Source organism: Gopherus evgoodei, chromosome 12 (assembly GCF_007399415.2).
Source record: "Gopherus evgoodei ecotype Sinaloan lineage chromosome 12, rGopEvg1_v1.p, whole genome shotgun sequence".
In the NCBI taxonomy this organism is placed as follows: domain Eukaryota; kingdom Metazoa; phylum Chordata; order Testudines; family Testudinidae; genus Gopherus; species Gopherus evgoodei.
This window is the reverse complement of record NC_044333.1, coordinates 36,689,588-36,833,766: the sequence shown is the minus strand read 5'-3', so window position 1 is coordinate 36,833,766 and position 144,179 is coordinate 36,689,588. Positions and strand designations below refer to the sequence as shown.

The following is a 144,179-nucleotide window of genomic DNA, read 5'->3' as shown; positions in this document are numbered from 1 at the left end:
GCTGGGGCGGGGTGCTCTGCCAGCCCTGCGAGGGCGGCAGGCAGGCATGGCTGCAGGAGGTCCGCCGAAGCCACGGGACCAGCGGACCCGCCAGAGGCAGTCTGCCCGCCATGCTTGGGGCAGCAAAATCCCTAGAGCCACCCCGAATGAGAGCATGACTAGTTGGGTAGTGACAGTGAGCAGACTGAAGAGGCTGCTTTCCTTAGGAATCTATATACCTGCCTTGGGATCAGCTGGGTTGGTTCTTGCCTGTGGACTGGCTGAACCCTGATGGAATGGGGTCGGGTCTATCACAAGACTTGCTGGTAATTGCATCTGATGATTCATCATGCTCTCTGGCTCAGGGATGACTCACTAGATTTATGGCACTGCTGACTCAGAGGTAACTCAGGCATCAGAATGGGGGCTATGTACTGATACTGTCTTAAGGTTCTATTCAAATTCTGAAGAATGTTTTCAGCCTGCAGGAGCCCATGAAACCCGCTCCTGTACCTGCTCACCTATTAACTAACTTAGCCAAGTCCCCCAGAAGCTTGACTGGGTTTACTCTAGAACAGGAGTTAAAAGGGATTCTGGACTTAATTGCAATGCTATTCTCTAGCCCATGTAATCCTTTATCTAATTTAACTGAAATTCACTTTAGTTATAATGTAGAGCCACCTCTTTGCTATGCTGTTACTGAATTGTCTCTGTAATCTGCAGACATTGTGAAAGAAGAGCCATTTCAAACATGTAAACTAGGAATTATACCTTTAATATCCATGTTTTTATACACCTGATCTCTTAGCCACCCTTGCTGCCTCATGAAAGATGTGGAAGGACCAAACCTTCAGGGTCACGTTTTTCTACTGCCTAAGAACATGTTTCTGTAAATATTCTTCACCTTTTGTCTTTAGATGGGTTAAGTTCTTCAGAGTTTGGGAGTGTCCCCTGGCTTGAATGGTTATTTTTACTCATTTGTCATTAGGGAACATAGTTGCTCTTTGGAACACTTACTAAAGGTACATGGTTGAGACTATCTTATGTGTAGTGTTTTGCTGGAGTTAAATGTAATTGGAGCAACATACAAAATGGCCACTTACAGTCATGGCTCTCTCTATGGCTATTTCAGTGCTAGCTTGAAAGCTGGTTAAGATCTTGGCCCAATGTCTAGCTTGAGCTTAAATGGTCACGTTCAAAACACTACAAGTGCCAGCTATCCTGCAGGGAATCCTTGCTCTGTGTCAAATCTTGGCATCTCACGACCACTTACACCAATTGATATTTTAGGTGTGAAAACATAGGAATATTCAACAGTGGAGGAAAGTGTGTGTTCACAGATATGCCCACTCACTATAACAGCAGAGTACTGCAGTGGGGGAATAAGAGTTAATATTATGTCAGGAGTGAAAAAGTATGAACTATAAGCACTCAGTCAGCGAGCATTGTCTGCCTTCTTTGTTCTTATTTTTGTTTATGTGCTAAAGCATCAGTGGTGGTTCTGGAGAAGACAGGATGTGGGCAACATCTCTCGGTTTCTTCTGCCCCCATGTCTTAAGAAATTTGCCGTGATAACTGGACAACCTGTCTCCTCAAAAGGTTTACAAAGCCTCTTTTACTTTGGGCAAAGAAAAAAAGGAATTTTGCTGACCCAAATTCTGACTTATAGCACCTCAAGTCTGTGAAGCAAGCGATTGGCCTAGTTAAGAGCAAATAAGATAAGTCTTCTCTTTCCTAATATCTTCAGCTTAGGGACAGATGCAGATCTTTACACTAGATTGTGACCCTCATGACTCAAAGCCTGGAAATTCTGTTACCAGAGACTATTTCTAGGAAACTTCTGTAATGAGAGGGCGTTGTTCTCTTTGACTACATAGTGTAGTCAGACTGATACTATCAGCATTGGCTTGGCCAACTTTTATATACCGGCATATGGAGACATCCGTCGTCATCTTTTACAGTAGTTGAAGGGCATATCCAAAGTTCCAAGGCTTGTTTCCACAGAAACAATACTGAACAAGCGTTGATTTCTCAAAGAAGGATCGTGATAAGGCCACTTTTCTCTTATCTAGTATCTTCTCATTGAGGATCTCGAAGCACTTCACAAACCTTGCTGAATGAAACCTAATGCCATGCTGTTGAGTAATATGATCCCCAGTTTTTCAATGGGAAAATGATGCCCCAAAGAGGGTAAGGGCCTGATTCTTAAAAGTTCAAGGGGTAAAAATGCATGCACTTACCATGATTGTGCATGCAAATGACCAGTTAGATACCTAACTAGTCTGATGTGTGTGTAATTATCATGGCTGCATGTGCAACTGAGCTATTCGTGTATAAAAATGCGTGCAAATTCAGGAGCAATTGCATACCTGTGCTTTTAAAAATCAGGCCTTCACCTGTCATGCACAAATGCCATGCACCGTAGCCAAGAATAGAACCCTGGGCTTTTCTCTTAACCACAATACCATCCTTTCTCCCTTCAAGAATTAATCTGTGGAAACTCTGTAAAAGCTATTCAATTGAAAACCAGAGAATTCTTGTGTTAATCATCCTTATTTATTAATTTTAAATACCTAGCCTCATTGAAGTCAATAGGAATTTGCCAGTGACTTCAATAGGACCAGGATTTCACCCCTGAAGTTGATTTGATATCTATGCTGAAAGAAACAAAAGGATAGTTACAAATGTAATAGCTGTAGAACTGGCTGAAAAAAATGTCCAGTGCAAAAGTTTTCCAGCAGAAAATGCTGATTTGACCAAAAAATCAAAAAATGTTGTATGACTGTAACAATTGGAACGATTTCATTCCAATAAGGTAAAATGTTTCCTTTTGACTATCATTCTGCCTTTTATGTTATATTAATATGTAGAGAGAGAATTTATCATTTAGACTTTTAAACTAAATGTTTCAACCTTCTTGAAATGAAAAGTTTCTATAAGATAACTTCAAAAACAAAATATTTCTGAATTTTAATTTTCATTTCCTGGTAAATTTGAAATGTCTACTTTTTTGTTCAGGATGAATGGAAATTTCAAAATGTCGGAATTTCCTGCGGAACAGAAATTCCATTTCCCAGAGAGCTCTAAATAATAATGTTAAGATTGTGTTTAAAATGTGTCATCTCAGTTTGAAGTACTTAGCATTTATTCAAGGCGATATCAGACCATCAGAGTCTGCAAGAGCCGGATAGTGATTCAGAAGCGGGAGCCTATTGCCAAATAGGAAGTCCTGGGAAGGAGATGAGTATGTTAGCAGAGCAAAGCACACAAGCCAGTGAACTTTCTGTGTTTACAATGAGTTGCTGAAAGAACACTGGTAATTGCAGTTATCAGGGTGAAGAAACATTTTAATGATTTCAAATATATATATAGCCAGATCCTCAACTGGTGTAAATCACTGTAGCTCCATACCAATGGAGTTATGCCAATTTACACTATATGAGGATCTGGTTTGTTATCTCTTTCTAAAGAATTGGCTAGTTTACATAAGACAGCAGGGAGGAGCATAAAAGCAAGCTGCCTGAGAATTCATTGTAGCTAATGAGTCAGCAGAACGAGGCATATTCTTATTGCATAGGAAATTAGAGAAAACAGGTGAATTATGATGTCTGTAGGACTAAGGAAAAAGTACCTTTAGTCTCATTTTGTGTGAATCCTCTCTGACCAGCTAAGGAGAGGGAGGAAAAGTCACCTCAGTGAAACATGTTGTGTTCATTAGGAGGAGTTTAATCCTGCAAGGTGCAGAGCATCCTTGTCTCCCGCTGATTTCAGTAGACGAGAAGGTACCCACTCCTTCTGTTCCTATTCTTCTTCCTTCTGTATTCTTACCTTCCCGATCACCTCTCAGCAGTCCCCAAGATCCTCCCACCAATGTTTTGGGTGTTCCCACCCACCAAGTCAGCATGACACCAAAGTGTATGTATCTCCACTTTTATCTGGCAATGTAATGTATTCTGCACATTTGGAATAGTTTCAAGATATTCTAAATCCTACTCTAAAGAACTTTTATATGCAGAATGTGAAACTCCACTGTGGTAAGAAGGTTTTTATTTATAAAGCATCAAGGCTGTGATTTTCAAAGTGCCTAAGGGAAAAAGGAGTCCAATCCAATGGATATTGGGTGCCTTACTTGCTTAAAATGCTGTGTAAATCCCATCTTATAATGCTGCTTTTGAATATCTCCTTTTACACATAGCATGTCTCATAATCTAGATATGCAAATGAACAGCAACATGTCGAGGACCTGGATACAGATATTTCCATGTAATTTTGAACCAAATTCAGCCTTGAAGCAAGTGTACTTAAATAGGAGTTTCACTGTCTCATTTCAAGACTGAATGTAGCCTTTTTGCTTCATTGCTTGCAATAATTATCACGTGACTGAGGCTCATGGACTGAAGAATGTTACATATGTCTTGCTATCTAGTGTGGGAGTTCTCAGGCACACAATCTAGAAATGCAGAGAGAGCGCAGATTTATGAGATCGTGCTTTTTAAGTGTGCCCTTTGTCCCAGAAATCATAGTTCCTAAATCACTAGCACTCTGCATTCTTAGGGGTGTGTTTGAACTCCTTTTGTGTAGCAGGCACAAGTCCATAATGTGAATTGCCTTATTAGTGATGTATATTAATTTTAACTGGAGACTTGCCACGACACTTCTTCTCTTTAAAATAAAAGAGGTAAAGAAAGTGTCCACTTGGATCTTTGCCAGGCCAAGCTGATTGCTTTAAGTGTATAGGATGGCATGAAAGCTGTTGGTACTGAAATATGCCAAGTAACACTTTAAATGGCTGGCTGAGCTTTGGTAGATCACCCCTACCATCTGTCTTTAGAACTTTCCTCCCTCTCGTTAAAGAGAAACTCTCTCCGTTCTTAGGCCTAAAATGTGAGTTTGTTTTAATACTATTATTATCTGACTCCAGATGGTATAAATTGGCCTCAATCCTATTGACTTCAATGGAGGAAGGTCAATTTCCACAGACTGAGGATCTGGCTCAGATTATTTTTCAGCAGTAAAGAAGTCCTTACTGGGAAAATAGCACCCATCCAATCGCCATTATTTCTGTGGGTCTCATGAAGGACAATGTCTTTGTTCTTTCCTCTGACAGTTCTGTAGCAGTAGTGACCTAACAAAATACCGGGCTGTAAAATCAAGGTGAGCCTACATTTGTATCCTCTGGGTTGTCCACGTAGTTCTCCTCTTTGTAAAATCCATAGCATTTGTTTGTCTTTGTGTGCATTTCCTTTCCAAAACAAATTCATCAGTGATAGTGAGCTTAAACAAAAATAAAAACTTCCAGAAAGACCTTGTATGTACAGTTTTAGCCCAGATTCATAGACTTTAAGGTCAAGAGGGACCATGGTGATCATCTAATCTGGCCTCCTGCACGTTGCAGGCCAAAGAACCTCAGCCACCCACTCCTGTAACCTCTGACTGAAGTTACTGAAGTCCTCAAATTGTGGTTTAAAGTCTTCAAGTTACAGAGAATCCACCATTTACACTAGTTCATGAACCGTACCTCATGCTCCAGAGGAAGGCAAAAAAACCCCAGGGTCTCTACCAATCTGACCTGGGGGAAAATTCCTTCCCAACCTCAAATATGGTGCTTAGTTAAGACCCAGAGCACATGGGCAAGACCCATGAGCAAGATACCTAGAAAAGAATTGTCTGTAATTACACGTTTATGCCCAAGATACAGAACTCCTTGCAAAATGCTGGCTGAACCTTATCTGCAGTTGTATTAAAAAGGTCTGTTATAATAAGGGTATTGTTTTCTGGCTCCAGTGATTTGTGACAAAGAGCCCCACTTCAGCAAAGCACTTAAGCACAGATTCAAGACCATTCCAGCTCATCAAAGCAATTAAGCTTGTGCTTAAGTCCCATTGACTGAATGGGACTTAAGCATGTGCTCAAAGTTAAGGATGAGCCAATATGCTTTGTTGAATTTGGGCCTGAAAAGCTAGTGTAGGCAGTTCATTGTCTGCACACATGGCGGACAGTTTAAATAGCTGTTTTCTGTCCTCTTCCGGCTTATATTATTAGTGAAACACCTTTTTTGCCCTGTACTTGCTGATTCATTCCCTTCATTCTCTTCCAGTGTTCACACTGCAAAAACACAAAAGCTAACTCAAGTTCATTGCCTTTTCCTGTCCATAAGCAACATAGCAGTGCACATAGATATGCACAGTCCCCTCCCAATGGATCATCCATCAACTGAGCAAGAAGACATTGCAGGCACTGAATTTCTGGATTATTATAGCACGTCTTGGATGGTGTTATACTAACAGATCTGACAGAAGCAAGAACGATTTCAGTGCTCGTGTACCTAAAGCTGAAGTACTTATTCAGTCAACTCTCTCATGGAATCTAGGTATTCTTGAACCCGCTAGTTGTTTTGCCTGAGTAGAGATGAAGATGCCATGGCAGGGCTCTGTAATAGGTCTTGTATGGCACTTTTCAGCTAACACATCGAATATTAACTGAGATTCACTGCCTTGCTGGAAGGTACTTGGAGCATTGTTACACATGGGTAAGCTAAGGCATAGAGAAATGAATGTCTTGCCAAAGGGTACACAGAGTCCAGAGGCAGGGTGAGAGTCCAGGGTCTCTGTCCCCAGCTCTAACCATTAGATCTCTCTTCCTCCTCACTCTACTACTGCAGAAGTGGACAGGAGCTAAAATAAAGGTTTTAAAGGACTATTTAAACCCTATGACTGACACACATCCTATCAAACCCCGCAACATTAAATACTTAAAAGAGAGGCCAAAACTGAGCTTTTTGATTCAATTCCCTTGAACTTCAGTGGTTCAGATGAAATGAAACCCAGATCTGTAGCACCCTAGTTTTGATTTTGCAAAACCAAGCCCCTGGTTGACAAAATATTGCAAGCTCAAACCATGTTTTCTTTGCCTGTGTTAATTTAAAATCCAAAAGCTCTCAGGCAGTCTGGCTCTACAAGATCTCTTATTTTTATGCAGCCTCTCAAATCTCAGATTTTTTACTACTGCTTCTAAAATGCAACACATATTGTAAGATGGCTAAATATAGAAAGGAACATTGTTACCAATATATAATCCTTGCAATGCTTTACCTTTTGCAGAGAAACTCCCATTCCTCCTTAGAAGAAACCCAGAAACTAACTCCCTGCAGAGTGTCCCAAGCCAGCACATATTTGCTGCACTCAGGACACCTGTCAAAGAGGAACAGACTTTTGTAAGATAAACAGAAAACCTTCAGTGAGCGAACTCAGGGAGGAGAAAGGAATCTGCCAAGTTCCGGATATCCTGGACAGCAGTTAGCAAGCTTCCTTCAGCTGTCTCAGAGAAAAATGTCACCTTCCTCCAGCCAATTCCAGTTTTATTTCCAACAGCGGACTATGAACTTTTTATGACAATGGAGTAACTTAGACATGTCCCCTTACTTTGGTCATCTTTTGTCTACAGTAATCAAAGCCCTAGTAGTCTAGCCAAATGGTATGGGAGTCAAGTAAAACGTTGATGTCTGCTGCATATGATTTAAGTGTACCTGAAGGATCTACTGGATATGAATGACAAGGACAGAAGGACAAATGGGCTGAGAAATGATATACAATCAGAACACAGACTGTCTGTCTTGGAAAATTTTCCTTCCCACTTAAAGTTGAGTTGGAAGTAGAAGTTCAGCTTCAAGCAGTCCTGGAATTTGGAAGAGTTCAGATCTGGGTCTGAATTTTGGGCACATCTATACTCTCTGTGCAAGTTGCTCGGAATAAAGTCTTTGGAAGAGACTTCTGATGTCCTAGCCGATTTGTTAAAGCCCATCTCATGGACACCAGTGCCAACTTTTCTATGCCATTTCATCTCACATCCTAGGGGTGTGGAGGGGAAGGGGAGCTAGTTAAAAGGAAGTATCCAGCCTTTTTTTGAGTGAAATCTCAGCTGCATACCTAGTAAAGCTCCTGCCACCAGTGTTGCCCTGGCTCCCTTTTTAGACACCTGGTTGGCTACCAGATAATGTTCTTTCTTTCACAAAACGAAAATTGGTCCTTGCTGAACTCATCTTGATCATGATACTATTGCGCAGCACTAGAAGCCATACCAAGCACACCCCACTCGGAGGATGACATTCACCCCTCTGTAGAAGGCCAATGCAACACCTATGCACTATGTCAGCCCAAATAAAGCCCTGTTTTGAGGACTTCATGAGACTTAAGTGGTGGTCTTCAAGCCTTGCTCACCACCACTGCAGAATAGGATAGTTCATCAGCCCTGATACAGCTACTCATAGGATGGTCTAGTGAATAGTGCGCTGGCCTGGGATCCAGTAGACAAGAGCTCAGTTCCTGCCATAGACTCCCCGTTTGACCTTGGGCAAGTCACTTAATGTACTCTGTGCCCACATTCCTCATCTGTAAAGGGAAGAGCTATTACCTGCCTTATGTCATGGGGATGCAGTGAGGGTAAAACGCATTGATTCTGAGATGCTCAGGTGGTATGCTGGTGAGTGCTATAGAAGTACTTACATACGCATCTGAGCACTAATACAGCCATATACCAATAAAGGCAACCAAGAAATGCCCTTGTTAAACAACTGGGTACCTCTTGGACTGCCTAGCTCAACTCTGGCAACTGTCTATTTCATCAGGTGGGTGAGTGACTTTATCCCAATTTTAGAGCTGGAAAAACGAGGGCTCAGAGAGGTTAGCACAACTTCAGTGTCTGGAATAGACCCAGAGTGACTGCCAGTCCCATGTGCCTGTCTCCTGTGCTGTGTGTCAGTCACCTCCCAAGGCATGTCTGTAGTGTAACTCCGCTGTCTTCCTCCTGCTACATACTGTAGCTCAGTTTTTCTCTTTTGCGCCTGCATTCCTATACTTTTCTCTGATCCCATCAGGACTTACTTCCTCCCTTCTCTGACACCACTGATTCTTTTCCCTCTTGCTCCCAATTTCCCCCCTGCCCTGGGATCAGGCTTCAACCCTCCAGCGTATTTTTTCAACCTGAATGGTCTTCTCTTGGTCACTCTTCCTTTGTTCGCCAATATCACCTGGCATCTTTTCCTGCCTTCTGCTCTCATAGGCGCCCATTCAGCAAAGTATTCAAGCACATGCATAACTTTAAGCACGTGAGTAAGGCTACTGATTTACCATATGACCCAAGGGCATCATTGCTGAACTGGTGCCTGAGTTTGGCACTGGGGGTAGTTCACACCCGTTCTAATGCCTTTTCATTTAGGTACATCCGGCGTTCCCCCATCTGCCTTTGACCTTGTTGGGCCTCTTTCTTTCCCACTTGCCTAGTAAACCACTAAAACTGTACCAACTCCTCCACCCCCAAAGCCCACTGTTTCTAATTTCAGTAGCTCAGATCAAATCAGCCAGAAGGATTGAAACAAAGACCAGAGCAGTTCAGCCAAAACTATCTCTCTATGAATTTTCATTTGCTGCTCTTTTTTCAATGGTTGCGGCACAACAGCTGCATCTTGTGCAGGAACCTCTGGGCGTTTTATTTGGGAAAGTGTGAAATTACATTAATGCTGGGGAGGTGGAGAATCTATCTTAAGCAGATACTGTGTGACTGTTTATCTACAAGCTACGAAAATGTTTCTGCAATTGGCTGACGCTCAGTCCAATGAATAATGTTTCACACAGGAGTTTGCTGTCCCTGATTAGCACAAAATTATCCTTGCATGTGTAGAAACAGTGTTACAGTTATTCTGCCTAAAAGTGAAGTAGGTTTTGAAACTTCTTTGGTTCTGTTTTTTTGGTTTTTAAATATCTATATGTTTAGCTTGGCAGGCAGGCAACTAGAGAAAGTAGGAAGCCTGTGAACAGGATTGGAATAACTGAGCAGAAGTTGAGTTTCCCTTTGCAAAGTAGGCATTTGGAGTGGAACGTGACGTCTGAATCTAGCGTCACATTCTTTATAATAATTTAAAAAAGATCTCTAATTACTTATATTAGGGTGGGGAACTTGCTCCCAACTGAACATCCGTTTCAGTCCAACTCTTCCCGCTTTCCAACAATGCCTAAAACTTTTTCAGAAGTTTCTGATGTGCATTACAGAGCTATTCCTTGCCTGAGTCTGATTCTGCTCTTACACCTTTGTAAATCAGCTATAAATCCATTTAAATCAATGAGATTTCACCAGGGTAGGTGAAAGTAGAGCTGCACCAGTATAGTCATGAAGATTTTTGTTGCCTCTGAATTTTGTTCTCTTACTGTTTTATGGTTAAATCCCCGGGTCCTAATTCACTATTCTGTTACTTCAGGTTTATACTGGGCTACCTCTGTTGAAATCAAAGGAGTAGCACCTATGTAAAACTGGACTGACGCATTGGTGAATCAGGTCCACAATTCTCATTTCTGTTCTATTTCTCGTGGTCTTTGAAGGCAGGAAACATCTTCCATTTTAGTCAACTGTTCTATTCATCAGTTCTCTAAAAACCACCAGCTTCTCTCAGAAACCCATCCACCTGTTTGGGAGGGAATGTTGATTATGTTAGCCCCCTATTCAGCAAAATACTTAACTGCTTTGCCGAACTGGGGCCTTTGTATGGGACCTGAAGTCATTATGACTCTACTCATGACTATACTCTTTGCTCTTTACTTTGCCAAATAGCGAATTCCTCATTACAGCTGCCTGCCTTTCATCAAGCCCATTGCTGCTTCTGTGATGGAAGCTCCATGGCTTCTTGTTGCTATCTTTTAACTATCTCCTCCTGACTTCCAGCAATTTGCCATCCTTAGGATCTCACAGAACTGAGGAACCTTTTCTATCTCTGCTTACTTTGATATTCCTCTAGGGCAACAATACCGTGTTTCCTCTTTTCTGCTTAAAATAGATTCCATCTCTCCATATCTTCTGCACTAGATTCCTGAGTTTCTCTTGTTCATGGTCATCATTTTTCCCCATATTTCATGATTTGCTTCTAGTTGTGAGGATGAACTTGGTCACAAATACTAACCTGTTTAAAGTCCACTTGTGATTAAAGGGGACCAGTTATGGCATATGCTAATCAGCTGTAAAAATGAGTTCTCCCAGTAGGGTGTTAGAGGAGCTTCAAGAACCACTTGACATTAGTGAATATTTCAGGCTTTCTGTGCGTCTTCAGTGTGACTCACAGATACACAGCTGTGTAGCTTGTGCTTTGTTTTGTTTTTAATTAAATCTTTAATGGAAGATTGACTGGAATGCCAATGTTCTAATAATCAAAAATTTACAGCTGTAGGCTTCTACAAAAAATGATGTTCACAGCTTTTCAAATATGTGTTGTGTGAAAGTGAACAGACTAGACAAAGATGAATGGAGCTACTGAAAAAAAAAAAAAGAGTGACAAAGGAGAATAAGAAAAGGCACCAGAAGTCTGTGACTTCAGGGCAAGTATTGGAGAGATGTTTCATCAACTTTACTTTGAGAGGTGGGATAAACAAACATTGGAGGATGCTGGTGGTGGTGGTAGTTCATTCTTGAGCAGGACGCTTTGCATTTTTCCTCTTGCTGGGATGAAGAATCCTTCTATTTTTCATAATCTATTAACTAGCTACATATTGCATAGCACTTTAGGAAAAACTGTTTCTCAACTGACATTAAAAAAAAGAACTTTTTGGAGTTCAGCAGTTTCCCAATCTTAATGTTTTCATTTATGCACAGTTGGGAAGATCAGGTGAAGTGATCATGCAATTTAACAGAATATACTCGGTGTCCCTGACCAAAAGAGTTTCTATAGTTAGGAAAGCAGAATTTTCAAATTGGGGCTTCAGTTGGAAAGAGTACAATTATACCCTTGCTGTGGATTGCACCCAACATTTTGCATCCACAAATAGGAAGGAAGAAAATACAACTGAATTTTGAGTGCAAAACTAAGTGTGGAATTCATTTCAGGCTTAAAAATGACCCACAAAAATTGGCTTGAAATCTATCCTCTAAATACAAGTGACAAACTGGCTGGTAAATGCTAATTCCCTTGGCTGTGGATACTTTTGAATACCTGTCCTACAATGGGTAGGCCAAATGCTGAATTTCCAGATATATATTGTTTCCAAAAGATTGTATTTATCATACTCAGATCTATGGGCCAATTGGCCACTGTCATTGAATCCTGCAAAGCCATACTCCAGGATGCCATTCCCCAAAAGCCTTACTTCCAGTAGTAATAAAAAACACAACTGCAACTGGAACGGGTGGCCTATGGCATGAGTTAACTCACCAGCTGATGACACAGTACACAGGGCCTGCTTACACAGGGTGGATTTTCTCTACTAAATACCAGCTTCTGGAGCACAAGAGGTAGCAAAAATGGGCTGTGTGGAATTAAAAAGCTCATCACCAATAAAAACTCAACAGCTGGCTCTACAGGAAGACCTGAACAGTAGTATAGCCATAGCCAAGTAAGAAAAGAGTTACTGAGCACCAAAAGAGAATGTATCACACAAGGAGAAGGGAATGTAATGCTGTAATTGTAATAGCATGTTGGAATAAAACTCCCATCACTTTGCCACACACATTTATTCCATTAATCAGTGTAGAGCAGAGCTTTTCAGTTTGATCCATTCATTAATTGCTTTAGTACGTGTCGATCTGCATGGGCAAACCTCCGTTCCCATTCAGAGTTCCATGGATACTGGAGACCCTCTGTCTGGTTATGACACTAGGATCAGCACTGTAGTCTTTCTAAGCCAAAATTACCATAAAGTCAAAGGAAATATTACCAAAGTAAGGGAGTCAGGAGCTGACCCATAGCAAATGTGCAAATATTTCATTGTCTGAAGATATTTTCTCCTCATGCTCATTAAGACTAGCACTGCCCAGGTGGGCTTTTGTTTACACACAGTTTGGCATGAGAAACTGTTTGCTGATATTTTGGCAAGAGCAGCCTTCATCTTGCAATGTACTTCCTGCAAGTATAGCTGTAGAACCTGGCCTTTATAAACAATAGACTCCTTCTATTAGCCCTCAGTGGCACGACCTTTATAGTTTCTGCTTTAAATTGCTGTGTATACCCACAAGGCCTACTGTACTTTCTCAGCCCAATTGTGGAAAACTTCCTATTAAGCAAATGGGTTAAAATGACAAAATTGCTTTTCTCCCCTTTCCTCGGTTCAATAGCTGCAAAACAACTTGTGCTGGTTTAATTATTACAGCTAGTGAAAATGGCTACAATGGTAGCACATGTTATTTACCACCTTATCAGGAAATAGCACAGTACCAAAACTGAGCAATACCACATAGTTACTGTTGTTTCCTGTGGTGTTACTATGAGTCTGTTGCCACATAGCTATGACAAAATGTCTTGCTATGTACAGAGGTAACTCAGTGAAAGGTTGTTATGCCGCGTTTTGACTTCCAGTAGGGTTGATCAGATTTAAAACATGTTCTCTTCCATTCAGGTTCTTATACCACCCACAGTACTATAATATCTGAGCAGCAAACAAAGCTGCATTAAGTAACATGGCTAGTGTTTTTGTCATGTGCTTAAGAGATTTATTGATCTCTAGTGAGAACTGCTGAATATGGGGGTCCTCTCTTACAGTAAATACAGCAGGCAGTGCTTAATTAGTGCCCGGGCTGAGCCCTGGCACATGCAGGCTTGGCAGTTCATAGCCCCGGCACCTCTGGCTTGCTGCATTTGTTATGAAAGTAAAAATATTGCTCGAGTCCCAGGACCTAATTGCTTGCACCCTAGCACATCTTTCCTTACAAATTAAGTACTGACAGCACATACGTTATAACAGACAATACCCTCATGTTTAGCTGGGTCTTCGAGGTTTACCATCCTGAAATTCTTATATTGTAAGGTCTGACCTTAGCAGTGGTGCTGGAACTAGGGGTGCTGCCACCCCCTGTGGCTTGAAGTAGTCATAACAAACCCCAAATACAGGTTTCCATCATCAGCATCCCCTACTATAAAAATTGTCCCAGCACGCCGGCCCTTAGCGTCAGGGATGCTGTCTTTGGATGTTAGAAGTCTAACCTGTCCTGGGCCTTGCCGTTATACAAATAATAGATAATAATTAAATGGCCATGGATGATTTTAGTTTTGAATTCAAGCTTCTCCTGTCCTTGGCAAGTTTTCTTTGAATCCCTGGAAGCAGCCCGTGTCACAAGTAACACTGAATTTGGAGGAATAAAAATAAGTAATCTCAAACTCCTACGGCTGATAAGCAGCTTTTCTGAAAAGTGTCTTGACTTATGTGTTAAAAAAAAAAGTGATATTTTCATAGAGTGTTAGCTGGGCTGAAGTGAGAAAAGGCTGGAGGAGGAGAGAGCCTGTGGATAGCAATTTAAGATTGAACCAACCAACCTTATGGGACTATGGAGGGAAGGGGGAAACTATTGGAATAAAACTAAGATTTGATGGTAACCAAGTGTTCATAAGAAGAGTTAAACATAAAATAAAATTATCGGTGTTTGAGCAGTGTGGCAGAGGAGCACATTGTGTCAGCAAAGTAAAAACACCCCTAAAATGTAGCTAACAATGATATATCTTTGATGTGTAGTTTGTTGCTATTTTTCTTTCTTGTCTACCTATTGGGTTTCTGGGTTTTCTGTCTTGTCTAGTTTAAATTGTAAACTCTCTGGGGCAGGGACTATGACTGTATATTGTTTTCAGTAAAATGGGACTCCGATCCCCATTGGGATTGTAAGGTGCAAATAGAATCATTTAGAAGTGTTTGATGGGTCAAGAATTTATCCCATAAAAGGGATGCTGAGTAAGACATGGCTTGAAAAGGCAGTGCCGCTGGGAAAAAGGATTAAAATCTAGAATATATGCATTGACCAAAATTCAAAAGTGACTAAAGATGGACTTCTAAATCCATATAATACCTAGCTTGTACATAGCACTCTTCATCTTTAGATCTCAAAGCACCTTACAAAGCAGGTCAGTATCATTGTCCCCATTGTCTGGATGAGGAAACTGAGGTGCAGGGCATGACTTTACCAAGGTCATCCAGTAGAGCAGTGGCACAGCTGGGAATAGAAACCAGGTTTCCTGAATCCTAGTCTAGTGCTCTATGCACTATACCTGTCAGAACTAAGTAAGAATGATCTGGGTTTTGTTTTTAAAAAATGTGCTGAACATCTGTAGCTCCATTGATTTTAAGTGATTACTGATATTTCTCCCCAAGAGGACTTGCAAGGCAGTGGCAGCCTACAAAACATAAGAGCAATGCCTTCCTTTGTGATCACCTTGTCTGTACCAACCTTCCTGGCACAGGGTTGCCTCTTTAAGGGGAGCGGCCGCAGTATGCCTTTCTGGGGGCTAGCCCTTCCAATTTGGCAAGCAGCAGCAGTCCTAAAATGGCCACTGTATAACTGATTGATTGCTTCTTGTTACATCTCTCTCCCTTCTAGCTCATAAGTATTCTTCATTTTTGTGATGTTTTCTCTCCCTTATCACTGAGGAGGTGGTATAGACTCATCCCAGCTTCTTGTTGTGCTCATGCAGTTTGCTACACACGGACACCTGCCTGTGCTTTTTCATGGTCTCACACCTGGGCGCACTTGATAGATGTTTTATGTGCAAATACCACTTGGAGACTGGGTGTATGTTTCATTAGCTGCAACTACTTGTACAGGTGTTTGCACGTGCAAATTTTCACACACATAGACAACCCTTTAAGTGTGTTGTTGGGGCTAGTCCTTTTTACCCTCACAACCAAAGAAATCCCCTAACCAATGTGAAATAAATGAATGGGAAACTGCAGACTGTTTATGAAAAATACAGAGGGAGGGCTCGCCCTTCTTTCTTCCCTAGAAATCACGGCTGGTATCCTGTATGAAATGATACTATTTACAGGGACTAACCAGCTAGTTCTATAACTTACTGAATTACCAGTTCGCTGGTCTTCATTTTTAATGCAAGATCCACTGTTTTTTATATCCCTTTGTGAAAAATTATTTGTTCTGAATCTTTGGAAAACAGAACTCCTGATTCTGTTTTGTTCTGATCCATGTTGTTGGGGGGAGGGGGTTGGTTTTTTTAAAGGATACAGGGATTATCAAGATTTGGATTAGCAAGCAATTTCCTGAGTTTCCCAACATCATAAATGAGGTCAAAAAGGTCCATTCTGAATAGAACCCATTAATCTCCTTGTTAGCAAGGAAACGTTGAAAAGTGCAGGTGTTAACAGTCTCTGTGTTATTTTTGGGAGAATGTGAATTGAAACACTCACAGGAAGTGCACTATTCCCCTGCCAGCATCCTGAAGTATTATTTTAGGCAGCAGAACTAAGGGTTATGTGCAGGATTATTCTTTCATCGCACCTTTAGGGCTAGAGTACTTCATATGCAAGAATGTTGCCTTGAGCATTTTTTTTTTTTTTGAAAATTAAAATAATCAGTGTGGTCTATATCCCACCAGTAAAGCTGTGCTGTACCTGCTGTGTAAAAGCAGAGCAGCAATTGATTGGAAGCAGAGTCGTACAGTGCTCCAAGCAATCTATGGAATAGCTTAACCCCGCCCTGAAATACAGTGAGTAAATGACATCTCGCCCGCGAGGCCTTCTGTGAAATCTATCCACAGTAAAATCTTTATCCAAGCCTGCTCAGATCAACAGACCAAATCTAGTAGAAATGAGCTGGAGTGGCAAGATTTGGATTTGGATCCAACACCCAGGCAGTTCACCGTTTTTAAGGGCAGAAGAAACCACTATAATTATCCAGTCTGACCTCGTGTAGAACTGCGGCAGTGCAGAATACAACCCAACTCCCGTAGGTTTTAGTCTGATGCTCTATCCATTGGACCACAATTGCCTGTCTGTATAAGCACTTGTCCAGACCAGCACCTGCAACCTCCCCCTCCCAAAGCTAGAATCGCACCCCTATGATAACAGGGTCAGGGTTCTGTTTCAGGCCCATCTCTAGCATATTTACCACTTGAAAGGATTCCATCAAAGTAGGCCTTATTTTATTTTGGGGTAGGGTGGAAAGGGGTGTACAATGTATTCTAGTGGGAATTCCAGTCTAGCAAAGAAAACGAGTGAAAAATAGTTCTGCAAATTTAAAGCAATATTCATGGTTTCCAAATAAAGCAACTGCATCACTGCTTTGCTGCAGGAAACTGTTTCAGATTGTCGATGCTTTGTGATAATATGGCTTGAATTTGTTGGCCCCACTCTGGAAGTGCTTGTTGTTGCAAAGAATGAACTTATGCGGTTGTCTTTACATTGCCAGACAAAGTTAACAAAGCCACATCACAGGGCCAATGTCAAACAGCATTGGTGGAAAAATGAATGTTCTGGATACTAAAGCTTTCCCCAGTGACATATACTATATGGTTAGAAAAAGAATCATTTCCATAGAGGTTTATGGGGAAGGCACCCAAGATCACTAATTATAAACTAATTACCCTCCAAGACATTCAGGGCTCTGTGTTCCTCTCTGATCTACAAGCATACAGGATAAGAAACACCTTACACTTTTTTCACAATTAGTGGGAGAAAGATAGCACAGAATCCTAATAGGCTTGATGATTATTTGGGGGTAAAGGCACAAATATTACAGGGAAAAGAAAATCATTATACATACCCTTTCTCTCAAATGTCCCACTTTCAGAACTGAGGGCTAAGAGGCATCCTTCTGAATACATGTCGTTTTAGATGTGTTAATTATACAAGTATCAGGGGGGTAGCTGTGTTAGTCTGGATCTGTAAAAAGCAACAAAGAATCCTGTGGCACCTTATAGACCAACAGACATATTGGAGCATGAGCTTTCATGGGTGAATACCCACTTCGTCAGATGCATGTAATCAATACATCTGTTAGTCTATAAGGTGCCACAGGACTCTTTGTTGCTTAATTATACAGCCACTCACCAAAAGACCTCTTTTATGGCTAACCGTTATTCCTCTGACAAAGGGAAGCCAACTTTTCAACCACTGTAAGCAGTTACCTATGCAAACTGTACACGCTAAGAGGCTGATTCAATGAAGCCCATTGAAATTAGTGGAAAGACTCTCCCATTGACTTCAGTGGGCTTTGGATCAGGCCCCTAATTTACATGCGGTTATGAAAGCTGCAAACATACTTCAGGTAAATGTGCATGCCAATGTCCAATTGTGATCATTCATGTAATTACTCAATTTGCATACAGTTGCTACTGTTGTATGCACAGATTAGACACGTAAGTATGCTCCGAAAGTGTCAGTCTGGCCCAGGAAATGTTAGAACGTCTAGAAAGGAAAGCATGCATAGTACGTAATTATTTACCTGATAATCCACAATGGCACCAGGCTGCCCATGGGAATAACAGTAAAGGCACTTTTATCATGTAATCCACATACCTCATTAGCTTTTCCCATAATGGAAGGCCAATAGGTGAGCCAGAGTCTTTAACCTGCTTTACTAATTTAATTACCATATTAAACATTAAGTAGCATACTCATGTTTCTTTAGATGTAAGAGATTCAGACAGAGTGGAAAGGTGGGCAGGGTTTATAAACACAGTAGAAACTGCAGCGTTCCTGTTATGGGAACTAGTGATTGCTGTCCACTAAAAGGCAAATGGAAGATAAGATTCCCAGCAACTGAAGTCATAAATACTTACTTTCACCTTCAATGTTTTTAACAAAGATACTCCCTTCTCTTAAATGCAATAATTTAAAGTAATGTGTTAACCCCCATCACTTTTTTTTTTACCTGACATCTGTTTAAACATCTGTGCAGCAGGACAAGAGTGAATCATATTACCCTGATTATATTTGTTTAATTCTACCATATAGTCTTTGATCCACATCAGTTTCACATGCCTAGCCAGATGCCACTAAAACAAAACTCTACTCTGTGTGTGTTATTGTGCTGAACAATCACAATAAAGGCACAAAATCTTGATTTTTGGCTATCTTGATAAAGGAGAAAGAAAAGCCATTTAGTTTGCATGCTGCTGTTTACAAACGGATTATGTCTGTGGGTAGAAAGTTGCTGTCCTCCAGTTAATTACTCTGAATAATGAATGCAAGATTATCCCCACATCTTCACTTAATAGTGTCTCCATTTCTGGGAGCTCCTTTAATCAAGACATTATCTAATGGTACATAACAAAGGACTTTAGTGATCTTCTCTGCTCTCCAGGTGAAGTTCATTCCTGTTCACAAGATCCACACAAGGACTTTTGCAGGCTCTATTCACATGGGTAAGTTTCACCCAGCATGAATACCCATGTGCCATAAGGCACTCATTAAACTCCCAAAGTTCAGCCCATGTATATTCACTGCAAAATCAAAACTGGACTCTTTCGGGGCAGTTTCTTTATTGGTTGTTCCAAAATCCTAATTAAGAACTTGGACTGGAAATCCCCAGGACGTGATACGTTTGCTCTTTCCTCCAGAGACACTAACTTAGCAAAGAGGATTACAAACAATTTGGCTTTCTTGTGTTTAGCACGGTTTTTGCAAGCTCAAAATTTATGAACTCTGTAAGTATGCATGACAACTATATGCCATCACAATCCATTTTTTAGTTCTGGTGTATGCTCTTTGCTCAAAATGGTTCTTTGGAATTGCCAAGATGTGTCATTTTAAAAAGATTTCTTTTGATTTAAACAAAAACCCACCTAAACTGAATGATTCCAGTCCATGTTTTTAATTAGATGGTTGGGAATTTACCAAAATCAAGTTACCACACATTTGGCAGCATCTCAGGCAGCCTTACAAATTACTTAGTTTAAACTAAAAGCTTCAGAAATCCCTTGGATTATGTGGAGGCCCAGCTAAACCTTGTTAGGACGAGTCTGGAGAGAAAAGCTGTTTTTATTTATATTTGTTTAAGTGCTCATCATGGTAAAATATGACAGTGCTCCAGGACTGCAGGCTTTTCCGAGATAGCATCGAGTACTTTCAAGGTCAGATACAGTGCAAGACAAAAAAAAAAAAAAATATCAGAAAATCACGTCAGTATCATTAGAGCTGGACAAGATTGGTGGGGGTCAAAATCATCCCCATGTATTTGTAACACTGTGCAGTTTTTCCACGTTTCCAGTGATACTATGTTTTATAACAGCCATGTGATCTTTTCTGACTGGTCCTTTTTTTTTTTTTTTTATGGGAATGATTCCCAGTCCTAAACTAAAGGTCATCTTGACCAATGTGTTGAGCAAGATGGGTCTAAGGCAGGGACTTTGACAGGAGGTACACAGCTAAAACTTCACAAGAGACTTTCCCATTGGGTCAGAGGGTGTAAAAGGGACTTATTCTGAGCCTAGATCTGTGTGGTTTCTAAAGCAGTCAATGGGAGCCACGCAAGGGTAGAGTATGGCTCAAAGATAGGAAGGCCAGTGAAGATATGGGATGAACACTCAAAAGCTAATTTTTTGCCATAGGCAACACAGGTTAGCTTTAGCCGCGGCATAACTTTGACCGACTATTGTTTATTACTGATCTGAGCTTTAACATTTCCTGGCTTGCTGCTGGTGGGCTGTATTGAATTGTACTTCTGTACTTTAGTTATATTGGGGCTAGAACTGGTTGCATTTTTTTTCCTCTGCAGAAAATTTTACACTTTAATGGTCCTAATAAAATGGCAGCTGAAAACTGCCAAATATTTGGGAAAGAGGGGAGAAATCAGCTGAAATCTAATAAAAAGTGGATTGGGACTGATATTTTTTTCTTCTTTCTGGTTTTCTAGTAAAAGAATTTGTTAAAAATTTTGAGGGAAACAGTTACTTTGCACAAAAATTGTCATTTAATCAAAAATCCAATTTTCCACGAGAGAAAGAAAAGTTTTGATGGAAAATTTACCACCAGCAATTTTGGGGCACTACTTATTAATGTAGTTTTCAGAGCAGATAAATGGGTGGCCCTTGTTGGTGCTTGTATGAATCCAAATGAATAAATGCTCCTCCTTTTGCTTGTAGTTACAATAGACTAGCAGATTCAAAGGGATTTTTTTTTTATTTTTATTTTTGACAGCATCTGGGAATGGGGCTGGCAATGAGTAACATTCAAGTCATTGGAAAGTCTCTTCATCCAGTCTTGATGTGTTTGGGTATTTTCTCAAGTGACGTTTCCTTCCTTTTGTTCTCTACTCTCCTGCCACTGCTTACAGAGAAGCTGTTTAGTCTCTGTTTTGTCTAAAATGCTTAGTAAACAAGGAAGAGGACTGTAAGATTTTTCTGGGTTTCTCTAGTGCAACTGTGATAAATTAAACACCCAGCCAGCCAGTAGCTATATAATCGCTCTTAGTAGCTAATTGCTCTACCTGTAAAGGGTTAAAAAGTGTCACTGCTATGCATAGGTAAGGGAAGTGAGTGAGCACCTGGCCAAAAAAGCGAATGAGAAGGCTAGAACTTCTTAAAAGTGAAGAAAGACTCTCCTTTTGTCTGTCTGTGGTTTTCCCAGGGAGGCGAACAGGGCAGTATCTATCTATGTTGTAAGAAGCTTGGGGCCAAGTATGAAAAATCCTCGGTATCATACCTAGAAACTTCTCATTTGAAACCCCAGATATGTAAGTAGATCAGGAAATATCTGGGAAGACACGATTAGGTTTATCTCCTTTATTTCTTTGTCTTGTGGACTCCTCTGTGCTAACTCCAGGTGCTCTTGTTTTGCTTGTAACCTTTAAGTGGGACCTCAAGAAAGCTATTTTTGGTGCTTAATCCTTGTAGTTACTCTCTTAAAATCTAGCAAATGCCTCAGTTTCCAAATGTATTTTCTTTCTTTCTAATAACATTTACCTTTTTTAAGAACAGGATTGGATTTCTGTGCCTTACGAGATTGTGCACATGTGTTTTAGTTAGCTGGTAAAAACAGCTAATTTCCTTTTCTTTCTCTCCCCTCCCCCACTTCTTTCTCAGCTCTTCCCCAAGGGGGGAGGAGTGAAGGTGCTTGAGGGTACCCCACAGGAAGGAATTCCCAAGTGCACTTTCTTGGGCTCTCAAAGGGGTTCTGCTCTTGGGTGGTGGCAGCATTTACCAATTCAAGGTCAGAGAAAAGCTGCAACCTTGGGAGTTTAATACAAGCCTGGAGTGGCCAGTATTAATTTTTAAAATCATTGCGGGCCTCCACCTTTTGCGCTCAAAGTGCCCGAATTAGCCTTAGCAGCAGTGCTGATAGCCTGCCAGTCTCAGTTCTTAGCATGAGGGGTTCCTTTGCAATGCCATTTAAGTTCCTTTAAAATTTTGAAGTTTACCTGAGAGACCGCACACAAACAACAAAGAAAATGTTGGTGAGGTTCTTGTTACAAAACCAACAATAATTGTGGGAACTCCAGGCCCAATTCCAAAACATGCTTGGTCCCCTGCTTTATTTCAGTCATTGTCTGGGAGTGAGGCTCAGTTGCCTTCTAACTCCTCCTACCTGGTTTCTCAGAAGAAGCCAATCAATCATCCTCTCTCATCCTCGTTCTCTGCTTAGGGGCTAGTTCATAAGTCATTTTGTACACATACAAGTTGCCTTGGGTTGAAAAAATGTGCTGCAGATTTCTAATTACCTGATTTGAAGATGCGAATCGGTCACTGGATACCTAGCTGCTAGTATTTGCCTCCCAAATTCACTGTGATCACAAAAATGTGAGTGTAATTATTGTGGGCACAAAACTGCACTGTCAAAAACAGTTTGAAAATTAGGCCTAATGGCTGTGTCATCTTAGTGATTTTCAGTGTCTTACCTGAAATGCTTTGGTGATATCAGTCCAGGTCCTAATGGATCGAAATCCACATCAGAAAAACTATGGCTAAAATTGGCACCAATTAGTGTCTTTCTGGCACTCTGAACAGCAAGGCAAAGCGTTGAATACTCAATAGAAGCCAAACTCTTCTCTCATATCTAGAAGTGATCCCTGCATGGTTAGGACTGAGGGCTGTCTGTGGTGAACAGAAGCTTCCCCAGTGCCGTACCTGTTGTGTAGATGAATGGAGTTCAACAGTCTCCAGTGCTCTCTCCCCAAAGGCCTTCCCCCAGAGCTCAGCTATGTAGTTAATGAGCTAGTGAAAACCATATAAAAACAAAGTAGGTTTGCCGCCAAAATTATTTTAGTTCTTTCTACCTGTGAAAATCCCCGGCTCCAATTTTTGTTTGTTTACTTTCTCCTTGAGATTTCAATTATGTACCTCAGTCCCTGTGAGCAGTGGGAAATGTTCATATCACTCCACACAAAAATACAGCTTGTGGGGAAGAAAATTTATTTATTTTTCATAGCTGGGATGGGGTCATGGTGCTTGCTCTGTGCTATGTTCTTCGCCATCAATACACTATGGGGGGAAACTCAGGGTCTGGTTGGGCTTCCAAAGAATTTACTTTGAAACCATTTGCAACGCCTCTGAAAGCAAGAAAAATGTTCCCATTCATTGATGCTGCAGGGTAAAAGTGAATGAGGGGAGAAGGGAAGTGCATGGTTGAAGAAGATTTGCAACATTTCCAGGTTTAAATGGAAAGTGAATGGAAAAACAATCATATTTAATGAGAAAAAGACATAAAATCAATTAAACAGCACAGGCTTGATTCTCGATTGAGCTAGAACTCTGCTTTGGATTCTGTAAGATTCTCTGATGCAAGGTAAAGGTGATTCCAGGCAACTTTAACTTGTGACACTAATGCAGGATCCTTAAGGAACCCTATGCCAATAGAGGTTGTCATGGAGGAGTTCTTCTCTGCCTCTCCCCAGCCTGTCCTCTGCACTGGGATGAAGGGTGCAGGTCCTGGATGTCATGAAGATATACTAGACAGTAGTCTCCCTTGGCTGGGGAATTCTCTGGTGGGATTTGCAGACGGATTACAAACCTTCTATGCCACCTGAGAGAAGCAAAGGGGCTCTAACCCAGTTTCAAAATCTGGCCCAGTATGTTTGGTGCACACCACTAAGATCTTCAGAGCATGGACCATGTGTACTTCTGTGCTTGTCCAGTACCTAGCACAACAGAGGCCTGATCCTCATGAGTGCTCCCATAACATAAATAGTAAATAATAATAATATAGTTAACTTTAGTAGATGCTCTTTTGAAAAATGTTTCTATTGGGGGTATTTATGTAATACTGACAGACCAGGGTCATTAGTGGGCAGGATCAAACCTGGGCCCTTTGGAGCTAAATACATGAGCCTCGACAGCATGAGCTAAACACCACCCAATACTTAGCTAAGGCGGTAGCAGACTCATTAATCTCTAAGTGGTCTCGGTGCCACTGGAGGGTACAGAGCACCGCACCCAGTGGGTTACATTTACATCTAGTGAAAACAAAACTTTGGTGCCAGCTCATGCACTTTGCAAGTCGTAAGCATTGGAGTTTGGATTTTTGTTGCTAGAAAACTACTTTTCTTCAGGAATAGAAAGGCCCAGGGATACTGGGTCCAGACAGCACAGATCTGGAGAAAAAGGAACAATGTCATGTGGAATTGTGGGAACACCCTGTTACTTGGGGGAAGTGACCTATTTTGGAACTGGGCCCATCCTCCAAAATGAGAGGGGGAGCAACCAAAATTGGGTTGTGTAGAAAAGCAAGCCAAGTGGAAGGAAGGGTGCTTCTTTAGACAAGAGAGAGAGGAGAGTATTGCTAAGACAAATGCTGCCATCCCAGAAATCAGAGAATAAAAGGCTGCAGAAGCCAGTGGTGGCTTCAGTAATATTAATTTTTTCCCTACCATACCGACAGCATGCAGTGCCTCCACTGCTTGCTAGAAAATGAGTCAAGGAGGAGGTGGAGTGGGGACTCTCACTTCAGCCAGACCTCTGGGGATGGAGGGAGGAGATGCTGAAGATACCCATTACCTTGGCAAGCTGGTATCCATGATTTGAACTATCAACACACAGGAAGTTACCACTGGTTCTGACTTAATCTTCTGTGCATTCATTGCCTGGTTTTACTATACTGCTTATCTGTGCATGCAGTACGTTGTTGCATGGTCAGCACTAGATCAGACATATTTTAGGTCAGCTGGTTTTGCATGGAATGACACTATATAACTGCTGTAGTTATCAGTGGGATTTCCACTGACTTACTGCAGGGAGAGAAGAAACAAAGGACCAGACTCATCCCAGAGCTGTAAACCCTAGTGGAAGCTCCTTACAGCAGAAAATCCATCAGTGAGGGAGGGTGGTGGAAAGAAGCCATCACCTTCTCTGGGTCAGAGAGGGGAAAAGAGGGGTCAGTGTTACCCAAAAAAGTGTGTGGCACTAACATGGGAGGGATCTTGGCTAGGCAAGCCAGGGATATACTGATACACTACATCCCCTCAGTAGCTCCTCTGGCAGGGTTGCACCGTTTGGTGGAAAACTGAGATGGGTGGCAGTGGCCTGCTTACCTCTCCCTCAGGACCAGTCCCTACAGAGATGCAAGGGACTCATAGACTTTAAGGCCAGAAGGGACCATGGTGATCATCTACTCTGACCTCCTGCACATCACAGACCTATAAACTCTTGCTGAGTTACTGAAGTCCTCAAGCCATGATTTAAAGACTTCAAGTTACAGAGAATCCACCATTTTCACTAGTTTAAACCAGCAAGTGACCTGTGCCCCATGCTTCCACATCTGAAAGCACTTAAACTCTGATACGAATCCCTCTCCTTACCCCTTTGCACCAACCTGTGCTATGAAATGTCAGACAACGTACTTTAATACTATCAGGAAAAAACTGCAAGTTCGAAGGGGTAGAATGATGGGAGCTAGCAATAACTCATCCACGAGCAACTTCTTGGCCGGCTTCTCTTTTTAAAAAGGCTCACTAAGCTTGCGGTCCTTGAAGGGATTAGAGTAGAAATTTCCAAGAAAAATAATTAAGTTCTGACAGTAAAAGCTGAGCTCCAGGTGAAAAGTCAAAGAGGGATTTTAAATTCAACACTGAAAGAAGATAGAGTTTAGGGCCACATGGGTCAAGCAGATCATCTACTCTGAAATCCTGAATGTCACAGGCCACCCGGCACCACTCATTGAGCTCAACAACCCAAGTATGACAGCCCAGTGAAGACGTAACGGTTGCATGCAACATGCAGAGAAAGGTAGGGACTGAGGTGCACCAGTGCTCACAAGGGCAGTGATCAAAATCTGATCTTGCAGCCTTCTCTACTATGGGCCTGATCCAACTGTCATTCAAATCACTGGGAGTTTTTCCACTTGAGTTGGATGAAGCCTCACGTTGATTGCTGTCTTGAAATGAAAAGGAATACTTCTTCAGATAAGGGTGACCCTTTTTACTGCAGGTTTGGAGGATTGGGCCTAAGCACAAGAAGTTTAAAAACCAACCTATTTCCCCTGAGCATCTCCCCATTCAGCTGTCTACAGGCCAATTGATGGAACACAAGAGCAAGCTAGAACAGCAGCTGTAGGTCCCTGAAGTTCATGTGTGTTTTGGTGTATGTTGAACAATGCTCCCATTTGGTGGCTTTTCTATTGGGTTCAAACTGTGTTTTTTCTTTTTTTAGCAAAAGGGCATCAGCAGGGGCTTAGCACCATGCCAGACTGGGCCCTTGCTGAGCCTAGCTAAACTGCAGAATCCCTCCAAGGATTAAGACAAAAGGAGATGGGACACCATGAATGATGGAAAATCAGTGAGCGCTGAAGGTTTTTTTTAAAAAGGGTGATGAAGAAGAGTCACAGCAGGACTTGCCTAGCAACCAGTATTAGGGGCACAGAGTATGAAGCGGAACGGACTAGAGTAGGCTCGCTCATTTTGCTGGGAAAGCTGTCAAATTATTCTTAGTGAGATGGAGCTGCACTGAACTCCCCCAATGTGTTTAACTACCTAATATGTCAGTGCCAGATTCTGCTCTCAAACACACGGACATAATCTCATTGTCTTCAATGGAAATAGAACAGGAGTACTTGTGGCACCTTAGAGACTAACAAATTTGTTTCAGCATGAGCTTTCGTGAGCTACAGCTCACTTCTTCGAATGTATAGAATGGAACACACAGACAGGAGATATTTATACATACAGAGAACATGAAAAGGTGGAAGTATGCGTACCAACAGGAAGAGTCTAATCAATTGAGATGAGCTATCATCAGCAGGAGAAAAAAAAACCTTTAAAGTGATAATTAAGATGACCCATAGAAGGTGTGAGGAGAATTTAACATAGGGAAATAGATTCAATTAGACTCATAGACTTTAGGGTCAGAAGGGACCAATGTGATCATCTAGTCTGACTTCCTGCACAAAGCAGGCCACAGAGCCCTACCCATCCACTTCTATAACAAACCCCTAACCTATGTCCGAGTAATTGAAGTCTTCAAATTGTGGTTTGAAGACCTCAAGCTGTAGAGAATCCACCAGCAAGTGACCCATGCCCCACGCTGCAGAGGAAGGCGAAAAACCTCCAGGGCCTCTGCCAATCTGCCCCAGAGGAAAATTCCCTTCCGACCCCAGATATGGCGACCAGCTAAACCCTGAGCATGTGGGCAAGACTCACCAGCCAGCACTCAGGAAAGAATTCTCTGCAGTAACTCAGATCCCATCCCATCCAACATCCCATCACCGACCACTGGGCATACTTATCTGCTGGTAACCAAAGATCAGTTGCCAAAATTAAGCTATCCCATCATACCATCCCTTCCATAAATGACCCAACCATTCCCAGTCTCTGTTTAAGCCTGAGTTAATTGTATCTAATTTGCATATTAATTTGACTTCAGCAGTCTCTCTTTTTGGAGTCTGGTTTTGAAGTTTTTTCTGTTGCAAAATTGCAACCTTTAGGTCTGTCACTGAGTGGTTAGAGGGGTTGAAGTGTTCTCCCACAGATTTTTGAATGTTATGATTTCTGATGTCAGATTTGTGTCCATTTATTCTTTTGCATAGAGACTGTCCGGTTTGGCCAATGTACATGGCAGAGGGACATTGCTGGCACGTGATGGCATATATCACATTGGTAGATGTGCAGGTGAACGAGCCCCTGATGGCATGGCTGATGTGATTAGGTCCTATGATGGTGTCACTTGAATAGCCACATATCTATTCCAAAGAGAGACTGCTGAACTCGAATTAATATGCAAATTAGATACAATTAATTAACTCAGGCTTAAACAGAGACTGGGAATGGTTGGGTCATTACACTAATTGAATCTATTTCGCTATGTTAAGTTCTCCTCACACCTTCTATGGGTCATCTTAATTATCACTTCAAAAGGTTTTTTTTCTCCTGTTGATGATAGCTCATCTCAATTGACTAGACTCTTCTTGTTGGTATGGGTACTTCCACCTTTTCATGTTCTCTGTATGTATAAATATCTTCTGTCTGTGTGTTCCATTCTATGCATCTGAAGAAGTGAACTGTAGCCCATGAAAGCTTATACTCAAATAAATTTGTTAGTCTCTAAGGTGCCACAAGTACTCCTGTTCTTTTTGCGGATACAGACTAACACGGCTGCTACTCTGAAACCGTTCAATGGAAATGTAGATCTCAGGCCTTAATTCTTTAGGGTGGCATTTTCAAAAGCACACAGCATTGACCTAATTTGACTCCCAGTCAAGCCAGTTTGTACCACTGGCTTCAATGGAAGCTGAGCGAGACCAATTCTGAGTGCTTTTGAAGATCCAACACCAGGGCCCTGATCCTGAAAACCTGCACTCACACGTTTAACTTTACTACCATGAATAGTTCCACTGAGTAAGCATTTGCAGGTTTGGGGTTTCAGACTACTTTTTTTTCCTCAAAAATATGTGCACTTATTTTTGTAAGTTCAAATTGGGACACCATGAAAACATAAAAGCTCAGAATTCAAAGGTTTCCTGTTATAAATTATCTTTTATCCCTCAGGCACAGGAGGGAAAAATATAGCCAAGATTAGATTTTAAAGTTTTTTTTTATGTACAGAAACCTAAAAATAATCTGTCTGTGGATCATACAGTTATAAGGTGTTAATTGCAGATCATGTTGTTTCAGAATGTATTTATTATTATAGAATATCTTTTTTTCTTTTAAAATACATATTCTTCAACCTGTGGAGATCCTGAGTTTACTAGGGATGCTGTGTCTGAAATCAAGGGTGATCAAGACTCACTGAAAAATTAAGATATATACATTTTTTTTAAATCATCTACCAAACAATTCTTAGTTTAAAGAACTACATGCATGGTATGGATCAATAAGGGATACAAGGTCTTTCCGTGTGTGTGTGTGTGTGTGTGTGTGTGTGTGTGTGTGTGTGTGAGAGAGAGAGAGAGAGAGAGAATTTAATTGAACATTACATTTTTATATCCTGAATGGTATTTTACCTGAGAAGTTTTATTTTATTACAGTGCATTCCTCTTTGGGAGATGTGTGGGGAAAACTCTAATATGTATTGTCACACTGGCTTATGCGCATGCGCGTTTCATAGTAGGTTAATAGTTTGTCCCAGGAGATTGTCTTCAAGTCTTTCACCTTCTTGGTCCAATCAGTGTTCAGTATTTATGGGGTGGTTCTTCCTTTCCATCCTTTTCCCTCCTAATTTTTTTGCTCTGTGGTGGGTAGGTGGCATGGATAACTGGGTGAAAGGAACTCTGTGCTAGTAGCTTAAGCTCAGAATTCAGAGTTGAGATGCCTCGGTTTTAGCCCTGACTCTGCCAAAGATGTGCTGGCTTTGGGCAAGTGGCTTCACCTCCACTTCCCCATCTGTAAAATGAAGATAATAATACCTGCAACATCCTAGCGAAAGAAGGAAGTAAAGATGAATCAGTAATATTTGTAAAGCACTTTGAACATGTGAAGTACTCAACAATGTTTTATTCTAAAAAAAATACATATGGTGGATGGGAGGTGTATTGTATTGTAGATGCCAATAGCGTTGGAAGATTAAGTGAGAGAATGGAGAGAGGCTTTTTCCTACCAATGTTCTTTAGTAGCTCTCTTCAGAAATATTCCATACAAAATTCACCTTAGAACATCTTAATACCTAAGAGATTGACTTAACTACTTCTGCAGCTTCAAGTGGCTTGAGAGAACCACAGAAAACATCTCTGTGACATTGGTCCTATTGAATGTCATGTGCTACTCGCGCAGGAGGACTGGAATTGCAGGTAACTATGATCACTTCCTGGTTATAGGAAAAAATGCAAACAAGAAAGTTGGCAGTTAGCTAGAGTGGACAGTCTTCCCTTCTTGGGCATTGGAATTCAGTGACTGGATCGCCCCTCATCACCTATACAGAATAATGAAAGAGAAGTTACAGGCTCATATAGCTCCATCCAGAAGGGGTTGTCAGAGATATCACATGTTCTGAACATATGGGAATGTCTTGAACTCTTAGATAACTCCTGGGACCTCTGCACAGGTATTCCACTCATGGGAGAAAATAATAGTCATCCTCTGAAGCTGGAAGTGCAGTCCAGTAATTTTAGATGGTGGCCAAAACTTACTGGTTGGACCTTAATTTAGCTTTTCCACAATGAACCTTGTAGTGGATATTTATTAAGGGAAGAAAACAAAGGCACTATCTTGACAATGAGCAATACCAAATATCTTCAAAATGCATTATACCTGCACCAGTCATTATTGGACCTTTTGGGTGAGCTTCCAGTTAATATCAAGAGAGAATGTAAAATATCTATCTATCTGAGAATACACCTTGGTGTGAAAATGTTTAATCAATGCACAAAGAAAGGAGAAGTGTTTCCATTTATTAGAGCCATTTCACAGAGCAGGAGTAAAATCCATACAATATCAGAGCCCCAATGCTTTATTATTTAGAAAGGGAGGTGTATCACTCCATGACAAAGAGGATACGGTGCTTGATGGCACCCTACAGGTGGTTCATGTCAAAAACATTCTTGAACTTGTAGGGATAGTGATTTCCTGCCATTTGGGGATAAACCTTCTTCCAGGCAGCTTGACTGTACTGCCATACCTTATAAGTCATGTTGAGATAGCAAGAGGAAAAAAGAGATTAGCTGTGAAAACTCCCAGAAGGAGGACATAATTGGAGGAGATATTTTGTGCACTATAAAGTTTGTGTAACATAAAAGGTCTAAAATGGTTGAGCTCCCACAAAGAGTAGATGTTGAGAACAACTGCTGAACCTTTTGAACAACATGAGAGGTGCTGTGGCTCATAGCTAGGGGCCCAGATTAGGCCATGAGGACTCCTGGGTTCTATATCTGTCTTGGTCATTGATCTGCTATGTGACCATGGGCAAGTTGCTTTGCCTTTGTTTTCACTCTTACCCTTTGTCTAGAGTGTAAATACTTTGAGGAAGAGACTGTCTCTCACAATGTGTCTTTAGCCTAAAGGCCCTCTTGGGGCTACTGTAAAAGTAGGACTACTGATAACTTTTAAAGAGGCAGCCTGGCTCGCAGGATGGTGGCTAGATCTGGTCTCTCATTGCAGTAGAGATTGAAATCCTACTCCAGCATTGATTGTAATAAGGAATTGTCTCACAAGGTGTTGCAAGAAGTAGTATCTGAGAGCCCTCCATTTCCCATATTTATCATTTAGCACAGGTTGACGATTAACAACCTCCTACTCCTTAATCATCATGACAGACCTCAGGTCTGATATTCTTCTCCATTTAGTATGCAAGGGTTCTGTGCATCTAAGAGAGCAGAAGATGGGTGTAGAGATGCACGATATGGAAATAAGATGATCTGGATGGCTTTGGCTGACATTTTCAAAGCCAACTAAGGTATTCGAAGACAATTCTCATTAAAATCCGCTAGGGAGTTTTGAATATGCTTAGCCTTAGTGTCTATATGGACTTGAGAGGTGATACCATATAGAAATGACATTGGAGTAATTGCTTAGGGACATTATCATAGTCTGAGTTTTATCAGCAGTATGATTGTTGCCAATTGATTTTTTTTAATGGAGTTGAGCCCCATCATGTTCGGTCTCCATGGAGAATTGCACCCTTAGACTTTTTTGGACAACCCCCAAAACATTTTCTGTACAATTATGTTTCTGTGTTGCTTCCAAATTTTATATAACTGTAGTTCATATAAACTAATCTTTCTCCTCAGTCTGGAGCCATTCATGCCTAGCAATTTTGTAAAGATCAAGAAAAACACACACATGGGATCAATTCCTGCTCTCCTTTACACCAAAGCAAACCTGAAGCTAATTGAATTTCAGTGGAATATCTGTCAGCAGAATTGGGGCCACCTAAAAGTAACATGGGTGCAGAGAGTTATCTGTAAATTTATTCGGTCAAATTCTCTACAAGTGTAAATGGATGCAGTTACCCCAAAAGAATGTTTATCTCCTCAGTTTTTTTCTCAAGTTCTTATATCTTTAAGGAATAATAGCTTGAAATAATTTTATGAAGTTCTTTTACAGTGAACATATAGGAAATATTAAGTTGTTCTATACCGGTTTTGGTTGGAACTAATTATATTTTTGATACTAACTGTAAAAAAACCTCTACTTGGCAGAGTTCTGTACTATAACTTTATTTTACTGTAATGCATGCAGTGGTAATGCTGTTAAAAGGTTCTCCCACTGAGTTATTATGTGATCACATATGTTACTGACAGTGACCAGAGCAAACCATTCAGTATAACTATTAACAATCATGAATAATGACAATATCAGACTAACACTCTGATACGTGAATATCAGAATATGCAACATGTAAACTCAGTCTTATCACAATAAAAAATTCAGGCTTCACACACACACACACACACACATGGTTTCATAATGTACCCTGGATTGCAAAGAACAAATGGAATTTAGGAATGATTTGGTTTACAGTTCCCTTAAGTAACATTATCTTGTTAAAGACATTAACCTCAGGCCTCTACTGTTATATATTTGCTTTTATTGTTTTCATCCTGGGGAGCAACCTGTAGGAGAGACACTCAACAGGAAAAGAGGGTTCAAAGGTCATCAAAACATTGATTTTCAAGATGGCTGAACCGCTGTCTTGGGAGCACTGTGAAATTATGAAAAACAGACATCTCTGTTTAACCTTCCTTTTTTATTCAAAATCTGTGTGTGCCCTTTAAGAGCTAATAACTGGTTTTGGATTTAGCTCAGAATGGTAGACTGTGATAAATATGTTCCAATACGTTCTGCTACGTAAAATTTAACTAGTTGAAATATGTTCTCCTGTGCACCATATAAAACTGCTAGCTAGCAGATGGAGTGAAAAGGATTCAAAGATATCCTTCTGAAAAGTTTCTTCCTCTACCCCTAGATTAAAATGTGCTACTTGTGATTTTAAAATGAATTTGTGCTTTGCTAAAAAGAATTCTGTTTCCCCTTGGGGCTTTTACACAAGGTTCATTTGCTGTGGGTTCATGGGTGAGAGATGTCCAAATTTACAAATCTTGAAATAAATATTAGGAATAACCTTTCTATTTAAATTACTTGACAAGTCTTTTTTTTTTAAAACCACATGGAACATTTCTGCACATGCTCACCAGAATCCATTATATTCTTTCTTTCTTTCTTAAAATCACTTTCAGTAGAAGTCTTCCTTTTATATGATAAGGTCTTTGGGGCTCTGTTATGTGTTGATATAGAGTTGAGCAAAACTGGGCCTTGATCCCTGATTGGTGCCCTTACCTGCTACTGCAATATATGTAATAATAATACAAATAATTATTGACTTAGGTCCTTGGGCTGGCTTCCTCTCAGTGGGGCTCAGATGATCTTCTGGAGTCTGCTAGGTTCCTTGCATTTAGCACCTGCTTGACCCGAGTAAAAAATAAGTAGTGGTACTGTCTCCCAAGTGCTAACTACCCATGGTACCAAAGGTTACATCTATACTGCAATAAAAGACCCACGGCTGGCCTGGTTCAGCTAGGTCAAGCTGCAGGGGCTAAAAATTGCAGTGTGGACATTCAGGTTTGGGCTGGATCTGAGACCCTTCCCCTTACGGGGTTTCAGAATCCAGGCTCCAGCCTGAACCCGAGCATCTGCACTACAATTTATAGCTCTGGGGGCCCAAGTCAATAGACTCAGACTATGAGACTCGGTGCTGTGAAGGTTTTTTTAGTGCAGTGTAGTGAGCTTATAACAGGTTGTGCTGATCTTCAGAAGATCTTACATGCTTGGACCATCAATAAAATAGTTACCAATGTGGAATTTAAACTGTCATTTGAATTAACACTTTGAACTTCCCCGCTCAATAGAGCAGGGATCGGCAGCCTTTCAGAAGTGCTGTGCCGAGTCTTCATTTATTCACTCTGATTTAAGGTTTCGCGTGCCAGTGATACATTTTAACGTTTTTTAGAAGGTCTCTTTCTATAAGTCTATAATATATAACTAAACTGTTGTTGTATGTAAGGTAAATAAGGTTTTAAAAATGTTTAAGAAGCTTCATTTAAAATTTAATTAAGGCAGATCTTACCAGTTTAGTGTGATCCTTGCCCTTGCTGACTTTTCCAATGTCTGGCACGTGTTTGGATACTTTAAGCTGCACGTAGGCTTCTGAGTGAATAGTTGTTAACCAGAGGGACAGAGGACAGATTTCATGTGTGAAAATACCTGGTCACACAGGTATGTGGATCCAAATGCTGAAAGCATTGCTAATGCAATTTTCTTCAAACAGTTAAATTTCACTGGCAGGGACGTCCAGCAGGTCAGAATAGAGGTCCCATGATCTCCCTCGGTAGCTTCAAGTGCACTCTGCAGATCTCCACACTTTGATGCCCACAATTCTGAGCTTTTTTACTGAATGAGCTGCATTTCAAAATCTTCAACATGCATCTATTGAAATACTGACAAATCCAAGTAACTTTTGTTGAACTTTTCGCGTTTAATTAGAAAAGAAAGCATTGGGCCAAATCGCTGGAAATCTTGAAATCTGTCAGAAAATTCTGATTCCTGTTCTTGCATGTTCCACGTGGCGTGTTAGTGATGTAAGCAGCAAATCAGGGCTTAAAAATATCCCAGCACAGTGGTGCTGGAACAATTTTTAAGGTGGGGGTGCTGAGCTGCACCCCCTCTTGTCCCTGGCTGCACCCTTCACTGCCCCAGGCTGGGGCCAGTGGGCCACAGCTGGGGGCAGCTGCAGAGCCCTGGGCTGGTGGCTGGGACCCCAGGCCAACAGCAGAGCCCCCTGGACTGGTGGCCGGGACCCGGGGCTGGCAGCGGGATGAGTGGGGCTGGCAGATGGATCCCCGGCTGGCAAGGGGCTGGCGGCAGGTACCCCAGGCCAGCAGTCGAGCCCCCAGGACCCGTGGTCAGGGCCGGTGCAAGGATGTTTCACCTAGGACGCGAAACTTCCACCTTGTGCCCGCCCCCACCCTGAGGCGCCCCCCTTGTGGCAGCTTCCCACCCTCCGCCCTGAGGCACCCCCCCACCCCAGCTCACTCCTGCTCCATGCACAAGCACAAGTGCCCTGAGCACGCTGTGGCTGCTTCACTTCTCCCTCCTACCAGGCTTGCGGCGCCAATCAACTTAAGCACAAGCCTGGGAGGCAGGAGAAGTGTAGCGGCCACGGCGTGCTTGGGGAGGAGGCAAGGCAAGGGTGAGCTGGGGCAGGGAGTTCCCCTGCATGCCGCCCCGCCCCCTTACTTGCTGCAGGCTGCCCTCCCTGCGCTCCCCTGCCCCAGCTCCCTCCGCCTAAATGCTGGTGGCAACTGGGGCTGCCGAAGATCCAGCCGCCGCGGTCGTTGCCAAAGAAAATGGCGCCCCCCAAATGCCAGTGTCCTAGGCAACTGCCTAGGTTGCCTAAATGGTTGCACTGGCCCTGTCGGTGGTCAGGACTCGGACAGTGTGAATGCCATTGAAAATCAGCTCGCGTGCCACCTTTTGGCACACATGCCGTAAGTTGCCTACCCCTGCAGTAGAACAAACTTCTTTGAGTCATTGTTTCAGTCTCTCTGCAGACTTCACAGCATTACTTACAGTTGGTTCACATTTTGAAGGTCCCCCCCGCCCCACACAACCATAAGAGCTAGACACTTACTTCCTATTTTAATTTTTAAAGTAAGTTTGGATTCTGGAGCAAATTGTACCATCACAGAAGACGTGGTGTTATATCAGACCCCAACAAGAAACTGCGGAACTTGAATTGATATGCAAACTAGATATTATCAACTTAGGCTTAAATAGAGACTGGAAATGGCTGAGCCATTACACACATTGAATCTGTTTCCCCCTGTTAAGTATCCTCACACCTTCTTGTCAAACTGTCTTAAATGGGCTATCTTGATTATCACTACAAAAGTTTTTTTTTCTTCTGCTGACAACAGTTCATCTTAATTAATTAGCCTCTTAGAGTTGGTTGGGCTACTCTAACCTTTTCATGTTCTCTGTATGTATATATATCTCCTAATATATGTTCCATTCTATGTGTCCGATGAAGTGGGCTGTAGCCCACGAAAGCTTATACTCAAATAAATTTGTTAGTCTCTAAGGTGCCACAAGTACCCCTGTTCTTTTTGTGGATACAAACTAACACGGCTGCTACTCTGAAACCTGTCATACCACTCTGTGTTGCCCCAATTTGAGCCCAAGACGATAACTAGGAGGAAACTCAGTAAAGTTCTCCTCTAAGTTTCTTGGTGACTCTATCACCCTCCAAAGCATTTTGGTGTGGCCCAAAGCCTGTTTATTATTTTGCCTTTGCATGGGTGGCATGGGATGAGAATTTAAACCTTCTTTACCAATGGTGTCTGGACACTGGAGTTCTTTATTCCCTAAAATATTATAGCCACTTTTTATAAATTTCAATATGTTTATAACACATCTTGTAGTAATTGATTAAGAAAGGATTCATTTGTGTCAAGTACATATTAATTATGAATGGAGGGGGTGGTTCCTGAAGGCACAAAGGGGACTTAAGCATTAAGGCAGTGTGGCCTACTGGATGGATCCCAGGATGGGGACTCAGGAGATATGGGTTCTATACTTGGCCTAGCCACTGGACTGCTGGTTGACCTTGGGCAAGTCATTTCCCTCCCCATGCCTCAGTTTCTCCATCTGTAAAATGGAGATAATGACATTGACTTCCTTTGTAGGGTGCTGTGAGACTACTGATGAAAAAGCACTAGATAAGAGCTAGGTGCTATTATCTAACTGCCATTTATGCCTCACTCAAAGTACTTAAAAGATGCTACCTTCAAAAATGTTGAGTTGAAATTTAGTCAGTGAATGATAGAGGGTAATAATTCACATTAAAAGACAGGAAACTTACTGTGTTAACTATGCATATGAATGCCTAGGAAACCTTGCATTGCGTGCTGGAGAGCAAAGTTCTCAGAAAACCTTTCTTTTCATAGTTGTCCAGCACATTTCTGTAACTTTCTCCAGTATATTTTATGAAGCTGTGGGACTAGGTTCTTGAGCCTGATTGGTAGAAAACTGATCATTCAAATTCCAGGAAATGCCTGATTTTTTTTTTCCATTACAGCTGGTTTCTAATTAGAGAGGGATCCAGCTGCTCAGACAAGCTGTGGAATTATGAAATGTTAAAAATTACTGGAAAAAAACCAATTAACAGTTATAATAACATTATCGTCAGACACTCAAAACTTCTAGGACCTGAGCCTGCAAACACTTACTGCAGGGAGTAGTCCTCACCGCCACGAACACTCTTACTGAAGCTACAGATGACAAGAAAACAGCTTGTTCCTTAACTGTTTTGAGGTCAGCCTGAAGTCATTATTCCCATTGACTTCAATGACCGAGAACTGTTTGGCAGGATCTTCAGCTGGTATACATCAATGGAGCTCTATTAACTTCAATGGAGCTACGACAGCGTACAGAGTCTGAGGATCTGACTAGCTGACCTCAGTGAACCAGGGAGATTTATATGATATGATTCTGTAAATCGTTCAACAGGACCACTTGTGTAATGATTTTCAGAACGGGGCCATCAGCCCTTCATGCCTGAGCTGACCATTTTGAGGACACAATTGTGGAAACACTCCAGGGGTGTAGAGTTTACTACAATGAGTAGCCCCACTGAAGTCAGTGAAACACAGCTAACTGTATCAAACCCAACCCAAGAGCAGTGAACACACACTGCCCGCTGCTCACTTGCAGCAGGCAGCATGGAAAAATGTTACCTTATTCATTTGACAAAAAATTAATGATCCTATATGGTTCTAAACAATTAAAAGTTAGTACTTCCCTCTGGGGTTCATACAAATCTGGGACTGATTTTGCATCAAACTGAAAAAGTTGATTTAAACACTTATAGTAGGCTCTAATTAGTAGCAAATTAGTATGTTTAGCCAACGTTGCATTCTTTTCAAAGCTCTGGAATATTGCACATGAATGCTTACATACTCCAGGGTCAGGCCTTTGAGGTCCTGGGCATGCTTAGTTCCTACTGGCTTGAAAAAGGGGTATTTAAGGATATTTGCAATAATACAATGCAAGTATTAAAACATAAGGCTCCAACATAGTGAAAAAGCTCCCATGTTATCTGGAGAGTCTAAAAATCTGAGGATGTGTTAGAACTGGAAACAGCTGGTGGAGATTAGACTTCTGTGCCAACATGTAGACAAGAAGCAGCCAAAGAACTCAGAAGACAATCTTTATTGTGTGCATACAGAACTGAGAGGTGTCAGGTGTGGAACGCTTCTGAGCCGAACCAGGGATGCTTGGGTGGGTCATGAAAGGGAAGGAGACGCCAAATGTTAATACTAACAGTGTTAGATCTTACTTACAGGAAGGGCCAATCCAACAACTTGGCTCTGACCTCCCTTATCCAGATCCAAATTCATGGGCTTGATTCTGTTCTCACTTGTATCAGTGTCAATCGGTAAAAACTCCCTTATTGTCCGTGGAATTTACACTTTTATAAAACCAGAGTGAGTGGTCATGTAGCTCTGTAATGGATTGATCCAAACATCACTGAACTTGGTGTTTTGACATCCAAATCCAAACTATATTACTGTCCACGACCCCAAGGAACTATTCCAGCAGGCAGGGATTCCTGGGGTGCAGTGAGGCCCTGTCATGCCACATTTCTCTTGGAGCAAAGAACTGCTCTGCTGACACCCTGCCACTGAAATAGGAGAATCCTTGAGGGAGGTGGGAAAACTGACTTTCCAGCTGCTTTTGCTGTGCAAGAATAGCACAAAGCTGGCTGAGTAGTGTCGAGAATCAGGCACCTGGTATTTAGATTTGGCCCATTCTAGAGAGGTTTGAGCTGAGAACTGGCATCCACATCTGGATGTGAATCTGGGCTCAGATCTGGCGATTGTTGGTTCGGGCCTCTCTATACTTCTGTTATGAGACAAATGATGGAGTGCTAAGCTGTGGGAGTGTATTTGTAATGGATAGGTATGGAGCTGGATAGGAAGATGAGTCCCTATGGAGAGGTGGCACCTAACAGTTACTGGAACTCTGTGAAGTAGTTGAAAATGTTTCCAAACGATGAGTGGCCAAGGATTTAAAGGCAAAATGTTAGATTTCAAGAAAAGGAGAAGAGTCTAGCAGCTCTACCCCTTCAGAAAGACAGACAGACACAATGACCTGGGACAGATAAAGGTACAGAAATGGAGTGGCTATGGACTTAAACGCACTACACAAGAAGGATATTGGACACCAACATGGAAAATGACATGCAAATAACTGTTATTGATCGGAGAGCAGATGAATTCAGATGGATGCTGTACCTCCAACCTCAGGGATTTTAAAGGCCTATGAATTCATAGTTGAAATTGACAGTTTCCTAGCTGCAATGTTCCAAACTGCAGCTGGGAATGCCCCGTGTGTTCATCACTTTTGAGGATTTCAGGCTGATATCGCCATGAAAAGGCAAACGTGTTCTGAATGAGGTTTGGCAAGAGGACACTGCTTTGCAAATCCTGTATCCCCAGGAGTCTGCACATCGTATTCCCTGGCAAGAGGGAAGCTCAGCAGCCAATTAGAATCCCCATCAGAGTCCGTCTCTGTTTGCAGAGAGGGGGCTGTCTTCCATTGGCAGGAGTTGGATCTAATCAATCTTTTCCATCTCTCATTTCTATGTTTTACATAGGCTGAGCATATTACCAATGTTATCCTTGTAAATGATTATATTTACAGAGTGAAACCCCAGGTGTCTTTCATATGACTGTGTCTACAACGTATTGTAGGTAGATAATGTGTACAGCTGCCATTGTGGCATAACGTGGAATTTGTTATAGGCAATTGGTAGCCTGAGATACAATATCTGACCACAGTACTTAATGTTGACACTGATTTTATGTAGGTGTTTCTATATGTCGAGATCCTGCTGCATGAGGGCTTTAGAGGACTGATTTTTCCAAGTTTTTTCAGCAACACATGCACCCACTTTAGGCCAAAAGGTTATGAAAATCTGCCCATAAATCTCCTCTAGGGCCAAGTTGCAAAGATGGGAGTGCAATGAAGTTACAACTAAAAAAGAACATCTTTCTCCAGAGCAGATTCTCCCCCACCCCTCCCTTTTGGATTTCCAAACTTGGAACATGGGTTAAAATAGGGAACATGACATTATGCACAACCTGTCAAAGCAGCCTTACAGAACCCAGGACAGTTAGCCAAAGCAAACTGGCCTCTCTAATTACAGGTGAAAAAATATTTGTAACAAGCCTTTAAAAAGAATTAAAATTTCACATGCATCAGAAGACAAGGTTTTCCTTTGTGTGCTATCAGCAGTGCTTCCAGTTTGCACAGGCCCTGTGATGTCAATGTGTCAGCTGGGATAATGTATTTTTCTTCTCGGGCATCATATAAATAAGTATCTTGTCCCTTACCAGAGTCTCTCTTGTTCTTGGTAAAGGAGGCCCACAATAAACAGAAATATGAGCTATAAAAATATAGGGCCAGATCCTCAGCTGGGGTGAATTGACATGTTATTGATTTCAGTGGAGCTATCCAGATTGACCTGAGCTGTGAATCTGGTCCATACTTTGTGGAACAGATATTCTTTTTTTCAAGGATAATGAAATTGAAAGAATCATAATATTCAAAAATATTTAAAGTCAGTGCAAGCTCTGAAAATGACATCAGAGCTCCTGGAAAAACAAGCTTCTGGAGAACTAGAAGGAAATGCAGGCTCCTTGCCTGTTTCATTCTGAAAAGTCCACACCTGCTTTTTATACCATCTGTGATTAAGTGGGAGATTTTCTTGTTTTTTTTTCCTTGTTTTTTCCAGTGGTTTGCACGCAGAATGGGACTCAGTTTCCCTGGGTGTTACTGGTTTAACGAGGTGAGGGGAGAGGGAGTTTGTTGTTACAGAGGACCGGAGAGAGAACTTGGGACCCCAGCCAATGGCCTGGAGAATGGATACCCCAACGACTGGTGACCTGGTGACCCGGAGGCCCAGCTCAGGAGTCACAGGCGGTTCTGGCTAGTGGGAGGACAATGGGCTGCAAAGAGAGGACCCTGGTGACCTAATGAGCCAGTTCCAGCCAGAAGGGGCTAGAGGACAGAAAAGAGGAGAGGAGGCCCAGGCGACTCTGTTTATCTGGAGAGAAGATAAGGGACAGAGGTGGGGTTTGGAGCCAGTGATACCAGATGCCCAGCTGGGAAGCAGGGGGTCTTGGGACTGGAGAGAGGGAGTAGGCAGAACCCACCTGGACACACGGGAGACTTGGATTTGCTGTATTGAGGGAGGCCAGGCCTAAGGCCCTGAGAGTTTCCTGTGCCTAGTGTTCAACGCTCAATAAACCCTCCTATTTTATGCTGGTTGAGAGTCACTCCGGTCTAGAGAACAGGGTTGCATCATCCCCTTTGGGTTGCATCATCCCCGGTGGTCTAGAGTGAGTGGACTCCCTGAGGAGGTCCACGGCAAGAAACAGGTGTGCTAAGGCTCAGAGAGGTGTGGCTCCAGGAGGTGGAGGGGCTTTACCCCAAGAGAGAGTGGACCCCCGGGAGAAGGGCTGTCTCACTGAAAGGGGCACCCCCCACAAACCGCCTGGGACCAAGAGTGGGCACGATCTGTGATTCTGTGACACCATCAAAGCTAACATGCCCATTACTGTGGTATCTAGACACTACAGGGTATGCCTACATTGTGATTAAACACTCGCAGCTGGTTGTGTCAGTGGGCTTGGCCTATGGGGCTGTTTAATTGTGGTGCAGATGTTCAGGCTTGAGCTGGAGCCCGAGCTCTGGGAGCCCGCAAGGGACAGCTACTGGATCCTAAATGTCCCTACTGAGGATTTCCCTTGTATAGGTGAATCCTCTAGTAGGATAATACTAGCATAGCTAGCCTTCCCCCACTCTGTTTCACAGCTTAGGCATTCATCAGCTGCCAGAACTGCCTCTTGTCACCTATTGTAGCCAGGCATAACTTAGAGCAGCCCTTCGGCTGCACCAACCTCCTGTTGGCCGCAGGATCAAGAGAGTAGTGAAGGTGGCTCATGTATCTAGTGACGCTCAGCTGAATCAAGGGACTGGGTCCCAAGATTTGTCAGTCTCAGAGTGTGGGTCTAGGATCAAAACCCTGGGACCTTCCACATAAGGACCCGTAAGAACGATATCCAGGGACCATTTATTGTTACAGGGGGAAATAATTGTTTTGTTAAATGCTTTTTGACCAGAACTTGCAATTTGAGATGTCAGTGGAAAGACAGCATCTTTGACAGTTAATGATTATTCCTGGAAAATCCCGACACAGCAATCTTTCATCCCCTGGAGAATGCATTGCCCCCCACCCAGCTAGCCCTACTGTTGAGTGATTTTGGCACTACCAAGTTAAAAACTAGTAGCACTGGCAAGAATCAGGCTTCTGCAGACAGTGAGTTTTAATACAGAACTATATGTAATCCACTTCAGTTCAGTTCTGCTGTTATATGGCTGGGCTACACCCAGCAGATTCCCAAGATGTGGAGGATCTTCCAAAAGCCCCCTGTGTGGAAACCTTCTATCTCTGCACTGACTCTGGGAACTTCCTAAAAACTCCTGGCTCCTTGGTCTGTGAATGTTCCTGGACTGCCCACTCTCATGAATGGGGCTCTGCAGGAAAGGTAATAGAATTGCAAGCTTTCCTGCAAGCAGGAGGGTTAATATTCATTTCACTGCCAACACATGGATGTTGTATCCCATCGGGTCTCAGAAAAAAGGGGGTAGTGATGAAGGGATGGCTGAGTTCCCCCTTCCATGCAGTCAACAGGCAGATGTTTGTCCCAAAGATCCCTGTGGACATGGATTGATAAGAATGATTGGGTCTAGCTTGTAAGCTATGTTGGCGGGGCCAGCAATCTTTTCATTTTGTGTTTGTACAGCATGTAGCACAATGGAGTCCTGGTATGTAACTGGGGCTCCTAGGCACTATGGCAATACAAATAAATAATGAGGATACACATTCAAGCTGGGTGGGAAATTATTTGACAGCATTTTTTCTGATGGAAAATTTCAGTGAAATGTTTCCATTTTCCAGCCAGACCTAGGACCCATGCTGCAAACGAGAGCTGGTCAGAAAATGGGGGAAGGGAGGTAGGGATGTTTTTCTGTGGAAGTTTTTGACAATTTTTTTAAAAATAACTTTCATCCAAATATTCTGCAGAAAGCTTTAATTTTTTTATTTAAAAAAAGTTAAACTCTTTGGCCTCAAAAGTTCGGGTTTTCACATTTTGGGGTTTTCCATGACAAGTTGCAGTTTTTGAAGGAAGCAAACAAGAAGATTAATATCAACAAAGAATTTTCAGCCAGAACCACTGCAAACCTTAACTTAAACCTCCTCCGATCCTTTGTATCCTGTACTTGGCTTTGCGTATTGGATCCTCTTTCTGTTGCTGTTTACACCAGAAAGCATCTTTAATTATTTTTTTTGAAAGCTCTGATTCTCAAAAATGCTAAGTGTGCAAAAGGCTCCCTAGTGAAATGTAAAGGGATCTGTGGGTTTCCTGCACTTCTAAAAGCCAAGACATTAATAATTAATCAAATGTATCTTCTTAATTTTATTAAGCAAGTGCATAATTAGTCTGTGGAACAAGATATCACGGAGGCCAAACAGCTGATGGGATTCAAAAATGGATTGTACATTTCTAGGGATAATGAGAACATGAGATTATTTTATAAAAACAAATCCAAACCACAAAAGTTTGGAAGGAATATAAACCCTCATGTTTCAGGGCATAATCCAAACTCCAGGAAGAAACACCTCTGTGATAGGTTATTACATAATTGCCCACTCCAGGGTGTCTGGTACCTTCCTCTCAGGCATCTGGCATTGACCACTCTTGGAGCCAGAATACTGGAATAGTAGGACAGCTGGTCGGATTCAGTAGGGCAAATTTGGTATAGAATAGAATTCCTGTGCTATTAGTTGAGGATAAAAACAATAAGGAGTTTGGTGGCACCTTAAAGACTAACAGATTTATTTGGGCATAAGCTTTCATGGGTAAAAAAAACCCCTTGCACTTCTTCAGATGCATGGAGTGAAAATTACAGATGCAGGCATTATATAATGACTGTATAGTTGAGGATAGGCAGCTCATTGGCCTGATCATCAGTCCATAAGGCAAAACTAGGTGTTTTGCTAATGCTTTACCTATCAGCATCTCCCCTGATCACGCTATGCCATCTACTTCAACTTGAACTTGACCATGAGTCAACAAAAGGTCTTGATTTTTTTTTTCTTTAAAAGCCAGTTTCCTTCAACAGGTGTTTGCTGTGTCTGAGGTTACTTTGTTTATATAACCCTTGTTCCATTTGGAAGGATGAAAAATATCACTCCATTTTATTGTAAACAGACTTAGGTTCTATTAAACACTAAAAGGAAAGGTTACAGGATTAGTCATACTCTCTCCCATTCCCTCTTTTAAAAAAAAAAAATAGAGCATAGGGGCCAACAAATATTCTTTCCTCGGATGTAATTTGGGGTGGGGGAGAAGAGAGAGATGATCTTAAGGCTGCTAAAAGAGGGAGTAAAACCTCTATTTTAACTTTAGGGGTGAGCCGGGTGATGTCTACAAAGAGCTGTTTGCAATGTGTGGGGTCCTTGCGTGCTGGCTATCAGTTTTCAAATATGAGCTTGGAATCCTGTCCAGGTTTCATCTACTGTTCATTGCCAACAATTTCCATTTTGATTTTTTTTTTTTTAGACTTTCTTGACAAACAGCCATGAGTGGAAGCTTGATCATGGAAAGACAATCTTTTATAATGACAGAAGCAGAGCCAGGAATCCATGTCAAAGGGCCAAGATGCTGTATTGCTTTAAAAAAAGGACAGGACTGAGATGCATACGGGGGATGGGGAGAGAGGGATTTTAGCAGGGCCTGGCCTAGATACAACAAGGGTGGGCAACAGGTGAGCTGTTATTAATAGGATAGCAAGACATATATTAAGTGATGCTACACTCAATGCGAGATACTAACCTTTTCCATTAGTCTCCCTCTCACAGAGCTTGCATGTGTCCTGCCTTCCCCCACCTACCCCACTCCTTAACTCAACCTTGCCTAAGCCCTACTCCTAGCATTTCAAGCTGGCATGTTGTAAACTAAGTGAAGTGTATAAATGGGCTCCCTTCAAAGCGTGTGCCTCAGTCCTAGCAATGGGGCATAGCAACTGACAAGGCCCCTAACATAATGCATGTGTGCAAAAGCCGCGTTATGAATCATTTGCTGGTTTAAACTCAGCTATTAAGAATCCAGAGTCAGAGCAAATTCCATCATTGCTCTGGGAGCAGGGAAAGCAGGTGTTTTTTTCCATAAACTGTCCTTAGCACTGAAGTTAACTGCAATAAATTGAACAGGGGAGGGGAACAGCAGATGTTAGTACAGGAATCCATGTGCTGTGTCTGAAAAATTAAGCTAAATATAGATTTTTTTTATTAAAAATAACAAAATAAAAAACAATGACCTCTTTCCTTTCTGGGTAACAATTTTATCCCTTGTTTTCAGTTCCAAGATATGCACTTTTCATCCTTCATTAAGGAATTATTAATGGTTCTCCTCTGCTCAAGCAAATTAAAGCTGACAGCTCATGGGTCACTCATGCATCTTGTCAGCTTGGGTCTTATCTGCTATGTACACTCCACTCATAGCCAGGCCTGTGTATAGGTTTTTGCTGCTTAGCCTTATTTGCCAAGGACGGTGTGAAGGGAGTATTCTGTGTGTATGTTACTGGAGATTATTCACAGGCTTCTCTAATAAATAATTCCTCCCAACGTAACCCACAATCAGGACACACAGGAAACTGATTTTCTCTAATTGTTTGTGTACTTCCCTAAAAACCTGTTAAATCTTTAAGGATTTTTTAACTACCAGCTCCTAAATGCAGGATGGGCAAATGTCAAACCTGGACTTTGCCAAATGCAGCTTAAAAATAATAACTGAGTGTAAATTGTTTAAAATCAGAGGAGAATGGAGTCTAATGCTCCCATTTCTTGAACAGTATCAACAGTTCCCTTATAGTTGCTTATTAAGGCTGCAGAGGGAGATTCATTTGCATGAGTTTGAGGCTCAAGGTTGCTGAAACAATACCTATGGGGTACCAGGAGTGTTTCAGAAAATTGTCTGTGGGAGATGCACAACTGCCTGAGCGTACTAAGGGACAGACAACCTGCATCCATTGAAGACAACTGAAGGATCAGCCCTTGCTCTCTTGTCATTGATGTTAGATATTTGCATCCCAGCAAAGAGCCCCTCTGATCGCGTGCTTGTACGCCTACCAGCTCCTTGAAAGGTCACCTTTCCCAGTGCACAACAACATCCTCATTTCCCACAACCGCCATGGACCACCCCCTGATTTCTCCTAACCTCAGACCTGGAAAGCCTTTCCAACTGATTATTCTGCCAGTAATAGATACCACCCAGGAGATAGTGTGCTCACACATACATGCTCACACACACTTCTGTTGCAGCTGTTACCAGGCTGGTGCAAGGAGAGCTGGGGGGAGGGTTATGACAGGCTGTTTGTGGATTTGTGGGGGAATGATGGGGGGCTTCCTTCTCCCACCCCCCAAATCAATACAAGGAAAAAATGAGTGAGAAATTGACTAGACTGCATTGATAGCTGATTTTTAGGAGGAAAAAACACCTAGATGTCTTTCTCTCTTTAATTCCCTCGGCCTCTAGTATTTTCATTTTTTCCTACATATGTAAAAAGCCATAATAGAAAAGTTCACCCATGGATTCTGTTGCTTTATGGTGTTAGTGTCAGCAGAATATGAACTAAAATTGCCCATATGTGTGGAGAAGAAGGGGGCGAAGTGTGAGGAGATATTTCTAAGACAGACATGAACACACACACTACAATGGTCTAATACACCTCAATTTAGAGGATGAGGTAATGAACAATTTTTCTTTCTTCTCTCTCTCCTTTTCCTGACCTGGATAAAACTTGTAGACTTGAAAAGCTGAATCTGCCAGACCTAGTCATCCATTTCCATTCCTTCTCCCTCCCCCAGTTTACCTAACAGACTGTATAAACACAGGAAACGTGGTTATTTTCCAGATATTGACGTACAACTGTTTTGTAAGCTATGTTCCCTCGAAAAAGACACTGTTTAAGGGAGAAGGAACCAAATTCCATGACTTAACAGGCTCTGACTGAGGCCTTGTACCAGTGATGGTGCCATTCTGAAAGTCTAGAGATGGGATATTGAAAAATCTGTTTGTTTGTTTTTTAAATCAGAAGCAAAATAATAATCTCTGTGCGGGTGGGAGGAGGTTGTCACCGATCATCTCATATTCTATCTTTCAACTCTTATTAGATACTGAAAACTTTTCCAAGTCAGGTGTTTCCATGGGGCCTTTTTGTTATTTCGCTCAATCACATGACAAGAGAAGAAAATAGGTTGGGAGATCAGAATATGTTCATGTTCAGAGCCAGCACTGCCTGATAGGTTAGCAAACATACAACCAAGGAGGAGAAATATTGTATAGACGTTCCTAGCTGAGTCAACACCATTTTAAAGAGATGGTAGAGTTAAGATTTTGTTTGGAGATCAGAGCTGTGCCAGTCTTTATCTTGCAAAGCTGAATTGTTCTTAACTGTAAATAGGGCTTCTAGGAGGTTTTTTGGGGTGGTGGTGGATGGGATTCACTTATTTTGGAAGGTTTATTTTTAGCAATTTTTAAGCTTTATGTAGATGTCCAAAAACAGGGGGTGGAGGGGTTGGAGGATCTCTTTTCACATACTATAATGAGTATGCTTTCTGTGGAAGTGCACACGGGAATGGTACATAGCACTGTTTCAAACACCACTATGGTAGAGCACACTAGGGAAGCTTTACTGCACACCAGAAGGGTTTACAGGGATCAGATAAGGCACAACACCTTAAAACGCTTTACAGATCACATCTTGGTGTCTGCATTAGTGCGCGGTGTAGACAAGCCCTTGGGTACAAGTAACCACTCCCATTGTTTATTGGATAAACACCAATTTCATTTTGATGGGGGTTAAAACCAAATATCAGAAGCCCTTACTATCAATCAGAGGTTCTCAACATTATCCATGCCCAGACCCCATGATAGATCAGGAAAAAAAGTTCTGGGAACTCCTCCTATAATTTTAGAATCTCCCTCCTATCTAGCTATAAAGAAAACCAAGATGGTCACCACCCCAGGCTGAGAAACCATGTCCTTGGAGTTCCCGGTTTTGGGAACTCCAAAATTGTGGAGCTGATGTTGAAGGGGCCTATGTATGGGCCTGGTCCGACTTCCACTGAAGTCCATGGGAGCGTTTCCATTGTCTTCAGTGGGAGTTGGATAAGGCCCTACATACACTAGGTAATTGGCCAGATCCCTACTCAGGCAAAACTCCCCTTGAAGTCTAATGGGAACTGTAATTTAGGGCCCCATAAACCTGTTTCCTTGTTACTATATAAAAATAAAATAAGAACTTTGGGTCATGAGCATCTCCCCGTCTATTTAAATCCGCCTGCTTCCGAGAGCCTCTACCTGTTCCTCCGTCCACAAACCTGGCATTGCTGCCTTCATTAGAGGGTTTGGGTTCTTTGCAAGTATATAGGTTTGCTAGTGGGTCCACTGTTGCAAGTAATGCGAATAAAACTGTAGAGCCTCAGAGGATCTCAAACGTGCTTAACCAGCGTGAATGAATTTAGCTCAAAATAGCTCCCTTAACTTCCGGTTTTATAGGTAGAGAAACTGAGGCACGGAAAGGTTAGTTCACAAAGCAGGTCTGCGACAGGGAAAAATAACTCTGATTTCCCTAATCCCAGTCCCGTGCTTTAACCACACGATCATGCTTCCCAGGATTTGGCGGGTTGCGACGCAAAATCCTTCACGAGTAACTTTCTTCACTGTTTGCAATGGACTTGTTTGCAATGGACTGAAATGGACTGAAAAGGTGGATAGGCAGAGATCCATTTTAATGGCTCTATCGTTATGCAGATGGCACGTTGTCAAGCAACCAAACCAATCCTGCCCAGAGCCACATCTAGGCACAGGATTATTTATGTTGCCTGTTAACTTGCTTTCTGTCCTGCCCCCAGATCAGTTTCTGCGAGCAAGCTGCGGATGAAATCCAGGCTTTTCCCCGATCTGATTATTTCCGACTCAAATGAGAGCCAATCACATGATTATTAAACACAAATAACACGCACGCAGTATTGCATGGCAGTTGCCAGAAGGCTGAAGCCACTGGAGATTGTAGCCGTCCGTTATTTCGGGTTATCGGAGCCCACGTCCACACTACAGGGTAAAATCGATGGTACATTTCTGTGGATGCGCCTCTGATCTGAACTGGTTCGACGTTAAGTCGCGAAGCTTCACAATTAAAAGTCACTCCTCCTCCTGCATTGCAGCGACTATTTCGATGTAAATCTTGCACCAAACTTTGCTCCACAAGAGTTTGCACCTTCCTCCTAGTCCAGCCACTCGCTCCATTTCTAGTTTGTAGGATGCTCCAAAACTCTCTCCCTGGAGAACGTTTCCGGTTCCGAACTGGGAAGGCGGATAGCTAGCCTGGGAGGATACATTTGAAAGGTGTTAACGCTGCAGCTGAGTTTAATTCTTGGTCAGATTCTGCTGGAATTAGCAAGCGGCGGATTCATGTGGGATCCCTAAAAAATTGTGTTCTCTTTGCTTCCAGGAGACTTTCCATCATAGGAAACCGACTGCTCCACTCAATCGTCCAACTCAATGGGCTCGGGAAAAAACCTGGGGGTAAATTGAAGCCATTAGTAGCCTCAACGTGATGACAGGGCAATAAATTACTAATTAACCTTTCAGAACAGGTCAACACCTTGGGGATGAGTGTGAAAACATGAAGTAGTTGCCTGACAAAGCCCTTAGAACACCAGCCCCTTCGCTCGAGGAAGGGGTGGCCTAGAACCCTTGGAGAGGTCCCAGAAACCGTGCGCCCCCCCCTAGGGTGACCAGACAGCGACTGTGAAAAAACGGGACGGGGGAGAGGGGGAGGCAATAGGCCTCGATACAAGAAAAAGTCCTAAAAAACGGGACTGTCCCTTTAAAACGGGACATCTGGTCACCCTACCCCACCCCCAAGTCACCCTGTAGTTTTATTAAAAGGTGGTGGGTGACCACTCCGGAAAGGTTAAAAAAAAAACAAATCCCTGTGCAACTGTTCATGACCGATGACCCTAGTGTTCGGCGTGTAACATCTAAACTCCATTGTGAGATCTATTCCCCTACACCGGGCTGATTGCCGATTACATGCGCTGTGCATCCTATGACTTTCAAACACTAACTCTGTCTTTGTGGCTAAGCCCAGCACTGTACCCCGCTGCACAGACACGCTTTCCCCAGCCTCTGCTTTAGATACTTTTTAAAGAACAATCGCTTTGATCACATTTTAAATTCTCTCTCGGCTCCCGATACGGCAGGCTAAAGCGCATGGCCAAAACCACGCTTTGTTTGCCTTGCGCGTTGCTGGTACTTCGGTAAGTTTCTAAGGCGACTTAATTGGTATTGGCAGGATGGCAACAAAGGCCAATATTAGCGGGGAGGACTTACTTCTCCCAGCCCTCGGTGGTGGCCAGCTGAGAACGCTGCTGGGTCTCTGCCTTGCTATGTCTTTCTCTGTGTCTGACTGGAGAGAGAGACCTCGGCGAGCTCTGGGACTGGGTTCCCCGGGCAGTCCCCGAGGAGCAGGGAACGCTGCTGGATCTCTCCAGCCCACTACGCACCCGCGGAGCAGCCTTATCGAAGTACCCACTCTCCTCGCCTCTCTGAAATCTGTCCTGTGAGTTAGGAGGCGGATCAGGTCTCCCTTACTCCTGGGCAGCCGAGCGAGATGCCTAGGTTTCCAGGCTGGTTGCATCTATCTCATTGTGCTTTCCACTTAAACTATGCGGACGGTGATTTGGGACTAATGTCAGTTCCAGGTAGTGGGGCGGGGTGATCCCCTCCCCCCCCCATCCAGGGTTGCTTTTTAACTTTGGCTTTTGAGGTGGCTTCCAAAGCTTTTCCGGTGACCCCTGGCATGCCTCAGCTGAGCTGTAGCCTTGATTTGCAGCGGGCTCTAGTCACCCATAAGCAAAATCTTGGTGGCATGCACTAAACGCGCCCCCTCCCCTTTGGGGAGGGTGTGGAGCAGCTTTCTCGTCCTGCAGTGACTTCTAAACTTCATGCAAAGGGCTGCAAAGACCACAAGGGAACCCAGTTCAGTTAGCGGCTTCCTACAGACACCAGCTAATAATGAACGCACCCAGGGCCCTGACCCGCTCGAGGCTGATGAAGTCCTTTGCCCGCGCAGGGGTTCCATCGCAGGAAGGTTTTATTGCAGTAATTAACGCTCTGCTATTCCGACCTGATTAGCGCAACCCGCCTCATTAGGAGAAACAATCGGATATGTACAAAGAATCGCAGCTTTTTTAAAAATCATCTCTGTAACCTACCGTGAGCCCAATGCCCAGACTTTGTAGCCTGTAGAAAGAGGGCGGGGGGGGGGGGATGCAACTACGACCACCCATGAAGTTCACGGCGAGTTTAGAAACGTGACACGTCTCATTTTCAGGGAACAGCTTTCCGTGGTCTCTGTTTTATTGATCATTTCCACAGCATACGCCTTGCATTTGCTGCAGCTCTCTCTGGCCAATGTTGTCTATTTCTGGAATTGATTCCACAGGGCCAGAGGTATGGTCAAAAGCAATCCGTGGGGAGAAGGAAAACTCCCCGGGATTACCATTTGAGGTGTAGGCTTTTGTCAGGCAGATTTGTTTGGAATTACATTGATCAGACGCATGCCCCATTCCCCCACCCCCCGCAAAAAAAAAACAAAAAACCCTGGAAACTAAAGACAAGCACTTTGCTCTCGTGTATATATTTGCTGCCTCTGTTAAGGCAAAAGTTTCTATATTCTCAGTACTGAGAAGGCGACTGCAACCACTATTACAAGAAGCGGAGCTTCCTGTCAAATTTGTTCATCCCAGAACCGGACAACAACATAAAATTGTACCATCAAGAGAGGGGGGGGGGGAATAGGTTCCTGGTGCTTGGGGATGTATTTGCAATTGGCATTCCTCAATATTGCTGCTGATCAAGCTGGAGCCTTTGCCAATAGTATCGGCATCAAAGGCTTTTCAATTTTAATGGTGTATGACACTTCTGAGACCAGATATGGCTCAGCAAATCATATTTTAATAGCCCTACCTTTAAAAATGGGCTGGCTTGGCGTGTACCCTGTAATATTTTAATTTCTCAGCTCTGATGAGCATAATTCCAAGCAGGTATTCAGTTTCTACATTTATAAATCTTGCTCCCAGATGTTAAATGCCACAGGACTAGAGAGAACAACTATACAATATAATATTTAATACCAAATGTCAGCTAGGGTGTTCCACTCAATTTCCTGGAAAGATTTTTAAACTCTTCTTATTTAGGTTGAATGCCCAATCAGTTCCATACACAAGTCCTAGCCCAGTTGCTATGTAATTCCACATAACTAAGTTCTCTAATTTCTGAAATGCAAATGTAGAGCAGATGTAGGTGGTAGTGAGGGAAGGAAGGTTTCTTCATTTTTTTTAGCAACACTAGTTATTAGTGTGCTACCAATGGCTGGGCAAACCCATTGACTAGAGGGAGCTTGTACATTTGAGACTTGATCCAAAGTCCATTGAAGTTCGTGAGAGTTTGTCCACTGATTTCAATGGACTTTGGCCCTGGCCCTTATAGGGTGGATGCATAGGCTGGCTTTTCAATAGCAAATCATATGTATGTAACCTTGTGACTCTATCAGGGCTGGTAAAGGCATAAACAACCCAGAAGCTGAGTTTCTGAAAGTTAACCAAGAGGCTGATGAATTGGATGAATCAGAGGAAACAGTTTTTCACCTGTAGCCCATCAGTTGGAATAACTCAGCTCAGGTTAGTACTGACCAAACATGGTGGCCAGTTAATAGCTGTTTGGTGGTACTATGAGATGAGTAGGTGGCCTCACTCCAGTTTGCAGTGGACTAGAGTTCATAGCCTTAATCAAAACACACCATCATGCAAATTAGACCACTGCCTATCATGTCTCATTGTTTGCTTGTATTCCCCATAGGCCTGTCTATATCCATCTGTTGTCTCTTGTCTTATACTTGAGTTGTACACTCTTTGGGGTATGGACCATCTCATTCATACCAATGGGCAAATATATAGTTGACTTTGTATAGAAACATTGTAGCAAAGTGCCAAAGAATTCAAGAACTTGACAGTGTGAAAATCTACCTAGTCCTAGATCTACAAACATTATAATTATAATTATTATTCTTATCCTATATTACATCTATTTCTATTCCAGTTTCATTGAACCTTGCACAACCACAATACAGTTCCATATTTCACGAGGGAAGGAACAGTTTTACCCCTTGGAAGTCTTATTATTCCATGAAGACACTACTAAATCATTCAGAGTATGCTTTACTCCTGGGGGAATTCTGTGCCAAAAAAAATTAAAAATGCTGTGCACAATATTTTAAAATTCTGCATATTCTGTCAAAATAACACTATATAATCATGCCAGTTTCAATTATTTTGGAAATTTATTCAAAGTACTGTCAGCAAGTATGTCTGTAATAACACAGACACACACACAAATTCTCCCAGGAGTAGAGAGTTAAAGAAACCCCTATGACAGACTAGTTTCTGTTTCTTTGCTCCTCTCCAGAGCCCAGCTGCAGCCCAGACACTCACATCCCTTCTCCCTAGAGCCCAGCTGCAGGCTTCCCCCTGGCCCAGACACTTACAATCCCTACCCTCCTAGAACCCAGGGATCCACAGGGAGACAGTCTGATGCTGGGTCCTGGGCTTGTATGGAGTTTCCTGCACACCACCTCCTTCCTTCAGGGGGTGATGGGAACTGCAACTGCTGGGAACCCTCCAGTTCCCTCCTCCTTCTGGCCTGGGTTATGTTCGTGAGATGGGCTCTGTCTGGTCCAACGGCCCCTAGTGGTGGCCAACAGCACTGCAGCCCATTTCTGTGGGGTGGGGGAAGGAAATTGTTCATTTCTGCAAACTTCTGCATTGTGCAGCAACGCGAAATTCCCCCCAGGAGTAATGCCTACAATGCAAGGGAGCTGACAGCATGGCCTATCTCCTGTGGGGAGTTTAAGGGGCAGTATCAAGGGGCAGTGTTCTTTTTCCCCATGGAGAGGCAGAGGAGGCATTGTGATCTCACTCCCAGTATTTTCCGCAGCAGCTGGGGCACATCAACTCAGATGGGTCCACCAGTCTTCTCTTGCCATACCCAGAGCCCTCTTACGAGTGTGTTGCTGACAGGGGCCCTCAGAGCTGTGGGTCTGAGAGATAATACCCTTGTGGCTAGGCATGGTAGAATTTCATTTTTATTTGTTATGATTTTGATGGGTAATAGCAATGTTTATTTTTAAGCTTTATTTTATACATTTATCCATTTCAATGTTCACAGCTGCAGGAAATCATGGGAGAAAGGGTCGACAATTATTTAATGGCAGTACACATGGCAATTCAAAAAAGTTAAAGCTTCATAAACCATTCAGACACACACTGTCAAGATCACATGTCCAGATATACAAAGTCAATGTCTTTAAATCAACCAACCATAGCTGTTTTTACTGTTAATTCCTAGTCCGTTTGTAACAAGCCTAATTTAAAAGTCTAAATCACTGGCTTTAGACTATAATGAATAAGTCCTGAAGCAGCGTTTTTCTTTCTTGGCCTATCTGTAAATCTTTATTATCATCAATGGAAATATTTGTTGTCAGTTTGTGGGAGTTTGGTGACATTGACATTTACCAATTAAAAATCTAATTCTTCCAAGCCTACTGATTGAGATTACCAGCACAGTTTATAGCTCTCAAACTATTGTTCTAGCAGACTCAGGAAGAAAGCCTTGCACAAGTTACTCCTGATTCATATTTTCAAGCTTTTCTTTGCAACCGAGAGAGCTAAAAAATTACTTACAAGTTGAGTTTTTGATGTACTCTCCAGGAACTGGGGCCTTAGACACTGTCCCATTGTGCATATACCTTAATCCAGCTTCATATGTGTTTTGTATGTTGTGTTCTTGTCTTCCATGCTTTCTGTGTTGTCTGTTTAAATTGCGAGCTGTTCAGGGCAGTGATTGTCTCTTACTAAGTTTTTGTACAGCACCTAGCACAATGAGGCTCTGATTCCAACGAAAGCCTGTCAGTGCTATTGTTATGCAAACAATATTCAATAATAGTTGGCCAGGAGGTGGACCGGATAATCTAATAGACTTTTTTCATCCCTAACATCCATTATTTTAGAGTTGCTTGTTTGCAGTCTGATATTGCACTGGTACTTCTTCAAGGTGTATTCAGACCTAAAGGGAAATGTATTTTATCTTCTAATGCAAGTATTCATAAACCTTCTCCTCCCGTCTTCATGCATTATAAAGGACCCAAATTTAACTTACTTATTATCTCAGATGTGGGGCAGGGGGGGAATATATGCCTTTATTCTGAGTCCCAGTATTGTTACTCACTAACTTTTTTTTTTAAGATTTTTTTTTTCCAATGGGAAACCTACTTTTGTATTCTGCCACATGAAAGTAGTTTTGCTTTCATTAGTGGCTACACTGATTACAAAGACTAGAAGATCTTTAAATTGGTTGGGTTTTGTGTATTTCTTTCAAAGAAAACCATCAAAATAGCATTTGTGTCTCATTACGATTATAACAGTGATGCTATCATATTTGTCTTATTACTTTTCTCATTTTGATCAAAGTTCTGTATGCCAGGCATACCTTTAACTTCTAGGGTCTCTGTGCAATCCTCGTTTGAGACATACAGAGAATACTCTACAGTATAAAGATTGCAGATGCTGAGAAGTAACTGAGCTTAGACTCACTTAAAGAATACAGGACACATTCCCAGCTAGTGTAAATCAATTATCACTCCAATAAAGTCAAACGAAGTGTGCCAGTTTACACCCAGCCACATGGTATAATTGGCCCTGTCATGGTATAATCCCCCACTCTGAACCTTAGCGTCCAAAAGATAGGGTACCAGCATGAATTCCTCTAAGCTCAATTACCAGCTTAGAACCTGTAGCGCTGCCACCAACCAGGAATTCCAGTGCCTGGTAACACTCTGGTCCCCCCGAAACCTTGCCCGGGGACCCCCCCAAGACCCAGTCCCTCTGGATCTTAACACAAGGAAAGTAAACCCTTTCCCTCACCGTTGCCTCTCCCAGACTTCTCCTCCCTGGGTTACCCTGGAAGATCACTGTGATTCAAACTCCTTGAATCTTTAACAGAGAGGAAAATGCACCTTCCCCCCTCCTTCTCTCTTCCCCTCCCAGATTCTCCCTGAGAGAGACAGTAATCCTAACACAGAGAGAAATTAGCCTCTCTCTCTCCCTTCCCTCCTTTCTCCCCACCAATTCCCTGGTGAATCCAGACCCAGTCCCCTGGGGTCTCACACCAGAATAAAAAAAAGAATCAGGTTCTTAATCAAGAAACTTTTAATTAAAGAAAGAAAAAACAGTAAAAATTATCTTTGTAAATTTAAGATGGAATAGGTACAGGGTCTTTCAGCTATAGACACTGGGAATACCCTCCCAGCCTAAGTATACAAGTACAAATTAGAATCTTTTCAGCAAAATACCAATTTGAACTCCTTCCAGCCAAAAACACATTTGCAAATAAAGAAAACAAACATAAGCCTAACTTGCCTTATCACCTAGTACTTACTATTCTGGACATAGAAAAGACTGTATCAGGGAGATTGGAGAGAAACCTGGTTGCACATCTGGTCCCTCTGAGCCCCCAGAGTGAACAATAACCAAACACTAACAGCACACACAAAGACTTCCCTCCCTCAAGATTTGAAAGTATCCTGTCCCCTGATTGGTCCTCTGGTCAGGTGACAGACAGGATCACTGAACTTGTTAACCCTTTACAGGAAAAAGGGACATGAAGTACTTCTGTTCTATTAACCCTTAACTATGTGTTTATGACAGGCCCAGTATGTCAAACTCCAGTGGAGTTACACCAAGGATGGATGTGGCCCAAAGGGCATTATCAATAACTTAGGGCTGGATTCTACTCTCAATGAACTTAACCGCAAAACTGCCTAAGGTGTCACTGGGAGAAGTGTCAGACCCTTAGCAACTCTAGAATCCTTGTCCTGCACATAGTGTGACATCCGTGACACAAGATACTTAGGAATTCTTTTCAGAAGGGTTCAGTTTGAAGGTTTTTTCCTCCTACTACGGAAACTTAGCAACCATTTTTCTCCTTATTTTTGCTATAAATAGTTTAGATAGCATCCAGAACTACAGAACTTCCACTCTCGCAGAGTTAAGAATCATTTATAGTGGTGTTTTTGTAACTGAAAAACATCACAACTCACATTTGTTTTATATTCACAATAAAAAGAAAATGGGTGGATATGTGACTTCACTGGGACCAAGATTTTACCCTAGAAGTTTAGAGTTTTGTAAGTGCCTACAAAATGGATCTGTTTCCTGGAGGGCCATTGCATGGAATTAATACACTTGTAACTTACACTCATCTCTTGCTAAAAATTGTCCCCCACAAGACATTAAATCCCTGATATTCTTCAGAGGTGCTGACTTTAGCTGCAGCTTCAAGTGGCCAGGATTTCTGCCAATCCAGCCCAAACTGTAGTTTCAGGTAGAGCAATTGGATGAAATGACCGCATATGCCTTCACTTCATTTGGGATAATTGTACCTGGTTGCTTGCATTACCATGCCTAACTATTCCAGATTTGTGTTCTTCCACGATGTTCCATTATGTCATCGTGCTCAGGCTCTTTAAAAAAGGGACGGGAATCTCTCTGCAGCAGGACATAAAGTAACTAGTAATAAATAATGCCACAATAGCCCTGGGCAAAGGATGACCTAAGCATTAAAAAGCTTTTTTGGACAGATGAATTCCATTGAAAATTGCCGGTTTAGAGATTTGGTTTGGTGCCACTGCAGGGAGCAATCCATCCCACACAGCTGTGGTGGAGACCTAGTCCCAAAGGAATGAGACCAACCCTTCATTTCAGATAAGTGTCATTTGTTCTTCACAGAAGGCTTGGTCCTGAGCAGCACTTAATCTCTACAGCAGTCATTGAAATCAAATGGAGTTGTAGGTTGCTGGTGCCTCTTATGATCAGGAACAGAGGCTCGGATCTCAGAGGTATTTAAGCACCTAATTCCCATTGACATCAATGGAAGCTAGGCACTGACATACCTTTGAGGATCTGTGCCGCACCTTATCACAGGCTCTGTGCTGGTTTATGTGATTGAGTCAGCACATTAGCATCTTTACAAGTTCTTTAAACTTTTCATATGTTTTAAGAACCATCCAGCACTTTCTGAAAGAATGGGAAGGAAGGATAATTCTGTGGGTACATCCCCAGGGGCCTGAGGAGCAGGAGATCTTGTTTTTAGTCTCAGCCATAACACTTCTCTATGTGCCTCAGTTTCTCTCTCTGTAAAATAGGGATGATATTTAGCTACAAATACAATTGTTATATTCACCTACAGGGCCCAACTGAGATCCTGGGACTATTGAGTTCAGCATTATACAAATACATAGTGAAAAATAGTTCCTTCCCTCTAAAGCTTATTAACTAGACAAGAGAGAGATGAGAAGTGACCACCTTAAGGTCACCAACAGGCACTAGAGGCAGGTCTCCTAAGTCCCAGTCCAGCATACTACCCTCTGGACCAGATTCTCTCCCTACTACAAATCAGTGTGAACTGGATGGAGGGTGTTATACAAGTATAAAGTCTTCATAGTCTTTTGTAAACGACTGAGGATATACTAAACAATTTTGTACTTGTCCTTATTCAGATTCCCCACTGTGATTCCTATTCAGCTCCGGCCTTGAAACTTACTCTCTTTCTGCCTTCTTTGTGTGGGTGGGGTAGAGGAATGTCTACCAAGCAACCAGCCGACACTTCCCTTCTCTACCACTGTTTTCACTTATTAAAACTTTTTTTAAAAAAAGTCTTGTTGCTGATTCTGTCCTTTTGATGATTATATTGATTTTAATTGTCATGTGTTTCCTTGTATTAAGTTTCTGATATTCAAGGAAATCCAGGCTGGATAACAAGTGACATGTGGGCACAATCAGTCTCAGACAATTTAGTTTTACCACCGTGTGTAAACACTGTGCTGAAATTGTCACTCTGATTTAGGAGGTGTCAAATTTTTCTGCGGGTCTTTCCCTCTCCCCACTTTTTATTTTTTTTTTCCATTTTTCCTTCCTTTCTTTCAGCCCTCAGCTCCCTCTCTGAAACGGCAATTGTGAGCTGCTTTCACAAAGGACTTCACCAGCTAAGCAACATGTATGTTCAGTTTGTCCAAAGCCTTTGCGCTAACCTCCAGATGCATTCTTGGATGCTGGTAGAAGTACAGGCAGTTGCAAAACTCAGATCTTTTTTTCTTCTCCCTCTTGCCTGGAATTGGGAACCATTTTGTACACCGAAAATAGAAGTATCAGTAAGCAGCTCAAAGGGACTTAATCCCCTAGATGCAGATGAAATCAATTAAAAAATTTGAAACGGGCAGCCTCTTATATTTTAATTGCACAGTGTGGTGATATTCTGCTGAAAGCAATTACGTTGTAGATCTTCCCACACACAGACAGCCCCAGTTGTGCTCCATGAAGACTAGTGGTTAAATATATCAGGAATTACGTCTGTTTCAAAAATCCGTTTTCATGCCAACTTTGAAATAAAGTTTCAGCATTTTTGGACAGAAGGAGGGTTGTGGGATTTATTTATGTTTTTTGGACTAGCACAATGAAAATGCCCATGTATCCGGAGGATAATATTGGTTTCATTTCTATTTATTAATCCATTGCTTTTGCTGCAAGGCTGCTCTTCTTGCCTCTTTGACTATTTTTGAGCAGGCGACTGTCAGAAAAGATACCCCTGTTCAGCATCAAATGAACGATTCCACTCAAAAGAAAAATATTTCCACAGGTTGAACAGGCCTTGAAGCCTGGCCTTCCAAATTGTGGTTGAAGTGCTCAGATCCAGTTCATGCTAGTGATATCCCTTGCCCTCCCTTCAGAATTAGCCCAGATGAATGGACCCTTTTGTAGCAAAGAAAGAAACAGACAGGGATCACAATGATCTCTTTCTAGCCAGGCCTTCTGTAGCTACTAGTGAGTCAACAAGCCTGCCTGCTCCTGTAGGAGAAGGAAAACAGCAATTTCTTAGTGGTTTCCTTGGCATGCTGGAAATTGCAGCAACTCTCCTGTTACTCTCCTGTTGGACCTCAGGCCTGATTCTTACCATTATCTGCCTTCCATCCAGTACTGGAGTTAAAGTTCATGAATAATAGCATTTCATAGCAAAGAGCTCGGACCCATGTATTTAAGCAGAATTAATACCAATGGGATTCATTGTCAGCCTCCAGGTAGGGGAGAGTACACTTGCCCTCCCCCTCCAAAACCTTCCAAGGCAGCAAACTGAGAAAAGAGGGGTGATTACTTAGTACCATCGTTAGCATGACCCCAGTCATTCATGTTTCTCATGCGTGCTTCATGGGCAATATCATAACACTCAGTGTAAAGTTATTCTTCTTTCCTGTTATTCTAAAACTAAGTACTTTGCACATTTGGGAAGTATTATTAAATAATAGTCTGACTGATGGTCTGCGGTTGGAGTTAATTTCTTCCCGTTTTCAGAGGATCTAGTTACACTTTCCTCAATCGTAACTGTCATAATTGCTTAGCACGTGTCAATGTCACTTGTAACAAAACATTCAGCTCATCCCTCAAGAGTGAAGATCTGGCACAAGAGGCTGGACCCAACATGTTTTTGAAATAAATGCAGTTTACAAGTCTGTATTTCTCTTTGGGTATTCCCGTAGGGCATTGTTTCTCAAACTGGGGTTGCCACTTGTGTAGGGAAAGCCCCTGGTGGGCCGGACCAGTTTGTTTACCCACCCTGTCCTCAGGTCCGGCCGATCGCGGCTCCCACTGGCTGTGGTTCACCACTGCAGGCCAATGGGAGCTGCTGGAAGTGGGGGCCAGTAAGTCCCTTGGCCCGCGCCACTTCCAGCAGCTCCAATTGGCCTGGAGCAGCTAACTGCAGCTAGGGGGAGCTGCGATTGGCCGGACCTGTGGATGGGGCAGGTAAACGAACTGGCCTGGCCCTCCAGGGGCTTTCCCTTCACAAATGGCAACCCCAGTTTGAGAAACACTGACCTATGAGAAAAGATGGAAAAACCTGGGCATGTTTTAGTCTTGAGAGAGACTGGGGAGGAGCCTGATAACTCTTCAAATATGTTATGGATGAAATATGTTATAAAGAGGACTGTGATCAATTTTTCTCCATGTCCACTGAAGGTAGAACAAGAAGTTATGGGCTTAATCTACAGCAAGGAAGATTTAGGTTAGATATGATAGTGGTAGTTAAGCTCTAGAATAGGCTTCCAAGAGAGGTTGTGGAATCCTCATTATTGGAGGTATTTTAGGAACAGGCTGGACAAACACCTGTTGGGATGGTCTAGGTCACCTTGGTCTTGCTTCAGGATGGGGAGTTGGACTTGATAATTGCTCCAGGTCCCTCTCAGCCCTACACTTCTATGATTCTATGCAAACTTCCCTTGCCAGTGTGGCCACCACTCTATGCTAGAAGTAGGGTCGCCCATAGGATTCAGGAGGCCTGGGGTCTTTGGTGGCAGGGGACCCCCACCGCTGAATTGCCACCAAAGACCCGGCACTTTGGCGGCCAGTCCTGGGGTGGAAGGACCCCTCTGCAGCAGGTCTTCAGGGGACTTCAGCGGCAGGTGCCGGAGCGGAAGGACCCCCGCCGCTGAATTGCCACCGAAGACACAGCACTTTGGCGGCAGGTTCCGGGGTGGAAGGACCCCCTGCCACCAAATTGCCACTGAAGACCTGGAGTGGAAGAAGCTCTGGGGGCCCAGGGCCCTGCAAGAGTTTTCCGGAGCCCCCGAAGCGAGTGAAGGACCCCGCTCCAGGGGCCCCAAAAAACTCTTGTGGGGGCCCCTATGGGGCCCGGGGCAAATTACCCCACTTGCTCCCCCCTCTGGGCAGCCCTGGATAGAAGAGCCCATATGAATGCTAGGATAACTCCATCCTCATACCCCTTCAGTTATTGGTCTCTCTAGTGGGACTGACAACAAGGCTGACAATTGCCATAGTCATTCTTGTGGTGTCGATTTCTTTCCACTGGGAACCAGAATGAGATACATCCACTCAACTCATTTCACACAGGCCACCAACAATATTCATATATTCAGGGACTTTTGGTCACTGCTGATTTGGGCCAGGTTCAGAACAGGGAGCTAGTGCTTATAAGGTCTGTGTCCCACTATTAGACCACACAAGGCCCCCATTTTTTATTGGAAAAGGTCCAGAAGAATTGACTAGCTAGCCTTCTAGATATCCCTTCTGGCTCAAGGGAATGTGTTTTTGCTTTGTTTTGGCTTGGTATGTTTGATATTTTAGGCTGATGCTCTTGTTGAGGAGATGGGCAGGTATCATCCAAGACTTTGTGAGCTAAGATTGTGATTTATTTTTCTTTCCTGGGATTTGTGACTGCATCAGGTGGAGAGAAGAAATGAAGGTTTGTTCTTTCTAAAGATTTATTTCAATACATCTGCAACAAGTCAAGGAGAGAACAGAGTAGAAAAACTTTTGGGTTTGGGCCTGAAACAAAGCACAGTTCCTTGAGATAATTCCTTTTTTTCCCATTTGTTTGTCAAAGAAAGAGCTAGCCACAGACCATATTATGAAATGTACTTTAATCGGGTGGGTAACTCTGGTAACTTAAACCAAACTGAAGTCAGATCAACATCTGCTGAATGAAAGTCCTGAAGACCTGTAGAATATCAGTGCACCTATGGCCAAAAATCTTCCAAAAGTCATCACCCATCTTCCAAATCTCTAATATGTGGCACTACTTTTCAGCCTTGACATGGAAGGTATACCCAAAGTGTATGTATATCTTCAAAGGTGATGATCTTCAAATTAGAACCCCATTCTTATTCCTTGGGTCTATGCCTAACTCTGCCACTGACTTTTTTTTTTAGCCATGGGAAAGTTATTTAATACATCTCCCCCTTAGTTTATCCTTCCATATAAAGAGCTAATGACATTTACATACCTGTAATTGATGTTCATTAAAGGCCTTGAGATGCTTGAATGAAAGAAACTATGTAAATGAAAAGCATAATTATATGCATGCACGAGACCGTCTCTCAGTCTCTCCCTCCCCATTCACCATGAGTGCAACATTTCAGGTGTATAACTTGAGGCCATTTTTTGTTTTAAATGTGGCCTTTAATGTCCATTTTCTCATTTCTAAACTGATTATGCTAATTCTCACCTAACCCGTTAATGGTCATGGCGACAAATTTGAAAAATCTCCAAGACATGGAATTTGATCATTTATTATTATTATTATTTCCACACTCACTGAAAGGAAAAAGTGGTGAAGCATTCACTACAACAAGATTAAACTAACAAAGAAAGTATAATAAAGACAAAACGCCAGAGTACGTACAGGGGGTCTATTAGGAGCCTAGCAGAAATAAATATTGAATTGTTGCTTTGTCACTCCTGCATATTGTTTTGCAAAAATTCAATCTAGCAGCTTTTCCAGACAACTGAGAACAGGGAGGATGTCAGTGCATATACATGACCCTGGCCTTCCATACTCACAGATCTCTGAGAAGAAAAATGGTTGCAACTTAGCATTCCAGTTAGTGAGGCTCATCTCATTATCAGCCTGATACAATTAATATCCACTAGGAGCTAGGAAGAGAAATGTACGACATTTTGTTGTACAGATTTTCCAACAGAAGTGTGGTGGATTAAGGGGCAACCATCCCACTCCCGCTAGTGAGGGGACGACCCATTATTTGTGATCTGTCCTTGCTGATGAGAATGCATTAAAGAGGCTGGGTTGGTCTGCTCAGCAATCAAAGGAGGCCTAGTTAGTACTCCAGAATCCTCACCGGTCCACCCTATATGTGCACTGCTGGGGTGCTGATATTGAAATCCTTACCAGTAGCTCAAGCCCAGTATAAACTACTGAAACCAGGAGAGCCACTGGAGTCATGCAATGGTAAAGAACACTGACACTTGTGCCCCACAGTTACACAGAGAAAATAGGGAAACCTATAAATGTAGTTCAGCTACCGTTCGATAACCACCATTGGCTGAAGCTACATGTTGTGCATTTTGGATATTCTTTGGGCAGCATATCATCCGATCAGTCTCTCTCTATTACTATACTGTAGAAGATCTTCAGAGAAAGATTATATACACAGCACGCTTGCAAATTCAAAGCCTCATGCATGAAAATTCCTCAGAGTAGGTCAGGATGGCTGGCCAAAAACCTGTAAAGAAGAGGGGGAAAAATCTGTTTGTGGCAGCTTACGAAAGTGCAGGAAGAGAAAAGGGCAGCTTGTTTCAATGTCTTTCCGTCTGGGATTGTGTTAACTTTTCCTTCCCTAATGCACAGCAGAGCTGAAACTGAGTTTAGTGGAGGATGACCATTAATGCTTCACATTCTGTGAGTGGGGACAATTACAGATGTTTTTGCTTAAATGTGACATGAAACCATTGCTGGCTTTCTGTTTTTATGGAGACAATTTGTTTTATCCTTTTTTTATATTATGCATCACTGAAATGATTAACTAAATCAAGGCAAACCCTGTGCAACTATATTACCTCATGCAATAATCAAGTAGCTAACAAGAACCATAGCTAAATGAACTTAAAGTAATGACATAAGCATGGCTCCATGCAACCAATATTAGCGCGTTGAATATTTCTTAAGCTTCGTAAGGCAAGACATTGTCTTAAGCTAAAGTTTTCAAACTTGGGTGCCTAACTTAAGACACCAAAAGTAACATTTTCAAATGACTTAGAAGCCTACCTCATTTTCAAAAGTGGTGGAGGGCCAGAATTTTAAAGGTATTTAGGCACCTAAAGACATACATAGGCAACTGGTGGGATTTTCAGAAGTGCAATGGGAATGCCCTTCAAAGTCTGGCCCATAGGCACTTTTGAACCTAAGTCCCATTGACTTTCACTTCTAAAAATGGAGCAGGTTCTTGAAAATTTTACATCTAAATTCATATATAGGCATTGTGTCCCATTCATTTCATTAGCCGTAGTGGGTGCCCAGCACCTCTAAATGATGGCCTGATTTTCAGATGCCTAAATCTGGATGTAGGTGGCTTATTTTAGAACTCTCAAACTAGGGGTAAGGAGGAGGGAATTGACCATAGGGCCTAATCTAATGTTCATTGAAATCAAAGGAAAGATTCCTAGTGACTTAAGCTGGGCATTCGATCAGGGTCTTGATGCATTTAGTGAAGAAGAACACCTGTACAAGGGCAACACGTCATCTTCAGCAGGAAAGGCTCATTCTTGCAAATAGAATTTCACTGGTACAATTGTTCATGGGAAGTGAATAAATAAAAAGCACTATATAAAAGCTAGTGTTATTATCAGCAGACCTCAAAGGAGAGTCTGCATCATTTATCCCCATTTTAGGGATGGGAAACTGAGGCACAAAGCAGCAAAGTGTCTTGCCCCAGGTCATCCAGCAGAGCACTGGCAGAGACATGAATAGAATTCAAGTCTGAGTCCCAGTCTAGTGCTCTGTCTAGCAGGCAACACTGCCATCGCAAAGGCCACTGGAATTAACTTGTGGGTTTCATTCAAAAAATTTCAAATGTTTTTTGCAGTATTCCCCCTTATCCACAATATGACCTAAAGCTGCATTCACTGAAGACAAGAGATGTTTTGTATTGTCTTTTGTAAATGCAAGATCTGGTCTTTAAGCTCTGTGAAAATAAAGGAAAACTAGATGGGCGGGGGGAAGATTTGACAAATATTCTGAGGTGGTAATAATAATTCAGGGTGCCTATAGACGATGCTTCAGTAGGTCTTCATCTCTGCTCTTTTTCCTTATATTTTATACTAACTTCAACAACATCTTAAGAACTAAGATTTGAATCAGCATATTTAACATGAGCCTAAATTTAGACCTCATCATCCTGATTAGTATGTATTGTTTATATTGTGGCTGTGTTTTTGAGACCTAATGGTGCAGGGAACATAAAAACCCTAGTCAATGACAGCCCCTGCTCCAACTAGTTTACAATACTCTACAATGAGGTACCAAAAATTTCAACATGCTTTTCAAACATTCATTCATTAAGCCTTTCAACACACTGGCAAGGTAGATATTAATACTTCACTTTACAGACGATGAAATTTCATGGACTCACAGGGACCGTGAAGTGTTTTGTCCCAGAGCCAGAGTGAAGAATGGAAGTGAGAATGCCTGACTCCCAGTTCTACAGTCTTGCTATTAAAGTACACGTACTTGTAAAATGCACATTGACAATGCACTGCAGATAATTAGTGCTATGAGGTAATCAAAGATGGACCCTAGTTAGGGACTCTTTGTAGCCTGACCATATGGAATATATTCATAATACAGTGAAGAAATTGTTAGAGAGCAATTAATTTTTGCCCCAGAAAATATTGCCCCAGTGCCAGGGGTGCTGGAACAGTTTTTAGAGTGGTGGTGTGGGGGCGGGGGGGGGCGGGCGAGGGCTGAGAGCCGTTGCAGATAATGGAAACCTCTTCAAGCCATGGGGTGCGGCAGCAACCCTAGTTCCAGCACCTATGTCCAGTGCTGCTGCCGAGGTCAATGAGAACATAATTTATCAGCCACATAAGTGCTGAGAGGCTGCCCCAGAGGCTGTTATAACTTGTGTAGCACATGCTGCAAATATCCCTTCCTTCTATCTATGGTCTCCATCACTGAGCAGCTCACAATTTGTAATGTATTTGTATGAGGTAGGAAAATGCTGTTGTCCCATTTTACACATGGGGAACTGAGGCACAGAGAGGCCAAGTGATTTGCCTGAGGTCACCTGGGGAATCTGGCAACATGAATTGAGCCCCGGCCTCGCAAGACTTACAGTACTGCTTTAATTACTGGATCAGCCTCGCTGCTGCTGTACTCGTTAACGGTGAGGAGTTCCTGCTTTTGCCAATTATTCCTCATTGCCTTCTCATTCACCCTTGTTTGTCTGAGATTAAACCCATCACCCCAGCTCCTATGTAGAATAGAAGTGGTGAAAAAATTCTATTCCAACTTTTTTTTTTGACAGAAAATGGTTTTTTTGATTAAAAGAATATTTTCACAGGAAGTGTCAGCTTTCCTCAAAAAATAAGTAAATAAGTAAATAAATAAAATAAAAATCACATATATATATTCTGTTGTGCAATGAAAAGTCAATTTTGTGCACTGAGAATTTGGATACAAATATTTTTCTATTATTCATATTTTTCCTCATGGAATAATAATAATTAATAATTAATATTTTCCAAACAGCTGTAATGTAGGTGTAGATACAGGGTCTGTCACTGCAACCCATTATATGCAGGCATTGAGACCATGTTCATTGACTTCTGATGCTGATATTTCTTGAACAAGGCATGTTATTTGGCCCTTCCATGCCAGTTTAAACAAACATTTCTCCGAGAAACTTCACATCAAATTATTTTCGACTGACTCTCAGCGTGCCCAGTTTCCATGCTAGAATGAAAATGGTTTGTATGGGTTCATGCATTGGACTGTAACTGTTCATTGCACGGGGAATAGTTTTCAGCAATCCACATTCTAACAGAACTCGAGCCAGCTCAGTAAGACAAGTGACACCAAGAAATAGACCATGATCTTATATTCGGGGAAAGCGCATTGTACAACTTTATGTCTATGCCCACTCTGTACTCAACTTCCTTTCCTTCCAAGAAAGATACTTTTCCTCCCATATTAAAAGACTTCAATATTATTAATATACAGAGCTCCCCTGGCAATTGTAATACCCAGATTGCTTCCCTGAAATCCATGTGTAGAAGCAGACACAGCTGTCTCCTTGGGACTTCTGTGCCCCCCCCCCCCGCCCTCCAGTCATCCTCAGGCTTTATGCAAGTTTCTGTGCAGGTTCAGGGTTCAGTCCTGGGGCAACAAAGGGGGGGGAGCTGGGAACAGGACAGGGACACTCAGATCATCTCCTTCACAGCATCATCAGATAAGATAAGACAGCCCCAGGCCTGGATTTACGCCAGGGAAACCGAGTGCAGAATTTGGCCATAAAATTCTGCATGTTCCCTGGAAGATCAGTCAGTAAAATTTTTTGGAATATAAACTTTTTCGTCTGTCAATGGTTCCCTTTAAAAAATAAATATATATAACCACCACTTTGCTCTGGACCACAAACTATCACTTGCAGTCTCCAACCCAAACTCAGTGAATTTAAAAGCCCTAGCTAGTTTGTTTCTACTTTAGTTAACCTTGGGCCAAATCCTACTGGTTTTGCAATAGTCTCATTGACCTCAGTAAGATTACTTGGCTAAGTAAGACAGAGATCTTGTGTGCCTATAGGCATCGATACAGTATTTCTAACTTTGTATCTCATTAGCGTGATGGCTTGCAGTAAGAATGGCTTGTGTTCCCACCCCAGATGGCTGTGGTGCAGAAAAGGTAAGAGAGCTGGGGGCCTATACTATCTCTCCATGGAAAATTCAGCTGGGCCATTGGGTGAGGGGATGATGTGTCTTCTCACTACCCTGTCCTGCCCACTCCTTACCCAGCCTAGTCCTTCCACATGACCAACAGAGTCATACTGTGAATGATAGCCCTAGGCTGCACTTACTGTGCTGGGCATATTCTGGTACCACAGCCTGCACGTTTGATCGTCCATCCAGTGAAGGAAGAGGTGATCCATGCAAGGAGGGTCTCCGGCCCTCTCCCCGCCTGCCGCATCCCCTCTGATGTACAGATCTCTGGAACATAACAGAGGCCTAAAGTTAAGAAATGTAGATATGAGGCCACATGTACATTACAAAATTATGTCAACCTAACTGACGCTGGCATACAGCCACCATTATCAAACCACTTGTGTGTGTGCAGGTGGCTCCTTGTGCCGGCGGTGTGCGTCCTCACCAGAAGTGCTTGTATTGATTGTATTGTCAGTGTGGGGCATTGTGCAATGGCTCCAGAAAGTCAGTAACCGTTGACACAGCATCTGCACTAGCACTGCAGTGACCTCACTACATTGACCGTGACTCCACGCTGCTCAGGGAGGGGATGTTATTGACTCCGCATAGAGAGGCACTTATCTTGGTGGAAGCCAAATTTAAATGATGATGTTTCCACAACTAGGTTGATGCAAGGCCGCTTACCTCCACCTAACCATGTTGTAGAGACCAATATTCGCTGCACGAATGTGGTTGATACATGGTTGTGTTGTGAAGAAAGCTGAGGAGCAGGCACACCTCAACCACATTTGTCATAATGAAGACAGATGTTTACAGAAACCCAGCTGCACTTGCCATAAGGATAGAGCCACAGTTAACCTTTGTGATTTGCCGTAGAAGACCTCGCACTTGCTCCCACTGAAATCCAGAGTAAAGTTCCCACTGACTTCAATCTTCTTAGAAAGATGTGCAACGTGCCTGAGGTGGCAAGTAACCAGGATTCACCACTGAATTTGGTCTGTTGGTGGATCATTAGCTTCCCTGGCCCCGCGCTGTGTACTAACAGGGAGTGCAACATGAATGCGGATCCATACCCCTCACGGACTTCAATGAGGGCTAGGATCTAGGGGTCATTTATGTGTCCATTTACACAAGTAGGTCAGACTGTTACTCTGTGGCACCATCACAGCTCTATATCTTGGAGTCGGTCTATGGCCCAGCAGCATAATCTGGGAAGCTCTTTAAGAACATTGTTTAGGTGAGTGCTAATTAATAGTTTGAGAGAAAGAAAAATCCAGATTAGTTTGAATTATTATAGAGGCATGATTCCAGATTTGAGGTTGCATTGAGACTTGCATTTAAACTAGGATTTAATTTTTTGAGTATACATTAAAACTTCACTGAGCACAAAAACTGAATTGACAAGAGTTCTGAATACCTTCTCCTATGTTTTATTCTTCAATCCCTGATCTGGAGAAAAAATACACAGTTCCCATAATAAATAAATAATCCAGCCATTTTCCTTCATTTTGTCAACACAATGAGGGCAAGCCTCCCCCCTGCAACCTATCTTAGAAAAATCATTTAAATAAATCAGATAACAAAATAGAAAACATACCGTTTAATCAACAGTGTGCAATTGTGGGATCTCCCTCAGACACAACAATGGAGCCATTGTATCCACCCATCTGAGCAGTCAGCAAATTGTGGTAGTACAAGGCTGTAATGAATTAAAGGCTTTTCTGCAGCAGATAGGATTGCTGTTTGTTACTAAAAAAAGCACGTCCTCTGAAATCCTCTCTAGTCTGCTGCATGCTAAAGTCATGTTAGTGTTTCTAGCACAGAGTAAAACCTTAAAACCCAGAACCAGGGGGATGAGGCCAGGGAAATTGCCAGACTGGAGTGACTTAATGTTAGGTTGATTTTTCTCATGATTTTCTGCAAGTGATTGGTAAGAGTGCTTATTGGTAAATTTCTTGCACTTCCCTCTGAAGCATTGGGACTGGCTGCTGTTAAACAGGATACTGGAGGAGATGGGCTGGGCTGATCATGACAATTCCTGTGTGGCTGTGATAATGACAGTAGTAATCATAATGATTCTCTCAGTAAACACACTTACATTTATGCTGACAAAATAATTGCTCTCCGGGCAGCATGGTTTAGAGGAGTGGGTACTGAACTGGGAGTCAGGAGAGCTAATTTCTATTCCCATCTCTGCCAATGCCTGCTGCGTGATTGGTCAAATCACCCAGGCCTGGATCCTCAAAAGTATTTAGGCAAGTAGCATCCATTGATATCAGTGGCAAGTTATGAGTCTACAGACCTTTGTGGACCTGGGCCTTAGTCTCTCTTTGCCTTGATTTTTCCCTACAATTTATTGTCCGACTGGTCTATTTAGAATCCTAACATATAATTTGGAAAGTAAAAGTCATTATTTAGAGAGAATTATATTACAATATTGCAGTTAGTGTTGTGATAAATATTTTGATAGGCCTAAGTAATCCAGAGCAATTAATTTGTTACAATTTGTAGAAATACTGGGCTGGAAAGTTCCTCAAAGTCATCTAGTCCAGCCCCCTGCACTGAGGCAGGACCAAGCAATCCTAGACCATCCCTGATGGGTGTCTGTCCAACCTGTTCTTCAAAACCTCTAATGATGGGGATTCCACAACCTCCCTTGGAAGGCTTATTCCAGAGTTTACCTATCCTGATAGGTAAGAAGTTTTTTTCCTGATATCTAACCTAAATCTTCCTTGCTGCAGATTAATCCAGTTCCTTCTTGTCCTACCTTCAGGGAGCATGGAAACAACTGATCACTGTCCTCTTTATTACAGCCCTTAATATATTTGAAGACTGTTACCAGGTCCCCTCCCTCCCAGTCCTCTTTTCTCAAGACTAAAAGCACACCCAGTTTTGCAATCTTTGTCATAACTGCTGAGAAAAACAGATGCATTTCTTGAGTTTAAAAATGCCAGTGATGGTTTTAATTATGAACAGGGACCTTGACTCATTGAAATTGACTTTGGCCCTCATCCAGTAGCTATTGGAGTGAACAGGAGATTGTCCATTGACTTCAGTGGAAACAAGCTCAGGACTACAGCCATCAGAATGCCTAGAACTGCGTAGTAACCTTTTCTCCTCTCTCCCCCGTTCCCACCACACACCCCCAGCATGTGTCACATTCAAACTAGACGCACCTGCTAGGGAAATTGGGGCGGGGGGAGCAGAGATTATACATGGTTATAAATCCCAAGCCTATCAACAGCCTTTGGTAAACATTTGGACAATCCTTCCTACCTGTCTTTCGTCCAAATATTTGCACCGCGCAGGGCTGCGAGTCGTTTCCTGACATGTCCTCAGACTGCAGGTCGAACCCAGAACAGGTGGATTCATCATTTTATTTTATCAAATAATTGCTTGAAAACAGTCGCTCTGTCTACCCACAGGAAATTCAGGTGAAGACGTGAACTTGCAGCTAGGAATTGTATTTTATTATATGCGTGTATTGGGGCTTTTAGGGTCTGATTCAAAGCTCTAAGAGTGAATGATCCAAAACCTTAGAAAACGTGCCTGGAAACCTTCCCCCGTGACTTCCCGGGCTCTTAGCGATCCTGCAGAGAAACCAGTTTAAAAAGACTCTGTTCCCTTGTCGCTGAGCAAAGGATCCGAAACATGCAGCGCCAACGGTCTTTTAAAAACGAGCAGCTGTCCTGGATGCTAAAGCCAAGTGCGTCGAAGTAATCCTCACAAACCGAGGCATTCTCCAGATAAATTGCAACGGGAGGTTGCTACGAGGTAAAGTGTTTAAAAAGTGCAAGCGACCCGTTTAACGTAAGCACACAGTTCGCTTGGTAGGAAGAGTAAAGCGCTCCGGAGTCAGCTTTCGTAGTTAATAGGGCTGCCTAAATGTAAAAAACCAGTGTTTGAGATTACTGTGCTAAAACCCAGAGCTGGCAAGATTGCATCCTACAAACACAATAATTGTAATCCTCTATTTTCATACAACCAGTATTTTATGGCTAAAGATACACTATAATAAGATGGTGGAATTTCTGATAGCGTAGCGAAGAAAATATTTGACCTTCAGTTTAATTGTAGGATAAAATTGCGTCGGGTACAATGTGTTCTCTCCAGCTCAAGCTCTGGTTGGGATCTTTTACTTGATCTTGTCTGTGACATCCACAGAGAGCCACTCAGGGCAAAGGGAACATAACTTGAGGCTGTATGATCTTCGGGGCAGAAACTGCTTCAGTTGTGAGCACTGGCCAAGCACTGTCAAAACAAATGACAACAGCCTGTGGTGTTTGCAATTGGAGCATCAGCAAACTGGATATCCATGTAAAACGGAACCCAGAGCACTCTTAGCACATTGATCAGGTAGGAGTCACCAGTTAAAGCCTTGTTTACTATGGGCTCCAGCTCAGCTAGACAATATATAGGCATCGATCCCTTACACAAAAAGAGAGAGGGATCCTTGCAAAAGAGGAGGCTGTGATGTAGCTGTGTATTGCCAAATTTGTGAAAGCAGCATGGTAATCCCCCCATTGTTTCTCACACATTTCCTCCCTGAGCCATGACTTCCTTTCAGGAGAACCAACGCATCCCCTGCACAGACTAAACAACAGCTTGAAAGTTTTCTTTAAAAACACACACACACACATACAGAGTTCAAGAGGAGAAAGTCACTGTCCCCATCTAAGAGAGCTGACTGGGGAGGGGAGAAACAAGGATGTGGCAGAAGCATAAAGCACCTGTTGAAGGCTATTTACGGATTAGCCAAGTGCTGACAGACAAATTGGCAAGATTAATCAGAGCAATCAAGGCTGTGTGGGCTAGAGTTGTTGGCTGACATTAATGTGACATCACTTTCATCTGCTTTTGCCTCACGTTGCACAGCGGGGATACAGCATCCCTAGTGCTGCTGGATGCTGGAACTAGAATGCAGCATGGTTAGATACTGGTGCTAGGAAGGGTGTGTGTGGGGGGTGTTCACTTATTAGATTCCAATATGTCTGCTTAGCGTTTTTATTATTAACAGGAAACCTCCCAGCCCGATTGTACTGTGCCCACGGTTAAACACACTTTGAAATACAGCCGTCCAGGAAAACCAGAAGAGGATGGAAACACTGCAAGTTCAAAGGAGAATTCGTTCTCCGACCCTTTCTTTCTAGATGCCGACAGAATGGTGGGTTTGGGTTTCACTGATACATTCTTGATTCACTTGGAGGAATTATTACTCCGATGTAACTGGAGAAATTGCAGGTTTCACGAGAAAAGACCTCCGTTTTTTTAAAAAACAAAACAAAGGAAGTCGGATAAAGTCACCTTTGAAAATGTGGGCGAGGTGATTCGGGTTTGGGGGAAATTAGGCCATGTGTCTTTTTGGCTGATTTTCTGCATCTTTCAAAACAAGCGATCTTGTATTGGCTTCTCTCTCCCTAAAAAGAAAAAAATCTTAACACGTCAGGCATAGTCTATATATTTATAACGCATTGTTCAGACACTAAACCTTAGCTCGATACGCCTGAAAGAGCCGGCTGGACCAGGTAGAGATCACACAAGCATCCAGCTAGGAGCACCGTGGGCACCAAGTGAAGTTCGAAACCCCTTTTAGGGTAAAATCTCAAGGAATACAAGATAGCCGCTCAAAACGCAGTTGTCATGATTGGATCTAACTCCCTGGGCTTTGAACAAGTACACTACCTCGGGGGGGGGGCATTGCGTTCATCTCTGCCACCAAGCCCAGACCAGGAGTTCCACAGGCAACTTTCACTCGGCAAAGCCATCTGGTTTCTTGCATGCCGAGGTTATTGTTTAGATGCTTTTGTTTTTTTCTTGTTCTGTTACATTCTGGCCTGCGAACGTTTCACGCTCATTCCTGAACTTTGGGTAATATCCTCTTCTAACCAGACTTGTTTACACTTCGTTTTTTCTTTGTAGTTTAGTCCATGAGGAAGCACAACAGTAATAAAGCAAATGCATCTAAAACTGCCCTGACCCAGCCCTGCTTTAACAATGTCCTCTTGTCGAGAAGTTTTTTACGCACAAAACTGAAAGTAGGAAACCAGCGAAGGAGACACTTACCTATATGGAAAAGGCTGACGTAATTTGTGGGCATTGAATTAATTTTCTACCTAAAGATGAGGACAGGGGAAGTTTGTAAAAATCCTGTTTATTAAAAGTAGTCTGCACGCAAGAGATTCCATCAAACGCATTGGTACGGGCGCATGTACCAATATCCCACAGAAACATTCGAATTCGGTGCGGTCCCTGCCGTCCTAAATGTTTCGGGATGGTGATTGGTTGAAAAGCCCACTAGACTCAAGAATCTGATCCTGCAGTTAGGGTAAAAACCCCTGCTGAGGTCAAGTATCAGAGGGTAGCCGTGTTAGTCTGGATCTGTAAAAGCAGCAAAGAACCCTGTGGCACCTTATAGACTGACAGTCGTTTTGCATGCATCTGACGAAGTGGGTATTCACCCACGAAAGCTCATGCTCCAAAACGACTGTTAGTCTATAAGGTGCCACAGGATTCTTTGCTGCTGAGGTCAGTGGGAGCTGTGTCTGGCTCAGGACCTCAGAATCGGACCCTTTGCCTGCCATTGTGATTTAAAGGGAGTGGGCAAACGATTTGGCCATCGATGTTGGGGAAATCATGGGTATGCGAGGCCCCTGATTTTGGAGCAGATGATAATCTTTGGGAGGGTCTGCTTGAAACAGTCCTGGAAAGATCCTGTATTTACCAACCCCGTGGCTTCTACGGTTATTACTATTTCAGGCGTGATCATGAAAGACCACGTGCCAATATGTGTTAGCGTGATTATGGGAAACTGGGAACTCTGAACTCTGTAGGGGGAGCCTCCTGAGGAGTGTTTAAATGCCTGATCCTGCCCTGCCTACTCCACGGGACGAAGCAGCATCGGGGCCCTTTGATACTGTACCAAACACGCTGCAAACCTGAGTGCTCTTCATACATCTTCCGTGTGCACTTCCAGTTATTTTCCAAATCCAATCCCAGCACCAAAACTAGTCTGTCCTTGTCTCGACTGTCTCTTTCTTAGGAGCTGATGGGAAACATATTATACCCCTTGGAGCAAGACAAAAGCAGCAATAACCACACGCTGCAAATCTCCCCAAATAATGCAAATGTGTTTCTGCGAAAACTACAACAATCATATTTGCTCACAGAAACTGATTACTTATACAATTTACCAATCCAGCAGCAAAATTCAGGGCATTCAGTGGTCTGTTTGTAATCTCATCCTTTTTTACTAACATAAACACCACTCAACAAAAATATACACGGCCACCTACTAAGCCAGTAAAGTGAATGTAGAGACCATCTCATTGCTTTCAGCGAGCATATTAGCTTGCCTTCCGTGTATGAATGAATGTGTGTACGTCTCTCTCTTTCTCAATACTTCTTACTTATATAGGTTTACAAGTAAGTATTTAAAAATATATATAGACATTCATTCAATGTCTATATATACTAAAATACATACACGATATAGCTAGATATACCCCCACAATTGATCCCCCACCTCCAAAAGTCTGTTTTGGTGTTTTTTACTTCAATTGGCATTCTCACACAGCCAAACTATCCCTATACAACAAAACTTTGGTAGGTTAACTTAAAAAAAATCCTTTTCTCATCAGTCTCTTTCCATTCTTATCCCTCAACTTCAGAGAGTATCTAAGGTTCTGGATTCAACACTGTATGCAGAATTCAAGCTCTGGGTGACAGTTCCTTTGGGTTAGGTACGTTGCTTTGCTCTGACAGCTGGCTCTGGGGAGAGAAACAGAGAAGGAACACTGCTCCTTCTGAAGTGAGGTGATCGGTATTTATTTGGTTGTTTTACACGTGGGGGCTTTTTGTGCTCGCTCTCTGTTTCCTTTCTTCTTCCCCCTTGACAGTTTCGGAGGGAAATTTACCTGTGTCCGTGCGGGTCTAATCTATCTACCTGCAGAATACTGTTGTTTTCTTCAAACAGCTGAATCAAACACTTTACAGTTGCAGGGTGACCTTGGAGAACATTCCAGAGAAATGGCTTCTTTCAGTTAAGTGAAATCTGGGCAAATCAGACACATGGCTTCTCTTAGAGCTCTGCAGTCTCAAACGCTTCCCCTATGTGATAACCCTCCTTTATGACATCCCTGCGCTAATTTCACAACACGCGTATATTTGTTTTAATCAAAACACTTGATACTGCTTTAATATCCAGCAGGGGAGTTTAATTCCTCTGTGAATATGACACAACCTCTCCTCAGATGCCGTAGCTATATAGACAAGGGCTTGTGTGCGGTTTAAGTGCTTAGCATTTTGCCCTCCTGTTGGTTTTGCAATAAATACATACAGAAGTGTCTGCTGCAGTTTGCCTCCTTGTAATTTCTGCTCTCACTGTGGGGCAGTTCTGAGCAAATATTTCTCTCTTAGGGCTGCTCAGAATCAGCCCTTTCAGCCGCGCGAAACAGGGCTCAGTTCTGCTTTGACTCGCGCGTTTCAATCCAGTGCGCAGGTTCCTCCACCGCGTAATATAAAGTTGTGGCCTTAAACGAGATTCCAAAGCGAAGAGGCAAATAGCAACCCCTGGTGCTGATTCTGATTTACTCCCATTTCTGGAGGCTGGGCCCGGGGGAAGCTCTGTTCTGCAGAGACCAGGAACCCAGGCCGCCTTGCAATCACTTTCTGCCTTATCTCCCAGCCTGGCGTTGGAAATTTCAGCATGATTGAGGCGATTGGGAGTAGCTGGGTAAAGAGGAGGGATCTCGCCCTCCAGGATCGCTCGAAATACCAAGCTGCAGGCTATGGGATAGAAAAGAAGGCGGCACTCGTTTGAGACTCGGCGGAGAAAACGCTCTCTCGGTGCTCAGGGTGATTTTAAACCCGGTGAATCGAGGTGATATCACCTCCCTGCACCCCGACATGTAGTCGCTTTAACAACTGTGTCTGGAAACGAATGCGAGAATTAAGAGCTACATTCATAAACCTCTGCGCAGAGATTCCTAACATCATTTTAAACCAACACCCAGCAGATATTTTAGGACAACAATTTCATCCAGGACCTTCCCGCTCAAAGGATACATTTCCTGATCGTCGACGATTCTTTAAATTAATGATTTATAACATTCAAATAATATCACTCTCCAGGGGGGAAATGTTCAGCGATTTTTGTTTTTAGCCGTAGAATTCCCAGAATGTCAGAAAAATTATCTCAGCGTAAAATACGGTTAATGTATCATTCATTCACTGTTCTTATGCCTTTAAGATATCAATCCAAATTCCGTTGTTTAAGGCAGTGCTTTCTGAGACAGACAAAACAATAAGATTAAACTTTCTGCCTCGATCTCTCTTTGATTTACCGATTTTAATTGGATTAGCTGCAAAATGATATTTTGGAGGCATATTTTAAGGACTGGAGATGCAGTTGATGGGGAGATTAGCTGTCAGGACCTGAGTGTTTTCCCCTCCAACCACTGAGATATTTTAAAAACTAATGTGCGATTAAAGAGAAAGCCATAGAATTTAAGGGTTGGTATTTTGCATTTTCAATAAATTTCTACAAAGTTTGCATGGTGCGGACGGAGAGACACACGAAATATAAACGCAGAATGGGAAAACCTAATGTATCAGACCCTATAATTACGTGGACTCATGGAAAAAACAACTGCTTTATTGCAGAGCACAAGTCACTCCAGAAACAAATACAGTCTTTTGCAGAGACTCCTGTATCTGCTTTTCTAAATTTCATGTTTCCATTTGAATTAACCCTAATCAAATCCTTTGAGGATTTTTTTTTCCGGAGTAATTTCTTAGAGTGTTCTTTTGTGTTAAAAACAATGCATATATGCTCAGCCTGAAACAAATTCTTAAAAGGAGATTAACCGTTTCAATGATTACTTGTATAGGAAATGAGCGATAGGATTGTCCAAACTGTTGTATTTCTAACAAGCACTGCCCCTCTAGTTTGATACAGACTGGGGGTATGTGCTTATAATATACTTGTGTCTGTTCGCATAGTGGGGACTCCATAACATTACTTATAATTATAATTAAACGCTAAAACTGTGGTGAAAACCACCACCATATCGTTTAAAGCAGCAGGCTTTCGCCTATTCAGATTAAATGATGAACGACAAATGGGAATCAATCCTTGACCTTAAAAAAAAAAGCCAGTCTGAAGATAATATCTGCGTTAAGGCGCTGGGATAGATTCCACCAAGAACAATTGCTTAGCCTTAAAGGAGGGTAAGAAGGGAAAATTGTATTTTCCTGCCTAGGCAGGATATGTTAAAAGTTTTGCATCGTTTACACAGCAGATAGGCGTCCAGAGCTTTCCTCCTTTGCCTTCATTTCTGTATATAGTTTAATTTTGAGATTTATTATGGAAACAAGAAGATAAAAATCACCAAATGTTAATTGGCAGCATAATCTATAATCGGTGAAACTAACTATCGGTGGGTGCGGAGTAATATTATCCAGCTCTGTGTATGGACCTACGCCCAAAATACATGCACTGGGTGACATCCTGGCTCAACTGAAATCAATGGGAGTTTTGCCATGGATTTGAATGGGGCCCTGGTTTCACTCACTGTCAGAGAGAGACTAGCTTTAGAGAGGGGCCCAATCCTCCATCCGAAGAGGAAGCAGAACTTTCACTAAACTCAACAGAAATTCTGCCTGGCTGAGCTTTGCAGGATCAACATCAGGTGGAAGCTAATTCTAATATGGAAAATTATTTCTGCCTGCATTTCTGATTACAATTATTAAAAGGGGCGGGGTTAAATGGAGTCTTGACAACGTGACCATCTACTGATCCTTCCAAACATACCCAACTTTACTGTAGCAAAAGAATAGTGAATAATCCCTAGTTCTTTAAATTACCCCAGCTCTGCACAGCTAACTAACTAGTTTATCCGAGGGGGCGGGTTTGCTATTCCAAATTTTGCAAAAGGAGAAAGTGTGGGCCTCATAGCGGTGTTCAGGATGGGGTCCAGGGAGAGGTTTATTTAATGTGCTTTACCCCTGACCCTCCGGCCTGTTTAAAGGAATCTTTCAAAACAAGGTGTTGTTCTGGTGTCCTTTCGCCAAGGGACACAGTAAGGCCAGGGGAAAGAACATGCTTTGAAGGAGAAATGAAGTGTGAGGGGATCCAGTCCACACCACTGATGTCAATGACTCTCTTACTCAGGGGGCTAACCTTTACCCCGCCTCCTAATCCGGTTGGCACCAAAGGGAGCAGCCTTTGGATTGCCACTCATACGTATGTGGATACCCGGTCTCAGCGCCCAGCCCTGCAACTCCTCACCTAAAGGAATAGCAGAGAGACTACAGGTTATTCCCCCGATGCCGGGCTTTGCAACACAGGACCTGCCATCATTGTCTATAAGCTTCATTTTCTATTGTTCTATTTATTTCTTCATATTCTAATCACTGACAATGACAGTACGTCAAAGAGGCATTGTTTTAAGCACAGCACTTGATGATAAACGTTCCTTATATGAGGAGTATTTACATGCGCTTTCCCCCCAGTTAGTGTGACGTTACCAAGGCTGGGTCAGTTGGAAAACTGAGTCTTAAGCCTTCACGAATCAGACTGCAAAACAATTGCAGAACCTCCCTATTGCCACCAGACAGTAAAGATGCATGAATGTCGCTATCTAACCTGTTATCTTTCTGCCTAGAGAGCTGGAGAACTCTGGATAGTTTGCTAGAGAGCTGCCTGGGGCTGTATTTAGCACCCACAAGGCGTGGGGGGTAGAGAATCCGTTAGTTCTGTGAAAGGTAAATCATGGATTAATTTATAGGAGCCTTCTCTTAGCAGGTGGCTAACTCACCCGGATGCCTTGCTTGCTGATAATTGTGTACAGGGGGAATTTCAGACGGAGATCTGTCCTTAAAGCAGTTATAAACAACGTGCATCTGTATTAGCCTGGCTTATAGAAAAGGACATTGAGGGTAGAGTTTGCACTGAAATGCATTTTGACTGATCGTTTTATCGAAAATCTCCTCCTGCTTTTACTCCATAGATGCGTGAGCACAAAAGCTCACCATGCACAGCAGGTCTACAGCATGCATTTATTTACATGTGCCTTTTGGGAGTGGCTTTTTTGAAATGCCATAATCATCTACCGGTGACTGCTACCTATAGTTCATACAAAGGCTTCCTATCTGAAGGAATTCTTTGGGTGGTGGATGAAATATGTCAGGACTCTTCGGTTATCTCTTGGGATTAGTCTAAAAATGTTTGTATTTGCGCGTGATTAATTTATTACAGTTCAATACACGCTACGATCCTTAGCTAGGCAAGAGAGGTGATTGTATCGTATTGACGAACGATCATTCCACACATATCCTTGGGTTAAGGATACTAAACTCTTTCTACATTACACTCTAGTTGGTAACCGCCGGAAGGGGAAGTGGAGGATGGAATATTTGTCTGAAGGCTTTGAATTCTAGTATGGAAAGGGTTTAAAATAAGATTTCAGGGGAGTTTGTCTCATTCCATTCCGCACGGAAATGTTGTCAGCCAAGGGACACCACTGACACTTTGGTATTAACAAACCTCTTAGCTGGAAATAGTTTCTGCCAGCTTGTGAATCTGGGGTGAAAGGGACTGGACTCGATGACCTCTCGAGGTCCCTTCCAGTCCTAGAGTCTATGAATCTATGAAAGGGGCTTTCTGCAGTGCTCCAGGTAACTGGAGAGTTTTGATGGGACACAATGCGTGGAAAGGTTCTTTGGTTGTTGTTGGGGGGACCAGACTGGACTTCCCCATCCACTGAGAGAGTTCAAAGTTTGCTGTACGGTATTCCCTCAAAGAGTCCCCACAGCATCCTTCTAGAAGTCCAGGGACCCCAATTCGTTCGCCTGGAGTATCTCTCCCCCAGGATGCCAGGCTTCGGGGGAGATTCATCGGCATTCATGGGACATAGGGACCCAACATCCTGCTTCTAACGTAGCTCTGGTCTCTTCCACTGACCTCTCTGACTCCACGGGAGAGGAGGGCGCTTGGTTCAAAAGCCTGCTAGAGGGCTCTAACGAAAAGATTGCAGGCGGGATAAGGTGTCACAATAACCCACAGATTGTGCCTGCCAAATAGTCGATATGCACCCCACCTCTGCCGGAGAAACGGTTAATGAAGTCCCTATTGTCTTGCATGTAATGGTGCCGCCCTGCTCCAAACATGTGCATTCGGGTATGTTCTCTAGGTATGGACAATCAGCACACGGTTGATCTCATAAGCTGATGTGGTGATTTGTATTTCTCCTTTGGACCAACGCCTCAACTATCAGAAACTCGGATCTAGTTTTCGGCTCATATCATTCCTTATCTTCTTTAACTTTTCAAAGTCGTGTTGATATTTCCGTACGATTGTACCAATACATTGTGCTTCTGGACAACAAGACGTCACTTATTGAGAGAACTAATTTGGATATTAATCAGCTAGGTATTAACACTTTAGGAAGACTCTTACTGTCAAAGAGAGCAATTAGAGCACATGTAAATCAACTCCTGGAAACTTCTGTAACCTATTTGGTTATTTTACATTTTTTGCATCCCATTAAGCTATTTCTTTAGTAGAAAAATCAACACGCTCACTTGTCCTTGATATAGAATTTAAATATACTGTATTAATTCTTTTCACTCTGAATATTAGAAAAGCTTTTCCTCCCTTCGCTTAACTGTGAATAAATACAAAACAGTATTTCCTTTTCGGTCCCAAACTCTAACTGTAGAGCAGGACTTTTAAAACCCACAAAATGGTGTAAGCTTTGCAAAGGGGGAAACAAAAGTTTCTTGCAACACCACAACAATTAAAACAATTTCCCTTGTCCACAAACAACAAATGCAGCCATTTCCCCAAGTCACATAAAATCAAAATCCTCTGTCTTTGATGCATTTTGTCATTTACTTTTGCAGCCACCTGAAATTTGGATTAGGGCATTTCAAATGCATGTTGATTATAAAGGCAAAAATTGAAAATAAATTCAAGCATAATTCGGGGGCGGGAAGATACAGTTTATAAAACCTTGCTCTGAAAGGATTAAAGTTGTTCATGCTACAAGAATAATTGTCCTTCTAATGACTCTGTTGCTGTTTTATCTTCATTCAGCAAACCAATTTAGCTCCTTTCGAATTATTTTCCTTCGGCACACATAGGAAAGTAAAAGAGATTACTTATCTGAACCATTCGTGGGACTCAAATATTTCTCTGGACAAGAAGTTACTCAGACCAAGACTATTGTGTGGTTAATAACGCTCGTTGGGGTTAGAAAGGCATCTTTTTGTGTGCTACGTTGATTTATATAAATATTTATTTTCCCCAAAGGATCCTTTAACCCTGTTTTTGTCAGCGTGTTCTCCTCTCTTTAAATAACACTGCACTTTCCATGCAGCAGCTTATTCTGAAAATAGCGTCAAAAATCATGGGAAATAAGGATTGTCTTGAAGGGATTCTTGGGTTGGTTGAAGAGAGGATTTGCTGAGGAACGCAACGCATGACCCAGAGCAGCGTGACCTTGCAAGAGGTGAAAGAGGCAAGATCCTGCCCCCTGATTTAACCAAGGGAAAGCCCAGCCCGAATAAAAAATGACCGCGAGAAGGGAGGTTATAAAACAAAACAAGCTGGGGACCGGTGAGATAACAGACTAGAGTCCAGACAGACCCGATCCTGCAGGCTCACTGGGAACTTTGCCTGAGAAAGGATTGCAAGCTCCGACCTCAAATTACTTCCCTCCAAATACCTGCCAATAAGAGTGCCCTGTCCGCGGCTGTAGCAGGAATCAGACGCTGGGGTTCAGTCTAATCTCCCTTTCTCTAGAGTATTTACAGCTCTTCTGTGTTTTATCTTGCACCCAACTACTTGATACACCCGCATCGAAGCGAGAAAGCTCCTTTCACTGCGGAAGTCTGCCCTAGTCTGGGAGTGCGGGACAAAGCTTCTTTTGAATCTAGCGGTGGTTAGGCCAGATCTACCGAAAGTACAGCATGTGGAGGCTAAGGGGAAACGAACACGTTTTATCAGAAAGCACCAACTTCTGTCTCAAGGCAGGGCCCGATCCTGACCGCACTGAATTTCAGTGAGGGCAGAATTGCCTGAAATAATGTCACCTAAAGGTGAAATCCTGCTAAGATTTCCCGCTGGATACAGAGACTGGCTCTGGGCTTTGCAACAAGTTGAGGGTTTTGTTTTTTTGTTTTGGCCCATATATAGCGAAGCAACCTTAGCTACTTCGCAGCTTAGCAATTCAGTAACATCTTGGCAGGCTGCGGAGTTCGCCCTCTGAATCTCTCTCCCTCCCTCCCCTCTCTATTTATGCCGTGGTAGGCTACGCAGATCTGAGTTTCAGCCAGCGAGAAAATGGTCAAAGGAAAGCATTCTAGCTACCCACCAGTAAGCGAAGATATAAATACACGGAGACATTTTAAAGGTCTCCTCTGTGGGAAGCGATTGTGTCTTAGAGCTAAATAGTAATGTTTGAAGGTTAATATATCGGGAACTGGTTTCTGTTTGAGGGGCTGTTCCTGCCAGCAAATTCCCAAAAAATCTTGCGCTACAGAGGGCTGTAAATTCCTGCGCTGTGATGTTGTCAAATATTTCATTGAAGAACGTCATGGAAACTGTGCGCTTTGGGGCAACCTCGGGACCAGGCAGCTGAAAAGCACAATCCTTTTTTCTGACCAAGGCTTGAACTTCTCCCTAACATACAGCTGCCAGGAGGCCTTAAATGCTGCATTTATGCTCCAGTAGAACCAACAGCAGCTGGATTCGACAACTCAGCGGCGGTCGTTTGTGCAAAGTCGCCCCAAAACTCGGGGTCAATCTTCACGTTCCCCTAAACCCTTATGGATTTCACTCAGCCCCAACTCGGAACCTACGCTTGTAAGATCCCAACGATGTGTGTGTAGATATAGGATAACATTTTACTGAGGCCGTCTACTTTTGTTCATGAAAACCATATTCATACATTCATAACATGTCAGGGCGCAGATGTATACACCCGTGTGCGGAAACCTGTATATGCACAGGTATATGTTGTGTAATAGGAATCACACATTCTAGATAAATGAATAGAAGGATCAATTATGGAGTCAGAGGTTCCGATCAGGGCTGATTTGAAACCAATAAGAGTGATGGGAGGGATGAAAGTAGGCCCTGGGTTTTGGGTGACTTTCCCCAAGCAGAAAGGAACCAGGGAAAGGCTTATGTATGCCTGGGTGTGGGGATGCTGCATTGTGTGGCTAGTTATATCCTGGCTGCACTCTCACGGCATAGACCTGCATCTGAATCCTGTTCCGCTCAATGGCCTGCTACCCTCTGCCTTTAACCTCTTGTGGCCAAGCCTGGGTTGCTAAAGCTGGCTTTCTTGCCTTGCTGGTCTCCAGGGAAATCAGCGGCGCTCCGGGAAAGCTTGTCTTTTCCGCCACATATTTCCTGCATGAACTCACTTACGGTGCTTTTAAAGAGGTTTTTTTTCCCCCTACCCGGAGACGCTACAACGCGGATGGTGCGTGAGACCGAAAACGGCGCCGGGTCCGACCGTTAATAATAGTACCAGATTGCGGCTGGTAGAACTGCCCTGAGGGCGCTGCATTCTCCCCTAGCCTTGCCCAGACCTTCGCTGGTTAATCTGCTTTGCACACGTGCCGTTGGGCTCTTAAAGGTGGGATGGGGAGCAAGCGTCTCCCGGGCTTTCCCCCCTGGAGGAGCCTCTTCTGGACAGCTTATTATAGAGAGGAGATGCAAAGGAGCTGCCCGAAGCGCCCCCCAAATAGTGCCCCCTCCTGTCAACACCTTTTAGGCTGGACTATTTACAAGTTAACAAAATGCCAGCCCTCCTCCCTCCGTCTGCAACCCGCTGGTTGAATCAGCCCCATCGCTCCCTCCCCTCCTACCTTATGTAAACGTTTAGGCATCCGTTTGCACTGGGCTAAAGCAAGGAGTTTGGGCGATCGCCTCCAGAAAGCGAAGTAGGGGGGCGGGCTTCTCCAACTGAAGTCCCTGGTGTTAATGAAAAGCAGGGGCAGTGGGGAGGAGGACGCACGCGTGTCTCTGCCCTCTCCATGGGTGGTCTGCGCTCGGATAAACACATGGGCCTCTTAGCAAAGCAGCACCCAACTGCACAGTCTTCTTACAACAATACTACCTATATACATTTCCATACTCGGATTACAGGCTGGCTTGTTGCAGAGTCTAGTTCACTTAAGCAATTAGCTAGTAAAAATACCTTCAGTGCAGGAAAAGGAAGAAAGCTCAGATTTGTCTATTTTTACACAAAGCATTGCCGATTTTAAAAAAAGGAGAAAGAAATGTCTTTGGAAATTAATTTGAAAACAAAGTGGTTTTTTTTTTTAAAGAAACATTACAGGCCCACTGGGCTATTTTTTAGTCCAACCGTCTGATGTGAAATCTGCATCAGAATGGCAACATATAATTTGGAGCATTTATTGTCTTTTAAAAATATTTCCCCCATCCAGTTTATTTTGCTGACGGCGCCACAGATGAGGCGGGGATCTTACATTTTATTTTATTTGTTTTATACAGGAAAATATCAATCTACACGAATCACCAGCCTGACATTTTTCTAGAGCAGGAATTTAAGTCATATTCTATTTGCCCTTCAAGAATCCGGTCTTGACCATATTTTGAATAATTTTGACGTTTTATAACCAACAAACCACTGAAGATAACAAGTTACCTAACAACATGGTCCTCTCAGGCTATAATAAGAGTAACACTGAGGGTTAATTTATTGTAAAATAAAATCCCTGTGCTATTTACTAAATACACGGGTTAGTTTACTACATAAAACGATGTAATATTTCTTTCTTTCCCACAGATAGGCCTATGAAATACGGAGCAGATTATATATATTTTTTAAGTTTACAAGATAAATACGTCGGAAAAAAATCTTCACACTCCCAAAAGTCACTGGGGGAAACAAAGAAAACAATTAAGCAAAAGATTGCTTTATTTTAAAGAAAATTGTTTCGTTAAGACCGCTGAAACAAGCGTCATGTTTGCTCCATCTGATTGTTTTTTCCTGATACAATAGTGGAGATACTTCCTCACGTAAATTACCACCAACATTTTAACTTGAACTGCAGGGCAAGCAGTAAAGCCAGAATTTTATTTGTAATGTGTCCTTAGCAGCACCTCAGAAACAATTGCAAAAGATCTTAATACATTGCATCCCTTGTTTAGAATTCTGGAATTGACATATATAATCTGGGTTCTGAATTGTTTAATTTCCAAGTTCATTCTTTATATTTCTTTCAAGCAAAGTGCCGGGGGGGGGGGACGCAGGAAGGGAGGAAGGGAGAGGGAGCAAGGTACCTACAATGCGATTTAATACTTTAAAGAAATCGAGACAAACAATAATTTGAGCTATAACACAATGACTGCAATAGAGAAAAAATAGGTTAGATATGCTGATAAGAAAATTAAAGGCTGACTTAAGAAGGTTATGCCGCATTATAAATTTGGGATCTGTAAACAGAGAAAGCATATGCTCACTTACTGAAGAAGAGCTGGGGAAATGTCTGATTTTTTGTTTTAAACTGAGGAACAACACACGATACACTGATTATTTGTTATCCCCCCGTGCTCTGTGCTTTTTCTGGCATAGAATGGTATTTTAAACCATGTGTCTTCCTGCTTTGAGATGGAGATGTGGGACGAGATTTTCCGTGCTGGGGGATGGTCCCTTCTCCGTATAATATCAATTTATGGGAACATTTCACCGTATTTCTATAGCGGAGGGAGAAGGCCGTATAGAAGCAGAAAGCCCTCTGACACACTGCAGTTATATGTGGATTATCCTGCAACCCAGGCCCTGAATCCAGGCTATTTATTAGAGAGCTTTCTTTCTCGCTTGCAGTTTAGGGCATTTTACCAGCTGTGAAATCCCAACTAGCAAAGCATTCTCTGCAGTGCATACCATGTCATCGATGCTTCACTTTTCTGTATTGTTAGCACGGTTTAAGGGCCAGTTACACACAACCATATACCGAGGCACACTGACAGATCTGAACTGAGCTGCAAAAGTCCCGAAATGCGCTTGTTTCCCTTGGAAACACACGTCCTGCTACCCCTTGCAAACGCTGGCGATTGCTTCTGAGCGTTGCAAGGGGAAAAGAAGAAGAAGGAAAAAATCCTGATGTGAAATCCCTGTTGGTGGTATCACAGATGTGTCAGGCGCCCTAGAGGCTAGTAACGACTGGCTGCAAATAACGTTAACAGGGATTTTGGAAACTCGATCAGTATCTATCTTCCTTTTAAAAGGTATTAAATTATCATAAAACCCTTAAAAGCGAATCTAGGCAGAAGGGGGAATTAAAGGAGGAAGGAGAGAAGGCGGAGGGGGTTTCAGCCTTTCACTCGGCTAAGATACTTTGCAGAGCCGAGAACAGGCAGCAGGAGCACAAACTCAGTTGGATTTTTTTCGTACTATCTGGCCTTTGCTCCCCCCCCCCCCATCTTGACAAGAAAGAAAACGGCAACAGCCAGCACATCTGCTCAGTTTCTAGCAATGAACTGTGAAAGCCCCCCTCCGCCCCCCGCACAAGCCCCTCTCACAGTTTAATTGTGCTAAAGTTACCACGCGCGCCTGGTAAGAAGGTGACAAAAGTTTAAAGTGACTTACCTTGATTAGTGAGTGACAGCTTTACTGATGAAAAGGTGGTCAGACTTTTGGGGGGTGGGGGTCTGAGGAAGGCTTTGCCTTCCTTTTCCTCCTCGCCCCCCCATGTGGTGTGTATGTGTGTGTGTGAGAGAGAGAGAGAGAGAGAGAGAGAGAGATCCAATACTTCTGAGGATCAAAGTCTGGGCATAGCGGAAAAAATCAACACACATTTATATCACAACAACAACAAACAACAACAAAAGTCTAACCCGGCAGCAAATCAAGCGACGGGCGCTATTTTATACGGCGCAGCACGGGGCCCTATGCGAACTACCAGGGAGTTTTCTTTCTGATTTCATTTTATTAAAGAACCCCTGAGACGATGTTTACATTTCGCCGTATAAACATCCTGCCCATGTTCCTGTCTATCTTCAAAAGAACTAAGAAACTGGGTTTTTAAGTGGGCGAGCTTCACTCCTGCTACATTTTCAAATTAGATTCGCACTCCAGGGCGAGCCGCATTTCCCCTTTTTCATAGTTGTGTACAAACAGCCCCCGTGGCTTTCGGAGCCAGCAAACAGCTGTTTTCCTCGGGCTACAGGCGAGGAGCCCGGGAACTTAAACCTGCTGGTGCTCGGATTTTTGTCTCTTTTAAATCCTGCAGGCGCGTTGACTCTCCCCCCCCCCCCGGCCCCCTGCCCCGCTCCGGTTCGATCTCTGTTATGATTTAAGACTAGAGACTGTAAGAGCAAAGATCTCAGAAAACTGCCCCGTTCAAAGCAACTTCGTCTTCACGGTCCTCAGCTGGGTTTTGGAAGATGGGGCTGACAATCAGAGGAGTCCAGAGGAAAATGTTAGTGACTTAAAAATGTTGCTACCTGCGAGGCAAAATAAAGACAATAAAACTCCCTCTCTCCCGGTCCCCCCTCCCCCAAATCACCCCCACAGACCGCCTGGGTGGGGGGGGCGTATTGAGAAGGGATTGACGCCCAATACGAGAAGGAGCCGCCTGTGAGTCAGTTGCAAAGCAGTTGGCCGGAGTGTAAAGGTCCCTTTAAGTGCCCACCAGAGCTGAGCTTGAGCGAAGGGCCGGGGGGGGGGAGGTGGGGGAGTTGGTTGGGGCGGGGAACTCCTCTTGCTTCTTACGTCTGACTGTCAAGACCCGACAGACGCCGCTGACACGAGATAAAGTTAAAGGCGATCGGCTCGGCTGGGGGCAGAACCAGCCCGACTGAGATGAAAAGCAAGTCCCAGCAGCAGCAGCAGCAGCAGCAGCAGCAGCCGAGCTGAGAGCCAGGAGGCGGCGTTGGGGGAGACCAGCCTCTTGCAAAACAACGTAGGGGAAAAGAAAAAAAAACCAAAACAATTCCAGGGGGCTTCTCTGCTCCGCACCCGAGCCCGGACAGCGGGTCCGTCCCTTCGCCTCTGGCTCAGCCTTACCGCGGGGCTCGGATTTAGGGGCAGAGTGGAGGGGTCACCGGCGTTTGTTTACTCCCAGGGGGTGCAGGCTCCTGGTGGAAAGCCCCCCTGCACCTAGAAGGGGGGGCAAATAACCCCCAGCAGCGCGGCCGGGGCAGGGGGGGAGGAGGGCTGAGCAGAGGGGGGCCGGAGCTGGTTTGGGGACGCCGCTGTCGATGACTGCAGAGGTGCAGCAGGCTCCTTCCTCTCAGCCCCCTCCTCCCGCGGCGCACGGCGGCTGCAGCCTCATGTCCTCCGCGCTGGAGAAGCAGCAGCAGCAGCAGCAGCAGCCGGGCTCGGCCATGGAGTCGGCCTCCTCCGCCGCCAGCAGCACCCCCGCGGGCGGCGGCGGCAAAGCCAAGAAGAGCAACGCCGGGATCCGGCGGCCGGAGAAGCCCCCTTACTCCTACATCGCCCTGATCGTCATGGCCATCCAGAGCTCGCCGTCCAAGCGCCTGACGCTGAGCGAGATCTACCAGTTCCTGCAGAGCCGCTTCCCCTTCTTCCGCGGCTCCTACCAGGGCTGGAAGAACTCGGTGCGCCACAACCTCTCGCTCAACGAGTGCTTCATCAAGCTGCCCAAGGGGCTGGGCCGCCCGGGCAAGGGCCACTACTGGACCATCGACCCGGCCAGCGAGTTCATGTTCGAGGAAGGCTCCTTCCGCAGGAGGCCCCGCGGGTTCAGGAGGAAATGCCAAGCCCTCAAGCCCATGTACAGCATGATGAACAGCCTGGGATTCAACCACCTCTCCCCGGAGAGCTACAGCTTCCAGGGCTCGGCCGGGGGCCTCTCCTGCGGCCCCAACAGCCTGGGCCTGGACGGGGGCCTGGGCATGATGAACGGGCACTTGCCCGGCAACGTGGACAGCATGGGCCTGGGGGGACACTCCGTGCCCCACCTGCCTGCCAACGGCGGGCACTCCTACATGGGCAGCTGCACCGGCTCCTCCGGGGGCGACTACCCGCACCACGAGAGCTCCGTGCCGGCCTCCCCGCTGCTGGCCAGCGGCGGGGTGATGGAGCCCCACTCGGTCTACTCCAGCTCGGCCTCGCCCTGGGCCCCGCCGGCCTCGGCCGCCTTGAACAGCGGGGCGCCCTACATCAAGCAGCAGTCCCTGTCCCCCTGCAACCCCGCGGCCAACCCGCTCTCCTCCGGCCTCTCCACGCACTCCCTGGACCAGTCCTACCTGCACCAGAACAGCCACAACGCCGCAGAGCTGCAAGGTAACAGGGGCGGTGGGGGGGGCCGGTGCCCGGCGGCCTGGGGAAAGCGGGGGCCTTCCCAAGTGCACTGCTGCGGTGCAGGCCCTGGAGCATGCATGTGGCGTAGCTGCAACATCCATGCAAGTGATCTCACGCGAGCCAGGCCATCGATCCGTGCAAGTGACCCTACGGACACTTCCTGCAAGTGTTTGTATGCTCAGGCATGACACACACGCATAGACATGCCCGCGAGCACACGTAAACATATACCCACGCATATAGAGGCGTGAGGCCCCGGCCGCTACCTCTTTTCTCCCACAGCTGTTGTGTAAATTTTGGGACACCATTTTCGCGGCCTTTAAGGAAAGATTTTAAATCTGTAATGTCTAAACGTGAAATTAGGCAGATAAATACAAGTGCGTGTGTGCGATATTTTAGTTATCTATATTTCTGATTTCAAATCCCATTTTAGTAATTCAGGCCCCAAATCTGATATCACTCCTCCTACCTTTTTGGTGCACTCTGGTTTGCATTGAATTCCTCCCATTTGGGGTTATTTCTCTGCAGTCTCTTCGCAGCCTGTATAACAAGCAAGAGTAATTGCTGGCTTGGTACGTTAACGATCGCTTCCTACCTCTGCAAAGCAGATCAGTACAGCTGACTAGCTATATCCACACCTAAGCACTCACATTAGAGCCATGAAATGCCGACGATTTTGCAAACAGAGCTAGCTCCGCGGTAGTTTAGGGGGGAACTGTGGCTGGGGACAGGAGGATGTCCCGATCGATGACCCCGAAGTAAAGTAATCTAGAGTTCTGTATCCCAGCCAGGGATCATGTTTTTCCTTGCCAGGGTGAATTAAACCAACCCACCTACTCCTCTTGTGCTGGGGAGACCAGCTGTTATTTGCAGGGAGGGAAATATCCCGCGAGGTGCGATCGGTGGATTTCGCCTGGGGAGGGGGATGCGGTTTCTAGGAGCCGCGGGGTGTTGTGGCCAGGGGCTGAGCCGCTCCCGGACAGGGCTCGCTTCAAGGGAATACTCCGGTGGCTAGGCGAGGGTTTAGGAGGGCAGCTGCCGGCAGGAGCAGCGAGCTCCGGGAAGAGGTAATCTCAGGCCCTGCAGTTATGCTGGGGATTCCCTTTTCCTGCGGTGGGGACAGTCCGACTACGCGCTGTTTGCACCGTCCCATTCCAGGGGACCTAGGGTGAAACCCCGTCTTCACTGCAGGTCAGGAGGTGCCCAGAGGCCAGGATTTCAGGTTTTCACGCCTGTCACGCATGGCGTTGAAACCAGTTCAGTCGGCCTGTTTTTCCAGGCATCTTTTTTCTGCGCAGAGGTTGGCGCTTTCTTGTCCCGTGTGCAATTTCGTGCTAGGCCTTGTACTATTGAGAAGGGAGTGGGGTGACTGTGGGACCCGAAGAGGGGGAAATGTTCCGATATTGTTTATCCGGATCTGAATGAATCGATTAGATCGGGCACTAAAGACGTCGAACCAAAAATGAATCCAGATCTCTGGATCAACTCTGACCTTAGTGGCAATTTTGTTCGATCGGGTCCTTGAACCGATACGCTGTAGACACGAGGAACTGGATTAGCGGCTAGTGGGCCCGCTCGATCACATTTTTTGGGCTCGCAGTAAGAATAGAAACGAAGTGATCGCAAAGCAGGAAAGTTTTAAAACTGCCACACAGAGTTGCTGTTTGTCATTAGGACTAAACTCGGGGTTTCTCCGTGGCCTGACTTTTGTGTTGAAACCTGACAATTAACTTCAGCAGCCTTTTAAAAAATCGCTGCCTCTTCCCCTCCTATTTCTCTCGCCATTTTAATCGAGTGCTATTTGGGTGAACTGCATTTTAATACATCTCCTGGGGGGGCAATCTGGGCTTTGAAATGCGGGCCTGCTAGAGAAACGTACAGTCCGACGTGTAAACCGAGTCCCATATGAGAGTGAACCGGAATAGCGGCCATGAAACAGCAAGAGTGAACGCTGCGGTGTCGCCCGTGGCAAATCTCCTTTCCCACCTATCCGATGGCAGGTGGAACGTCCAGCCCCTCAGACGTGTAAACACACTGTTCAGGGAACTAAACTGCAGCGCCTGGAGTAATCCGGATTAATAATTTCAGATCAACTGCGAAAATATAATTGGAATAGACCGGATGAATCACTTCAGATTAGCTGCAAAATTCCATGGGACTAGTCTGGATTAATCATTCGAAATTAACTGCAAACTATAATTTAGCCCGAATCGGAGAGACACACTACGGGGTTTTAAATACAACATTTTAAACACCAAGCGTGTAACAATGGCACCAACCTGGGAGGACATGGGTTTGGTTTACAAAGATCGGGTAGAAGGAAACGTTTCAGAGTTGATTGATTTTGTGCTGGGGAAAAAATGAATAATTCGGAAGGCTGTCGGCATCCTGGCGCTTACTCCTATTATTATCCTAGTTCCCACTGCCGTGGTTTGCTTTAATATCGCATTGCTTTGCCTCTGGTGTCACTGGGGGCAATCTCCTGGAGGTTTCACTTCGATTTCGATGGGAGTTCTGCTTAAAAACCCCAGGCTCTCTGGGCTGCCTCACATTTGACCCCCACGTTTGCTAACTCTTCTTTTAGTTGTCAGAGCTCAGGAGTAGTGGGAGCAGGGAGGGAGGGGTAAGCAGTCAAAGCCCGGTTAGTCCCCTTGGAAATCAAGGGGCCTTTCCCTCCCCCGTTGACTCCCACGGAAGGAGCATTAGGCCCGCAATCTGTATATCAAGGACGCAGAATGTAAACACACATCTTCGAAATGCTTCTGCTTCCTTAGCCAGCCAGGAAATATACCGCCCCACCCTGCAATTCGCATTCGGGCAAAACTCCCATTAAAGTCAATGGGAATTTCCTCTGACATCGAAGCCGTGACGGCACCTGTTTGAGCGCAACAACCCCCCCCCCCCCGGGATGATAAAGCAGCACTGGCGTATTCCCTTGGGTGCAGTGAAAACCCTCCTCCCCAATGCCCCCCAGCCAGCACGGGGTGATGGTAGAGATCCCCCAAGCGGCTTCATTCGATTGAAACCTCTCTATAGCATTACTGGTCTAGCCACTCGCTAAAGCTTCATTTTAATTCTGATCCCCGATTTCTTGCAGGAATCCCGCGGTACCATTCCCAGTCTCCAAGCATGTGTGACAGGAAAGAGTTCGTCTTCTCTTTCAACGCGATGGCCTCTTCCTCGATGCATTCAGCAGGGAGCGGATCTTACTATCACCAGCAAGTGACATACCAAGACATTAAGCCGTGTGTTATGTGATAACAGGCAAAGAAGCCAACTTTTGGGGACCCCCCCCCCAATCATGACACAAAGGAAACTTTCTATGTGGAAGGGACCTCCCAAAAGACCCTCTGTGCTAAAGGGACATCCAAATAACTAGACTGATTTTACTCTGGAGGTATAGAAGCCATCCGCAGGAGCCAGGCGTTGGGGAACATTTTGAAATGAATTAACTCTAAGCGAAAGAAGCAGGGCTGCGCGTGCCTTTTCGGAAAGGGTAAAGTGAACCCGGGGTGCTGTCTCTTTCCTGCGTGTGTAGCATCGCTCGGGGGCTGTGGTCTGACTAAGTTTCCAAGAATCACGTGTCTGTTAAAACGAGCGCTTATTTTTTTATTGATGGGGTGGGGAAAAAAATCCAAAATTATATTTTTTAAAAAACAAACAAAAAACCCATGAGTGTTTAAAAAAAAAACCCCGGCCAATCTGAGATGGAAGTGATCGGGAAGGGTTTGCTTGGACCAGAACTCTAGTCAGGATGAGCTTTAAAAGGAGCATGGAAAGCTTTTGGAAATGGTCTGGTTGGGATGTGTCACTGAAGGGTTAAGGAATTGCTTGGAATCTTCTTCAGAACACAGATGGGATTTCTGGCCAAGGGCTCTTCCAACCCCTCACTGCCTTAAAAAGAGAAAAGGGAAAATAATTCCTCTCTGTGCCTGTGTTATTCCCTATCAGCGCTTTACTGGTGTGTGTGTGTGTGTGTGGGCTTTCCTGCACCATCCAAGTCAATGGCTGTGGGGCTATTGACTTCCCTGAGAGCAGAAAAGAACTCCACGTGCCCTCTTTTCATGTGATTGTGCATTTGTGGCCTATTCTTCAAATTCTGTAGTAGATTTTGTGGTCTCCTTCTCCCTGTTGGGTTAGGGAATGTGTGAATCAGCGCTATACACTAAGGACTACACATTGGCTCACCAGGAATTGGAAGGGGGGCGGTTGGCGTCTCAATAAGGGCAACAAAACCCCTCCCATTGGCTTTATCCTAGGCTCCAGTCTAGCCCCTGCTTTAGAGCCCTACCCTTGTTTGTTCGTTTTGGTTTTTTTTGCCTGCAACCCCGCATTAGGCAAAAATCTCCCAAAGGGAGTTATTTGCCTGCCTCAGACTGCAGGATCAGACCAGGTGCAGAGAGAATAAGGCACTTTGAAAAAAAAATAGCCAGGCTCATCCTGTTATTTATTCTACTTTTTTTTTTTTGCTAATAATCGAGACACCAGTAGCCTCAGTTGATCAGTATTAAAGTGGGGTAATTTTGTTGGCAATATTTGCCATATAGATTTTTTTTAGCTAGCCATTGTACATTTTTTAAAATGTCTGATCTGCGTGTAAAAACAATCCGCCCTGTGTTTTATATAAATATATATATAATGAAGGATTATTTCCTCCTCCCGCCCCCCATTTTTTGTCCCGCCTTTGTACAGTTCGGTGACACCTATTTTAATTTTCTTCTGCACTGTATTAAATGGTAATTATGATTTTTGCCCCCTTTGTGTACGTTTGTCCTTTACAAAAAAAAAAGAACCAAAAATAAAACATGTATGTTATTTGTACATGGTCTTCACAATTGTATGAACAGCAAATAAAATAGCATGTGCTGTAATACGTGGTGAGAGTGTGCGACACCTCTATGGGGGACATAGGGCCCCCCCATCCAAAGTCTGTGGGAATCTTTCCATTGGCAGCTTTAGACTTTGGATCAGCCCATAGAGGGCCCAACTGTGCATTATTTGGTGCCCCAACTCCCTTTGCGGTGCCAATGGGATGGTAGGGTGAGCAAGGAAGGCATAATAGGACCCTATATTTACAACGAAATCTTCCCCCTCTTCAAATGGTCACAGCTCCTATCCCTGCAGTCCAGGATAATTTACTTGAATATCTTCACTTTTTTTTTTAACAATTTCATATTTCAGTGTAAACTTGAAAGGAGCGGCTATTGTTCTTGGCTTCTGCTTCCAAGAAGTCCTTTATCCCAGGCTAAATTCAATCCCCTTGTTTTAAAGAAATATTTAAAATAATAATAGTAATAATTTTAAAAATACCCAGAGGGGATTTTTGCAAGGAGAATATTATTTTTGACAGCTTTTTTTGGTCGAAGGAATTTCGTGCTGATGAAGATAAATATAATTCAAGGCTTCCTTTCTCTTTTCTTCGTACCCATTATACAGTGGGATTTTTATCTGCCAACATGCAGTCTGCTTTTCCTGTTATAAGGAACTAAAATGGTGTGTTTTTAAAACATATGTTGGGATTAGCTGAAGCTAATGGAGGAGCGAACAAGCCAGATTTCATGGACAGCGGTATCCTAAATCAAATGGTCTGTTTTTCTTGCTTAGGACCAGATCCACAGTCAACTGACTTAATGGATTTGGGATCAAGCCCTTAATGAATGACTTGAAATTAACTAGCTTTCCTTTGATAACACGTCTTTTCCTCTTTGGGCTGATCTCTGGACTGGACCCACCGCAGCTTCATTAGCTCTTGCGATCCACAGCTCCTGAAACTGGTTCTTTTCAAACTTGACATTTTGGACGTGAGGGGTAATTTATATAGGGCTCGGTTACATAGAAATTATCGATAAACCCAACGAACGCACTTGATGGCACAAGCTGCTGTCTCTAAAGCGAAGGCAGACTGGTAAAGCCAGGGGCTCTGTCTCTTTTTGGTAATTCGGGGTGAAGTCAATAAAGCGACATTCACATGACCTGAAGGGGCTTTTATTTCGGAGTAAAGACCAAAGAAACCCCCTTTCTCTCCCCTTCCCCGCGTTAGAAATAATAGAATGAAATGCAAAAAGAATTAGCGGAGAAATAAAGAGAAAAATCAGATCAATGGGCAGAGAAAACGCCTTAAAAACAAAATACTTCGCCTTCCTCTCCGCCATAACCGCCCCCCAATACAAAACTTACCCTCAAACCCAGCAAGAGCAAAACAGCACAACCAGCCGCTGCTCAGGAAACCTGCAGGTTTATTGCCCGAAGGAATAAACCCCAAACAGCAGGGCAGATCTTCGGCGTTGCAACCGCGCTAGCGAAAGTCTGTTTGCTTGGCATCCCCACCTCCCTGTTTCTTTTCCTCTCTGCTTTGGGGTGCATGGCTCGTTGTGGCGTCCCATTAGCGTTTGCTTTGTTCTTTCCTCCCGCTGCTGGTGAGATTTTCAGGCATTTGTATAAACTGTAAATTACCAGGTATTTTATGGATTTTTTTAAAGACACTAAAGAATTAAAAGATCCCGCCCCCCCCGACACACACTCTCTCTCTCGAATCAGCTGTGCTAAAAGCACCAAGCGCCCTACACGCCTTGGCTATGTGATTTCGAAAACAACCTAAAGAATTGTCTGCAAGAGGCCAGATTTTTCAGTTTCAGGAAAGCTCTGGGTGGGACCAGGACGGGCATCTAAAGCAGAAGGCGGCTCGCAGTTAGAAAGCAGCGGTGCTGTCGCTTTCCCCCTCTCCGAAGCCGGGGAATGGAGGTGTTTGCAGGACAAGTCGGAGCTGAGTAAAAGCGGTTTACGTTTTGCTTCAATTCCCCAATAAACCTGTTTTATCTACCGACGTACAGCGCACACAGATCGCTAGATCTTGTCTCTCGGTCTGATTGGGATGTTATCAAGTCAATTATACAGAGAATCAGGCCAAACATCTTACGCTCTCGAGAGCTTTTGCTGCAGTAACTTGCCACCCGCTCTCCAAAGGCCTCACCGAAGCAAGGCTTTGCGGGGAGAGGGCCCGATGCTAGGCAGGGTCAGAGGGGGAGGAATTTGACCCACACCAGCCTTAACGTTCCCAGCGTATCCGCTTGGCCCTGCGGCTGGGGACGACGCTGACCGCAAGTGTCGTCCCAGCACCATCCCTCCCATAGGCAGGGACACTGCGGCAGGCTGCGCCTGTTACCTTCGGAGCGGGAGCTGTTGTCTTTAAAGCCAACCCTCCCCCGGGGGACCAGGGCCTGAGCCTGCCACCTGAAGGGTCTCGTTGCAGGGGGACAAAGCAGCCCAGTGCCTGAGATCCACCCTAACTGGGCTGTGCTGGGGGGAGGGAGGAGGAATCTAGCTAAATCTAACACGAGTTTACAAATCGTAATCGCGACTAATGGCTCATATTAAACACCAGGACTCAATGGAGGATAACCCCAAGGGCTGAGATCTCTTCCTTGGCTACCAACAACCCCACACAGCGTTATGGAAGCCAGAAACTGTACCACTAGCTAGAGATAGGCATGGGCCTATGTATAGGATGCGTGTAGTTCTCGCTAAATAGCGAGAGAGCATGGGGAAGGTAGATATAGACAGCCATTATCCATAGGTGAATAGCCATATCGGTAGATAGCAGTATGTAGACACCTACATTTCTACTTCTGTATAGATATACATACCTATATGGAGCTGTAATTCATGTCTCTTTGTCTCTTGCTCTTTGTAGGTATAAATATAGTTTATAAATTAGAGGATATCGTTCATATACTGCTTATGCAGAAATTAGAAGTATGTACATGTATTTTGATATAGACCTGTCAATTAATCTGCAGATAGATAGATAGATGGGGTGGATGGTGATAGATAGGGTGGGTAGGGATAGATAGATGAGAGAAAGAAAGTGAGAGAGTGTTTCTGCATTAGAGGTATGTGTATTATCTTCAACTTTCTGCATTAAAGACAGAGAGAATGCAGAAGGTAGAGGCTATAATACATATACCTCTAATGCAGAAAGTAGATGTGTCTAGCACAAGCTAAACAGGCAGGCAGCACTGTGTCTCATACGCCTAGAGCCAGGGAGGAAAAAAAACAACCCCTGGAGGGTGCTATATCTCTGGGCCAGCCCTTTCACTTGTTGGAGTTCCTCTGGTTGACAGTAAAAGCTTGCCTTGATAATAACTATGCCTTTTATGGGACTTACTTGGACACACACACACACAATTGTGATGTTATCAATCCAATTATACAGAGAATAAGTGTACACACACATACAATTAATCCACAGGTCTACATGCAGGTATAGTTGGAATAACTGCATACCTTAAATCTTTCTAGTCTGTTTTAAACTGCTGTTAAAATCCACAAAGATTCAGAAGAAATCTCAGCCCTAAATAGATACAGCTATTCATCAATGGCATTTCCCTGAGTAGCCCTGCTAGAATTGGGCCATGTAACATAGACTCTAGGGTCAGGGATTTTGCTTCCGAAGCAAATATCTTTACTAGGTGCGTCCAAGACAAAGGTCCTGAGGTTAGAAGTTCAAACGCCACCAAGTGGTTCTTTTCCTTGAAGTCTCTTTATCTTTCCCAAGATTCATTTTCAGCCTTCAGCTTCATTTCAGGCTTGCCTTTTGTGTATACAATAAATCCCTGGAAAGTCTGGTCTCAGAGTGGGGTGGAGGGAGAGAGAACGCACCTTGCAGGCTGCAGGCCAAGTCTCCCAGAGGCCTTAACTCCTTTCCACAGGAAAGTTTTGCACGGTTAATTTTTTTTTAAACCTGGAAAAACAGAACCACCACATACCATGGACGCCAGATATTCCTCAAGTCAGTGAGTGCAGTCTAAACAGACAGGCAGCACTCCATCTCATACACCTACGGCCAGGGAGAAAAAGATAAACCCCTGGAGGCTGCTACATCTCTGTGGCCTTCTCCTGCATCGGGGCAGCCATTTCCCCTGTGTGAGTTGCTCCAGAAGATAGTAGAAGATTGCTTTGATAATAACTATGCCCTTTATGGGACCTATAGGTGTGCATGCATGATGAACTGTGGCCAAATATGAGCAGACATCAAATACACAAAGGCCCAGATGCTCAAATCTATTTAGACTTAATTTCCACTGATTTTGAGCCTATACCAATACTTTTGAGGATCCGGGGCCTAATTGCTTGGCTATAGTCTCTGGCTCAGGTAGTAGGAGTCAGATTGCCCTCAGGATGCATGGCTAAGGGGTAAGGCTTTCCCCGGCTATGTTTTTTACCTAGCAAAGGTCCTGCTTAATGAGTTGGTTTATAGCTGTTTGAAGGTGTGCCCATGACTTGGATGCCAAGAATATTCTCTAGCAGGTCAGGCCCAGCTTTTTTGCAGGTTTCTCCAGCTAAGCCCCCAGCTGTGCAGCAGAGAAGCAACTACTGGGGAATCACCCCCCCCCCACCCTTAGCAAAAAGCAAGATCAATCAGCCCCTGGTTTCATAGCAGGGTTGAGTTTGAATAGGGGCATGTTCCCTGGGAGGATGGTGCCAGAATTAAATCTCTAGTGGAGTCAAGCTCTTATTAAACAGGGTAGAAAAGAGGAGCAAAATAACACCTTGACCACAGGTCTTGGGCTGTTGCTCTATATTTTACCCCCCCCCCCCGCCTTGTTGCATGCCCTCCTGCCTCAAAGAGCAAGTCTGATCACTGTCTTTCAAGCCAGTTCTGGGCTTTGTAGGGCCCCTTGTAAAGGAGTGGGGGGCTGGGGTATTTTGCAAATTAGGAAAACAAAGCAGCGCAGGATTCCAAAGGTCTTGGAGGGATATGGCATCCGGGTACCCCCCCCCCCCGGCCCCCAAGAGAAAAGAGGAGCAGCAGAGCTAAAAGCGACTAGGGACTGCAATCGGTGCAGAAATACTCGGCGGCAACGCAAGGGTTAAGCGGCTTTACAGAGGAGCCCTTTAACACGGCGCTAGCGCCATCTGCCGTCCGCTCGGGGTGCGGTTCTTCAGGGCTAGGGCCATGCGGGGACGGGCCCGTGGCGGGGGCTGCCCGCGTGTCGCAGCGCGTCCCTCGCTCCGCGCTGTCTCGCCAACGCCGCTGCCCTGGCACGAAAGCCCAGCACAGCCCGGGGAAGGGCCAGAAGAACAAGAGTAGGCGGAGTAGTGCAAAATGAAGCCTGCCTGGAAGGGCCATTCAGATACAAGCGTGGCTTTGTGTCAGGGGCGGCTTGAGGCCGTGTCTGCAGCAGGGGTAGCACCAGCACCAGGGCTGTTCCTGGGTGTTAAACTCCTGTTGTTCTGACTCCTATGCAGAGTTGCTGTAGCCCTGCTGGTCCCAGGATATTAGTGGCACAAGGTGGGCAAAAGCAGCAAAGAATCCTGCGGCACCTTATAGACTAACAGACTTTTTGGAGCATGAGCTTTCGTGGGTGAATACCCACTTCGTCAGCTGCAGAAGGTGGGCAAAGGGAATCTCTTTTATTGGCCCAGCTTCTGTTGGTGAGAGAGAAAGTTGGCTGGGATGATTTAGTTGGGGATTGGTCCTGCATGGAGCAGGGGCTGGACTAGATGACCTGAGGTCCCTTTCAACCCTGATATTCTATGAAAGTTGGTCCAATAAAAGATATCCCCTCACCCACCTTGTCGCCTCTCAGACTCAACAGCTAAATCATTCCCTTGTCAGGATTTTTTATTTGTTTCCACCCTTTTCTACATCAATAATTCGTTGTCATTAAAAGCAAAATGTTCGCAAAAATCTGTTCAATTTTGATGACACTTTCAATTTTTCCACCCCCTCGCCCCCTCCCCCAAAATCCCAAACAAACCAGAAATGCAATTCATGTTGCTCAGTTTAGTTTTTGGCTTGAAACATTTATCTCAGTTTAGTGTCCAATAACCAAAGAGAGAGAGACCAACAGACAGAGTGTGTGTGTTTTCATTTCAGTTTTGTCATTTAAAAAAAGCCCCTAAACTTCATGTGGAAAAAAAATAATCTCAAATGCAACTGGTTCATTTGAAATGTTTCACAGAAATACAATTGCCTCTTTTTCACTGGCCCTAGTATGTTGTCTAGAACCTGCCATTAGCACTACTAGTGGCGCTACAATGGGATTATCTGTAGTGAAATTTTAGACATGAGGTAAAATTTTAAAAAGCCTCTGAGAGACAAGCCTAAGTTCCATTTTCAGAAGTGATTCAGGTGCTTAGACGCCTACATTTCATTGACATTCAATGAGAGCTAGGGTCTTGTTACTTTTGAAAATGGCATGTAGGCTCCTAAGTCACATAGGCCCAGTTGCACAGGCATACCAATGAATTCAATGAGAGTTAGGCACCTGAAGACCTTTGAGGTGTTGGATGATAGGTGCCTTTGAAAAATGTTGCCTGAGGTGTCTTCCTTCCATGCACATTTTTGTTGGCAAAAATGTTTGCAGAAAGAGAATGTGCTACAAATGCTTAGGCAAATATGTATTTGAACAGCAGAAATGTTTGCACAGTCATGGTAAAAACTCTGTGGATTAGGGAGTCATCATCAGGGACAAGAAACAATAATATGGGCATTACGTGACCATTCATAGAGCATGAATAATGACTTATGAGTAGCAAATACTCAGCGCATTGGTGATGGTTAATAATTCATGAGATTTGCATATAATAATATTAATACTTCATAAAATTTGCATATACTAATATTAGTGTTGGTTAATAATTTGTTCACATAAACCGTTCACTGGATAGACTTGAGAAATGAATGAAGTTCAAATGTTTTTCACTATTTGTGATCAGAAGATGAGGCCTTTATTTATTGGTTGATTATTTTAAAATTAACTGGCCACTCCAAATAGTTCACCCAGGTCTGCAAGAAAGTATAAGGGTCAGAATATTCTCCATTAGGGAGGCAGCTAATAATAAAGATTATTATCATTATTTGTATTGTTGTCTCATGTAGTGATCCCAATCAGGTTCAAGACCCCATTGGGCTGGACATTGTACCCAACACACAGCAAGTGACAATCCCAGCCCCAAGTTAGTTTTAACTTGATCTTGGAACAATACAGCATAGGTCTGAAAGAACTAGATGCTGAAGGTCTGATTCTGATCTCATAGTTTGACAGGGTATGTCTACACTGCAATGTAAGTCCAGGGTTAGTAGAACTCATGTTAGCAGATCCCGAGTTTAAGCTAGGCTTGAACATCTGTTATACTTGTTCGTAATTCCAGGTTAGTAATTGTTCAACCCTGGGGCTCCAGTGTCTACACTGCATTCTGAGGGCCCGAGTCCAGCCACCCATATGCCTTACAGCACCATCCCAAAATATGACTGCCCTAAATCCTTTGTTTGAAGTGCAGTGTGGGAAAACTTGATTGTTCACCGAACTTGACTATATGGGGGACAAAGAAAATTGGTCCATGGGATTGTGGGATACTTTTGGCAGATTCCCAGAGCATGAGTCCAGTGGGGTTGCATCTACACTGCAGAGCAAAAGGGCTGACTTGTCTGAGGCTCAGACCCTCCACCTAGGAGGTCCTGGGACTTTTGGTCCAAGTTCCAGTTGAGCAAGATTTGTTTGTAGACAGAAGGGGGTTTAGGCTTGAAGGGGTTTGAGCATTAACCTCCTAAAACCAGCACTGTGAGTTCAATTCTTGAGGAGGCCACTTAGGGATCTGGGGCAAAAGTCAGTATTTGGTCCTGCTAGTGAAGGCAGGGGGCTGGACTCCATGACTTTTCAAGATTCCTTCCAGGTCTAGGAGATAAGTATATCTCCAATTACTATTTTTTTGAGTCTGAGTTGGGCTGCACTGCAATATAGACACAGCCATAGAGGTTTTAATCCAGAAGGCACCATTAGAATAGCTATTCTGACTGGCTGTGTATCACAGACCATTACATTTCACCACAATACCACTGTGCTGGGCCCAATCTTTCATAAACCACTTTTACGTTGGTGTGACATCATGGACATCTATGGTGTTAGTTCCTTATTCATACCTTTGTGAATGAGATCAGAATTAGGCCCAGAGAATATAGAAATAGATATAACCATACTTTAGCAGAAGCTGAAATTTCACTGCACAGCATGGCTTCATGCTAATTACTGAAAAAATAAGCAAACGTACCTGGGAAAGCAAGATGTCATGGAGCCTGGGAAGTTTGGAAGGAACCTGTAGTGCCAGGAGTTCATGCATAATAAGAATTGCTCCTACAATTGTATTTATGTATGCTTGTAAAGAAATGACCCCATATATCAACTGCCTGAGTAATCACTTCCTGCAGCAGATGAAAACATTACTTTCTGGAGCCTAAACAGCACAAATTACTGGAAACTCTCTGAAAATGTGATCCTCAATTTAAAATGTGAGAGTTAATCTCCTTTAAAAGATTAAGCTAATCATCCTAGCAGACTGTTCAAAATCACTGTGAAGTGACAGCAAAGGATTTTTGAACATTAATGAACAGCAATACAGATGTTTTTGCAAGTTTGTTTAGTGACTGCATCTTTCCGCTCGGGCTTTCTCATGCAACATTCTTAAAGAAGGCTAGTCTTTGCTGTACAGGTAAGGGAGGCCATAGTATCAATAACTGTGGTTCTCCAGCCATGGAGGATGATGGTCTTCCATGTGGTCAAACAACTGGTAAATAGGAATCCTTGCTGCTAAAAGTAGCCCAGTTCAGGACTATTTTAGGGTTTCCAGAAGCTATTTGGACCATCGGAACTCTGTATCCTATGCAGCTACTCTTAGTCTGGCTTTGTTGCATGTTTCTTTGGGGAAAATTCAACTGCACTCAAATTTGCTGATGACACAAGAATTGGAAGGGGGCACAAACAAAGAGAAGGATAGAGCCAAGCTACCAAGTGACCTGGTAACATCAGAGCTATGGGGTTGCAGACAGTGAGGTGAGGCTTGAATCTGTTCAGTGAAAAACCCTGCACTTAGGGACAGGAAATAAAACAGATCAATATACAAAATGGAGGGAAGAAACCAAGTTACTGCAGCCATCATATTGAAGTGAACTTATTACCCCGTCTCCTTAGAGCACTCCTAATATTCCTTAGGAGTGCAACCAAGACTACAGTTTGAGCAGGAAAGCCGTTAGCTCAGGGCTGAGCAGTCAGGATCAAAATGCAAAAGCGCAAAGACCATGGCTGTACATTTTTTTAGTGAGAGGGTCACTGAAATGATGAGGCTTTTACTTTGATAAAGCCACTTTCATACCTGCTGAATTTCAAAGTTCGTTGCGTAGGTTATCAATTGCACCAGCAAATTTCTTTGCCCAGCCATGAGGCACTGCCATCTGCAAGGCAGAAGGGGGTGACTGGTTAGTAGCATTACATAATCAGATAGGCCAGGATGAGAAGAATACTGTATGCAAAGAATATGTAATATCACCCAAATGGAAATCTGGTTAGAAGCCTGAAGATAAGCTCTTACCCTTATAAAGTGAGCCAGGAGCTTGATTTTTTTTGACTGAAGATACCTGAAAGATCAAACAAAATAATAACTAACTCCTAAATAGCATTTGTCATCAGTAGATCTCAAAGTGCTTCACAAGGAGAAGCAAGAAAACGCTTTTCTTCATTGTGGCAGGCATCAACCAAATCAGATCATATAGCTTTTTAAAGGAAGGATTGTAGGGCATTTTATGATTTTAAGTGCTAAAAATATTCCAAATACAATTTGACAAATAAATGAAACAGCCTCCTGAACAGGTACTGATGAGAACCGATAAATAATTGAGAGAAAAAGACGTGACCTATTGGTATTAACACCGGGCTGAGAATGGAGAACTTGCTGATTCACTGCTCTTCCAAAGCATTGGCTAAGTCACTTAAGCTCTCAGACTCCTAAATAACCTTGAGGATCTAGGACTTAGCGCTTCAGTTCTCCCATCTGTAAAATGAAGATAATATGCACAGGCTTTAAGGCCAGAAGTGACCATTATGCTCATCTAGTTTGACCTCTTGCACATTTTAGGCCACAGAACCTCACTCACTCACATGTGGAATAGGCCCATAACTTCTGGCTGAGTTACTGAAGTCCTCAAAGCTTGGATTCTCTGTAAACTGAAGTCTTTACATCATTTATTCTAGTTCAAACCAGCAAGTGATCTGTGACCCATGTGGCAAGAGGAAGATGAAAATCCCCTCGCATCTCTGCCAGTCTGACCAACCCAAATATGACAATCAGTTAGACCCTGAGCACATGGGCAAGAATTCTCTGTACTAATTCAGAGCCCTCCCCTTCTACTGCCCCATCTCCCATCTTCATTGAGCCATGTGAAGATTAATTAGGTAGGACCATATCCTGCAATCATTTCTCCTATTACTTCAGTGGGATGTCCATGTGTAGAACAATGACAGGATACATCGCTCTAAACATTTCTGAAGTGCTTTAAAGATTGAAAAATGAGAAGGACTGATTTTTTTACCTATGTAAGGATGGAAAAGAAATAGGGACTTGTGTTATTTATAATAGACAGCAAGAACAATATAGATGAAAAGATGGGAAGTGGCTCACTTTTCTGCTGAGATGATTATCTTCTGCAGGTGGTAATGAGGAAATAAAATCTTTCAGAGCATAAGTGTTGCAGAGGGCTGTATATGCTTTACTAACTAGCAGAGATTTCAGATGGCCAGAGACACAGATGTTTCCTCCACTGAAACTGATCTTAGACTGGTCTTGGTCAAGAACTTGAATTAGAGAAATCACAGAGAAAAACAAAAATCTCACAAAAGAGCTCTCTCCCTGCTGTGGTTTTCAGTTCTCCCTGCTGGAGATTTTTGATTAAAAAATATTAACAGGCAAACAACATTTGCTGTTTTTCCCTACCAGCAATATAAACCTGTTCAATGGTTTTCAAGAATTTAATTTTTGCTGCCAATTTTTTCACCAAACATTTCTTATGATAAGTTGTTGCCCCTTTTTTGACAAGTTGTGGTAACCTGAGCCTGCAAACTGCTTTCCAGGGACAGATCTAAGAGTCACCTCACTGAAGTCAGAGAGGGTGATGCCTGAAGGTCTGCCTGTATGCAAAAGGATCAGGGCTTACATGGCTTCCCAATTTATGAGGAGGCTGTTTTGTTTCTGCTTGGTTGTTTTGTTTTTGTGTGTGTGGTCTCTGGAAACAATCTCTAATGCTTGCATCTGTCATTCAGTTACTGAAGTCTTCACAGCAATAGATCATGTTGATTCACTGTTGCTTTCTGATTGAAACTGTGTGGCCAGAGACGGCTCTAGGAAAACTTTCATGATCATATCGTTTCGGCACTGAATGGCAGCTAGCCACCTCACTTTGACTGTTAGCAGATTACAACACTGCCTCATATTATAGTGCCACACACTGTGCTCTGACTAATATCATTTAACAAAAGAAAACCAACTCCAGAGTGCCAGCGTTCTAATGCCTCGTGTCCTGGTAGCATCTCAGTTCTTTTGCTACCATGCTTCCATCATGGCTTGTCTACATTAATTCAGATTAAGGGAGGGTGTGAATTTAAAGCCAAATCGCTATTTCTGATTAACTCCTTGTGTTGACACCCTGATTCTGGTATAAGAGTGCCTTATTTTGTATTAGCTAAATTCAGTTCTAAAGTTGATTAACTCCCCTGTGTGGATGTTCTTATTGTTGAATAAGAGTGCCTTATTCTGAATTAATCCATCCAGAATAGTTGTTCTGAAATAATTCCCCATGGAGACAACCCTCAGCATCTCTCCCACCAATATAGATAAAACTGGGGCGGGGGGGGAAGGGAGGAGGGAATCATTCTTGAAAAACACTCATTTATTGTAACACCTAGGGTGGTTGCTTGCACATTGAGATCCTGATTCTGCTTTGCTCTATGCACCTTCAGCTGTCATTAAGGTCAAGGTGATTTGATAGCACTCAGCAGCTCCAGAAGTTGCTCAGCATCTTGCAGGATTGAGCCCTCAATGACTGCATGCGGTAGTAAGGCTCTGATTTGTTTGTGCCATGAAAGTAGCTGGAAAGAATGCACCAACTACATGACAATCAAGGACACAATGGAGACATCAGGCTGCAGAAAGACTAGAAAGACCTCATTTTAAATTGCTGCTAAACAATGCTGGCTTCAGCTCTGGTCTGTCTCAGTCTGCTGTTGAACTTTTCCTCCCATTGCATATCAAAGTGAGTTGCATTCTGTTGTGCGGTTGTGAGTGAAACAGACATGAAAATTGCATGTTAATGACATGCACTGATCACGTATGGAGATCATCCATATTATATCTATCTCAGGAGGTCCCCCATTATTGTAGTAGTTGAATGCCTCACCATCTTTGATGCCTTTATCCTCACATCATGCATGTGAAGTAGGGAAATACTGTTATGTCACTTGTGCAGATGGGAAAGAGATGCACAGAGAGGCTGAGTGACCTGCCCAGAGTCATGCAGGAAGTCTGTGGCTGAAAAGCGACTTGAACCTGGGTCTTCTGAGTCCTGGGCAGGTGCCCTCCTTACTCCCAATATTATTGTATCTATCATGGATTAGAAATGAACTAACTACATCTGCAGATGAGCAGAACCTGCGCTTTGATTTATAGAGCTACAAATGCACTGCATCTGGCACGGTAATGATCATTCTTAGCATTTACATAAATCTTTTCCTTTTCAAAGCCTGTTAATTCATTTAGATTGTAGATTCTTCAGAGGGGGGAACCATGGCCAGGGCTATATTAAGGTCCATTGCTATGGCTTCAATCCCTGGAAGTCATATGATGAGATCATGCTCCCAGGAGTCATTAAAAAAAGATGATGTTTCTAGTTTTTGTGGTTGCAATGAAAAATTTGAAAGTGCAAACAGAGTATAAATTATATCTGCCTGAGTCTGCAGAAAGCCTGAAACCAAGTGGTGTGAACTGCCGGGTTCATTTTAATTCTGAAATCTGCTGTCTCTCCAAGTAGGGGGTGGCTGTTATGAAGAGGACTACACCAGGAGGGAAGAGAAATGGGGGCCCACGTACAGATGTGCATATGGACCTGGATCGCCTTAATTCAGCCCTGTTCTTTGGGTTATTTAAATAAACAGTAGTTACGATGTCCTGCATTTGGATTTCTGCTTTAGCTGAAAGATGTGCAAAACCACAGACTGCATCCTAGACCCTGAGCCCCTGGCTCGCAACGGCAAAACTCCCACCGACTTCAAGAGTGCAGAATCAAGTTCATGTTGAATATTTAATTGAAGAGGCTTCTGTGTGACGTGTATTTCAGCAAGCGTATGACATACTCTGCACTTGTAAAATGTGGTCCTGAGTGGACAGAGTGGTGCTATCTTGAGGAAATCTCTTATTTCTGGCCAAACCACTCCTTATTAGCATGATCTTATAGCAACCACCCATGAGAGATGCCTGACCTAATACACTGTGGGGGCTTGTCTTCAGTAGGAAACAAAAGGTGTGTATTTAGCTCAAGTTAGTTGACACAAAGTCAAATCCTGGTGAAGACAAGGTGATTTGTAATTTTCACGAGTGAGCAGGTCAAGTGAAAGAGTAGGGACCAGCTAACTCATGTGAAAACTACACTTTGTCCTCTTTAGGATTTTACCTTGTGTTACCAACCAAATGTTAGCAAAGTAGAGTTCAGAACACACCTTCTTCCTAGTGGAGACAAGGCCTAATAGACGGATCACGTATCCACAGCTGAGATCAGGAGTGAATACATGGGTGGAAGGATAGCAACACAATACCATTGACTCCAAAGCTAACAAATAATGCTTATTCTTAGCTAAAACTGTTGGGTCCTGATATTTCAGCTAAAGGTTGTTTATTTTTCTCATGGTGCTAACCACAGGTCTAAAGTCATGTCTGGTAGATCAGTCTCCAAGAAGGCGCTTCTGAACCGGTCAGCGAATCACTAACTGGATTAACCATTACTGCAATCTCTGCTTTAGCAATACTCATTTTCTTCTACCATAGGTAACAGACTTAGAGAGAGACGCCTGAATGAAGATCCATCTTTTTAAGAATGGATTTAACAGAGGACATAGATATGGGTTAAACATGGAGCATAGCTGCATGGATATGGAAACCCAATCAACAGAAAGATCTGTGTACACCTTGTCAAAACAAAAAAGAGCCCCATATTGCAACTAGTGTGTTGCTATCACACCATTCAGAGATACAGCTATCTTTGTGTGTATGGGCTTTACACTAGCAGAGGGCATAATAACAAACCCTGTTTATTACTCTGTTTTACTATGTTCTGAATATAGCTGACCTAAATCAAGTCTTATGGTTTCCATCAATTTTTTAGCAAATCCAAGTTTTTCAAATAACCAATGAAAGTGTTAAAAACGAGCTTTAATTGCAGACAACTTTCAAGAGCATAAAGTTATATATAAATACAACGTGCTCCACATATACGCATTTACCTAGGCAGCACTACTATGACAAAAGTATTAAAAATCTCAGCGGTGATTATTCTTAACAGTAATTTATTAACTTCAAATTTTAGGAAAGAAATTGAGGTAGAGTGAGGCATAATCACAAATGCAAGTGGCCAGGTCAGAAGCAGAAATACAGCAAGGGAAAATGGAGATGGGTGCATGGGTGTGAGGAAGACAACTCGCTTTTCAAATATTAATAAGGTCAGGTTTGAAAGGCAAAATTAGTTCCCAGTTCAAAGATTCACAGATTGCAAGGCCAAGGGGACCATTATGATCATCTAGTCTGACTCCTGTGTAGCACAGCCCATGGAACTCCCCGAAAATAATTCCTAGAGCAGATCTTTGAGAAAAACATCCAGTCCTGATTTAAAGATTGTCAGTGATGGAGAATCCACCACAACCCTTGGTAAATTGTTACCCCTTATTTCTAGTCGGAATTCATCTAGCTTCATCTTCCAGTCATTTGATCATGTTATACTTTTCACTGCCAGATGGAAGAGCTCATTATTAAAGATTTGTTCTCCGTGCAGATACTTACATACTGTAATCAAGTCACCCCTTAACCATCTGTTTGTTAAGCTAAAGAAATTGAGCTTTTAAATCTATCGCTATAAGTAGGGCCCTATCAAATTAACGGTCCATTTTGGTCAATTTCCTGGCAATACGATTTTAAAAAATCATAAATGTCATGATTTCAGCTATTTAAATCTGAAATTTCAGTGTTGTAATTGAAGGGATCCTGACCCAAAAAGGAGTTGGGAGGGGAGGGGAGTCACAAGGTTATTGTAGAGGGGGTTGCAGTACTGCTACCCTTGCTTCTGCACTGCTAGTGGTGGCACTGCCTTCACAGCTCAGCAGCTGGAGAGCAGTGGCTGCTGGTCGCAGGGCCGCCCGGGGGGAGGGGCAAGTGGGGAAATTTGCCCCAGGCCCTGCAGGGGCCCCCACAATAATATAGTATTCTATAGTATTGCAACTTTTTCGTATGGAAGAGGCCCCCCAAATTGCTTTGCCCCAGGCCCCCTGAATCTTCTGGGTGGCCATAGCTGGCCGGGAATCCAGCTTTGAAGGCAGAGCTGCTGCCAACAGCAGCATAGAAATAAGGATGCCATGGTGTGGTATTGCCACCCTTCCCTCTGCACTGCTGCCTGCACAGCTGGGCCCTCAGTCAGCAGCCACGACTTTTGGGACCCCTAGCTCTGAAGGCACCAGCACAAAGTAAGCGTGGCATGGGATGGTATTGCCACCCTTACTTCTGTGCTGCTGCTGGTGGTGGGGTGCTACCTTCAGAGTGGGCGCCCAGCCAACAGCTGCTGCTCTCCAGCCGCCTAGCTCTGAAGGCAGTGAAGTAAGAGTTGCAATACTGCGACCCCCTAAAATAACCTTGCAACCCCTCTGCAACTCCTTTTTTGGTCAGGGCTCCAAATTTGAGAAATGCCAGTCTCCCCAGTGAAATCTTTATAGAATAGGGTGAAAGCACACAGAAGACCAAAGACCAGATTTCACAGCCTGTGACGCATTTTTCATGGCCACAAATTTGGTAGGGTATTTTTTCTAGTCCTTTAATCATTCTCGTGAATCTTCTCTGAAACCTCTCCAATTTATCAACATCCTTTTTGAACTGTGGACACCAGAACTGGACACAGTATTCCATCAGCAGTTGCACTAGTGCCAAATATAAAGATGAAATAATCTCTTGACTCCTGCCTGAGATTCCTGCCTGTTTCTGCATCTCAGGATGGAATTAGCTCTTCTGGCCAGCGTGACACCTGGAACTCATATTCATATGATTATCCACCACAACCCCCAAATCTTTTTCAAAGTCACTGCTTCCCAGGATACAGTCCCTATACATTCTTTGTTCTTAGATGTATACATTTATAGTTAGCCATATCAAAATATATTATTTGCTTGCAGCCAGTTTAACAAACAATCCAACTTGCTTTGAATTAGTGACTTGTCCACTTTATTATTTACCACTCTCCCAGTTTGTGTGTCATCTGCAAATTTTGATGATGATTTTATATTTACTTCCAGGTCACTGATAAAAATGTTAAATAGCGTAAGGCAAAGAACCAATCCGTGTGGTACCCCCCGGAAACACAGTGTCTCGCTGACGATTCACCATTTACAATTACATTTTGAGACCTATCAGTTAGCCAGTTTTTAATCCATTTAATGTGTCCCATGTTAATTTTATATTGTTCTAGTTTTTTTTAAACCAAAAGTATATTACAGCAACACTATTACCTATATCAACCAAATGTGTAAAAACATTAAAAAAAAGCCATCAAGTTACTTTGACTGGGTCGATTTTTCATAAATCCTCCTTGATTTGCTTTAATTACATTATCCTCCTTTAATTCTTTATTAATTGAGTCTCATATCAGCCACTCCATAATATCGCATGGGAACATTATCAGGCCGATGGGCCTGTAATTACCCAGGTCATCTCATTACCTCTGTTTACACCTATACATCTTCACTAATGCCAGTGGGGTTATACGAGTCTAAAAAGAGCATAATTAGATAGACCATTACATAACTGCCAGTGATCTTGGAAAGAAGTGATACTGGATTATTTTTAGTTTGCTTTTCAGATCTTCTTTTAACTGATTATGCAATGAACATGTTTGCAATTTGTTACACAGCCCCCCTACCCACATATTTAAAATATTTTGCTTGTATGGCCAGTTGTGCAAAGAGAAGTGCTTTGCAGTGATTTAGCTTTAATTCACCCTGAACAGCACTGACAATAATTCTGAGTCTGAGGAACAGTCATCAGTCGAGAGCATAATTTTATTTCTTCAGAGTCTCTCCTTTGTTTGCCCTGCAAAAAGTTAAAGCAATGCTTTCTTTGAGCTCTTTTGCAGACAGCTTTGAGAACATTTTACTTTAATACTGCATGAAAGGTCTTCCCCACTTGAAGCATAATAATGAGCTTAAAATATACTTAGTAATACCCTCTGGCTAAGAAAAATGTTTCCAACTCCTATACTTAAAAAAAGAAAATATCCATTTAGAAGCTTATTTTGACTTTTTGCCCAGGATCAATTGCAAAGTGCTTCTGTTTAGAAAGGATAGTTCAGCCAAAATTCAACTTGTTTTTCACGACTAATGAACTTACAAAAAATAAAAGCCATACTCAATAAATCATAATTCTGCTTTATTCTGTAAAAGCATGTGTGTGTGTGCGTGTACAAGCTAGCACCTCCCGGTCAGGAAAATTTTCCTGTAGCACCCTGTACTCAAACCCATCTCTGGCATCATGGCTACAAAGGAAGATTGCAATGCTGTAATGGTAATAAGAAGGCACAGAATGAATACGCTGTGCTGGTACCTTGGTAACTTTTCAAATAATTTTATGCCTAATCAGTTTCCACTAGTATTTGCAGTAGAGGCCCTGAATCTTCTCTCTCTTCCATCAGTTTTAAACTGATATAACTCCATTCATGTCAGAGTTATGCTTAATTTACATCAGCAGCAGTGACAGAAGAATCAGGCCCACTGGTCTTGAAAATAATCACATACTACATACCAATCTACCCATGAAAAAGGCACCTAAAATAGCTGGAAAGAAAAGCAATATTCATCTTATTTCCCAGACCAGAATAAAATGTACAAAACTGAGAGAGAGTTAAGAGAATGACCCTGTGGGGTGCTCAATACGGTCAGTTTCAGGTGAAGTTAACAGGTGCTGACTATGCTCAGTCGGAGAGATGGTAAAAAACAACCACCACCCAAACAAACACCTCCCTGTCCCCACGAATCACAATCCACCCAACGGCATTGAAAAATTGCTTTTCAACAAAACATTTCTGTGAATTTTTTCTCATTTGTCACAACATTGTGTTGCAAACCTCAAAATGCCTTTTTTTGGGAAGGGAGCGGAGGGGGCAGTTTTCCTAACCAGCTGTCCTTTGCGCCTCACAGGATTGGGCCCTGTCTGGCAAGTGTTGCATCCCACAGACTAGATTTTCAAAAGTTCACCTCTAAATGCGTGTGCAGAGCTGTGCAGGTACATTTCCCTGCCAGCACTGATGACAGAATATAGGCATCTGGCTAGAATTGTGGGTACATGGATTCCTTGGGGCAGTTTTCCAAACAAGGCATGTGTGCAAACGAATGTGTATGTGTGTACAATGACACACCTATCTAGTGCACCCCAACTATTGGCAACTGAAGACAAACTGAGTAACTGTATGCAGAAACGGCCAATTTGTCATCTGCATAGGCAAATACTTGATTTGCATGAACACTTGTAGAAACAGTCAGCAAATCAGCTGTGCAACTGCATGCCTAATTGGCTAGAAAAGCTGGCTTTTAAATTCTATTGTTGGATACTGTTTAGTCCACAAAGTTAGAGACTGTGCTGAGATCCTTGAAAAACTAGGCTGGATTCTTGCTGAACAATGAAGATGTACCTAATTTTTTCTACTCATATTTATGTCTCTGTCAATTGATTTCTACTTGCCCTTTGTTTCTCTGGTTCTTGGCCATCTCAACTCGCAAAGTCTGACCCCTGAGGTTTAAGCCTTTCAAAGAGGATACAACACTCTCAGCAGTCATTTTATCCGTGTAATCAAGAAAAGCCCTGCCCTGTGCTCCTTGCCAACTGAGCCGCAACGGGGATGCATGGAATTCTCTTAAAGCACTTTTTAACTCACTAACTCTTGTGCCTGGAGGTATATTACCTACATAGACAGTGGTGAGTGCACCATGTGTCTCTGATTTGGTACTTAAAGAATCATTTCCAACATGACGATGTCCAATTTGGGCCGAGGTGGACTCAGTTTGCAGTTTTGTATTTCCAGTCTTGGCATTTTCATCGGAGTCTGCTGGTTTCCTGGCGTTTGGAAAGTCTGGATGTTCGTCTTTCAGGGTAACATCTTTGCCTGCCTGCTTCTCTCTATAGCGAAGATTCTTTAGGATTGGGATTCTTTCCAGCACCTCATAGCTGATCTACAAAATTAAAACAGAAACAAGTTTGAGGGTGTGTTTTTTTTTAATTAACCCAACATATAGGGTCAGATCAGACTCTAATCTCGTTTGGTCATCACCCTTCAATGTGCCCAGAGCATTCAACAAACTTTACTAACTGTGTGGCTGACTTCCATGAACATACGTGGCAGGGCAACCAAAACCACTAGTCACTATGCAGGCTGCACAATGCAGATCCAGCAGAAAATAACCAGCCAACCCAGAGCTACTGGACTTTGGAATTTGCTGACTTGTGAATGTTCGGATTTGCAACTTTAATGTTGCATCAATGCAAGATTCTGCATGTGATGTAAATTATGTGTGTTAAAATCTAACACAAGGACTGCATCCCCCATGCTTCCCTCGTGGAAATTGGCCGAAACTGTGTTCACGTTTTTCTCTGACAAGTCGCCTGGCCCTGCCCCCAAAATTTCCCTTCCATCATTTCTCCCCATCACAGACACAGCTCCCTTTCTGTTGCACTCTGAGTGGCCTCATATGTTTTCCTCTCCCCATCCCTCTCAAAGTCAGTGGGGTGTGGGTGGTGATCTCCTTCCTTGCCAGGATCTTTAGGGGCAGCTGGTCTTTAGAACGAGGCCTGCGCTTTCTCCATCACACCCCAGTTATGATAAGCCTCATCAGGAGTGGTCCAGGAAAGACTCCTATTCTCACTGCTGAATGCTACCAGTCTGGGCCATGAAAGGGCCTAGGTTGCAGCTCATGAGTTACAGGAAACTCAAGAACTCCCTAGTTACTGTATAACATGGTTGGGCTCAGCCTCTGAATTGTAGCAAAGCCATTGCAGCAGCTGGAAGGAGAAGGGGCATTGCTTGCTCGACTGTTGATGAGCTTGCGGACAAGCAAGATGTTTACCTTTCAGGAGATCTGCCCCCCGAAATTAGTAGGGTGCCAGGGCACTTTGTTGACTCCACCTCAGCGATCTACAAGGGAAAAGGGGCCAGGAAGGGGCCAAGAAGTTGCTGGTGGTAGATGGGAGCAGGTGGGGCATCAAGGCCCATCTAGGTATAGGAGAGGCAATTCAGGTCTCTCCAGGGTTTGCGAATGCCTCTGCAGGATTTCAGGTCTGTGAACCTCAAAGAGTTTTACTTTCAGGCTCAGACCAAAAGTCAGGCCTGGTTTCCTCTTGTTTCAGCCTAATAGTTCATATACGAACCAGTGATAGAATGAGAACAATTAGTTTAAAACAAAGGCTGCCTCCATTCTGGCCCACATGGGTTGGGAGTAAAAGGTGCTGGAATTGGGCCCTGAGCAGGGCAGTTACCCTGGTCTGGTGGACTGGGCGAGGCTGACTGGGGAAGCAGCCACAGCTGGGGCCACGCTCAATCAGTCCACAGCTGGCCCTATAAAGGGGCTGTGAGCCAGGAGCTGACAGTCTCTCTCCAGCCTTAGAGGGAAAAGGATCTGGCTGCCTGGGAGAAAAGAGTACCTGAAGCAGAGCAGGGATGGAGAAAGGCAAGAGGAGTTCCAGCCTGGCAACTCCCCAGGCTGAGGCCTTGTTAAAGGCCCAAGGCAGCTACTGAGGCTGAAGAGGTGTAACCCGGGGATAGGCGGAGGCAGCTGGTCCAACCCCCTTACTGAAGATAAGTGGCCATTATGGACTGTGGTTTGCCCCAGTGAGAGGGGGCTGGATGAAGACCAGCAGTAGCCATTGAGGCAAGGTGGGCTTAGGGGAAGGGGGTTCCCCTGGGAGGGGAGACTCCGAGTGTGTGGGTACTGCTGGGGCAGAACCCCAAGGTAAAGGGCACCAGGGTCTGAGAGGGACATGGGGGCTTTGGGCAGGTGAGACACCGGCCAGTAGAGGGCGCTCTGAGGCTGGAAAAGAGCTAATTCCCAGATGACCAGCAAAAGGTGCTGCGCCAGTGAGTTTTGACCTTGCTAAAGGCCCTTAACAAGCACTTTTTTTTTTTTAACTGTACCGTAATTCTTCTAGAAGCTAACACAAGCTGGCAGTTCAGAGATGTACATGTTTCCATAGCAGCCATGGGAGCCTGAGCACTCTGAAAAGTACATGCCATTTTCATATTCTGATGAGTTATGACTCTACTGATCTTGGAGAGATGCATTTTTCTTTGCCAAGTACTTTCAGATTCCTGAAACCGACAGCAGCTTCCCCTGAGCCGGGCAATACGACATTAGACAAATGGCTGAAGCCATCTTACTTTGTTTTTCCTGGCCAACAATTAGGAACATTTGTTGTCCATGTGAAATGCAAGCTCTATGCTAATTAAACCAAAAAGGAAAAACATTTTTCTACACTCATGTAACTAATCGCTCCAGTACCCAGAAACAAGCCTAGCACGAACCAACTGTACAGTTTCTTTCACCCTAAAGTCAAGCTTAGCTCAAAACATGCATCCAGAATCTTTACTTAGAAAGATCAACACTACCAAGGGCAAACCTTTACCTCCTCACAGAGCCTGTGTACATGGGATGGGCAAAGAATTCCCAGACCCTTCAGGACACTGTGGACAAAATCAAATTAAAGCAATCCAGAGCCACAGGGATACCCCCCAAAGAGGACTTCCCCACCGGCTGCCAGGACCAACCCCCAGCTCCGACATGGTCCTAGCTCTCCTTGGGGGGGCAGCAGGTTTCAGAGTTAAAATTAAATGGGGCAGTTTGTATCTCTTGGAGTTATTGCTTCAGGCTGACTGCAAACTTCAGGACGCACCAGTTACACACAGGTCAGGTTTTCAAGCTTTTCTTTGTTTCCATGAGGGAAATGTTTTTTTTCAAATGAACCCTGGGATTCTGAATTCATCATGTGACTGGGCGGTTGTATCTATACCTTAGTACAATGGACACTATAAAGTGCTCCCTACAGCTTCCCCCTTGCACCAGTAGATCTCACACTGAGATATCCTAGATGAGCTTAATCACAAGTGGAAGTGAGACAAGTGCTCATAGCTGAAAATCCTGTCCTGCCCCCCGAACCCACCCTTCCTACTGGTGATGCATACTTAACAATGGCTCCCCATATCCTACTACCCCCCACCCCTGCCCATGCCAAAGAACCACCCTCGTTCCGCTGCCCGTTTCATGCCCATGACAGGAGCAGGGCAATGCAATCTGCCCAACGGATGTAGTCCTATTCCTATGGGAGCCTTGCTGGTCACTTCAGGGGGAGTGCAACCAAAATTTCTAACTCCTCCACCAAAAAAAAAGGAGGTGGGGAGAGAAAGAGGCAGTTTGGGGTTTCGGTGTATGCATCTAACAAACCCATTTGTGGAGCGGCTGGGTGGCTAGGGAGGAGAAAGGAAATCAGCTGTCTGCTCTGTTGTAAAATACCAAAGAACTCCTCTGCGGTAGGACAATGTGTTGCTAATTATAATCATGCAAAAGCTACTTTTGTCTCGAGGGCTGCAGTGATTTGTCTGGAAGTGGAGGGAATCCAAGGACAGTCTCCTCCTCCAAGCTGTCCATTTCCTGGTTTGACATGTGCAGTAACTTCCCAGCCTCATCTAATGGTTAAAGCACAGAACTGAGACTTGGGTTCTATTTGGATGGCCACTGGCTTAGCAGGTGGTCTGGGTAAGTCATTTAATCTCCTTCTGGCTAGGATTCCCCCCCTCTGTAAAATGGTGATAATTTATTCACCTGTGCCAAGGGCTCTGAGATCTCTCTGCGTCATGGGCGTGCACAAAGGGGGGCAAGCAGGGGCACAGTCACTCCCTGCAATCAGGGAGGGCACAGAACTGCTCTGGGGCAAGGAGAGCAAACGCCTCGGGCCAGGGTGGGAGATGCCAGCTCCTCTGGCCCTGGGCCCACAGGGGCAGACTCAGCTCCTGCAGCTGCTGAGGGAAAGTGAGCTCCACCAGCCGCAGAGGAAGGGGGAAGAAGGGGAGCCAGCTCCTCCGGCCCCGGACCGTGGTGTCCAGAAGGACTAGTGAGGGGACAGACTGGAACGGGGGCTGAATGGGAGTGAGGGTGCAGAGACATGAGGATGGGGGGCAGTGAGTGCAGTGAGCCATATGGGAACAGGGGGCAGGGGAAGCAGGGCCACATGGGGACAGGAGCAGATGTGCCTGACTGATTGACCCCTAGCCTCTCCCAGGGTCTTCATGAAGAAGGCTCCCCACCCCCTACCCCCAAAAACCTGTTCCATACTTCTCCCACTCACATCCAGCAACCCTCCATGTTCACTTCCCAGCAATTACTTCCCTCTCCTTCAGCTCTTCCGTTACCCTTGACTCCCCCAAGCCTTTGCACTGCTTCCGAGGGGTGCAGGAAATACATTTTTATATTGTAGTTTAAATGATTTCTTACTCAAAGTTCTGTATAAATATGCCCAGTAAGGACTCTATTTGTCAAAAAACATTTCCTCAATCTTTTTTGTTGTCTGTATTGTTACAAACATTCTTGTTGACAGACATTTTGAAATTAATTACCAAAATAATTGAAACTGACATAATTACATTGTGTTATTTTGACAAATAAAATATGCAGAATTTTAAAATAGTGTGCAGAATTTTTAATTTTTTGGCACAGAATTCCCCCAGCAGTAAATTTTGCTAAGGGACAGATTTACAAAGTAATTAGGTGCCTAAGGATGCAGCTAAGTGCCTATTAAATGAGTTGGTGACAAACTTCCACTGAACTCCAGTGGGCGTTAAGTGTTTAATAGAGTTTTCAGAAGCACCTAATATGATTAGATTCCTATCTGGAATTTTAGGCATCTACATACCTTTGTAGATCTGGCCCTAACTGCCCAAGCAGATTCCTCTGAAGGTACCAGAAAATGTAAAGAATGTTAGCACCATGCAATGCCCCGTCCCTTCCCTTTCTGGAGGTCGCAAAACCTGCCAGCATCTAGCAGTGGCGAAAAGGAAGCAAAGGTGGCTGATGCACAGAAACCCATACAACTGATAGCGGCGGATGCTATTCCAAAATACACTCAGCGAAGGAGATCAGTGAACCACACAGCAATTGCAGCAGGGCAAGTAGCAACTTCTAGCCATTTCATTGGCTCAACAACGTGTCTGAGGGCTTGTCTACATCACAAAGTTGCAGCGCTGGTGAGGGGGTTACAGCGCTGCAACTTAGGAGGTGTACACATCTGCAGGGCATCACCAGCGCTGCAACTCCCTGTTTGCAGCGCTGGCTGTACTCCCGTTTTGTCTCGGGTGTAGAGGATCCAGCGCTGTAATCAAGTGTAGACACTTACCACCGCTTTTCTTGACCTCCGTGGAATAAGCAGGTATCCCAGCATACCTGAGGAAGCCTCTGGTAATCAAGCAGGTCTCCTTCCCTGGTTTGCTCTCGCGTTCCCCGAATCCCCGAGCAAGCAGGTCTCCTTCCCTGCGGTTTGCAGGGGGGTTGGGGGAACGCGAGAGCAAACCGCGGCGAAGCTGGTCTCCTTCCCCGGTTGCTCTCGCGTTCCCCGAACCCCCGTGCAAGCAGGTCTCCTTCCCTGCGGTTTGCTCTCGTGTTCCCCGAATCCCCGAGCAAGCAGGTCTCCTTCCCTGCGGTTTGCAGGGGGGTTCGGGGAACGCGAGAGCAAACCGTGGCGAAGCTGGTCTCCTTCCCCGGTTTGCTCTCGCGTTCCCCGAACCCCCGTGCAAGCAGGTCTCCTTCCCTGCGGTTTGCTCTCGCGTTCCCCGAATCCCCGAGCAAGCAGGTCTCCTTCCCTGCGGTTTGCAGGGGGGTTCAGGGAACGCGAGAGCAAACCGCGGCGAAGCTGGTCTCCTTCCCCGGTTTGCTCTCGCGTTCCCCGAACCCCCCTCGAAGCCGCCCAACAGCACTGCAGTGTGGCCACATCTAACACCACTTGCAGCGCTGGTTGCTGTAAGTGTGGCCACTCTGCAGCGCTGGCCCTATACAGCTGTACTAATACAGCTGTAACAACCAGGGCTGCAAAACTGTAGATGTAGACATACCCTCAGTGTTGTCCAAAGCCTTACACGTCAAGTCCTTCAACTAGAGTCTGATCTCATTTAGGTTCCATCCTACACCACTGTAACAAATGGCAAAACGCTCATCGACTTTAATGGTGCAGGATTGGACCTTTACATTGGTGCTGAGGGAGTTACACCAGTGCACACTGGGATCAGAATCCAGCCCACATCCTTTATTGCATAGCTTCCTAGTAATAAGGGGCTGGTGGAGGGACGATGATTCAGAAGCAGGCTGTCACTTATTGTAGGGCTATTTCTGCCCTCAGGCCTTGGCTACACTCACACTTTACAGCGCTGCAACTGGGGTGTGAAAAAACACCCCCCTGAGCGCTGCAAGATACAGCGCTGTAAAGCGTCAGTGTAATCAGCGCTGCACGCTACACCCGCTCTGACTACACTCACACTTCAAAAAATTCCAAATGTAGCCATACCCTATCAGTTACATTCCCTCTCACCCCCAACCTTATACCAACGTTCCCCCTCCCCCACAATTTGTTTCTTTAGCAGGAATCCTTTTGCTGTTTCTGTCAGGGGCTTCGTCTACACTGGAACTTCGTCAGCAAAACTTTTGTCTTCAGGAGTGTTAAAAAAAACACACACACCCCCCCCAAATGACAAAAGTTTTACTGACAGAACACACCGGTGTGAACAGCGCTCTCCGGCTGACAAAGCTGCCACCGGTCATTGAGGGTGGAAGTTTTTTGTCGGCGAGAGAGCTCTCTCCCTCCGACAAACAGCGGCTACACTGTGTGCCTTTTAGCGGCATGGTTGTAGTGGCACGGCTGTGTTGCTAAAAAGTGCATAGCGCAGACAAAGGTTCTCTCTCAAACTCTCAACAACAGAAGCATAAATACGTTCTAAATCTTTTCTATTTTTTTAAAAAAAGGTGAATGAAATTTCTGTTATTTTGCACTAACTATTCTCATCTCCCCCTCCACTACCTCAAATATATATAATTATATTAAATTACTCTGGTTATTTTGTGCCTTTTATTTTTTTTATAAAGTAAATGCAAAGAACTGTGACAAAGACGGACAAATATCTAGTCACAGATCACAGCTGCCACCAGAAAAACTGTTACCTCATGCATTTAGGGTTCTCCTCAGAGACACTGGGCTAGATTTTCACAAGAGCTAACAGCTCCCATTGTGGCATTTAAATAAATTGTCAGTTTTCAAGAGGGATCAGCTCCCATGTCAGCACCTGAATCACATGGCTAAACTTCTCAGCTCCTAGCAGCTTCCATTATACACAGCTCCTTTGGAAAACAAAGATACAAAGCTAGATAAGAAGTTACTGCTGACTAAGCATTTCTAGAGCACCTAGCACTTTAGACAGGACAGTTTAGGGCTGCTGCTACACTTACACTGGTGTAAATCAGAAGTGGCTTCTTCAAAGTGAATAATGCTACATTACTGTTAAACTGGTGTAAGTGGAGGAGAATTGAGCCATATTGTACCTACTGTGTACCGTCAGGCACCACTAAAGGATCCAAGTCTTTCAGAGACATGGAATGATCATTTCTGTGATACCAATCCCAGCATTTTGTTATGTTTTCCTTGTTGGAAATGTGCATGCAACACATTTATTTTCATTACAACAAATATCTTGGCCACAACCACACACCGTGTTGCAGAACGCAGGCTATGGTGAAAATCTGTTGGGCCAGGTATTCAACTGGTATAAATTGGTATCATACATGGAGCAATGCCAATTTACACCAGAATCTGAATCATTACTTTTTCCTCCACTTTTCCAGTAATCAAAGTGGTAAGAAAACCTGAAACCTGTCTGAGCACTGCATTTAACTTTAATTTTTGTGGTGTGCATTGTTTGACGAATAAGTTCCTCATCCTGCCTCTCAATTTTAAGAACATGCACAGTGTGTGAATGCTGAAAACAGAGCATGTTTGCTAATAGCTACTCGCCTAACAGCTTCTCACCAAATTAAGCACGTTTCCCAGGGCAATGCTTAGCCCTAGCCTAGTGTTTGCAAGCAGGAATACCCTACTTTATATAAACCCTTAAGCCATTGTTGTCTTTGCATGAGCAAGCCACGTTTCTGAAGGGTGAACTTTTGTTACAAAGGCAATTTACACATCTCCCAGACATCCCTTACTAAATACACTTAAACTACAGTCCATTGACAAAACATCCTGTTTAGAAGATGAGTCTTTTATCCACTACCTCTTGGCTAATTTATTTTTGCTCAGAGATACAGGAATGCAATGGCAAAGCCAGGATTTGAAAAAGGAGAAAAGGATGTAGGACTGGGAGTCATGAGCTTATGGACAAACTCTTAAATAGCTGCAACAAAATCCTGTAGTTTTAAGACCTGCAGATTAACTAGACCTCCCAGCTCTGAGTCACTGTGTGTAGCAGTTATTCACAGGGAAACGCCCATAATGACAAGGTAACAAAAACAAGTACGCATGTTACTTTGTTCCTACTGAATTAACAACCTGGAAATTTAGTTCTTTAGCTGTACCAGAAACATGGATGATTGTTACTACGCTGAGGAACAGAAATCTAAATATTCCCCTCCTCTCCTCAGATCTTGGTCCTCATTCATGTCTTAATAGCACAAATACTGATGATGTGTTAGGAAAGGGTAATATTACCACCAATGAATCGTAAGTGGTACAACTATACAAGCAGTAGCAGTTTGGTACAGTATGTCTTCAATATCTTCCCAAGTCTCTTCTTGTCCCACCATCCCCATGTCCAGTGCAATCTTTTCCTGTGTCATTTCAAGTCCATCTGACCTCAGTTGTTAGTGCTTCAGGACAGAGACTCTGGTCAAAACTATCAAGGTTGGGTCCTTATTAAAATTTAGGCTCCTAAACAAGGACTGGCTCCTGCAAGATGGTGAGAGCTCCTGGGAGGTGGAGAATCAATGGGAGAAGGATATTCAGTATCCTGAGAAAGTGAGCCTTTAAAATGGCCTGATTTTCAGAGAAAATGAGCACTCCAAAATCTCTCTGAAATCCATGTGAGCTGTGGGAGCTAAACATTTTTGAAAAGTAGGTCACCTTTACTTACGTGCCAAAAATATGGACAAGAAGCCTAAATTAAAGCACCAGCTTTGAAAATTTCGCCCCACGTCTTTTCTTTTTTGCCTCAAAAACAACAAACCTCTACGGCACAGCATACATAACAGCTGTGTGTGTGTGTGTGTGTGTGTGTGTGTGTGTGAATAACTTCCCCCTCCCCCCTCTTCTTCTAGCTCTTTGGTTATGAATAAACATGAAAAAAAACTTGGTAGAGTTAGGGCCTGATCCAAAGCCCACTCACGTCAATGAGAGCCCTTCCACTGACTTCCTCGGGTTGAGCATCAGGCACTAGTTGCCGTTCTACTGAAAACATTCCTAATAGATGTGTTTTAATATGTGGTGAAAACTACACAGTCCATGCTTAGCACATGAGATAAGAGACACAAACAGTAATAACACAGTCAAATCAAGCAATGATCACAGAATATCAGGGTTGGAAGGGACCTCAGGAGGTCATCTAGTCCAACCCCCTGCTCAAAGCAGGACCAATCCCCCACTAAATCAATGATGGGAAAACAGGTAAGCACACCCAAGGGTGAACACCACCACTGAAAACAAAATGGTTTCTGACACAGCATAGAGGTAGTGTGGTTTGGTAAAATATGTCTGAGCACATTACAAATGTGAACAGATGGAAGTGCCTTAAATGCTGTTAAGCCTGTGTCCCAAGCGCTGTTATATGGCTGGTCTTTAATCTCTCTCTGATAAGTGAAGAAAAGAGAAGAAATGCAAAGACCACATCCATTTTGATACACAGGTTAGCTAGAGACTAACCTCGTCTGCGAGAGTGTCAAAAGCAGCACAAAGATTAAAGGACTTTTCAAGAGATTTTGTCTTCTCCAGACCTTTGCAGAGTTAGCTGGCGAAGGGAAGTGGAGAGAAAATGTTAGCAAGGTAATTTATTGAGGCTGAATTCCGACATGAAGGGAGAACGTGATCAAAGCCATGCTGGCAAGATGGATGGGGCACAAGATCTGGGACTTCAAACAATTCTGTTAAATGAGCTTGAGTATAAGAAAATCTCCATGTGAAATATTTCAATTATGAAATGCAATAACACAAAAGGAGCTCTCGGTAACTCACCCACAACCAGGTTAGAATACTCCCCCGTGATAGAAAAATAAATAGAGTTGGTGGAGTTATTTGTTGCAGATAAGTTACTTTACAACTTTAGCCCTTTTTTGGGTTGGCAAAGTGTTTGCCAACTGATCCTGGCTCCTACAAAAGTACTAATTTCTTACAAGTATTTCCTGGATAGTTTATGCAAACAACAATTTGCTATTCATTATCTGTAGTGTGCAAATTGTCACTTGAGGCATATGGTGTTGTTTCTGCTGCCTGACTGGATGACTTGAGAAAGACAAGATGGGTGAGGTAATCTCTTTTATTGGACCAACTTCTGTTGGTGAGAGAAGCAAGCTTTCAAGGTAACACAGAGCTCTTCTCCAGGTCAGATGACTTAAGACTTTTAAAGAGGAAAACAATAAAAATCAGATTATAAATAAAGCCCTTTCCAATATGAACTTTCAGACAAATTCATTCATGTGAACATTTGTGAAACTGTTTGGATTTGTGAACATCTCTGTGAAAAAAGTGGTGATCATCCAAATTAGCAATCAATCAATGTAAGTCCAGCAGCATAAGTCCAGCAGCGTGGATTCGTCACGTTGGTGCATGAAAGTATTTAGAAATCCCTTTCTGCACTATTCAACAAGCTAGATCTATATATTATTTTAAAATAAATGCCACACTTAACCACTAGCAGCAATGCAAAAACCAACATCCCTACCACTAATTCATAAAACATACACTTACTTTTCCTGCAAAGATAACTAGCAGACATTCCACTCTGGATTTATGGCATGAAGCTTTCCCTGCTGCATTGTCTCATGAAAAAAGGAACAGAATCCACTTCAGCAAGTATTCAAGAGGCAAGATGTACTCTGTGGGGCAGATCCTGTCAGTTGTCATAGCTTTACTGACAATTTAAACCATCTGAGAATCTGTCCCCATATGGCACAACCTGAAATCCATAGGATTGGACACCCCACCTGCAAACGCATGTCTCGTTTTTGCCACTATCATTTACAACAACCACACAGACGCCTGAAAACAATATGTCTTTGCTTATTTCCATTTTCCAAACACATCCCTCACCTTCCTACTGTTTCTAATACAACAGACAGCAACCTGATTCCACTTTGTTTACTTGTTTTTATTTCATCACCACCATCAGGAGGCCACAGTTCACACTGGCTATATACACTGTTTGTTAGTTGGAGATGCAGTTCTCATGGATATTCAGAGAATACACATTCCAGAAGGATTAATGATGTACAGAAGGAGAAGGTACATCATTAGTTTCAGAAGCAAGCATTTGGTACCAATAAATCATCGTCAGCGAAAGTAGCCTACCTTATGCCATATTATTCCTCGTGGTTTTGGTCGTTTGCAGCCTGTTTTAATGGTTCTTGTTGGAGTGAGGATGTAATCCACAGTTAAATCATGGTCATCAAGCAGCTCTTCTGCAATGTCAACCACCTACAACCAAAGGGAAGAGAAATTTGGTAAGTAATTAAAACAACCCCACCAGAACTGTGACTTCGCATGGAAAGTTTCATTCCAGACAGCTTCCCAGATACCAAAAATCTCTCACTTAAGATGACAAGATAAGCAGATTACACTGAAACAACCCCAGATCTAGACACAAGTCAGTCCTGCTCTGCAACTACTTAACTGTTACAACTGGAACTGAGTGACTATTTGATTTTTTTTCAGTTCAGGGGCTGAACTGAAAAATTTGTTTGGGGTTGATCCAAAGCTTCAAGTTTTGGGGATTTCCTCGCTGAAATAAGAAACTGAAAAAATATTGTTTCATTCGAACCGAAATAGTATTTTTGTTTTGTTTTTTGCTTTGTTTCGGGGTGCCTTTTATCTTATTTTAATTTCTAAAGGCATCAGCTAGATTTCCGAGACAAAATGTTGGTTTGAAACGAAAAGTTGAAATGTCTCCTTCTGAAAAGGTCGAAACAAAGCGTTTTGATTTTGACTCCTCCCTCCCCCAGCCACTGCTTCATTTTTTACTCAGCCGAATTTGACCTGAATTTGCAGATAGTTTCACTCATTCTGAAACTGCATTTTGGGGGCAAATAATTTGTCCAAAAAATTCCATCCAGTTCTAATCTAGGCTGCTCAATACCTGCCTATAATGCAAGGTACTGAATGGTTGCAGATGCGCCCTCAGAGGTTCGTCAGCTCACCTGGCAGTCATGCACGATAGTAACTATCGGGGTGTCCTCTGTGATGGCTCCCATTGACACCATCATTGCATATTCCATATCTGCAAAACCTTCCCCTTTCCCAATTCTCCAACCTAAAATGTACCAATAAAAAGTGAGCTAGTTAATTAACACTTGAGGGCAGTAGAGTGCAAGAGATGGCAATAATTAAGTAGAATGCTTGTAAAAAGGCAACAGATGTCTGGCACGTGAACTGAGCACACGGTGATATTCTGAGAGCCCATCTGCACCAGGCTGGACTCAGAAGTTGGTACCGGTTAGTCCAAGTATGAAGAAGACACCTTAGGCTTCATAAAGAGAGGACTGTCTTTTTTTTTTGCAAGTGAATGTAATGCTGATGAAAGGTCCTGCACTGACAGCTGCCATACCGAGGTCACTCCCCAAATACGTGGAGAACGGGCAGCTGCAGTGCATGACCTTTATGCTGCCCCTCTCACCCAACAGGCCTCTGCTTTGTCCTGGAGGAACCATCTCTACAGGCAGAGAATATCCGCCCTCATGACAGTTCAACATTGGCTGGTGGAACTCCGCTATCAGACTCCCAGCAGAGGGAATGAATAGTGATGGCATCTTTGTAATGTAGACACCAGCCTTCAGAAACCAGAGTGAGACCACTAATGCTTCACATGGAAAGGGATTACCCTTAAATATAAGAGACAGAAATTGATATCCTTCTATCCCCCCAAACCTCCCCAACTCTAATGTCTAACAACCTTTACCCCTACCTTTTTCAGAAACAGCGACCGATCCTACAACAACCAGGTCCACTTGGACTTTTGCGTCCAGACCTATAGGCACACTGTAATCCTTTACCCCCTAAGAAGAAAAACATGATTTTAAGGATGTTTCACTTCCAATTCAGTAAAACATCATCGTCATCAAAAATAATCAAGCCTCCTTTTCTCAAACCAAATAAACAACCAAGCTCTGAAATGTAGCTTCCCATACACAGCCAAATATCAGAAGTCTGGGAAGTTATTCTCCAAGCATCCAGCGAGTTAGAATTCTGCAATATATTTTTCTGCTAAACTGTTGACACTTTTGGCATATTTCAACAGAAGCTGTGGCTTTTCGTTACTTCCAAAAACCAAGCTAGTTATTGAGCAGCTTAAATTTGTATTTGAAACCTGACATCAGGCTCCTATTTTTGAAAATCTTGGCAGATGCCACAAAAGAGTAATGCATCGCACCAGTCACAGAAGGATCACAAAGTGCGTTAAAAATTGTTAACAAATTAATCCTCACAAAATGTCTGTGAAATAGGCAAGTGTTAACTTCAGCTTATAAATGGGACCACTGAAGTTTAGAGACATTACTGGCTTGTCTACCCACATATTCTCCTGAACTTTCCTTCCTTGTCACATTTTGATGTCTATGAGTCAACAGTGTGCCCTTGTTGCCAAGAAGGCTAATGGCATTTTGGGCTGTATAAGTAGGGGCACTGCCAGCAGATTAAGGGACATGGTCATTCCCCTCTATTCGGCATTGGTGAGGCCTCATCTGCAGTACTTTGTCCAGTTTTTGGCCCCACGTTATAAGGAGGATTTGGAAAAATTGGAAAGAGTCCAGCAGAGGGCAACAAAAATGATTAGGGGGCTGGAGCATATGATTTATGAGAAGAGGCTGAGGGAATTGGGATTGTTTAGTCTGCAGAAGAAAAGAATGAGGGAGGATTTGATAGCTGCTTTCAACTACCTGAAAGGGAGTTCCAAAGAGGATGGATCTAGACTGTTCTCAGTGGTACCAGATGACAGAGCAAGGAGCAATGGTCTCAAGTTGCAGTGGGGGAGGTTTAGGTTGGATATTAGGAAAAACTTTTTCACTAGGAGGGTGGTGAAGCACTGGAATGGGTTACCTAGAGAGGTGGTGGAATCTCTTTCTTAGAGGTTTTTTAGGTCAGGCTTGACGAAGCCCTGGCTGGGATGATTTAGTTGGGGATTGGACTAGATGACTTCCTGAGGTCCCTTCCAACCCCTTGATATTCTATGATCTCTGATGTAATGATGTCAAGGTGAGATACCTGAAGCAAGCCCTTCTACTTCAGGGCCTAGGGTATGGAGGTACATGTTACTGCCAAACGTAATGAACAGTCCCCCCCCCCCGCCCCACAGCATTTGTTCAAGAGAGATTCCTGGAGCTGCAGATACTCAGCACCTCTAAAAATCAGATCCAACGTGTCTCAACCTGGACACCCAAAAATGGGAGGCACTCAAAATGTGGGGGTTTCAATTCTGTAGTTTTGTCTTTGTTAGATAGATTTACTTAGAGATTAACTCACGGTAAGTCACATGTTTGTAAAGGATGAGGCAGACTCTTGTCACACATCTGATCCAGGTGATAAACCTTTGTTCTTTACTTTAGGTTGACACACACAATAAAAAACAAAATGTTTAAAGCCTAGAATAAAATAAAGCCAGTGAAGAACAACTCTTTGTGGCCGAGTTTCTCCATCTATAAAATGGAGAAAATAATATTTACTTGCCTATCTTCCAGAGATGTGCTGAGGATTGTCTGTGCTGTATTTTGTGACTGCAAGGTGCAAGAGATGCATTACGACTTTATTTGCTAGCACAGGTCTGCCTGAAAAATAGCACTAATGTGATAGAAAGGTCAGATATGAGACCAGGCAGCAGGTCAAGAGAAAGTTATCTTTTGAATGACATATGGTACAACTTCCAACTCCTAACAGTTTTAATAAAATAACAGTGTTCAGAGAACTCTTAACAGCGACGCTCACTTTAGAGTTTCCACACATTTTCAATCCCCAAATTATATGTAGGAGTCTGTTTGGATTGATGTCTTGAAATTTTATTCCTTTCTTCATCTCTAGCTGGGGTTGACCAATTAATTGAAAAATGCAATATTTTTGTTTTAAATACTAGAAATAGGTAAAATAATACAGGAAACTGTGGCATACTCACTCAGCTCTGGAATATGACATTTGTACACAAGGGGGCAGCAAAGCACCACTTTACAGTTTACAACAAAAAAAATACACTCAGAATTGATTTACCACCCCCCCAACTGAGTGACAGAAATTAGTTAATTTGGATGCTTTTTGTTCATTTCCTTAAGAGTCAAAAGGGTAAGAGTTCTGCCCCTAACTTTCGCCCCCTCCCCCCCCCAAAAGTATGAACCACCATAAACATTATTACCCAGAGTAAGCAACCAGTTTTAAACATTAAAATACTCTCCCCTCTAGTTTCAGAGTAGCAGCTGTGTTAGTCTGTATCCACAAAAGAACAAGAGTACTTGTGGCACCTTAGAGACTGACAAATTTATTTGAGCATAAGTTTCGTGGGCTAAAACCCACTTCATCGGATGCATGCAGTGGAAAATACAGTAGGAAGAGATAGATAAACAGATAGAACATGAGACAATGGGTGTTACCATACACACTATAACAAGAGTGATCAGTTAAGGTGAGCCATTACCAGCAGGAGAGAAAAAAAAAACTTTTTGTAGTGGTAATCAAAATGGCTGATTTCCAGCAGTTGACAAGAAGTTGTAAGGAAATGTTGGGGGGCGGGGGGATAAACATGCGGAAATAGTTTTACTTTGTATAATGACCCATCCACTCCCAGTCTTTATTCAAGCCTAATTTAATGGTGTCCAATTTGCAAATTAATTCCAATTCAGCAGTCTCTCATTGGAGTCTGTTTTTGAAGTTTTTTGTTGTAATATTGCGACTTTTAGGTCTGTAATCGAGGGACCGGGGAGACTGAAGTGTTCTCCAACTGGTTTTTGGATGTTATAATTCTTGACATCTGATTTGTGTCCATTTATTCTTTTACATAGGGACTGTCCGGTTTGGCCAATGTACATGGCAGAGGGGCATTGCTGGCACATGATGGCATATACCACATTGGTAGCTGTGCAGATGAACGAGCCTCTGATAGTATCAGAGGGGTAGCTGTGTTTGCTGCTTTTAGAGATCCAGACTAAGAATCCTGTGGCACCTTATAGACTAACAGACGTTTTGGAGCATGAGCTTTTGTGGGTGATGCATGCATCCGACGAAGTGGGTATTCATCCACGAAAGCTCATGCTCCAAAACGTCTGTTAGTCTATAAGGTGCCACAGGATTCTTTGAGCCTCTGATAGTGTAATAATTTTCTAAGCACAAAAGTTCAACTGTGCAAGAGAAGGCAGAAACAATATGCATCAGACTGTGAGGTTTTTAAGTGTGTAAATACAGCCTCTGAAACTTTCTTGCAGTGATCCAGGTAAATAAAGCCATTGAGAATGAATATTTCTGCACCATTTCAATTTTAGCTTAAAAAAAAAATTGAAAATCCCAAACAAAGAGCAAAGTGACAGAGCATCTCTAAATAGTTGTATGGTTCAGATGAATATGCAAAAAGCTGATGCTTATTTCAAGCTTATCCACACTTTTGGGGGAGGCAAAGCAAGGGCTGAAATCCCGTGAGCACCAGCTATCTGGTAACAGGCCTGAAACGTTCTGCTTCTGGTTAGGCTGCATTCCCGTGAGTATAGTTTTCTGTGTGTTAGTCCCAGGCCCAAACGGGGAGTGGAGGAGTGCATGAAAGTGAAAAACAACAAGGATAAAAATGTTCACTATACTTTTCTGACTCTCAACAATAAATTTTGGTTTGCCTTTTCTCTTGTTATTTGTGCTATGGTTGTGTCTGTGCTCATTACACATTCATCTAGCAAGAGCTAGCCCATCATTGAGCAATTTACAATCCATAGACACAGGACAGAAATGAAATATTATCATCCCTGTTCTTACAGAGCGAGAGTAGAGGCATGCAAGGATGAAATGATTTGTCCAAGGCTACACAGTGAAGATCTCTCTACCCTCAGTCCAGAATCATAATGATAAGGCCACTGCTCTGCTCGTCTGAAATAGTTCCCCTCACTTCTGATACCTACTTGAGAGGTTGCACATATTCTCAGGATCTCTTTAGTTGCTCCTGGTGGTGGGACAATCTTATTAAACAGCCCAGTTCTCAGTCGCGGTGTTGGAACCAACAAAGTTTTCCTTGCCTGTGATAATAGGAACCATCAACATTTACATGTTAGAATTAGGGGGCAGGCTTATTTTTCTTTAATCATATAGAAAAAAAATCCTTTACTGCCATGTGTTTGAGCACAAAGACCAATGCTCCTCTGGGCAAAAATACAGAATTACCATGTGTACAAATAAGTAATTCTTAATACTTGCAAATGAATCCTTTCTAATAAGCAAGACAATAAAATCAGAGAAGATTATTTATTTCAAAGATGAACAAGACATTGGTGAACTAATCCAAATGTAAGATCATTCTCAACGACAGTGGAAGAATCTAGTTTCCGTCATGTGCTGATGCCAGACAGTCAATGTGAAATGGGGCATATTGAGAGATGTTACATTAATGGTATGGATGGAATTCAACCTGGATTTGTTCAGGCGTTTGCAAGTCTGTATTACGACATGACACAAAGCCACGGGGGCTTTATGAGAGGCATTTTTATCCCACAGCTATTGTAGTAGCTGCACCCTGAAGACTTACAGCTATACAGAGAATACTTTCATTCTGTTGTGAAAAGTGTCATGTACCAGCTAGTATATACAGGAGGGACAGTATCTAATGGTGAGAGCAGAGGGATGGTTTTCCTGAGTTTTATTCCAAACTCTGCCACCAACTTGCTGGGTGCTTCAGTTTCTCCATTTGTACAAGTGGTAATAACACTTATTTGTAAAGCTCTCATGTGGCTGGTGCCATATAAATGTCAAGAACCCTTCGACAACGTGGTCTGCTCAAGCACTTGGGGTTGCATCACCCTCACTCAGGGGAGGTTCAATTACCTGTAAGGCCACTAGTCGAACTCCTTCTAGTGGTTTGTCAGGGTCCACTTTAACCTCCCTTGTTCTGTTGAATACATCAAGCTCTCGGACAGCATGGCAAGCCTGGTGAGACCCCTGCATCAATGGAACAGCCATTAAAAAGGAAAAGGACTACTGGCACTTACTTCCAGTGTTAGAAAGCGAGCAGTCTTCTGGGGCGCGTCAGGGTTTATTTTAATGGTCTTGGCAGTTTTGAATTCCTGTAAACCTGGGAGCCTGCTTGCAGCATGCGAAGCACCCTGTTTTCATAAGACAGCAGCATGTCATCAGACTGTTTACAACCTTCCAAATCTGAGATGGGCAACCGCCACCTTCCATCAAGCAATATAATTTAATTCCCTACTTCTAACACTGACCCGCTAGACCAAGAATTTCTTGCTAAATTGGTGATGTCTCAAATACTCATAACCACTCAGACTGAAATCCAAGTGGGGGGGACGCGTTGGGTACCCACAACTCTTGCTCTCATTGATGATCACTAGCGGGTATTCAACTGGCACCTTGTATTCCACCCCAAATAAGGGCTAGCGCCAGCAATGCTACCCCAGAAGCAGAGCAGGGTCTGAATTGTGCCTCGGTCCCCTTGTTTCAGGAGGAAGTAAAGCCACACCAGCCCTCTCCTTGGGGAAGTTGCTTCCCCCCTGCACCAACTCAACTGCACAGGCTTGTGCTTTGGGTTCATCCCCTGCCCACTCATTCTCCATCCACCTGCATGGGAGGGGAAGCAGTGGCTTGGTGGCAGCCTTTCTCCCCCTTGTACTGCTACCCAGGATACTGCTAGCCCATGCGAGGAAGCCCGGGGGCTCATTACACCTACTTATTCCCCTGAGCAGAACTGTAGCCAGAGTTGTAATACGGCTCTTAATGTTTAGTGACCAAATCCACTGTCCAGGTGCACTAGAGAATGGAAAGAGCTTCCTTTCACTCAGGACACCAACACTGGAAGCAGATGCAATGCTACAGCCATCGTTCCCTGAGAATGACAGAACATCAAAACAACAAGTCACTGGGCAGGCTGATAGAATGGCCATGGCTCTGTGCCCTTGTGCATTTTGATGCTAGTGCTGGACATGCTATATTTTACAGGTACATTAAGTGCCACTTCTGACCACACTCTCGTTTTTCCCTGCCCAGTGACCTGGTGGCATTAAGGCTGCGGCTTTCCTATGCAGAAAACATGGCTCAGCCACCGCTGCCCAGTTACCTCTACATACCTCCAGCTGCCATCATTTACACAACTCTATTTCAGCAGCCCATTATAGACAGTGTGGCCTAGGGTAGAGAGCACAGGACGCAGGGGACCTGGGTTCTATTCTTGGCCCCACCACTGGCTTGCTGGAGGACCTGGGGCAGCGCATCTTGGTGCCTCAGTTTCCCCAGCTGTAAAATGGGGTCATAATAGTGACCTCCTTTGTAAAGTGTTTTGAAATCTACTGATAAAAAGCATTATATAAGAGCAAGATATTATTATCCCATTCAGTATTTACAAATATGAACTGTACAAAACCCCTGTAGTTTTTCAGTTATATTTGCCAATTATTATTCTGAAGGCTTTTCCCCCCAATCCATCCCAGATGCTACGGTTATTCACTAATTGTGCAGACTGTTGGGATGCATGATGGACAAACATTTTCTGATAGACACTGGAATAACCCATTTATATTTCACAAATACAACTTATCCACTTCATTTTTAAGGGTTTCCAGCCAAGAGAACTTTTCATTTTGCATATGACAGGAATGTATATTGTTCATTTCTGAGAAAGCACAATACCTTGAAATTGGGGATCCGGTGATGCACTGGTCTTGGGAAATCAGCCAGGTTATTTGCTTCCATGTAGTCCCAAATCTTCGTCCGGATATCCCATTTGGAGACACCTTACAAAAGGAAATAAGGAGCAGGCGCAGAATCAAGGAAAGGCAAGGCAAGGATGAATTAATATAATATACAGCAGAGTGCCGGACCAGTGAGATAAAGGTTAGAGTTTCACCATAACAGAGTGCTGAGGACACATTGGACAGCCACGGTTAAAGTAACCCTTACATATCTCAGCTACTTCACTTACTTCTACAGGGAAGGAAGATTGCCGAATCGCACAAAATGCTCTATGCATTAGACAGGTGTCAGAGTGGCAGTTGTATTAGTCTGTACCAGCAAAAACAACGAGGAGTCCTTGCGGCACCCGAGAGAATAACCAATTTACGTGGGCAATCCACAAAGGCTTATGCCCACATACAGGACCGGCGCTAGGGTTTTGAGCACCCTAGGTGGACGACAATTTCGTCGCCTGGCGCGCTGGTCCCGTGGCTCAGGTGGAGCTGCCGCAGTGGTGTATGCGGGAGGTCCACCGGAGCCGTGCGAGCAGCCGACCATCTGCAGGCACAACCGGCAGCTCCACTCGAGCCGCGGACCACTGGACCGCCCGCAGGCACCACTGTGGCAGCTCCATGGGAGCTGCCTGCCGCCCCCTGTGGCGGCGCCCTGACCCGGGGGACCCCCTGGGCTGCCGCCGGCAGCTCAGACTCCCTCTCTGTCCCAGCAGCAGCAGCTGCTCATCCATCTAAAAAAAAAATTGGGGGGCGATTTTGGCGCCCTCAAACCTCAGCGCTCTAGGCAACCGCCTAGTCCGCCTAAATGGTTGCACCGGCCCTGCCCACACAGGTTGTTAGTCTCTCAGGTGTCACAAGGACTCCTCCTTGTCCAGGCACTGGGGTACTGAGAAGCTTTGCACCCCCTGCTCCCCTGGACAATTCCCTCCCCCCCATACGGGGCACCACTTCCCCTTGTCCAGCCGCTACCCCCCCCCAAACTCCTCACCCCTCGGGGTTACTGCCCCCCCCGGGACTCCCGGCAGTTCCCACCGGCGCTCAGCCGCACCCCCGCCTCCATCTCCCCTGAGCAGCGGCAGGCGCCGCGCGTCTCTGCCCGGTACCGCCCCCTCCCGTACCCATCAGCTGGCCGCACCACGTGTTTGCAGAGACTACGGCGGCCGGGAGCGGACAAGAACCCTCAGTCGGACGGACCGACACGCGGGGGGTGGGGCTGGCTCGGCTCTCCAGCGAAGCGCCCCGCCCCCCTGCAATAACCAACCCGTCTGCTGGTGGCAGTGGCGCCTGGAAGCCCCCAGCGCGCGGCGCTGCACGACCCCCCGGGGGAGCCAGCCCCCTGCCCCCGCCCCGCAGAGCTCACAGGCTGGTGGGAGGCGAACCCCCGCTGAAGGGACTTGCACAAGTGCAGGGAATAGACGCTTTGTCTTCCCACGCCCACTCCTGCTCAAGCCACTGGCCCAAGTGTGTCTCCAGGGGAACTGGGACAATGTGTATAGCGGGGGTGCTGAGAGCCAGTGAACCAAACTGCAAACCCTGTATAGAATGGAAACCATTTCAAGCCAGCACCCTAGTTCCAGGCCAGAGCCTATGGGTGTCTCCAACAGGGCCAAAATGTCCTTGCCAAAAGCTGGGCATTTGCGAGGTGCTCAATGGCGAGAGCGTCACAGGGAGCTCTTAGCAATGCTAAACCTGGGCAAGGAATCCACTCCCAAGCAGTTGTGTTAAAGACAAATAGAGACATTCTCTACACACCCCCTGCAGCGGATGAAACCCAGGTGTCAGCAATACCAGGCAGGGGATAGTGGAACAAAAAGAGAAGCTGGCATCACCCATTACCATTGTCCAAGATGAGAGCAAATAATTGGATTTTAAAAGTTCTTTCACTCTTGGTTCGCATAGGACTCTAACCCGGCTTCCGGCAATGAGCTCTCTGTGGGAGGAAGCGTTATCCCCACTTCACAGGTGGGGAAGTGAACAATGGGGAGATTAAAACCACGACACTGCAGTTGTCCTCTGAATATTAAGTACATGCTTGTAAGAGTGGGAAGTGGTTTACTCAACATCACCCAGGAAATCTGTGGCAAAGCCAGGAATAAAATCCAGCTCTCCTGCTTCCCAGCCCAGCTCCTCAACCACAAGGTTTTCCTTCCTCTCTTATTTCTGGCCCCTGTGAAGTAACAGCAATTTCACATTCAGCACTCAGCTGCAAAACTACCTTTACAGCAGCAAATGATAGCAGCTGGCTAAAGGGTCTGGGCTTGAATCCTTGGTGGGAGAAGAATAGGCATGTTCTTACACTCCATAACATTAAATTGCAATTACCCCAGTGCAACTAAAGTGCACAGGGGATAAAATGTATCTAGCTGCATGATTTCTTTACACAGCATTGTACTTATTTATGCATCTGATAAAAATACTAATTTCTGAGCCTAATCTTGACGTTTTTACTCAGGTTTACTTCTTCACACAACATACAGTCAACCTGTGGAACTCATTATCAGGGAATATTGTGAAGGCCAAAATAGAACTAGATATATTCATGGAAAATGGCTATTAGCCAAGATAGTAAGCAATGTCATCCCATACTCTGGGTGTCCCTAGCCTCTGATTGCCAGATACTGGGATTGGACAACAGGGGATGGATTACTCAGTGGTTGCCTATTCTGTTCCTTCCTTCAGAAGCACCTGGCACCGGCCACTGTTGGAAGACAAGAGTACTGGGCTAGATGGATCCTTGGTCTGAGTCAGTATGTTTGTTCTTCCAGTCAATGGGAATTTGTTCTAATTAAGTATTGCAGGACGGGATCCTATGCTATAAAGGATATTTTGTTAATTGGGGTACTTCCCTGTCATGCATGTATCCATCGGCCAAATTCTACTGTATATGCAGTTCTCAAAACCAACAGGTTTACTGAGCCTTCAAGCATTGGGGCAGGGGAATGTTGTTATAGAATTCTGCCCTATTCCAAATAAGGAGCCTTAGTGGAATGTTTGATTTAAATTAAGTATCCTCTTGTGAGTTTCTGGGTATGATATTCTTGGCTCTACTTTCTTTTTTTGAAATGTCCTCATTGGTGGGCAACTGTTATGTTATAATCCTGCAGTCTGCAACTGGGGATTATAAAGTGTCTTTTAGCTCAGTTTTAATAAGAACAATATAAATGATTGCATGGCCCAAATTCATGAACAATGGCGATATTCTTCTTGAAATTAAATATACAAAGGGACATGCTGTGCCATAAATTTTAAAGTGGAAATCAGTGGGGAATTGTGCTTAAAAACTGAGAACACAGTGTAGTCCAAAAAGGTTATAGAAATATCTTCGTCTTTCTTTTGATTGCATGCTATATCTGGAAAAACATTATAAAAAAGCCTCACAACCAATTACAGTTTCATTTAAATCTAGTAGTTTATGAACAGAACAATGTAAAATCTTTACACTGAATTTCACTTCCCTAAGCTATTCAAAATAGCATTTTTCGCTCTTAAATTTAATGGGATATTAAATTACAGTATTTATTATTATTTATAGAATTCAAATATTCAAAAAATGACTCAGGGAAGACAGAGTTTCAAGAATCTGAACATTCCTGTATTGAGTGGAATACAGGGTCATGGGAACAATGAAACCTAGGTTTATTTTAAAGGGTGGTGGTGGGAGAAGGCTTATGAATTTAGGTTCTAATCTGCTTGGGTTGGATGCTACTGATATACATCCACAGTCAGAACTGACTGTTACTGTGCCAACCAGAAAGCAGAACAAAATTAGGATGCTCCTTTCTGAATAGTTACAGATGTATTGCTAGGCAGATACAAATGCGTTCTCTCTTTGCTACGGCAGTGATTGCATAAGTGTTTTCTCTGACAAATCTGTATAAATAAATGTAAAAGAAGTCAGGTCTTTAGGAAACCTTTTCTGCTCGGTGACAGGTTTCAGAGTGGTAGCTGTGTTAGTCTGTATCAGCAAAAACAATAGGAGTCCTTGTGGCACCTTAGAGAGAGACAAATTTATTTGGGCATAAGCTTTCATGGGCTAGAACCCACTTTATCAGATGCATGAAGTGAAAAACACAGAAGCAGATATAAATACATGAAAGGATGGGGGTTGTTTTACCAAGTGTGAGGTCAGTCTAACAAGATAAATCAATTAAACTTCAAAAACAGACTCCAACATGAAGCTGCAGAACAGGAATTAATTTGCAAACTGGATATTATCAGGTTAGGCCTGAATAAAGACTGGGCCTGGTTGGGTCATTACAAAACCTAAACTTAATTTCCCCAGTACTAATTTCTCCCTACTTTACTCACACCTTCTCGTCAACTGTAGTGGGCCACTCTTCTACCATTTCCAAAGTTATTTTTCCTCCTTTGATATCCTGCTGTTAATTGATTTATCTCATTACACTGACCTCACACTTGGTAAAGCAACCCCTATCCTTTCATGTATTTATACCTGCTCCTGTATTTTTCACTTCATGCATCCGATGAAATGGGTTTTAGCCCACGAAAGCTTGTGCCCAAATAAATGTGTTAGTCTCTAAGGTGCCACAAGGACTCCTCGTTGTCTTTTCTGCTCGAAGTTCACCATGCATTTTTGGACATTGATTAATATGAACATGTTTGGTTAAATGCAGAACAGTCCCAATAACCCTGGAGCCTGATGTGGTTTCTCTTGAAGTCCATGGTGAAACTCACCCTGATTTCAATACAAGCAATTAGGGACATGGGCAATGGGATCCAACCAGGAAGATTGGTACACCAAAACCAAGTGCCATTGAAGTCAATGGTTCCTCATCGAGACATAACAGACCATCCATGTGAATCAGATGTTTGAGGATTTGGAAGCCAACTCTTCACTTTTGTTTCATGCAAAACTCCCAACAGCATTGATGGATCATTTATTTGTCTTTGTAGGGAGTTCAGGATTAGGCCCTTGATGAGCTATTTACAACCTCTCTTTAATTCAGGGTAATTATGATACCCTCAAGCTGATGAAGCAGAATCTTTGGAAGGATAATTCCTCTGGGTGGACTGAAGTGCCTATAATTTTCCCCTTCCCCTTTAGAAATCATCTACTGTATATCAGAGAAGAAGGATGGTCCCATGGGCCAGCCTAAGGTTTGGGAGGTCTGTGTCCCAGGCCCACCACAGACTTCCTGTGTGACCTTGGGCAAGTTAATTAGCAGCTTAATGCCTCGGTTTACCACCTATAAAATGGGGGCCTGATAGTACTTTCCTATCTCACAGTGGTGGTGTGAAGATAAATACATTAAAGATTATGGGATACAGATTAGAGGCCATATAATTATCTAAGATACATAATTTTCATTATCTGTCTATCTTAAGAAGCCAGAAGAAAAAAAGTTGCTTAAAAGAGATGGTCTTCCATGGGAAGGAGAACTGGACTTGATACATTTAGGAATATTTAGGGACGGGCTTTTAAATTAGCAACTTGCCTAACAATTGAGGCCTCTTTTACAGATTTCGTACATCAGCTATTGTTTGATCCCATAAGACTGAAATCCCATTTGCTCAAAATCACTTTTCTAAGATCTCTTTTCTTACTGTCATACATATATTAACAACTCAAGATTTAGCACTAATGGCCCAACCCAGCTCCCACTAAAATCGATGGAAAGTCTCTCCTTGGTGTCAATAGAAGTTGGATCAGTCCCTAAATATCCCTAATAAAAGTGAGTATTCTAGTCTATTCTACTATAATTCCCACATTGCACATTTCACTATGGTGTCTGAGTACCTATTCATTTTGCTTTAAAATTTGAATATATTATAGAGAAAGATAGACAAAGTGAGTGAGGTAGTATCTTTTCCTGGGCCAGCTTCTGTTGGTGAGAGATACAAGCTTTCAAGCTTACAATGAGCTTTTTAAACTCAAAAACTTGTCTCTCATCTACAGAAGTTGGTACAGTAAAAGATATCCTCACTCACCTTGTCTCTCTAATCTCCTGGTATCCAGGAGGCTACAACACTGCTTACAAAAATAGTGAAAAATAAACCATTGTCTTATAAGACCTATTAATATTCAAGCATTTGATTTAGAAGGGAAAATGTGAAAATCTTTCTTGAAGTGTTTTATGGTTTGAGAAGAAGAAGAAAACCAAGGAATGCTTCTAAAAGCTTGGATTCCAAATCCCCTTTGTATTTTTCCGGTGCTCTCCACAATTCTTGCAAGCGCCTTTTATTGCAAATCCTTTCTCCAACCTCAGAAATTGACACATTAAGAACAGCAATAAAAGAAAGCTTGCAAATTTCCTGAAAATGAAACCTGACAAATAGGTGCAGATGCATTTCTGTGCTTTATTTTCTGTCCTGGAAATGAAACGAATACAGTAAGGTAATTGCTTGTAATGCTTTGGTTTGAAGAATTATTAATCAAATAATTATTATCATACGCAGTACTATACAAAATACAAGTAAAGACAACTCTAGAATCTCAATATTATTTGGTCAAGAGAAAAACTAAATTGCAAAAAGCAAACAAACAAAAAAACAAAGCAGAGCTATGTTGCTTCATTTTGCTGAAATTGTGTTGGATCTGGCTTGTTATGAAACAAGTTTCTGTACGGTTGGATAACGTTTTGAACAGGAAACAATAAAACAACGGAGGCTCCTCAAGGTAGTCAGGGTTGAAACTAACCAACCTGCTTTGAGTCAGACACATTTGGATCTTCATTTGCTGCTAGGAACTGATTCTCTCTGTGTGTATTTGGGTCATTTTCCCATACCCATTTTCAGATGTCGCTACCTCTGTTGGGTTAGTCCCTGATCCTGCAAAGACTTATGCGTATGCTTAGAGTTAAGGCAATTATGTGCATATAGTTTTGCAGGAAAAATGTGCTCACAGGAACAGCTAAGCTTAGCTTTTCAATGCCTGTGCAAAGCTTGTTTCTTCTTTGGAATAAACTCTTGCCTCCCATTTCTGGCACTTACTGACGCACGTTCATAGGACAATCCCCCCAAAAACTAATATACAAAGCTCGTGTCTGACATCTGATAAATTTTTGATACTACGACTGCTCTGCCAGGAGAAGTCCATAAGGTGTCAGCCCCAACATTTTTACCATCAAATGCCCAGAACGTTTGCACAGAAAAATATTTTAATTCTCCCACGTATCCCCTAGAGGGCACCAAAACCCACAAAGTGAGCAAACTAGACTCAGTGGGAGAGTTCAGGTGATGTTTGAGTAGAACTTCACTTGGCTACCAGAGCAACTGGTTCTGTTGTTGACTTTGTAGAAAAACAATGGGACAAATCTCCTGTCTGATTATTTCAGTCTTTGCAACCGGGTCTTTGCAATTTTCTTGTTTCTCCTAATAACATCCTCCAAGATTGCAAGGACATTTCAAAGGGAGGGATCTGGTAGTGGAAAGGGTCAGAGGACTGTTTTCCACCCAGGGTAAATACAAAAATTCAAGACAAAACCTCTAGGCACGTAGAAGCTGTTGTTCAAATAACAAACAAACATTGCTCCCGGGAGTCCTAAAGGGGAAAACAAAAACAAAAAGAGCCGGAGCATTCCAAGGAGAATATTTCTTGTCCGCCTTTGCGTTCCTGGCTGAAAGGATCTTTCTAGCTCGCTCTCATTTGGGGCTGAAACTATTTTTTCTTGTGCTGTTCAGAGTCTTTGGATTTAGACGCCACCGATTTTCCAAATGCGTGATGCGGGGACACAGGGCGTCTTTTCGATTTCTTTAGAAACTTACGCTCGGTAAAGTTTTGAGAGGGGTGAACTGATGGGAGGTAAGGGTTTAATAACAAGGCTATTTGTTGAGACAAAACGTAAACCTTTAGGAAATAGTAGGTCAAAGAGCTATAACCCGCCAGTGTTTCTTTGGGCAGACTTTGGCGTTTACAGCTTTTTGAACTTGTATATGATTTTTTTTTAAAAGTTCCCATGTGCTTATTGTGTGCTTTAAAACAACCAGGGCGGATCAGAAGGGGTGTTGTACTGAAAGCTGAAGTCTGAAAATGTGAAGTCCTTCTAAAACCTCTTAAATAAACCACGTTTCTCCGTTAATGTAAATGAAACACCAGCATCTCTAAAATAATTTGCTTTTTTATTCTTTTGTGAAAATCACCCGGGCATGTATTCTACATCAAGAAATCGATGCTCATCATTTGAATTTATTGCCATCAAAACGAAGGTGAAAGTGTTCAAGAAATGAACGGCATTTTACAATCAATGTCCATTACAGGTTTTTGGTGGATTTTAAAGTATTGGGTAAAAAAACCCTTTCCCGTTTGTATTAAGACATTCACAGATAGCTGTTGTGATTCTCACTAGTTCTCAGGCAGGAGCATTAGCCCTGCAATCCCTACCCCATTTGGATCCCTGATTGTTATGTATTGAGTGCATTTGTTAAGATAAATAAGGAGACATGTCTCTCTCTCTCACACACACACACATACACACACACACGAAATTCACTTTTTGTTAAATGTGTCCCTGTCTGAAGCTTTACCGATTCCCGAAGACTGAATTTTGCTCTGCACATCTTGTTAGACGATCTTTTAAAAGTCACATGAAGTACATTATAGACAGAGGGCCTTATTTCAAAAGGCAGCGGACACAGACGGGGTCTGTAGCTATTTTATTCCGTTTTAATTTAAATTCGCCTTTCAGAAATTTGGATCCAAAGGGAGGTGGTTTGGGCTTTTTTTTTTTTTTTTTTTTTTTTTTTTGCTTTTTATTTTACTTGCTGGCTGGAGGAGAGGTTGTTTCTTTCTTCAGCTGTCTGCTTTTGAGATAAACGTTACCCACAATCAATGCAGTGCAGTTCACAGCAGCTTTGCAAATACAGGAATTTACACTCCGCTAGCATGCGTCCCTAATTAACCGAATCTGATTGCCTGTAATGAAATCATTAGGGAAAGCAGGAGGGGCGGGTTTAACAAACGCAAGAAAACTCATCTCGATATGGGTCTTTTTCTCCTGGGTCTTTTATTACTTTGTTTTATTTTCTCAATTCTTTTGAAAGTGT

The 144,179-nt window shown here is 43.4% G+C and overlaps 2 protein-coding genes and 1 long non-coding RNA gene across 7 annotated transcripts; 1 reads left to right on the top strand and 2 right to left on the bottom strand.

The window, feature by feature from the left end:
- Window positions 1-63,452: 63,452 nt before the first annotated feature.
- LOC115660233 lies at window positions 63,453-88,543 on the bottom strand. Its single transcript, XR_004002784.1, has 3 exons — window positions 88,240-88,543; window positions 68,767-68,896; window positions 63,453-64,419 (listed from the first exon to the last, which is right to left on the bottom strand). It is a non-coding gene; the product is annotated as an uncharacterized LOC115660233 (long non-coding RNA).
- Window positions 88,544-89,380: 837 nt separating this feature from the next.
- Window positions 89,381-95,791, top strand: FOXF1 (forkhead box F1). Its single transcript, XM_030581376.1, has 2 exons — window positions 89,381-90,900; window positions 94,016-95,791. Exons 1-2 carry the CDS (start codon window positions 89,853-89,855, stop codon window positions 94,174-94,176), a joined length of 1,209 nt encoding a protein of 402 aa, XP_030437236.1. The 5' UTR covers window positions 89,381-89,852; the 3' UTR covers window positions 94,177-95,791.
- Window positions 95,792-113,029: 17,238 nt separating this feature from the next.
- Window positions 113,030-136,280, bottom strand: MTHFSD (methenyltetrahydrofolate synthetase domain containing). Of its 5 annotated transcripts, none has more exons than XM_030581379.1 (8): window positions 136,209-136,280; window positions 135,121-135,224; window positions 133,473-133,586; window positions 132,393-132,506; window positions 128,222-128,312; window positions 127,458-127,570; window positions 126,613-126,738; window positions 113,030-115,211 (listed from the first exon to the last, which is right to left on the bottom strand). In XM_030581379.1, exons 1-8 carry the CDS (start codon window positions 136,234-136,236, stop codon window positions 114,705-114,707), a joined length of 1,197 nt encoding a protein of 398 aa, XP_030437239.1. In that variant the 5' UTR covers window positions 136,237-136,280; the 3' UTR covers window positions 113,030-114,704. The 5 variants fall into 5 exon arrangements, with proteins under 5 accessions (XP_030437239.1, XP_030437238.1, XP_030437240.1 ...); XM_030581378.1 differs by lacking the exon at window positions 133,473-133,586 and adding an exon at window positions 133,309-133,422; XM_030581380.1 differs by lacking the exon at window positions 133,473-133,586 and adding an exon at window positions 133,309-133,422 and having other exon boundaries at window positions 136,225-136,278.
- Between the last annotated feature and the right edge of the window lie 7,899 nt (window positions 136,281-144,179).

Excerpts from the sequence above, each read along its gene's own strand:
- FOXF1 (XM_030581376.1), top strand. The coding sequence starts at position 89,853 with ATGACTGCAGAGGTGCAGCAGGCTCCTTCCTCTCAGCCCCCTCCTCCC. Across the intron at positions 90,901-94,015 it reads CAACGCCGCAGAGCTGCAAG|GAATCCCGCGGTACCATTCC; the intron begins GTAACAGGGGCG and ends GATTTCTTGCAG.
- MTHFSD (XM_030581379.1), bottom strand. The coding sequence starts at position 136,236 with ATGGAGGCGGGGGTGCGGCTGAGCGCCG. Across the intron at positions 128,313-132,392 it reads GAATATGTGCAACCTCTCAA|GGGGTAAAGGATTACAGTGT; the intron begins GTAGGTATCAGA and ends TTTTCTTCTTAG. Across the intron at positions 127,571-128,221 it reads GGTCGCTGTTTCTGAAAAAG|GTTGGAGAATTGGGAAAGGG; the intron begins GTAGGGGTAAAG and ends GGTACATTTTAG.